The sequence below is a fragment of the Hakea prostrata genome, chromosome 10 (genome assembly GCF_041222555.1).
Source record: "Hakea prostrata isolate BN-2017 chromosome 10, UWA_Hpros_2, whole genome shotgun sequence".
Classification (NCBI taxonomy): Eukaryota; Viridiplantae; Streptophyta; class Magnoliopsida; order Proteales; family Proteaceae; genus Hakea; species Hakea prostrata.
This window is the reverse complement of record NC_142609.1, coordinates 16,830,042-16,974,220: the sequence shown is the minus strand read 5'-3', so window position 1 is coordinate 16,974,220 and position 144,179 is coordinate 16,830,042. Positions and strand designations below refer to the sequence as shown.

The 144,179-nt window shown below is 40.7% G+C and overlaps 1 protein-coding gene across 1 annotated transcript; it reads right to left on the bottom strand.

The window, feature by feature from the left end:
• Positions 1-78,956: 78,956 nt before the first annotated feature.
• Positions 78,957-137,367, bottom strand: CHR5 (chromatin remodeling 5). Its single transcript, XM_089136424.1, is given in 32 exon segments — positions 78,957-80,349; positions 80,660-80,750; positions 80,855-80,893; positions 80,895-81,197; positions 85,427-85,608; positions 85,721-85,898; positions 86,625-86,780; positions 87,878-88,114; positions 93,408-93,488; positions 93,627-93,809; positions 93,952-94,041; positions 94,217-94,327; positions 94,485-94,727; positions 95,052-95,264; positions 95,550-95,613; positions 95,702-95,826; positions 95,946-96,039; positions 99,349-99,416; positions 99,536-99,727; positions 102,424-102,558; positions 102,656-102,743; positions 102,846-102,935; positions 109,098-109,162; positions 115,096-115,147; positions 115,641-115,744; positions 115,848-115,907; positions 122,083-122,166; positions 123,445-123,669; positions 130,012-130,452; positions 135,030-135,097; positions 135,307-136,098; positions 137,007-137,367. Coding segments are annotated over 31 exon segments (5,259 nt in total). The 5' UTR covers positions 136,019-136,098; positions 137,007-137,367; the 3' UTR covers positions 78,957-79,864.
• Between the last annotated feature and the right edge of the window lie 6,812 nt (positions 137,368-144,179).

Genomic DNA, 144,179 nt, shown 5'->3' with positions numbered 1-144,179 from the left:
ATGAAGGAGAAGTTTCCTTACCTCTTTGGAAGCACAGTACGCTTTCAATTTCGGGGACGAAATTTCTTTAAGGGGGGGAGAATGTAAACCCAGCCCTAACCTTGACCCGGAAACCTTGTTATTTGTAGGTCCGATGACCCGAAGTAAAGTAAGAAGTCAGCTTTGGGCCATCCCAGTGGAGGACTTGGTGTCTGGCTTTGAATCCATGAAAGTTGATGATGAAGTTCTATTTATGGAAACTGAATCTTGATGAAGATCTGATTAGTTGATGGACTTGGAGTGCTCTCTATCTTGGTTTGAAGGCATTTCTACCTATTAGGTAAGTCACTTGACTTGTGTGCAAAACCCCTTTAGGATTGGATTTGATCTGGGCCTTCAATTCCCTGTTTTGGTCTTGCTGTCAGCATTGGTCGACTGATTGGTCGACTGGGCCAGTCGACCAATCCACTCGACCAATGAGTGCTGTCTTTGGCAATTAGGTTGTTCTTGCTCTATTTAAGTCCAATCTCGAGTCCACTTCGTATTTGCTGCCTCCAAACTCTCTGGAACGAACCAAAGACCTCTGCAAGTCATCTCCCTTGCATCCTTGGTGTTTTCTTGACGGATCTTCGTCGAAACTCTTCTTTTTGCATCAAAAGGTATGTCTACTCTCTCTTCTTCTCCTCCATCTTTGTTTTTCTTTCCTTTTTGAGTTGAGACAGTAGAAGAGATGCTGCATTCTCTGTTGCAAACATCTCTGAACATGTTCTCATGATCATCCTAAGGATTTGAGGCTAGAACAATGATCTTAACCATGATCATTGCAAGCTTTTGAAGGAATCATGATCAAACCATGATCTAATCTTGTTAAACTTCTGATTTGAATTCTGATCTCTTTGGATCTTCTATATTGATCATGTTAGTAGTTAATTACTGTGTTTTCTTTCCATGATCCATAATCTATCAATCTCTAGTTGTTCTCTTCTACCATACTATGTGTTCTTCATGAAGCATGGTAGTTACATATATGGTAGGTTTTATTTCCTTATTTAGATTTATGCTTCTAAGCCTTGTTCCTTGAAGATCTAAGTATGTTTTCATGATACCATTACCTGAAGCAATGATCCATCCTCCTATTGTTCTTGTCTTTGTTTTCTATTTCGAATTCATCAAGATCCATGGTTGATCTAATTATGGTAACTTTTTGTTTCCTAATTTGGATCTTGATATCTTGATTTGATTGGTGTTTTGAGGTCCCCTATATGTTAGAATACTACTGATGTAGTTTACCCCTTGATTAGTACCCTTTTGAACCACCAAATTCGGATTTCATATCTTAAAACTCTGTTTTTTTTAGGCTACTGTCTGCATTGGTCGACTGATTGGTCGACTGGACCAGTCGACCAATCCACTCGACCAATGAGTACAGCAACTCCAGAATTGGTCTGTGTTGGATGTTTTGGTATCTTTTCTGTTAGGGATCTTTCCTAATATGTTGTATATACTTGTTTAGGACCTTCTTCTCAAGTTTGCCAAGATCTTACTTGATTTCTTAGGATTCCTTTGCGAGTTATAAAAGGTAAGGATGGTTATTTCCTTAATTACATAGATAGCATGAATCTAGTTTCTATATTTGAATATCATTGATATGATTCCTAAATTAGATTCTTACAATGATATACTACTGTTGCATAACTTTGATTACAGTAGCATTACTTATTCATATTGAATTGATTCATGTATGATTTACTTACCAATTATATACAAGTGATTGTAATTATTGATTTCTTTCCATATATGAAGTTACCATATATGTGATGATATGAATTGATGCATGTGTATGCTTAAGTATGGTTTGGAAAGGAGAGGTGTCCTTTTGACACTTCTGTCCTTGGACTACTACGGGAATATTATGGGATGTTTCCGGAGATGCCCTCTGGACACCTTCCTAAACTGTTGGATGACATATCTAGGATTGTCTAGTAGTGTTTGGCTAGGATGTCCTGTTATGTCAGACCCTAATCGGAGGGGTATTGAGACCGAACGACCCGTGGTAGCAATGGGGATTCATGGGCGCTCAAGACCGGTAACCAACCCGTGAGAGGACAGGAATCACATTGTGGGGGCCATTTATTGGTAGGGTTGCATATGGTTAGACTTGGGCTCACGGGCGCTTAAGACCGGTAACCAACCCGTGAGAGGACGTGAGAGCTTCCCGTTTACCATATGTGGATGATCAATAGGGTTGATGAGTCCGTAGTCAGGGACTATGAGGACTCTAGTGTGAAGGATACCGGAAAGGATCGTCAGGGACGAGGAATGGAAGTATCTGGATCTGACTTGATGTAACTAAGTAGAAGACTTGCATTTGGCTAGGTTTTACCCTGACATGCGCCAGTACTTATACCAAATGGTTGTGAGAGAGTGTGTTGACTTAACCCCCTGCCATGGTTTGTCCTGAGGGATGAAGGACCCATTACCAATCGGCTGCTCAAGACCGGTGAAATGATCCGTGAGAGAATCCAAGATATCTTAAATGGTTGAGGATGTGAGTGGACTTTCCTAAAGAAGTACGGTGCTATGACTTAAAGCATGTCTGCCAATAGAGACCAGCATACATAGAGTTAGATTCATTCATTCATTGCTTGTCTCATATCATATTGCATTTATGTTTGTTCTGGAATCCTGCCATTTATGTTATTATGGATTTTAACTGCCTTACTGAGTTTCTTTGAAACTCATTCCTTTATTGTACAATGTTTGTTAGACTATCCTGCAGGTACTGAGTACTATGACGGTCCCTATGAAGAAGCGCAAGGCGAAGAGGCATATCTCCAGGAAGGTGATTGCGGTTACCACAATTACTCTGAAGATCCCGCGAGTGGTTATGCTCCGTACGATGCTTAGTCCGACCATTGAGTGGAAGCGTCCTTGTGCCATTTATGAGATTTACACTTATAAGGATGTTGTCTATAAAGTGGAGAACAATTTAGTTACCCAATGTACTTGCTACTGGGATTAGATTTTGTCTAGTTTATTCTTTTAGAGCTACTTTTCCGCTGGTTGTAGAGTGGGATTTTTGCCTCACTTTACTTATCTGTTTGACACTCTGATTATATCTATTATTCTGATTCATTTATGATTCATTCTTTCTTTATTGGATCTATGGTTTATCTTCCGCACTTTTATTATGATTGTTCATGATTATGTTATTGTTTATGTGGGAGGTTGATCACTCGATACCTGATCTTCGGGCTGTGGATCACACTCTCGGGTATGCCAGATAGGGTACCGGCTGGGAGGGCGTGACAGATTGGTATCAGAGCCCAAGGTTCGAGGAGATCCTAACCACAAAAGACAATAACTGAACATTCCTGAGTCATTGATCTGAAATGACTCTTCTACTCTTAGAAGTGAATAATAGAACACTGAATTAGAAACTTGACCTTTGAGGCATAACAGAACATTTCCGAATAACATACCATAATTATACTTGAACAAATGTCACTAATGCAAGGAAAAGAAAGGTGCATAATATACAATAATTAAAGGGAAACAAAATGAACTTCATTAATTTCAAAAGTTTTTACAACGATTACATCTGAAATGCATAAATGGAAATCCTAAGGTACAGTCTATCTAGGTGATCTTCTCTGATCTCTGTATGCTCTGAACTCCTCCGCTAGCTGAGTCACCTGATGCTCTATCCTATCCTGTCGTGACTCCATCCTCTCGTACATCTGCTCCTGTCTGACCTCCATCCTCTCTAGCATGGAAGTCATCGATCTCATCTGTGCTCCAAGATCTGAAGTCTCCGGAACTGCATGTGAAGGGCCACCTGCCTCGAAGTGTGATGAAGGAAACTCGTGATGCACAGGCTCAGCCTCGTGCATATCTGCATCATCTCCGGCCTGATCATCACTATCAGGACCGATATCCTCTCCTCCATCCTCTGACCCCTGATCCTCATCCTCTGATTCATCATCATCCTCACCCTCCGGACCAGGAGATCTCTCTGACTGCTGTAGTCTCATCTGACGAATGGTCCGAGTCCCAATAGAGTATCCCTGTGAACCAGTGTCCACTGGTGTATCCTCGAAACTCACCCCGAAATGCCTGAAGATCAAAGTCAGTAGCCTCCCATAGCAAAGGTTCCGCATGCTAGGCCGCAGAACTAAGTCCAGCATGACCTGCTGAATGATGTAGGAGAGATCGATCTCGAAGCCCATGTAGATGCGGTAGATGACTAAGGCCTCCATCACTGTGACCCGATGGTGATGTCCGGCTTTCGGCATAATGTTTCGGCCGACTATGCGACCGATAATCCGTGCAGAATCCGTCATCCGTCCGCTGGTCCACGGAGTGAAGCATCGACGGCTATCCCATAGCGTAGAGCATATCTCGCGTAGCTCGTACGGCATCAGATGGCTGTCCAGATCTGCTCCTGCAGGTATCCACACACACTGCTGTGGATAGTAAGGAACCTGCAAGATCTCAGCCAGTGTCCGGGTAGAGAAGCGAATCTGAGTCCGGAAGACCCTGCTCCTGAGGACAAGTCTAAGTGGATGTCCTTGGCCTCGAGCCTCCTCTGTGTAGGTAAGGTTGCTGAAGAACAACCTCACTAGTTCCGGGTATACCGGCAGATCCTCGGTGAAGAGATGAGTCCACTGCAATGTGTCGAATCTCTGCCGAATCCTAAAGGCTCTGAGCTGGCGTAAGTGAAGTAGACGTCCCATCTCGATATTGCAGTAACTGAAGTAGGCCTCGTACAGGAACTCGGCCTGAGGTGTGTCAAACATGTCTGGTCTCCTAACCTCCTGTCTAGGCTCTGAAGGAACCTGACCTCTGCCCCTAAGAGCACCTACAATGCGACCACGACCTCTACCTCGTCCTCGCCCTCCCCTCTGCATAGTGGGTATCTGTGAAAGAGACAAGAGACAATTCCAGTTAGTGCTATTTTAAGATTTGAGCCAAAAGGGTATTTTCGTAATTTTTCGGAAAATTTCAAATTTGGGGGAAATTTGATTTGAACATACTAGCATGTGCGCAATACTTGGAATTTCATGTCTATGAAGTTTGTTTGATGAAAATCGATCGAAAACTTGGATTAAAGCGAAAAATTCAGCAAGAAGGAAATTTGGGGATTTTGCAATTTAGGTCAAAATTGGATTTTTGAAAAGTTGAAATTGGTTAAATCAAATTGTATGGACCTATCTACAATGTCATCTTGAGCATGTAGCATTTGATCTCGTGCGAAAATTTCAAGCGGTTTGAGAGAAAACGGAATTTTTCTAAAGATATCGATTTCGGTATGAAAACTTTGCGAGATGAACACCATTATGTTAAAACTTGTTGTCTATGCATGGCATTGTGTTTAAAACCTAGGGAATATGTTTCTAAGCATTCCTAAGCATGATTTCTAGCATTGGATACAAGTAAAGCATGGTTTTATTGAAATGCAAGCATGAGAAGATGAAAATGGAAGAAAGAATGAGAGATTTACCTTGTTTGTGAAGATTGTGTGTTGTGGTGTTGTTGTTGAAGCACCAAATCACCTCAAGAACACTTGTGAGAACTCTTGGAGACTTTCCCTAGAGCTCTCTCACCTTTGGAAGAAGTTAGAATGAGGTTGGAATGTGAAAATGAGGCTTATAATGCGAATTTTCGCATTCTGTCTGCATTGGTCGACTCATTGGTCGACTGGGTCAGTCGACCAATCACTCGACCAATGGTCACAGAGACCTCAATTGCTGTTGAATTTTTGGAAAATGTGATTTTTGCCTTATGGATTATTGTTTGATGACTATATGGATATATTTGAGCATGATTTAAGTTTTCAAATCATTTGGACTTGTGGTTTATGTTGAAACTTCGAAATTCGGTATTTTGATGTTCTCGGTTTTGCAGAATGGTTACTCTGAGAAGTGGGCGTGGTGAATCCAGTGGTCATGGTGGTGGTGAAATACCTCAGGGAGGTGGTGAAATACCTCATGGAGGTGGTGAGATACCAAATGTTGATCAGGGTACTCATGAGATACCTGGTGCCCCGAATGTTGGAAGTTTTCGAGATATTGCCAATATTATGGGCAATATGATGCAGCAGCAAGCAGCTCAGTTCAACCAGATGTTGGTGGGTTTCATGACTCTGCATAATGAGACCCGGGCTGGTGCTAATGTGAATCCTCATGCCGCAGTCCTGAATGCGGGAGGTTTAGCTGGAACTCCTCATACTCGCCTGATGGAGAGTTTTCTGAAGATGCAAGTACCCACTTTCACTGGAGTTACCAAGGACCCCTTGTTTCCTAACAAGTGGCTTCGTGAGTTGGAGAAGGCTTTCCGACATCTGCAATGCTCGGAAGCTCAGAAGATTTTGTTTGCTGAACAGAAGTTGCAACAAGAAGCTGATGCATGGTGGATCTCCACTCGGCCTGTTTTGGAAGGTTTGCATGCAGGAGTTGTAACTTGGGAGTTGTTCAAAGAGGCTTTTTGTATGAATTACTTTCCCGAGGCGGTAAAAGATGCGAAGGAAGCTGAGTTCATGATTCTTACTCAAGGATCTCTGTCTGTGTTGGAGTACCAACAGAAGTTCGAGGAGCTTCATTTCTTTGCTCCAGATTCTCTGAAGGATGACCTCGCGAAAGCAAAGAAGTTCTTCAAAGGACTGCGCCCTGCCATTAAAGCTTACCTCACAGTCCAGCCTATAGTGAGCTATGCTCAAGTGGTGCAGAACTCGAAGAAGTTGGAAGAAACAGAGAAGGAAAGTGCTCGTGTGCAAAAGCCCTGGCAGTCAAGGAATTCTGGTTTGGTGGATCGTAATGACCGTCGTTTTGTGAGACCTACACCCTACCCCACTCCTACCTTTCAGGCTAAGAGTGTAGGTCAGAACACGGGTTTTCAGCAGCCCGGCCAGTTTAGACAGTATGGCGGAAACCGACCACCAGCAAGTGCAAGTGCAAGTGCAAGGCCTTTTGTTCAGAAGCCCTCTGTTGCAGCCACCCCTGTTGGATCCAGCAATCCTGTTTGCTTCTACTGCAAGCAAGCTGGTCATTTTGCTCGTGCCTGTCCGAAGCGGCCTGCCCAGCAGCCTGCCCCAGTGGTGAAGAGTGCTCCTGCTCCTCCCTCTGGTAGAGTTTTCAGTATTTCCAGTGCTGAGCAGGATCCAAGCCATGAAGTGATTACAGGTACATTGTTAGTTGCTTCTATTTCTGCATTTGTCTTATTTGATACGGGTGCATCTCATTCGTTCATGTCATCTGCATTCATCAAGAAGACTAACCTAATCCCTGAGAAGTTGTCTAGTTGTTTATTGATTAGTACACCTACTGGTCCTGTTGTGAAACTAGATAAGGGGTTATCTAAATGTCCTGTGTTGATTGGTGAGAAGAACTTGGAAGCCAATTTTGTGATTCTTGACATGAAGGACTTCGATGTTATTTTGGGAATTGATTGGTTGACAGCCCACAAAGCTGTGTTCCTTTGTTCCTCAAAGAAGATTCAGTTCCATATTTGTGGAAGTCCGGTCTTTGAATTTCAGGGTGAAAAGAGAAGGGTTTGTAAGAAGGTGCTGTCTGCACTGATGCAAGTCTATGCCCTAGTGGATGATGCTTCATCTGAAGGCAAGGGTATAGTGGAGAAAAGAGTCGATGAAGTCAGAGTTGTCTGCGACTTTGTTGATGTCTTCCCTGATGATCTATCAGGAGTGCCTCCGGACAGGGATGTCGAATTTTCTATTGATCTCGTCCCTGGTGCCGCTCCGGTATCTAAAGCTCCGTATAGGATGGCTCCTACTGAGTTGAAAGAGTTGCAAAATCAGTTGAATGAGCTCATTGATAGAGGTTTCGTACAGCCTAGTGTGTCACCTTGGGGAGCTCCGGTCTTGTTCGTCAAGAAGAAAGATGGTAGTATGCGCTTGTGCATCGACTACCGTGAGTTGAATAAGTTGACTATCAAGAATAGATATCCGCTGCCCAGAATTGATGATCTCTTCGATCAGTTGAAGGGTGCAGTTGTGTTCTCAAAGATTGACTTAAGGTCCGGATATCACCAATTGAAAGTGAAGTCTAGTGATATCTTCAAGACAGCTTTCCGAACGCGGTATGGTCACTACGAGTTTAGAGTCATGCCCTTCGGATTGACCAATGCTCCTGCGGTGTTCATGGACCTCATGAACCGAGTATTTCATGATGTGCTTGATAAGTTTGTGATTGTTTTCATTGATGACATCTTGATCTATTCGAAGAGCGAAGAAGAGCATGCGAGTCATCTAAGTTTCACTTTGCAAAGGTTGCGAGAAAAGAAGTTGTTCGCTAAGTTTAGCAAGTGTGATTTCTGGCTTAAGAGAGTGGTATTCCTTGGTCATGTAGTTTCAGCCGAAGGTATTCGTGTCGATCCTGAAAAGGTCCAAGCTGTGGCTGATTGGGAAAGACCGAAGTCAGTAACGGAAATAAGAAGTTTTCTTGGATTGGCGGGTTACTACCGAAGGTTTATTGAGAACTTTTCTCGGTTGGCTGCTCCTATGACTAAGTTGACCAGGAAAGAAGAAAAGTTTGTTTGGTCTGACGCTTGTGAGAAGAATTTCCAAGAGTTGAAAGATAGATTGACAAGTGCCCCGGTTTTGACTATACCTGATAGTTCCGGTGGTATGACAGTTTATACCGATGCGTCAAAGATTGGTTTGGGTTGTGTACTGATGCAACATGGCAAGGTCGTAGCCTATGCTTCTCGGCAATTGAAGGATTATGAGCGGAATTACCCCACTCACGATCTAGAACTTGCCGCCGTTGTCTTTGCTTTGAAGATTTGGAGACATTACCTTTACGGTGAGAAGATTGCCATTTTCACGGATCATAAGAGTTTGAAATACTTCTTTACCCAAAAGGAGTTGAACATGAGACAAAGGAGATGGTTGGAACTAGTCTCCGATTATGATTGTGATATTCAGTATCACCCTGGGAAAGCAAACGTTGTTGCTGATGCTCTTAGTAGGAAGAACCAGAAGAAGACTTTGGATTTGAATGCTTTGAGTTTACCATTGTGGTCTTCTATTGAGAGTTTTGATTTGGAAATCGTCCCTGAGAATTCTGATTTTATTCTTTCTGCCATGACGGCAAGATCTGGTCTTAGAGATAAGATTGTTGCTCTGCAGAGTTCTGATCAAGAGTTTTTGATCAAAGTTGAGAAGATTTCTTCGAATCCTGAGTCGGACCCCGACTTTGGTATATCCATGGATGGTGCTTTGTTGTTTAGAGGAAGACTGTGCGTGCCTGCAAATGAAGAAGTTAAGAAAGAAATATTGAAGGAAGCACACCAGTCAGTCTTTACTATACACCCGGGAAGCACCAAGATGTACAAGGACTTGAAGGAACATTTTTGGTGGATTGGTCTAAAGGCGGATGTTGATGATTTTGTTGCCAAGTGTGAGACTTGCCAACGTGTGAAAGCCGTTCGACAACCTCCATCTGGATTACTTCAGCCTCTTCCTATTCCTAGTTGGAAGTGGGAGGATATCTCCATGGACTTTGTGACTAGCTTGCCTCGGACAAGTAAAGGCAATGACACTGTGTGGGTGATTGTTGATAGGTTGACCAAATCAGCCCATTTCATTCCTATGAAGATCACTCATACTCTGGATAAGCTAGCAAGGCTTTATGTGGATAATGTGGTTCGTCTGCATGGTGTGCCATTGAGTATTGTTTCGGATCGTGATCCTAGGTTCACCTCAAGGTTTTGGAATAGTTTGCAGAAGGCCTTGGGAACCCAATTGAACTTGAGTACAGCTCATCATCCACAGTCTGATGGACAATCTGAGCGGACAATTCAGACATTGGAAGACATGCTCAGATCTTGTGTGGTGGATATGGGTGGTAATTGGGATGAACACCTAGCTTTGGTTGAGTTTGCCTACAACAACAGTTATCAAGCAACAATAGGCATGGCTCCATTCAAGGCTTTGTATGGCAGTACTTGTAGGACACCTTTGTACTGGACTGAGACAGGTGAAAGAAAAGTCTTAGGTCCTGAAATGATTGAAGCTACGAGTGCTATGGTAGATATGATAAGAGAAAGGATTAAGTCTGCCCAGTCAAGACAGAAATCTTATGCTGATAAGAGAAGGACCGATTTGGAATTTCAAGTTGGAGAGAAAGTTTTTCTGAAAGTTTCACCAATGAAGGGTGTGATGAGATTCAATGTTAAGGGAAAGCTTAGCCCTCGTTACATTGGACCTTTCGAGATTTTGGAAAAGGTTGGACCTGTTGCGTATCGATTAGCATTACCTCCGCCTCTTGCTGGTGTTCACAATGTGTTTCATATTTCGATGCTCCGAAAATACATAGAGAATCCGGAACACATTTTGCAGCAAGCACCTGAAGGACTTAGTGCTGATTTGACCTACGATGAAGAACCGGCCGAAATCTTGGATAGGAAGGACAAGCAGCTGCGGAATCGCACCATCCCTTTGGTGAAGATTCGGTGGAAGAACCATACCCCTGAAGAAGCTTCTTGGGAGAAGGAAGAAGACATGAAGGAGAAGTTTCCCTACCTCTTTGGAAGCACAGGTACGCTTTCAATTTCGAGGACGAAATTTCTTTAAGGGGGGGAGAATGTAAAACCCAGCCCTAACCTTGACCCGGAAACCTTGTTATTTGTAGGTCCGATGACCCGGAGTAAAGTAAGAAGTCAGCTTTGGGCCATCCCAGTGGAGGACTTGGTGTCTGGCTTTGAATCCATGAGAGTTGATGATGAAGTTCTATTTATGGAAACTGAATCTTGATGAAGATCGGATTAGTTGATGGACTTGGAGTGCTCTCTATCTTGGTTTGAAGGCATTTCTACCTATTAGGTAAGTCACTTGACTTGTGTGCAAAACCCCTTTAGGATTGGATTTGATCTGGGCCTTCAATTCCCTGTTTTGGACTTCTTTGTCAGCATTGGTCGACTGATTGGTCGACTGGGCCAGTCGACCAATCCACTCGACCAATGAGTGCTGTCTTTGGCAATTAGGTTTTTCTTGCTCTATTTAAGTCCAATCTCGAGTCTACTTCGTATTTGCTGCCTCCAAACTCTCTGGAACGAACCAAAGACCTCTGCAAGTCATCTCCCTTGCATCCTTGGTGTTTTCTTGACGGATCTTCGTCGAAACTCTTCCTTTTGCATCAAAAGGTATGTCTACTCTCTCTTCTTCTCCTCCATCTTTGTTTTTCTTTCCTTTTTGAGTTGAGACAGTAGAAGAGATGCTGCATTCTCTATTGCAAACATCTCTGAACATGTTCTCATGATCATCCTAAGGATTTGAGGCTAGAACAATGATCTTAACCATGATCATTGCAAGCTTTTGAAGGAATCATGATCAAACCATGATCTAATCTTGTTAAACTTCTGATTTGAATTCTGATCTCTTTGGATCTTCTATATTGATCATGTTAGTAGTTAATTACTGTGTTTTCTTTCCATGATCCATGATCTATCAATCTCTAATTGTTCTCTTCTACCATACTATGTGTTCTTCATGAAGCATGGTAGTTACATATATGGTAGGTTTTATTTCCTTATTTAGATTTATGCTTCTAAGCCTTTTCCTTGAAGATCTAAGTATGTTTTCATGATACCTTTACCTGAAGCAATGATCCATCTTCCTATTGTTCTTGTCTTTGATTTCTATTTCAAATTCATCAAGATCCATGGTTGATCTAATTATGGTAACTTTTTGTTTCCTAATTTGGATCTTGATGTCTTGATTTGATTGGTGTTTTGAGGTCCCCTCTATGTTAGAATACTACTGATGTAGTTTACCCCTTGATTAGTACCCTTTTGAACCACCAAATTCGGATTTCATATCTTAAAACTCTGTTTTTTTTAGGCTACTGTCTGCATTGGTCGACTGGACCAATCGACCAATCCACTCGACCAATGAGTACAGCAACTCCAGAATTGGTCTGTGTTGGATGTTTTGGTATCTTTTCTGTTAGGGATCTTTCCTAATATGTTGTATATACTTGTTTAGGACCTTCTTCTCAAGTTTGCCAAGATCTTACTTGATTTCTTAGGATTCCTTTGCGAGTTATAAAAGGTAAGGATGGTTATTTCCTTAATTACATAGATAGCATGAATCTAGTTTCTATATTTGAATATCATTGACATGTTTCCTAAATTAGATTCTTACAATGATATACTACTGTTACATAACCTTGATTACAGTAGCATTGCTTAAATTGATTCATGTATGATTTACTTACCAATTATATACAAGTTGATTGTAGTTATTGATTTCTTTCCATATATGAAGTTACCATATATGTGATGATATGAATTGATGCATGTGTATGCTTAAGTATGGTTTGGAAAGGAGAGGTGTCCTTTTGACACTTCTGTCCTTGGACTACTACGGGAATATTATGGGATGTTTCCGGAGATGCCCTCTGGACACCTTCCTAAACCGTTGGATGACATATCTAGGATTGTCTAGTAGTGTTTGGCTAGGATGTCCTGTTATGTCAGACCCTAATCGGAGGGGTATTGAGACCGAATGACCCGTGGTAGCAATGGGGATTCATGGGCGCTCAAGACCGGTAACCAACCCGTGAGAGGACAGGAATCACATTGTGGGGGCCATTTATTGGTAGGGTTGCATATGGTTAGACTTGGGCTCACGGGCGCTTAAGACCGGTAACCAACCCGTGAGAGGACGTGAGAGCTTCCCGTTTACCATATGTGGATAACCAATAGGGTTGATGAGTCCGTAGTCGGGGACTATGAGGACTCTAGTGTGAAGGATACCGGAAAGGATCGTCAGGGACGAGGAATGGACGTATCTGGATCTGACTTGATGTAACTAAGTAGAAGACTTGCATTTGGCTAGGTTTTACCCTGACATGCGCCAGTACTTATACCAAATGGTTGTGAGAGAGTGTGTTGACTTAACCCCCTGCCATGGTTTGTCCTGAGGGATGAAGGACCCATTACCAATCGGCTGCTCAAGACCGGTGAAATGATCCGTGAGAGAATCCAAGATATCTTAAATGGTTGAGGATGTGAGCGGACCTTCCTAATGAAGTACGGTGCTATGACTTAAAGCATGTCTGCCAATAGAGACCAGCATACATAGAGTTAGATTCATTCATTCATTGCTTGTCTCATATCATATTGCATTTATGTTTGTTCCGGAATCCTGCCATTTATGTTATTATGGATTTTAATCGCCTTCTTGAGTTTCCTTGAAACTCATTCCTTTATTGTACAATGTTTGTTAGACTATCCTGCAGGTACTGAGTACTATGACGGTCCCTATGAAGAAGCGCAAGGCGAAGAGGCATATCTCCAGGAAGGTGATTGCGGTTACCACAATTACACTGAAGATCCCGCGAGTGGTTATGCTCCGTACGATGCTTAGTCCGACCATTGAGTGGAAGCGTCCTTGTGCCATTTATGAGATTTACACTTATAAGGATGTTGTCTATAAAGTGGAGAACAATTTAGTTACCCAATGTACTTGTTACTGGGATTAGATTTTGTCTAGTTTATTCTTTTAGAGCTACTTTTCCGCTGGTTGTAGAGTGGGATTTTTGCCTCACTTTACTTATCTGTTTGACACTCTGATTATATTTATCATTCTGATTCATTATGATTCATTCTTTCTTTATTGGATCTATGGTTTATCTTCCGCACTTTTATTATGATTGTTCATGATTATGTTATTGTTTATGTGGGAGGTTGATCACTCGATACCTGATCTTCGGGCTGTGGATCACACTCTCGGGTATGCCGGATAGGGTACCGGCTGGGAGGACGTGACAACCAGCTTGCTTGCGGTTGAAGCAAACAGGATTGCTTGGGTCCAACGGGGGTGGCTGCAACAGAGGGCTTCCGAACAAAAGGCCTAGCACTTGCACTCGCTGGTGGTCGGTTTCTGCCATCTTGTCTAAACCGGCCGGGCTGCTGAAAACCCGAGTTCGACCTACACTCTTAGGCTGAAAGGTAGGAGTGGGGTAGGGTGTAGGTCTCACAAAACGCCGATCATTACGATCCACCAAACCAGGGGTTCCTTGGCTGCCGGGGCTTTTGCACACGTGCACTTTCCTTCTCCTGTTTCTTCCAACTTCTTCGAGTTCGCACCACTTGAGCATAGCTCACTATAGGCTGGATCGTGAGGTAAGCTTTAATGGCGAGGCGCAGTCCTTTGAAGAACTTCTTCGCTTTGGCGAGATCGACCTTCGGAGAATCTGGAGCAAAGAAATGAAGCTCCTCAAACTTCTGTTGGTACTCCAACACAGACAGAGATCCTAGTGTGAGAACCATAAACTCGGCTTCCTTCGCATCCTTCACCGCCTCGGGGAAATAATTCATACAAAAAGCCTCTTTGAACAACTCCCCAAGTTACAACTCCTGCATGCAAACCTTCCAAAACAGGCCGAGTGGAGATCCACCATGCATCAGCTTCTTGTTGCAACTTCGTGCAGCAAACAGAATCTTCCGAGCTTCCGAGCATTGCGGATGTCGGAAAGCCTTCTCCAACTCACGAAGCCACTTGTTAGGAAACAAGGGGTCCTTGGTAACTCCAGTGAAAGTGGGTACTTGCATCTTCAGAAAACTCTCCATCAGGCGAGTATGAGGAGTTCCAGCTAAACCTCCCGCATTCAGGACTGCGGCATGAGGATTCACATTAGCACCAGTTCGAGTCTCATTATGCGAGTCATGAAACCCACCAACATCTCGGGTTGAATTGAGCTGCTTGCTTTGCTGCATCATATTGCCCATAATATTGGCAATATCACGGAAGCTTCCAACATTCGGGGCACCGGGTATCTCATGGGTACCCTAATCAACGTTAGGTATCTCACCACCTCCATGAGGTATTTCACCCACCTCCTTGACCACTTGGATTCACCACGCCCACTTCTCGGAGTAACCATTCTGCAAAACCGAGAACATCAAAATACCGAATTTCGAAGTTTCAACATAAACCACAAGTCCAAATGATTTGAAAACTTAAATCATGCTCAAATATGTCCATATAGTCATCAAACAATAATCCATAAGGCAAAAATCACATTTTCCAAAAATTCAACAGCAAAAGAGGTCTCTGTGACCATTGGTCAAGTGATTGGTCGATCGACCAGTCGACCAATGCGGCATGAAATGCGAAAATTCGCATTATAAGCCTCATTTACACATTCCAACTTCATTCTATCCTCTTCCAAAGGTGAGAGAGCTCTAGGGAAAGTCTCCAAAGGTTCTCACAAGTGTTCTTAAGGTGTTTTGGTGCTTCAACAAAAACACAACAACACACAACCATCACAAACAAGGTAAATCTCTCATTCTTTCTTCCATTTTCATCTTCTCATGCTTGCATTTCAAACAAAACCATGCTTTGCTTGTATTCAATGCTAGAAATCATGCTTAGGAATACTTAGAAACATATTCCCTAGGTTTTAAACAAAATGCCATGCATAGACAACAAGTTCTAACATATTGGTGTTCATCTCGCAACGTTTTCATACCGAAATCGTTATCTTTAGAAAATTTTCGTTTTCTCTCAAACCGCTTGAAATTTTCGCACGAAATCAAATGCTACATGCTCAAGATGATATTGTAGATAGGTCCAAAAAATTTGATTTAACCAATTTCAACTTTTCAAAAATCCAATTTTGACCTAAATTGCAAAATCCCCAAATTTTCCTTCTTGCTGAATTTTTCGCTTTAATTCAAGTTTTCGATCGATTTTCTTCAAACAAACTTCATAAACATGAAATTCCAAGTATTGCGCACATGCTAGTATGTTCAAATCAAATTTCCCCCAAATTTGAAATTTTTCAAAAAATTACGAAAATACCCTTTTGGCTCAAATCTTAAAGTAGCACTAACTGGAAATGTCTCTTGTCTCTTTCACGGATACACTATGCGAGAGGGGAGGGCGAGGACGAGGTAGAGGTCGTGGTCGCATTGTAGAGGCACTTAGGGGCGGAGAGGTCGGGTTCCTTCGAGAGCCTAGACGGGAGGTTCGGAGACCGGACATGTTCGACACACCTCGGGCCGAATTCTTGTACGAGGCCTACTTCGATTCTTGTAACATCGAGTTGGGACGTCTACTTCACCTACGCCAGCTCGGAGTCTTTAGGATTCGGCGAGAGATTCGACACGTTGCGGTGGACTCATCTCTTCACCGAGGATCCGCCGGTATACCCGGAGCTAGTGAGGTTGTTCTTCAGCAACCTTACCTACATAGAGGAGGCTCGAGGTCAAGGACATCCACTTAGACTTGTCCTAAGGAGCAGGGTCTTCCGGACTCGGATTCGCTTTTCCACCCGAGCACCGGCTGAGATCTTGCGGGTTCCTTACTATCCACAGCGGTGTGTGTGGATACCTGCAGGAGCAGATTTGGATAGCCATCCGATGCGATACGAGCTTCGCGAGATATGCTCTACGCTATGGGATAGTCGTCGATGCTTCACTCCGTGGACCAGCGGACGGATGACGGATTCTGCACGGATTATCGGTCGCATAGTCGGCCGAAACATTATGCCGAAGGCCGGATATCATCATCAGGTCACGGTGATGGAGGCCTTAGTCATCTACCGCATCTACATGGGCTTCGAGATCGATCTCTCCTACATCATTCAGCGGTCATGCTTGGACTTGGTTCTGCGGCCTAGCATGCGGAACCTTTGCTATGGGAGGCCCTTGACCTTGATCTTCGGGCATTTCGGGGTGAGTTTCGAGGATACACCGGTGGACACTGGTTCACGGGATACTCTATCGGGACTCGGACCATTCGTCGGATGAGACTGCAGCGATCGAGAGATCTCTGGTCCGGATGGTGAGGATGAAGAGGAGTCGGAGGATGAGGATCAGGAGTCGAGAGGATGGAGGAGGGGATATCGGTCCCGATAGTGATGATCAGGCCGGAGATGATACTGAGATATGCACGAGGCTGAGCCGGTGCATCACGAGTTTCCTTCATCACACTTCGAGGCGGGTGGCCCTTCACATGCGGTTCCGGAGACTTCAGATCTTGGGGCACGAGATGAGATCGATGACTTCCATGCTAGAGAGGATGGAGGTCGACGAGGAGTAGATGTATGAGAGGATGGAGTCACGACGGGATAGGATAGAGCATCGGGTGACTCAGCTAGCGGAGGAGTTCGGAGCATACAAAGATCGAGAAGATCACCTAGATAGACTGTACCCTAGGATTTTCATTTATGCATTTCGGATGTAATCGTTGTAAAAGCTTTTGAAATTAATGAAGTTCATTTTGTTTCACTTAATTATTGTATATTATGCACCTTTCTTTTCTTTGCATTAGTGACATTTGTTTAAGTATAATTATAGTATGTTATTCGGAAATGTTCTGTTATGCTTCATAGGTTAAGTTTCTAATCCAAGTGTTCTATTATTCACTTCTAAGAGTAGAAGAGTCATTTTAGATCAATGACTCAGGAATGTTCAGTTATTGTCTTCTGTGGTTAGGATTTCCTCGAACCTTGGGCTCGATACCAATCAGTCACATCCTCCCAGCCCGGTACCCTATCTAGCATACCCGAGAGTGTGATCCACAACCCGAAGATCGGTATCGAGTAATCAACCTCCCACATAAACAATAACATAATCATGAACAATAATAATAAAAGTGCGGAAGATAAACCATAGATCCAAATAAGGAAAGAATGAATCATATATATATAAATCGAGTACTAGATATAGTCGAGTGTCTAAAACGAGATAAGTAAAGTGAGGCAAAATCCCACTCTACAACCAGCGGAAAAGTAGTTCTAAAAGAGAATAAGCAAGACAGAATCTAATTCCGGTAGGAGGTACAATGGGTAACTAAATTGTTCTCAACTTTATACACAACATCCCTATAAGTATAAATCTCATAAACGGCACAAGGGCGCTTCCACTCAATGGTCGGACTAAGCATCGTACGGAGCATAACCACTCGCGGGATCTTCGGTGTAATTGTTGTAACCGCAATCACCTTCCCGGAGATATGCCTCTTCTCCTTGCGCTTCTTCATAGGGGCCGTCATAATATTCAGTACACTGTAGAATAGTCTAACAAACATTGTACAATAAAGGAATGAGTTTCAAAGAAACTCAGTAAGGCAGTTAAATCCATAATAACATAAATGGCAGGATTTCAGAACAAACATAAATGCAATATGGTATGAGACAAACAATGAATGAATGAATCTAACTCTACATATGCTGGTCTCTATTGGCAGACATGCTTTAAGTCATAGCACCGTACTTCTTTAGGAAGGTCTCAATCACTCATCATCAGTTGGTAATGGGTCCGGCATCCCTCGGGACATTCCATGGCTGGGGGTATAGGTCACCACTCTCTCACATCACCATTGGTCTAAGTACCGGCGCATGTTAGGGTAAAGCCTAGCCAAATGCAAATCTTCTACTTAGTTACATCAAGTCAGATCCGAGATACGTCCATTCCTCGTCCCCGACGATCCTTTCCGGTATCCTTCACACTAGAGTCCTCATAGTCCCCGACTACGGACTCATCAACCCTACCGGTAATCCACATATGGTAAACGGGAAGCTCTCACGTCCTCTCACGGGTTGGTTACCGGTCTTGAGCGCCCGTGAGCCCAAGTCTAACCATATGCAACCCTACCAATAAATGGCCCCCACAATGTGATTCCTGTCCTCTCATGGGTTGGTTACCGGTCTTGAGCGCCCATGAATCCCCATTGCTACCACGGGTCGTTCGGTCTCGATACCCCTCCGATTAGGGTCTAACATAACGGGACATCCTAGCCCAACACTACTAGACAGTCCTAGATATGTCATCCAACAGTTTAGGAAGGTGTCCGAGAGGGCATCTCCGGAAACATCCCATAATATTCCCGTAGTAGTCCAAGGACAGAAGTGTCAAAAGGACACCTCTCCTTTCCAAACCATACTTAAGCATACACATGCATCAATTCATATCATCACATATATGGTAACTTCATATATGGAAAGAAATCAATAACTACAATTAATTTGTATATAACTGGTAAGTAAATCATACATGAGTCAATTCAATATGAATAAGTAATGCTAATGATATCAAAACAGTACCACAGTAGTATGACATTATAAGAATCTAATTAAAGAAATAACTTAACAAGATTCAAATATAGAAACTAAGATATGCAATTTATGTTGTTAAAGAAGTAACCATCCTTACCTTTTATAACTCGCAAAGGAATCCTAAGAAATCGAGTAAGATCTTGACAAACTTGAGAAGAAGGTCCTAAACAAGTGTATACAACATATTAGGAAAGATCCCTAACAGAAAAGATATCAAAACATCCAAAACAGACCAAATCGAGTTGCTTTGTACTCATTGGTCGAGTGGATTGGTCGACTGGACCAGTCGACCAATGCAGACAGATTGCCTATAAAATCAGAGTTTTGAGATATAAAATCCGAATTTGGTGGTTCAAAAGGGTACTAATCAAGGGGTAAACTACATCAGTAGTATCCTAACATATAGGGGATCTCAAAACACTAATCAAATCAAGTCATCAAGATCCAAATTAGGAAACAAAAAGTTACCATAATTAGATCAATCATGGATCTTGAAGAATTCAAGATAGAAATCAAAGACAAGAACAATAGGAGAATGAATCATTGATTCAGGTAAAGGTATCATGAAAAGCATACTTAGATCTTCAAGAAAATAGGCCTAAGAGCATAAATCTAAATAAGGAAACAAAACCTACCATATATGTAACTATCATGATTCATGAAGAAAACATGGTATGGTAGAAGAGAAACAACTAGAGATTGATAGATCATGGATCATGAAAAGAAAGCACAGCAATTGACTACTAACATGATCAATATAGAAGGTCCAAGGAGATCAGAATTCAAATCAAAAGTTAAAAAAAGACTAGATCATGGTTTGATCATGATTCCTTCAAAAGCTTGCAATGATCATGGTTAAGATCATTGTTTTAGCCATTAATCCTTAGGAAGATCATGAGAGACAAGTCCAGAGATGTTTGCAATAGAGAATGCAGCATCTCCTCTACTGTCTCAACTTAAAAAGGAAAGAAAAACAGAGATGGAGGAGAAGAAGAGAGTGTAGACATACCTTTGATGCAAAAGGAAGAGTTTTGACGAAGATCCGTCAAGAAAATCACCAAGGATGCAAGGGAGATGACTTGCGAGAGGTCTTTGGTTCGTTCCAAAGAGTTTGGAGGCAGCAAATACGAAGTAGACTTGAGATTGGACTTAAATAGAGCAAGCAAGACCTAATTGCCAAAGACAGACACCCATTGGTCGAGTGGATTGGTCGACTGGTCCAGTCGACCAATCAGTCAACCAATGCGACAAAGAATTCCAAAACAGGGAATTGAAGACCCAGATCAAATCCAATCCTAAAGGGGTTTTGCACACATATCAAGTGACTTACCTAATAGGTAGAAATGCCTTCAAACCATGATAGAGAGCACTCCAAGTCCATCAACTAATCCGATCTTCATCAAGATTCAGTTTCCATAAATAGAACTTCATCATCAACTCTCATGGATTCAAAGCTAGACAACAAGTCCTCCACTGGGATGGCCCAAAGCTGACTTCTTATTTTACTTCGGGTCACTTGGACCTACAAATAACAAGGTTTCCGGGTCAAGGTTAGGGCTGGGTTTTACAAGAAGAAGAAGAAGAAGAGAGAACGTAACTAGAAGAGAGAACGTAACTAGGGTTATGTGCAAATGAACATCCTCACCTTTCTATCGATTTGCAACCTTGGTAAAATAGATCAAAGAATGAGTTCAAGCTTGTCAAAGAGTCCTAACAACATGATGGTTCAAAGTTAGAAGCAACCCTAGAGATTTAGAGTTGAAAAGAGAAGAAACAACCCACTTGGCAATGGGTGGGTTGCATGGGGCAACCATGGCAATCAACCCAGCCACCAATCTGCCAAAACCAAGCTTGGTCGCCTGAGTGGGTCACCTAGGGTGAATAGGGCAGGTGACCAGAGCTTCTATGTATGGACAAAATGTACTCAAATTGACAGAAAACATCTCCTTTGGGATCCAAACTACTCCAAAATTAATTAGAAATTTCTGAAATCATGGTAGGACATTATCTATCATAGTGTAGAGATCAATCAAAGCAAAAAAGAATGAAAACCTAATGAATCCTATATTAAGTTTTCTCCGAAATCATACCCTAAGATTCACGGAAGAGCTAGAGTGATGGGGATTCACTCTAGAGTAAAGTGGATAAAGGATAAAGGTCTGAAATCATTATAGATCATGGTCTAACATGGTTTGGAGATCAAACAAAACAAAAGGGATGAAAACCTAATGGATCTTATACTAGATCTTCTCCGAAATATTACCGTGAAGCTCACCGAAGAGCTAGAGTGAATGGAGACTCACTCTAGAACAAAGAGGATGGAAGAGATAAGTTATGATAGCAAGTATAGACCTTCTTTTAGGTCCATACACTATGTAGAAACAAGCGAAAGAGAAGAACTAAAACGAAGAAGATGAATACTAACCTTTTAGAAGAGAAACGATAATTGGAAACCTTAACGAATACTTCCACACCTTCCTTCACCTTGAAGAGGGTTCTCTTGAGAGGCTCTAAAATTCTCTAATGGTTTTAGAACATAATGAGACTTTTTAGAACAAAAAAACATTAAATAGGGCTTCAAAATCATCAATTACCCAAAATGCCCTTTTAGCTCGAAACTAGTTGGTCGCCCGGGGCTACTAGAGCGAGCAACTAGGCCTTGGTACTTTTCTTCCGGGAGTGGTATTGATGCTCCAAAAGCCCTAGTTCCTTCTAGGGTCCTTTTATTAGTTATAAAAGGGTCTACCAAATTTTCCGGGATCTTCTACTTGTGTCATTATTGTACTCTTGATCCATCTACCAAGTCCATCAACGTTCAAGTTAATTCTTCTTCCATAAGCTAACAAGACTCCCAACAAGAATTATTCCAGTGTTGTAAGAATTGGGTCACATTGGCCAATTTGACATTGAGATGGGTGCACGAATTTTTAAACCATGCAGATTGGAGATCTACAGAAAACTTAAGATGAGAAACTAAGAATTTTGAAAATTTTTGAAAAACATGTCACCGAGGGGTTGAAGAATTAGAGGGTTGTGGTCGAGCCAATTGCGGGAAGTTTTTCCACCCGCTGGTTTGGGAAAACACTATCCTTCTAGGTGAAGAGAAGACCCTATCCAATTTTTCCTTAACCAAATTAGGAGGTCTTTGTCTATTACTCCAGGTAAAAGAGCAGCCAAGCGCAAAAATTTCATACAAACTCATCATAAATGATAGCTTTTAACGCCACTAGGCCCTAGAGGGCTTAAACAATCCCCCAATTTTATCATTCGCTTCAAGCAGTTCATTGAAATCCCCCATGATTACATAAGGCTCAAATAAGTTTTGAACTAATGATGCCACCTCAAACCAAAAGGTCTTTCGATCCGAGAAATTAGGGGGAGCATAAATAAAGGAAACAATATACAAGAAATCATTCATCCAAAGACGTATCGGGAGAGCTGAAGGGTGTGAGTGAATTAGTTCAGATTTGAAATCCATGGACCTTAGTGCCACAATTCCTCCTTTCAATCCTTTTGATCCGCTACTGGCCATATGTCCTACTACGCCGTGCACCGTGAAAAATATTCCGCTTTTTTGACAAGAATTCACAATGATACCGGCATTTTGTTTCACATAGGAAAACAAGGTCCGGTTTGTGTTTTCTCAACATCTTTTAAGGCAGTGTTGAGTGAACTTTCCATTGATTCCATGCACATTCCACGATAGAAATTTCATAATGATTGAGAACAGAATGATACACCCGGTTAGTTTGAACCAAAAACCACCTAATTTCCACCACCTTTCTACCCACCACAGAATACACTTGTGGGTCCAGATATATTGATAATAAACTAAGATAAGAAACAAGAAAGGGGAGGTAAAGAAGAGATAACACAAAGTTTTTCCCCTACATTCCATGCACATTCCACGACAGAAATTTCATAATGATTGAGAACAGAATGATACACCCGGTTAGTTTGAACCAAAAACCACCTAATTTCCACCATCTTTCTACCCACCATAGAATACACTTGCGGGTCCAGATATATTGATAATAAACTAAGATAAGAAACAAGAAAGGGGAGGTAAAGAAGAGATAACACAAAGTTTTTCCCCTACACAAAGATGGATATAAGTAGTTTATGTAATCAACATGTTAAGCGAGAAAACCTATTTCTAGATTTAGGATTGAGTTTCTTCAACCGCTTAACTGTTCATGATAGCAAGGATTGAGATAAAAGTACATTGCGAAGTCAAAGAACTCGGAGTACTTGTGCTAAGGAAAAACCTGGGGATGCCGGTCTTAGTATCCATCACCATGTTCGGAACGCATCTACATGGGACCTGTGGTGGCTATATCATCTGCTGTATGGGTATCATCGGATTAGGATTGAGCAAGTAACGCGTTTCCATGAATTTCCACGCCTCCCAAAACAAGGTATTTGATTATGAAGACTCCCTTAACAGAGACTCCAAAAGGAGGTTAAAGCGGTTGATGGGAGGGAGTTGCATATAATCTAGAGAGGTCCTACGACGTTTGCAAATGACTAAGACATCAAGTGTAGGTTGTTCCACTTCCACCCTTGTCGGAAAAATCTCTTCCTCGGTCAGTGTGCAAGCATCGGCGGTTAGTGGAGCTTATTTATCCCTACTCCCAGACACCAATTTCCTCCACTTTTGAGTAATCATTGTGTGAAGTGAAGGTAACCAAATTGGTATGTAGGGATAGAATTGTCACTCTCACCAATAGATCCAGCCGCTCTATCGCCAACAAGACTTTTTCCAAAGTTCCCACCTCTGCTTCACTTAGTTCATCGGATCCCAACTCGCTTCCCATCAACCACAACCATTTTCTGTTGCAAATATAACCTTATTTCCCCCTTGGTCATCTTCGCAAATTTCATTTTTTTCCATTTTTTCCATCATAAACTCCAGATTTGGTATCCTCGCCGATACCCCCAAGCTCCAGATCAGTATTAGTATCCTCCACCCCTTTCTATATCTGTATGATATTTTCAAACATCCCCTTTGAGGACACGTCTCCTTTCTCGCTGTTAATTGCTTGTTCTTCCATTTTTCCAAGCACACCCCGAGGCCTAGATCACCACCGAATCATCGAAGGTCCCTTCGGTTCATCCATCTTGATTTTGTTCTTGTTTTTGTTGTTGCTTTTATTGATTTTTCTTGCCTCCTTCTCACCCCGTATTCTCATGCTTCTTGACGCCTCCCCGAATGCGATTTCTTCCTTCGATCGATTCCTCCATCACCAAAGAAGAGAGCTTAAACAGGTTTTTCGAGAGAAATGGTTGACAATTTTCGGTTATTCCCGAACTTGATTGGCACTTGTGGTTAATTGTTGATAAATCTTCAAACCATCTTGAGACAAGGATGAATTGTCCACTTCTACCAATAGACATCGCACAATGGGGGTGAGTGATCTTTCCACACACTTCACAAATGAACTTTAATTTGTATTGTAGCTTCACATGGACCCATTCTTCACCATTGATAACTATTTGAGCGTAAAGCTTCACTTGGGGTGGTTGATGCTGAGCATAACCTTTGCCCTTGCAGATCCTTCAGATAATCCCATTTCAATTACTTCAAGCTGGAGTTCCACAACTTTCCCAATTTCATTAGTTGCCTTCAAAATCATTCCAGTATTCGAAACAATCAAACCAAATACCTTGTAGTTGGATCCAAATCAGAATCGGAGGCACGACATGTTTGCTTTTGTACTCGGGAATAGGATCCATAGCACGGTGTAATAGTTTGTTTCCGCCCACCAAGGTGCTATGGAGAGCACTTCATTCTTGTTGATTTCCAGAGCAAAGAGCAGATGGAATCCTTCCTTGCCAATGAACGAGATGTCAATGGCATCCAGCGGTACCCAAAGTTCTACCAGTCTTCTCTGGATATCAAAAATTTGTTCCCCCCGCTCTCTCGATAACCATACTAAATAGAGTTTTAGACCCCATGCATTGAGTAGAAATATTTGCAAATCCAACTTCCTTCCATCCCATTGAGCTTGAGCTTCAAAAATGCCTATGATTTTCCCTTGTCCATGTCCTTTCCCTTGCCGAAGTGATCAACCTCGCTGGAGTTGGCCGTAGCTAGAGAAATTCTGGACTCGGAGTTGACGAGAACCACCTGAACTCACGTATCTCCTCGGTGCACCGTTGTAAGGACAATCCCACCGAAAAGCAACTCCAACAGGGAAAAAAAACAAGAAAGTTGTTGCCTAAAACCTACAGTTTGTCTTCACCTGCAAACAACCAAGACAAAAAGCACAAAAGGCACACAACAAAAAAGGAACAAGAAGCACAACAGAGACAATTCGAGAGTTCAAAGATAAGGATGGAAAGGGAAGTGAATAGATTAGTAAATGGGAGTCGGATCCGTGGGGTCTTAGAGGACGGTAGGAAATTAGTTGTTCATTCTTCTTCGGGGGCATACGTAATAAGTCGGTAGGTGACCATAAAGGAGGTAGAGATCCATCATTGTAGTTGAGGTGCAACTAATGCATCATCCTCCATTAGAACACGTTGATCGCTTAATCTTTCACCCTCAACCCCTCCCAGCTGTTCCATTAACAAGGTGACTTCATGCGGACCAACACCCCTCGGAGGGAGTCTAGCTCGAAGAGAGGAGATCACATAGAGGAAAGGGAAGCTCGGGTAGAAGAACAATCATCTAATGGGTATACAGATGGTGGAAACCATTCTCACAACTCACAGCTCACTGTTGAACTCACGAGAGGAAAGGGAAGATCTCAAGGAGTTGTGTGAAGGAATAGTCTATCTAGCATTAACAATAGTGGTTTCAATTTGGATGGCCCACAATTGTCTTCTTCTCGCACTCTAGGTTTTTGGACCTTTAATATGGATTTCCGATTAGGGTTTTTGAGGGATTTCACAAATCTAGTTGGTACCATAGGATATGATGACTCTAGTAGGGAAGGATACCGAATCAATATGAGATGCATGAGGGGAAGTATCTGAACCTAGGTTGATGTGACTAAGTAGATGACTTGAATTGGGCTAGGCATAACCCCGACATGCACTAGTACCGATACCAATAGTGGCGAGAGAGCGATGTCCTAAAGCCTAGCTATAACCCGAAAATCTATATTGTAGGTTCGAAAACCCGGAGTGTGAGAAGAAGGCAACTGTGGGCCATCCACATGGAACACATTGGTTTTGACTTAGAACTAATGGAAGTAGATGGAGATGATGCTAAGATAGAAACCTTGTCGGATTTCGAAGGAAGATCTAACTTGAGTGTTGATGGACTTGGTAGATGGTTAAATAGTACAAGAATGACACAAGTGAAAGGTCCCGAAAAACCAAGTAAGACCCTTCTATAAGTTGGAGAAGGACCCAAGAGGAAGTTAGTGCTTTTATAGCACCAAAATGCAATTTTGACCAAAAAGGGGACAGCTGGCAACCTCGCCTTGGTCACCTCAAGCAACCAACCAGTCTCAAGGCAGAATTGTCATTTTTGGGAAATTAGGTTTCCAAAGCCCTGTTGAATTTTTTTATTTATTTATTTTTAATTTTTAATTTTTTTTATTAATTGTGTTATTGTGTCATAACAAACCACCCCACCACCACCCACCCCCCCCCCCCCCCCCCCCCCCCAACAAAAAAAAACAAACCCAACCACCCACCCCCCCCCCCCCCCCCCCCCCCACCTCCTAGAGGCCCCCCCCCCCCCCCCCCCCCCCCCCCCCCCCCCCCCCCCCCCCCCCCCCCACACCCCCCCCCCCCCCCCCCCCCCCCCCCCCCCCCGCCCCCCCCCCCCCCCCCCCCCCCCCCGGGAAAAACAAAACACAAAAACCCCCCCCAAACCCCCCGAGCAAATGAAAGAAGAAACGGGAAAGGTGATCTAGATAGCAGGACGCCGATAGTTTGGATCTATCAGTATGTATCCGAACTCGAGTCTCGTATAGTATTCTTTTTGATCGATTGATCCCTCCCTCACCTTATATGGTAGTGAGGTTTATATAGAGTGTACCTTCGAATCTCCTTCGTTGGATGCACTCGAGCCTTCTTCGGTAGTCGTTGGATCTTATCAATAAGATCCGTTGAGCGATAGACTTCTACTAGTTTGGGCTAGTAGAGGACTCCTGAGATAACCGCTAGGTTATGCGATAGTTATCCCTTTGATGATGATTATCCGCAGCCGTCGCTTGAGTCTCGTCATCATCGGGTGATTACCCTAATCCATAAGTAAGATTAGGGCACGCTTGCAACAGAATTATCTTTCTTCTTCAGCAAGCCATCTTCCGGCTCCGGTTCGCTCGGGAGTGATTCGGTCTTCTCCGTCTCGACCGGGGTCGAGGGTTGGACCAGGTATGAACCCGGTCCGATCATAAACTCTCCATATCACGAGCCCCCTGCACCAAGCGTTCGGTCGATCCCGAGGGCTTGGTTTTTAACCGGGTTCGTCGTCAGTGATGATCTCTCGTGCTTCATTAAATGTCATATCACATTTAATGCGGTGGTCACTTTTCCTCGAGCGTTGTGAGTGTAAGGCCACGTATCTTCGTTGCAGTTGATCTGTCGTGGCTCACGTCATCCAAGCGACGGTTTCCAAACGCCTATTTCGGATTCGTGAGTTCAAACTTTCAAAACGTCTTTGAATCTTGATCGTTGATTTTGAATCAATCTCGATCGTTCAGATTCCCGAACACTCGTGCGGGAGTTTTAAAAGCGGTTCATTGTCTTCGTAGGTTTCATTCTTCCCGTCTGGAATTTGAACCTTTGTTGTTCGCTTTCGCGCCTTCCCGCTCTCAAGCTTCCGTCTCACCGAATTAGTAAGTTTACCGGTCTTTTCTTTTTGTAGTTTATCAGAACGAGTAATGGCGGACAATAGGGCTTCTTTAGTACCCCATGTTGGTGATAGCAAGGACGCTTTTGCTTCTCCCCGCTCCCGAACAATTGGACAGTGATAACAAAACCCTAACCGTCCTCCGGGCAGGAGTTCGCCGAAGTTTATCAAAAAGGTTTTGAAAGAAAAACCAAAACTTCTCCTATCCTTCTCGAGTCCGGATCTTCCAAGATTGTCGAGTCTTCTAGGCAGCCTCAAACCTCCGGGTCCAATGGTGGGCCCGGCTCTGTTCCTTCCATTTATAATGGAGAAACCCTTCTTTCAACTGTCCAAGATTTTGACCTTCCTTCCTCATATTAGGTTAGGGCTCCCCACCCCGATGAGAGGGTTGATTCATCCCTTTCGGGTGAATTTTCTCTGTACATAGATGCACCGGAGAGCGGGGTTCGCTTTCCCTTTTTTAATCCTTTATTCTCCGCAGCTTTGAATCACTGGAACATTTGTCCCGGAATGCTCCTCCCCAATAGCCGGCGCCTCATCGTCGGCTTCTTGGGTTTGTGTTTTGAGCTTGGCATTACGCCATCTCTTTCTCTTTTTGTACATTTTCATGTTCTTTCTATCTCCCATCCTCCCGGATGGGTCTTTCTTTCCAAACGCAATAAGGCTGAACTTGATTGGAGGGGCAGCATCCTTGTCAAAGGAACTTGCCCTTCTAATCACAAAAGATGGCGCGAACGATACTTTTTCTCGTCGAGCGCCTCCATCAGATCTTAACTTCCCGACCACCTGGAGGAGGTTTACTTCTTCGTCCGAAAGTAACCGGGCCTTCCCTTATCAAAAGAAGACGAGGCGGCCATCGTGAAGATCAAATCCATTCCATGGTATCAAGAGATACATGGATATGAAATGGAGTATAACTCCATCCTTCAAGATCGGGGCTTGGCTCATTGTGAGCTTCTAACCATCATCCTTTGATTTGACTCAAGTGATATGTCTTGAATTCTGATTCTTGTCCTTCTTCTTTGCAAGGCCTCCCGTAACGAACCCCGAAAGCCTCACGGGTGAAGGCCGCTAGGGCCGTTGTGACAGCCGAGCAACGATCGCCCGTGGTCTTGACTCGCAGATCAAGAGGCTTCTCTTCCCTCTCCCGACCCCTCTTACAGGGGTATCAGGGAATATCAAGCCCGTAGCCGATGCTTCGGGTAAAGGAAAGAAACCAATGGTGGAGAGGGCTAACGTCTCCTCCTCCATCCGAACCAAGAGGAGGCATGACACAATTGATGCTCCCTCCAACAAAAAATCCAAAGCTTCGACGGATGGTGAGGAAGTCTTCATCCCCCATTGGACCCCCGAAGATGACCGACAGGGTCACTCGGGATCCCAAGAAAGCTGCAGAGTGGAGCTCCCTCGCCTTGCTCCTTCCGATCGCCAGGAGTTTGAAGCCCCGGATGACACCTCCCTTGTTAGTCAATCTACAAGGTACCGGTCTTCTTGCTTACTTATGTTTTCATAATTTCTTATGACTTCTTCTCGATATCTTCCGTCTTCCCAGAATGCCGTGTTGAGCTTTTATCAACACATGGAAGCATTGAGCCGGGTTGGTCGCACCAGCTCCTTGCTGCAAAATTGTGAAGAGAAATTGGCCAAGGCCAATTCCGAAATAGACCAGCCGACCGCAGCCACCGTGGAGCTGCAGAAAAAGCATGAGGAAGAAGTGATCTCCCTCAAGGAAGCTCTTGAAGCTTCGAAAATTCGTGTCTCTCGCTGCCGAGCGCAAGGCCAGAAGAAGCAAAAGGCAGCCGCCACGTTGTTTGGTGACAGCCTTGAAATCAAAAGTAGGGAGCTCGAAGAACATCCGAAGTTGGCAATCCCTAGCAAGCCCGAGCATATAAAGCCAGACCTTCGGAAGGAGTGCATTCGGAAATACCCGAACAGCGTACCTTTCTCCGAATTGCTAGGTTTCTACAACATTCAGGCTTATCGCATGGGGCGTAACGACGTTTGGGAGCAGATCCTTGGAACGATCCCCGACTTCGACACTCGCTCCCTTTCGTGAGGTATGCCACCCGCAGGTCTTCGGGAAAGTTGGTATGGATCTTCCAGACCGGGCTCAGTGGAGAAGATGATCCTTTTCCAGCTGACCCTCAATATGAGGCATATCCGAATGACGAGCCGGCACTTCCAGAGGAGAAATCACAAGCCGAGTCTCAAGTTGTTGTCTGTAGAGGATTCAGCCGATGCCACTCTTGAGGAAGGCTCTTCTCATGGTCCCGAGAAAAGTCCTCCCGACCAGTGGTCCCTCGGGCAACAATGAAGAAAAGGCTTAGGGAGTTGTTCTTTTGTAAAGATGTACCCTCAATTTAATGAATAGACATTTCTTTATTCATGTTGGCCTCAAAATTTCCCCGTCTCCCGCCGAAGTATTGCCTTGAATATCAAAGTATTAATGATAAAACTTATCACTTAACTTTTCATTCCTCGCCGAATAATGATCTTATAGAAATATTGTGAAGATGCGTTTCGGGAAGATGCGTTAATCTTCCCCACTACTTCATTTATTGCAAAGTCCGCACGTTTCCCTTCTCGCGAAGTTCAAACGTTTTCCCGCTTTTTGTGTACCATTCACTGTTTCCAATGAATCGGAAATACATCCATTATTTTAATGGCAAGTGCGACGATTGGAGGTTTCTCTCGCATCAGGTGCTCGCTTCCACTTGTTTCTATGTGGCATCCCTTCGACCGTTGATCTTGCTTTTTGAGGATTTCGAAGCGTCGTTTCGATCCGGGTCGTCGGTTGTCCTTAGCCTTCAACCGTCGTCTTATACCTTAGGCTATTTAAAGCCTTCGTGGGTACTCTCCATCTATCCCGACTTCCGCAAGATAGATTTGCTAAAGTGCCAAAGCAACCTTTCGTCCTTCGGCCTCGCTTCCGTATTCCTCGTACTCCAACGACAACTCTATCCATTTCTCGAACAAGTGAGTTTTTTGATTTCTCATCTCTTTCCCCTCTTCCCCCCCGAAGTAAACCGCACAAGTAGTTATACTTGGGGTTTAGTTTGTTGGTCTGTCGTAAGCTTTAGAAAACTAGGGTTTCCCCATTGTTGTCAGTCGTTTATTTCTCAGATCGATACGGCTGGTTTTTTTGTTGTTTTGCATAGTGGCTCCCAAGATCAACCCGAACTTTATCGAGCAAAATCTTGCAAGAAAAGGGTTGCGTCGATGGTGGTTGGGGCCAGTGTGGTGGTTTCAGCTAGTGAATCCTCCAAGCGTAAGGCGATCGCCGGCGGTGAATCTTCAAGTCGATTCCCGCAGCTTCGTTGATGCCGTCCCTACTCCTCCTTTGCCCGAAGTGATCGCTCGTCTTTCCCAGGAAGATCTTGATCACTCCGCTGCCGATGGTGCTGCCGGCACTCCCGCCGGTGAGCCTCGTTGGCTGCACCCCCCGAAGAAGACTCTTCGGGCATCCGAGGCAACTATGTTGGCGTCTCGATGAAGGTGTGGTCCCAGCAGGTGCTGCTCCTATTTCTAACTCCAGTGCTTGTTTGGCATCCTCCTCCTCTCCCTCCGAGTTGGAGGATTTTGCCACCAGGAAGCGCCGTCGGGTGACAAGTGATGAAGCTCAGCCTTTTCTTGGTGTAGTTCATCCTTCTCATCCTTCGCTCGAATTAGTGTCAAATGAGTTTGACAAAGCGTTGGAATGGTGTACCGCTGCTCGAATGACTTCCGAGAGCGCAGCTTCTTTCCAAACTTCCAGATGAAGTCTTTACGAAGTCATTGGTGATGTAAGCCTTTCTTCATTATCCTCTCGATTTTGAAAAATTACTTTTCTCGCTCCTCGCTAACTCGAAAGTTGTTTGCAGGAGTCTTGTCGGTAACTTCCACAACCAAGTGGAAGCAAGTTACTAGACTCAGAGGTTGAGCAATGAAGTTTCTAGGCTTCGGGAAATCTCTCGAAGCTAAAGATGTTGAGATTGCTTGCCTTCGGAATCTAGCTTGGGAGGTGGCAGGAGAAAAGAATTCGATGATTGGTCGTCTTCGGTCGGACTTGGATGATGCCAGGGTGAAGATCCGGCGATCGGAGCGGACAGTTGGAAAGTCAGAGCTAAAGGATCCGAAACATTACCCGAAAGGCAAGTTGTCGTTCCTTTGCCCGAATCCCTTCCAACCGATGTTCGCAGAGCCTCGTCTTCAAGTATTTACACAAGAAGCCTTTTGTTGATATGCTGAATGCTTATAACTTGCAAAGGCGCATCGGGATGGTGAGAACGAAGTATGGGAATCAATATTAAGGAAAGATCCTCATTTTGATACGACTCCCTACAAGGTCTTGCTTTGCCATCCCGAAGTATTTACCGACCCGGGTATTCCTCCTCCCGACTGGACCAAGGATAAGATTGATCCTCCACCTTCCGATCCGGATATTATGCAATATCTCGGAAGATTCTCCTGTTTATTCTCCGCTGAAAGAAGTCAATTATGACGAGCTTGTACCGAATGCGAGTTTGGTCGAGGACCATTCTTCTCCTTGACAAGCTGGACAAAGAGTATGAAATTGCGGAGGATTTTCCGAATATCGAAATATTTTTGTAATCCTCATTTCTTCTCTTCTTTTCCTTGACTCCCCACCAATGGTTGACTCATATGTTTGTTCTAGCAAAGTCGCGTCGATCTTGTATAACTTGTTAACAACACTGTAATGACTTTCTTCTTTGATCAAAGATTGTATCCAGCTCTTGTAATTATTTTGATACTCGGCCTCTTTGGATCTTCTCAAGAAATAAGAAATTACTTTATCTTTGAACTTTGCTAGCCACTTGAATCGCCGTTGCATTAGGTCTTCGTTGTCTGAAACAATGCCTTTACTTAAGGATTTCCGGAGAAATACAATAAGTCCGAGAAGGAACTCACTCGGGTTTTAAACCGATGCCTTATACCTAAGGATTTCCGGAGAAATACAATAAGTCCGAGAAGGAACTCAATCGGGTTTTAAACCGATGCCTTATACTTAAGGATTTCCGGAGAAATACAATAAGTCCGAGAAGGAACTCACTCGGGTTTTAAACCGATGCCTTATACTTAAGGATTTCCGGAGAAATACAATAAGTCCGAGAAGGAACTCACTCGGGTTTTAAACCGATGCCTTATACTTAAGGATAATTCAAAAATTCAATAAGTCTCGAAGGAACTCACTCGGGTATCAAACCGACGCCTTGCAAAAGGAACTCACTCGGATTTTCATCCGATGCCCCGACTTAAGAAAGTTCGAAAAATTTTCCATAAGCGTTGAAGTGTTGAAGGACCCACACAAATTTTCATCCGATGCCTTATAGTTGGATCTTGTTCTTGAATGTGGTGTATGATGCCCCCCAATCAAAAGATAGTTTGTTGAAAACCAAAAATTGCATTGATTGAGTTGAAAATGATTACATCACGAACAAAATCGAAATCATCCTCAAGGATAAAACTTTTTGAGATGCCTAGCATTCCACGAACAATCCAACTCTTTCTCGGGAATCTATGTTCTTCAGCCTGTAAGCTCCCGAACCGACCGGTTTCACAATCATATAGGGTCCTTCCCGAGAAGGTCCAACTTTCTTTGGTGACGCGGGTCGGAAGCTAGGGTGTTTCTCAACACCAAATCTCCGGCTAAATACCGACGATTCTTCACTCGAGTATTATAATGAGACCCTATCCTTCTTTGATAATGTTGAGTTCGTGCTATTGCCTTTGCCCGAACTTCGTCCAACAAATCAAGACTATCAAGCAGTCCTTGTTCATTTGCTTTTTCCTCGAACTCACGATCCCGTAACGTCCCCGCCATTATCTCCACAGGTGCCAATGCTTCGGATCCATATGCCAACCTGAATGGAGTTTCTCCTGTAGGTGTTCGAACCGTAGTTCTATAAGCCCACAATACATTATGTAGTTCTTCGACCCAAGAAGCTTTGTCGGCTTCGAGTCTTCTCTTTATTCCTTCCAAGAGCGTTCGGTTAGTAACCTCTATCTGGCCATTGCTTTGGGGGTATGCCACTGAGGACATACGATGCTCGATCATATATGTTCCACGAGAATTGCTCAAATTGTGGACAGTTGAACCGAGTACCATGGTCAGTGACAATTATCTTTGGAATCCCAAAGCGATATATGATTGATTCAAGCACAAATTTCTCCACTTTTTCTCAAGCAATTGTCGCCGGTGCAATCGGCTTCTACCCATTTTGTGAAGTAATCAATTGCTACTATCGATATTCCCGTCCGCCGATGCCTTGGTGAATTTGCCCATGATATCAATTCCCCACATTGCAAAGGGAATGGGATTTAGAATTGAAGTCATAATTTCCGCCGGGCGCTTCGATCTTGTAGCATGGATTTGACAGTTTACTACATCGACGAACGTAGTCCATAGCAGCCTCTTGGATCTTAGGCCAATATAACCCAAGTCTTAGAATTTTGTGGGCGAGGGCTCGCCACCCATGTGAGCGCCACAAATTCCTTCATGAACCTCAGCCAAAGCTGATTTTACTCCTTCGGGGCCTATACATCTCATAAGGGGTCCAGCATAAGATCTTTTGTATAGTCTCCCATTCGAATGACAAATCTAGCTGATCGAATCTTGATCAACCTTGCCTCTACCGGATCCTCGGGTAACTTGTCATCTCTTAGATATTCGATTATTGGATCCATCCAAAGAACGTTCGCTTCAATGTAAGAAATTTCTTTCTCATGATAACTTGGAAAAGTTACCTCTTCAATGTAGACCGAAGGGTCTAGATTCTTTTCCTTGGCATTGGCTAGTCGGGATAGCTCATCCGCCATCCGAATTTTCATTCCTCGAAATCCGAGATATCTTCAAATTCCGAAATTGGTTCTGAAATGCCTACACTATCTCCGGGATATTTTTGCAAGTGTGGTTCTTTAATGCCATACTCCCCCTGGACTTGGTTGATTATAAGCTGAGAGTCACTATAAATAGTAACATCTGCAATAGCTAATGCCTTTGACAACCGAAGTCCCGCTATCGTGGCCTCATATTCCGCTTCGTTATTCCTTGCATCAAATGCGAATCTCAAAGCATATCGAATAATAAATCCCGCTGGACTTTTTAATAGAATTCCAGCTTTGCTCCATCTTTATTACTCGAACCATCCACATATACCTCCCAAGTGGTTGGTATAATGGGATCCTCAATGGTGGGTTCCACTGGTGCAGTAGTTTCTACTACAAAGTCGGCTAATGCCCGAGCCTTGATTGCGTTACGGGCTTAAAACTCACTTGGAACTCACTTAGCTCAACCGACCAGGGATACCATCCTTCCGGACAAATCGGGTTTGTTAAGAACTTTACTAAGAGGAAAAGTTGTAAATACCTCAATTGGATGAGCCCGAAAATATGGCCTTAGCTTCTCGGCGGCCATCATGAGAGCCGAGCTCGCTTCTCAATCTGCGAATATCTCATCTCCGCATCTAGCAACACGTGGCTTACATAGTAAATCGGCCATCTGTTTCTTATCTTTCTCCCGAACAAGTCTTGCACCGACCGCCGAAAGGGATGTCGCTAGATATAGCTGTAATGTTTCCCCCTTCTCTAGTCCGGACAGGGATCGGCGGTTGTCCGAGTGCTTCTTTTAATTCCTCGAAAGCTTTTCGGCACTCTTCAGTCCACTTTGCTTCCTTACCGCCCTTCGGTCTTTAAGTGCCTTGAAGAAAGGCAAACATTTTTCTCCAGGACTTGGAGATAAATCGATTTAAGGCAGCAACTCTCCCCGTCAAACATTGTACATCCCGAACGGTTTTGGGAGCCTCCATATCAATCGAGCTTGTATTTTGGCAGGATTTGCCTCAATTCCCCTCTATGATACCATGAAACCCAAGAATTTGCCCGAGGAGACTCCAAAGGCACATTTTTCGGGGTTCAACTTCATTTGATGTTTCCTCGATCTGAGAAAACCTCGATCAAATCTGCAATGTGATTTTCTTTTGTAAAGCTTTTCACCAAGCATGTCGTCAACATATGCTTCAACATTCTTTCCTATCAGCTCTTTGAAAATCTTGTTGACGGCCCTCCGATATGTTGCTCCTCGCATTCTTCAGGCCAAAAGGCATGACCTTGTAATAATAGCTTTCACGATCAGTCATGAAAGCCGTATACTTCTCATCCTCCTTATTCATAAGGATCCGATTATACCCCGAGTAGGCATCCATGAAACTTAAAGTTTCATATCCTGCAGATAGCATCTATCAAGAGGTCAATCCGAGGCAACGGGTAGCAATCTTTTGGGCAAGCTTTGTTTAGATCCGTGTAGTCTGTACACATCCTCCACTTCCCATTCGCCTTTTTCACCATCACCACGTTGGCCAACCAAGTTGGGCACTCGATTGGTTCTATGAAACAAGAATTCTTAAGTTTTTCAACTTCGTTCCGAACGGCTTCATACTTTTCAATAGAGAAATTTCTTCTTTTACGTATCACTTGGTTTCGCCTTAGGGTCTATCCGAGAGTTTGTGCTCTGCAATGGCCCGATCGATCCCCGGCATGTCCTCGGCAGACCATGCGAATACATCCTTATTCCGTTGAAGAAATAACTTCAACTCATCTTTAAACTCTTCCAGCTGTTCGGACCCGACATAAGTAATCTATTTCTCATCCTCGGTACACAGCTGGATTTGCTCCGGTTTCTCCTTTGGTTCGGGCCTTTGCATCTCTGTCTCTTCCCGATCATCTAGAACTTCTATGGGGAGGGCAGTAACCTTCCTCCCCGGACCCCCCCCTTCTTTTAAAAAAAAAAAAAAAAACAACACCCCCCCCCCCCCGCCCCCCCCCCGCATCCCCCCCCCCCCCCCGAGAGTGTGATCCACAGCCCGAAGATCGGGTATCGAGTAATCAACCTCCCACATAAACAATAACATAATCATGAACAATAACAATAAAAGTGCGGAAGATAAACCATAGATCCAATAAGGAAAGAATGAATCATAAATAAATCGAGTACTAGATATAATCGAGTGTCAAAACAGATAAGTAAAGTGAGGCAAAATCCCACTCTACAACCAGTGGAAAAGTAGCTCTAAAAGAGAATAAACTAGACAAAATCTAATCCCAGTAGCAAGTACAATGGGTAACTAAATTGTTCTCCACTTTATAGACAACATCCTTATAAGTATAAATCTCATAAATGGCACAAGGACGCTTCCACTCAATGGTCGGACTAAGCATCGTACGGAGCATAACCACCCGCGGAATCTTCGATGTAATTGTTGTAACCGCAATCACCTTCCCGGAGATATGCCTCTTCGCCTTGCGCTTCTTCATAGGGACCGTCATAATATTCAGCACTGCAGGAATAGTCAAACAAACATTGTACAATAAAGGAATGAGTTTTATAGAAACTCGATAAGGCGATTAAATCCATAATAACATAAATGGCAGGTTTTCGGAACAAACATAAATGCAATATGATGAGACAAGCAATGAATGAATGAATCTAACTCTATATATGCTGGTCTCTATTGGCAAACATGCTTTAAGTCATAGCACCGTACTTCTTTAGGAAGATCTCAATCACTCATCATCAGTTGGTAATGGGTCCGGCATCCCTCGGGACATTCCATGGCTGGGGGTTAAGTCACCACTCTCTCACATCACCATTGGTCTAAGTACCGGCGCATGTCGGGGTAAAGCCTAGCCAAATGCAAGTCTTCTACTTAGTTACATCAAGTCAGATCCAGATATCGTCCATTCCTCATCCCCGACGATCCTTTCCGGTATCCTTCACACTAGAGTCAGCGTATCCTATGGCACCGACCAACTCGGACTACGGACTCATCAACCCTATTGATCATCCACATATGGTAAACGGGAAGCTCTCACGTCCTCTCACGGGTTGGTTACCGGTCTTAAGCGCCCGTGAGCCCAAGTCTAACCATATGCAACCCTACCAATAAATGGCCCCCACAATTTGATTCCCGTCCTCTCACGGGTTGGTTACTGGTCTTGAGCGCCCATGAATCCCCATTGCTACCACGGGTTGTTCGGTCTCAATACCCCTCCGATTAGGGTCCGACATAACAGGACATCCTAGCCAAACACTACTAGACAATCCTAGATATGTCATCCAACAGTTTAGGAAGGTGTCCGAGAGGGCATCTCCGGAAACATCCCATAATATTACCGTAGTAGTCCAAGGACAGAAGTGTCAAAAGGACACCTCTCCTTTCCAAACCATACTTAAGCATACACATGCATCAATTCATATCATCACATATATGGTAACTTCATATATGGAAAGAAATCAATAATTGCAATCACTTTGTATATAATTGGTAAGTAAATCATACATGAGTCAATTCAATATGAATAAGTAATGCTACTGTAATCAAAGTTATGCAACAGTAGTATATCATTGTAAGAATCTAATTAAGGAAACATATCAATGATATTCAAATATAGAAACTAGATTCATGCTATCTATGCAATTAAGGAAATAACCATCCTTACCTTTTATAACTCGCAAAGGAATCCTAAGAAATCAAGTAAGATCTTGGCAAACTTGAGAAGAAGGTCCTAAACAAGTGCAGACAACATATTAGGAAAGATCCCTAACAGGAAAGATACCAAAACATCCAAAACAGACCAATTCTGAGTTGCTGTACTCATTGGTCGAGTGGATTGGTCGACCGGTCCAATCGACCAATGCAGACAAATAGAGAGCCAAAAAACAGAGTTTTAAGATATGAAATCCGAATTTGGTGGTTCGAAAGGATACTAATCAAGGGGTAAACTACATCAGTAGTATCCTAACATATAGGGGACCTCAAAACACTAATCCAATCAAGCCATCAAGATCCAAATTAGGAAACAAAAAGTTACCATAATTAGATCAACCATGGATCTTGAAGAATTCAAGGTAGAAATCAAAGACAAGAATAATAGGAGGATGGATCATTGCTTCGGATAAAGATATCATGAAAAACATACTTAGATCTTCAAGGAAATAGGCTTAAAAGCATAAATCTAAATAAGGAAACAAAACCTACCATATATGTAACTATCATGATTCATGAAGAACACATAGTATGGTAGAAGAGAACAACTAGAGATTGATAGATCATGGATCATGAAAAGAAAACACAGTATTTGACTACTAACATGATCTATATAGAAGATCCAAGGAGATCAGAATTCAAATAAGAAGTTAAACAAAGATTAGATCATGGTTTGATCATGATTCCTTCAAAAGCTTGCAATGATCATGGCTAAGATCATTGTTCTAGCCATTAATCCTTAGGATGATCATGAGAGACAAGTCCAGAGATGTTTGCAACAGAGAATGCAGCATCTCCTCTACTGTCTCAACTCAAAAAGGAAAGAAAAACAGAGATGGAGGAGAAGAAGAGAGTGTAGACATACCTTTTGATGCAAAAGGAAGAGTTTCGACGAAGATCCGTCAAGAAAATCACCAAGGATGCAAGGGAGATGACTTGCAGAGGTCTTTGGTTCGTTCCAAAGAGTTTGGAGGCAGCAAATACGAAGTGGACTCGAGATTGGACTTAAATAGAGCAAGAAAAACCTAATTGCCAAAGACAGCACTCATTGGTCGAGTGGATTGGTCGACTGGTCCAATCGACCAATGCGACAAAGAATTCCAAAACAAGGAATTGAAGACCCGGATCAAATCCAATCCTAAAGGAGTTTTGCACACATGTCAAGTGACTTACCTAATGGGTAGAAATGCCTTCAAACCAAGATAGAGAGCACTCCAAGTCCATCAACTAATCCGATCTTCATCATCAACTCTCATGGATTCAAAGCCGACACCAAGTCCTCCACTGGGATGGCCCAAAGCTGACTTTCTTACTTTACTTCGGGGGGGCGGGGGGGGGCGGGGGGGGGGCCCGTGGGGGGGGCCCCCCCCCCCCCAATTTTGGGCCCCCCCAGGGCGCCCCCCCCCCCCCCCCCCCCCCCCCCCCCCCCCCCCCCCCCCCCCCCCCCCCCCCCCCCCCCCCCCCCCCTTTCCCCCCCCCGGGGGGGCCCCCCCCCCCGAAGATCGGGTATCGAGTGATCAACCTCCCACATAAACAATAACATAATCATGAACAATCATAATAAAAGTGCGGAAGATAAATCATAGATCCAATAAAGAAAGAATGAATCATAAATGAATCGGAATAGTAGATATAATCGTAGTATCAAACGGATAAGTAAAGTGAGGCAAAAATCCCACTTTACAACCAGCGGAAAAGTAGCTCTAAAGAGAATAAACTAAATAAAATCTAATCCCAATAGCTAGTACATTGGGTAACTAAATTGTTCTCCACTTTATAGACAACATCCTTGTAAGTGTAAATCTCATAAATGGCACAAGGACGCTTCCACTCAATGGTCGGACTAAGCATCGTACGGAGCATAACCACTCGCGGGATCTTCGTGAGTAATTGTGGTAACCGCAATCACCTTCCCCGGAGATATGCCTCTTCGCCTTGCACTTCTTCATAGGGACCGTCATAGTACTCAAGACTGCAGGATAGTCTAACAACATTGTACAATAAAGGAATGAGTTTCAAAGAAACTCAAGAAGGCGCTTAAAAATCCATAAAAAAAAAAATAAATGGCGGGCCCCAAAAAAAAAAAATACAATATATTATGAGACAAGCAATGAATGAATGAATCTAACTCTATGTATGTTGGTCTCTATTGGCGTACATGCTTTAAGTCATAGCACCGTACTTCTTTAGGAAAGTCCACTCACATCCTCAACCATTTAAGATATCTTGGATTCTCTCACGGATCATTTCACCGGTCTTGAGCAGCCGATTGGTAATGGGTCCTTCATCCCTCGGGACAAACCATGGCAGGGGGTTAAGTCAACACACTCTCTCACAACCATTTGGTATAAGTATCGGCGCATGTCGGGGTAAAACCTAGCCAAATGCAAGTCTTCTACTTAGTTACATCAAGTCAGATCCAGATACTTCCATTCCTCGTCCCCGACGATACTTTCCGGTATCCTTCACACTAGAGTCCTCATAGTCCCCGACTACGGACTCATCAACCCTATTGATCATCCACATATGGTAAACGGGAAGCTCTCACGTCCTCTCACGGGTTGGTTACCGGTCTTAAGCGCCCGTGAGCCCAAGTCTAACCATATGCAACCCTACCAATAAATGGCCCCCACAATGTGATTCCCTGTCCTCTCACGGGTTGGTTACCGGTCTTGAGCGCCCATGAATCCCCATTGCTACCACGGGTCGTTCGGTCTCAATACCCCTCCGATTAGGGTCCGACATAACAGACATCCTAGCCAAACACTACTAGACAATCCTAGATATGTCATCCAACAGCTTTAGGAAGGTGTCCAGAGGGCATCTCCGGAAACATCCCATAATATTCCCGTAGTAGTCCAAGAACAGAAGTGTCAAAAGGACACCTCTCCTTTCCAAACCATACTTAAGCATACACATGCATCAATTCATATCATCACATATATGGTAACCTCATATATGGAAAGAAATCAATAATTACAATCACTTTTATAACATTGGTAAGTAAATCATACATGAATCAATTTAATATGAATAAGTAATGCTACCGTAATCAAAGTTATGCAACAGTAGTATATCATTGTAAGAATCTAATTTAGGAATCATATCTATGATATTCAAATATAGAAACTAGATTCATGCTATCTATGTAATTAAGGAAATAACCATCCTTACCTTTTATAACTCGCAAAGGAATCCTAAGAAATCAAGTAAGATCTTGGCAAACTTGAGAAGAAGGTCCTAAACAAGTATATACAACATATTAGGAAAGATCCCTAACAGAAAAGATACCAAAACATCCAACACAGACCACTTCGAGTTGCTGTACTCATTGGTCGAGTGGATTGGTCGATCGCCCAATCGACCAATCAATCGACCAATGCGAGACGAGAGCCTATAAAATCAGAGTTTTAAGATATGAAATCCGAATTTGGTGGTTCAAAAGGGTACTAATCAAGGGGTAGACTACCTCAGTAGTATTCTAACATATAGGGGACCTCAAAACACCAATCAAATCAAGATATCAAGATCCAAATTAGGAAACAAAAAGTTACCATAATTAAATCAACCATGGATCTTGATGAATTTGAAATAGAAAACAAAGACAATAACAATAGGAGGATGGATCATTGCTTCAGGTAAAGGTATCATGAAAACATACTTAGATCCTCAAAGAACAAGGCTTAGAAGCATAAATCTAAATAAGGAAATAAAACCTACCATATATGTAACTACCATGCATCATGAAGAACACATAGTAAGGTAGAAGAGAACACTAGAGATCTATAGATTATGGATTATGGAAGGAAAACACAGTAATTAACTACTAACATGATCAACATAGAAGATCCAAAGAGATCAGAATTCAGATTAGAAGTTTAACAAAGATTAGATCATGGTTTGATCATGATTCCTTCAAAAGCTTGCAATGATCATGGCTAAGATCATTGTTCTAGCCTCAAATCCTTAGGATGATCATGAGAACATGTTCAGAGATGTTTGCAACAGAGAATGCAGCATCTCTTCTACTGTCTCAACTCAAAAAGGAAAGAAAAACAAAGATGGAGGAGAAGAAGAGAGAGTAGACATACCTTTTGATGCAAAAAGAAGAGTTTCGACGAAGATCCGTCAAGAAAACACCAAGGATGCAAGAGAGATGACTTGCGAGAGGTCTTTGGTTCGCTCCAGAGAGTTTGGAGGCAGCAAATACGAAGTGGACTCGAGATTGGACTTAAATAGAGCAAGAACAACCTAATTGCCAAAGACAAGACTCATTGGTCGAGTGGATTGGTCGACTGGCCCGATCGACCAATCAACGACCAATGCCGACAAAGAAGACCAAAACAGGGAATTGAAGGTCCAGATCAAATCCAATCCTAAAGGGGTTTTGCACACAAGTCAAGTGACTTACGTAATAGGTAGAAATGCCTTCAAACCAAGATAGAGAGCACTCCAAGTCCATCAACTAATTAGATCTTCATCAGGATTCAGTTTCCAAAAATAGAACCTCATCATCAACTTTCATGGATTCAAAGCCGGACACCAAGTCCTCCACCGGGATGGCCCAAAGCTGACTTCTTACTTTACTTCGGGTCATCGGACCTACAAATAACAAGGTTTCCGGGTCAAGGTTAGGGCTGGGTTTTACATTCTCCCCCTTAAAGAAATTTCGTCCCCGAAATTGAAAGCGTACTGTGCTTCCAAAGAGGTAAGGAAACTTCTCCTTCATATCTTCTTCCTTCTCCCAAGAAGCTTCTTCAGGGGTATGGTTCTTCCACCGAATCTTCACCAAAGGAATGGTGCGATTCCGCAGCTGCTTGTCCTTCCTATCCAAGATTTCGGCCGGTTCTTCATCATAGGTCAAATCAGCACTAAGTCCTTCAGGTGCTTGCTGCAAAATGTGTTCCGGATTCTCTATGTATTTTCGGAGCATCGAAATATGAAACACATTGTGAACACCAGCAAGAGGCGGAGGTAATGCTAATCGATACGCAATGTGTCCAACCTTTTCCAAAATCTCGAAAGGTCCAATGTAACGAGGGCTAAGCTTTCCCTTAACATTGAATCTCATCACACCCTTCATTGGTGAGACCTTCGGAAAGACTTTCTCTCCAACTTGAAATTCCAAATCGGTCCTTCTCTTATCAGCATAAGATTTCGTCTCGTCTGAGCGGGCGACTTAATCCTTTCTCTTATCATATCTACCATAGCACTTGTAGCTTCAATCATCTCAGGACCTAAGACTTTTCTTTCACCTGTCTCGACCCAAAGACAAAGGTGTCCTACAAGTACTGCCATACAAAGCCTTGAATGGAGCCATGCCTATTGTTGCTTGATAACTGTTGTTATAGGCAAACTCAACCAAAGCTAGGTGTTCATCCCAATTACCACCCATATCCACCACACAAGACTTGAGCATGTCTTCCAATGTCCGAATTGTCCGCTCAGATTGTCCATCGATCGTGGATGATGAGCCGTACTCAAGTTCAATTGGGTTCCCAAGGTCTTCCGCAAACTATTCCAAAACCTTGAGGTGAACCTAGGATCACGATCCGAAACAATACTCAATGGCACACCATGCGGACGAACCACATTATCCACATAAAGCCTTGCTAGCTTATCCAGGTATGAGTGATCTTCATAGGAATGAAATGGGCTGATTTGGTCAACCTATCAACAATCACCCACACAGGTGTCATTGCCTTTACTTGTCCGAGGCAAGCTAGTCACAAAGTCCATGGAGATATCCTCCCACTTCCAACTAGGAACAGGAAGGGGCTGAAGTAATCCAGATGGAGGTTGTCGAACGGCTTTCACACGTTGGCAAGTCTCACACTTGGCAACAAAATCATCAACATCCGCCTTTAGACCAATCCACCAAAAATGTTCCTTCAAGTCTTGGAAATTCTTCTCACAAAGGCGTCGGACCAAACAAACTTTTCTTCTTTCCCGGTCAACTTAGTCATAGGAGCAGCCAACCGAGAAAAGTTCTCAATAAACCTTCGGTAGTAACCCGCCAATCCAAGAAAACTTCTTATTTCCGTTATCGACTTCGGTCTTTCCCAATCAGCCACAGCTTGGACCTTTTCAGGATCGACACGAATACCTTCGGCTGAAACTACATGACCAAGGAATACCACTCTCTTAAGCCGTAAATCACACTTGCTAAACTTAGCGAACAACTTCTTTTCTCGCAACCTTTGCAAAGTGAAACTTAGATGACTCGCATGCTCTTCATCGCTCTTCGAATAGATCAAGATGTCATCAATGAAAACAATCACGAACTTATCAAGCACATCATGAAATACTCGGTTCATGAGGTCCATGAACACCGCAGAGCATTGGTCAATCCGAAGGGCATGACTCTAAACTCGTAGTGACCATACCGCGTTCGGAAAGCTGTCTTGAAGATATCACTAGACTTCACTTTCAATTGGTGATATCCGGACCTTAAGTCAATCTTTGAGAACACAACTGCACCCTTCAACCGATCGAAGAGATCATCGATTCTCGGGCAGCGGATATCTATTCTTGATAGTCAACTTATTCAACTCACGGTAGTCGATGCACAAGCGCATACTACCGTCTTTCTTCTTGACGAACAAGACCGGAGCTCCCCAAGGTGACACACTAGGCTGCACGAAACCTCTATCAATGAGCTCATTCAACTGATTTTGCAACTCTTTCAACTCGGTAGGGAGCCATCCCGTACGGAGCTTTAGATACCGGAGCAGCACCAGGGACGAGATCAATAGAGAATTCGACATCTCTGTCCGGAGGCACTCCCGATAGATCATCGGGGAAGACATCAACAAAGTCGCAGACAACTCGACTTCATCGACTCTTTTCTCCACTATACCCTTGCCTTCAGATGAAGCATCATCCACGAGGGCATAGACTTGCATCAAAGTCAGACAAGACCTTCTTACAAACCCTTCTCTTTTCACCCCGAAATTCAAAGACCGGACTTCCACAAATATGGAACTGGATCTTCTTTGAGGAACAAAGGAACACAGCCTTGTGGGCTGTCAACCAATCAATTCCCGAAATAACATCGAAGTCCTTCATGTCAAGAATCACAAAATTGGCTTCCAAGTTCTTCTCACCAATCAACACAGGACATTTAGATAACCCCTTATCTAGTTTCACAACAGACCAGAGGGTGTACTAATCAATAAACAACTAGACAACTTCTCGGGGCTTAGGTTAGTCTTCTTGATGAATGCAGATGACATGAACGAATGAGATGCACCCGTATCAAATAAGACAAATGCAGAAATAGAAGCGACTAACAATGTACCCGTAATCACATCATGGCTTGGATCCCGCTCAAGACTGAAATACTGAAAACTCTACCGAGGGAGGAGCAGGAGCACTCTTCACCACCAGGGCAGGCTGCTGGGCAAGCCGCTTCGGACAGCACGAGCAAAATGACCAGCTTGCTTGCAGAGAAGCAAACAGGATTGCTGGATCCAACAGGGGTGGCTGCAACAGAGGGCTTTTGAACAAAAGGCCTTGCACTTGCACTTGCACTTGCACTTGCTGGTGGTCGGTTTCCGCCATACTTGTCTAAACTCGCCGGGCTGCTGAAAACCCGTGTTCGACCTACACTCTTAGCCCGAAAGGTAGGAGTGGGGTAGGGTGTAGGTCTCACAAAACGACGGTCATTACGATCCACCAAACCAGAATTCCTTGATCGCCAAGGCTTTTGCACACGAGCACTTTCCTTCTCTCGTTTCTTCCAACTTCTTCGAGTTCTGCACCACCCGAGCATAGCTCACTATAGGCTGGACTCGTGAGGTAAGCTTTAATGGCAGGGCGCAATCCTTTGAAGAACTTCTTTGCTTTCGCGAGGTCATCCTTCGGAGAATCTGGAGCAAAGAAATGAAGCTCCTCGAACTTCGTTGGTACTCCAACACGTACAGAGTTCCTTGAGTCGGAATCATAAACTCAGCTTCCTTCGCATCTTTTACCGCCTCGGGAAAGTAATTCATACAAAAAGCCTCTTTGAATAACTCCCAAGTTACAACTCCCGCATGCAAACCTTCCAAAAACAGACGAGTGGAGATCCACCATGCATCGGCTTCTTGTTGCAACTTCTGCTCAAGAAACAAAATCTTCCGAGCTTCCGAGCATTGCGGATGTCGGAAAGCCTTCTCCAACTCACGAAGCCACTTGTTAGGAAACAAGGGGTCCTTGGTAACTCCAAAGAAAGTGGGTACTTGCATCTTCGTAAAACTCTCCATCAAAGTAGTATGAGGAGTTCTAGCTAAACCTCCCGCATTCAGGATCGCGGCATGAGGATTCACATTAGCACCAGCCCGGGTCTCATTATGCAGAGTCATGAAACCCACCAACATCCGGTTGAACCGAGCCGCTTGTCGCTGCATCATATTGCCCATAATATTGGCAATATCTCTCAAACTTCCAACATTCGGGGCACCAGGGATCTCATGAGTACCCCGATCAACATTTGGTATCCCACCACCTCCATGAGGTACTTCACCACCTCCCCGAGGTATTTCACCACCTCCATGACCACCGGATTCACCACGCCCACTTCTCGCAGTAACCATTCTGCAAAACCGAGAACATCAAAATACCGAATTTCGAAGATTCAACATAAACCACAAGTCCAAATGATTTGAAAACTTAAATCATGCTCAAATATATCCATATAGTCATCAAACAATATTCCATAAGGCAAAAATCACATTTTCCAAAAATTCAACAGCAAATGAGGTTTCTCCGTGACCATTGGTCGAGTGATTGGTCGATCGACCCAATCGACCAATGAGTCGACCACAATGCGTATGTAATGCGAAAATTCGCATTATAAGCCTCATTTTCACATTCCAACCTCATTCTAACTTCTTCCAAAGGTGAGAGAGCTCTAGGAAAATCTCCAAGAGTTCCCACAAGTGTTCTTGAGGTGATTTAGTGCTTCAACAACAACACCACAACACACCATCTTCACAAACAAGGTAAACCTCTTAATCTTCCTTCCATTTTCATCTTCTCATGCTTGCATTTCAATAAAACCATGCTTTACTTGTATCCAATGCTAGAAATCATGCTTAGGAATGCTTAGAAACATATTCCTTAGGTTTTAAACACAATGCCATGCATAGACAACAAGTTTTAACATATTGGTGCTCATCTCGCAAAGTTTTATACCGAAATCGATATCTTTAGAAAAATTTCGTTTTCTCCCAAACCGCTTGAAATTTTCGCACGAGATCAAATGCTACATGCTCAAGATGACATTGTAGATAGGTCCATACAATTTGATTTAACCAATTTCAACTTTTCAAAAATCCAATTTTGACCTAAATTGCAAAATCCCCAAATTTCCTTCTTGCTGAATTTTTCGCTTTAATCAAAGTTTTCGATTGATTTCCATCAAACAAACTTCATAGACATGAAATTCCAAGTATTGCGCACATGCTAGTATGTTCAAATCAAATTTCCCCCAAATTTGAAATTTTCCGAAAAATTACGAAAATACCCTTTTGGCTCAAATCTTAAAATAGCACTAATTGGAATTGTCTCTTGTCTCTTTCACAGATACACCATGCAAAGGGGAGGGCGAGGACGAGGTAGAGGTCGTGGTCGCATCGTAGGTGCTCTTAGGGGCAGAGGTCGGTGTCCTTCAGAGCCTAGACAGGAGGTTAGGAGACTAGACATGTTTGACACACCTCGGGCCGAGTTCCCCGTACGAGGCCTACTTCAGGCCATCGCAATATTGAGATGGGACGTCTACTTCACTTACGCCAGCTCGTAGCCTTTAGGATTCGGCAGAGGTTTGACACATTGCAGTGGACTCATCTCTTCACCGAGGATCTACCGGTATACCCGGAACTAGTGAGGTTGTTCTTCAAGCAACCTTACTTACACAGAGGAGGCTCGAGGCCAAGGACATCCACTTAGACTTGTCCTCGGGAGCAGGGTCTTCCGGACTCGCATTCGCTTCTCTACCCGGACACCGGCTGAGATCTTGCAGGTTCCTTACTATCCACAAAGAAGCAGTGTGTGGATACCCGCAGGAGCAGATCCGGACAGCCATCCGATGCCGTACGAGCTTCGCGAGATATGCTCTACGCTATGGGATAGCCGTCGATGCTTCACACCGTGGACCAGCGGACGGATGACGGATTCTCGCACGGATTATCGGTCGCATAGTCGGCCGAAACATTATGCCGAAAGCCGGACATCACCATCGGGTCACGGTGATGGAGGCCTTAGTCATCTACCGCATCTACATGGGCTTCGAGATCGATCTCTCCTACATCATTCAGCAGGTCATGCCGGACTTAGTTCTCGCGGCCTAGCATGCGGAACCTTTGCTATGGGAGGCTACCGACTTTGATCTTCGGGCATTTCGGGGTGAGTTTCGAGGATACACCAAAGTGGACACCGGATCACAGGGATACTCTATTGGGACTCGGACCATTCGTCGATGAGACTACAGCAGCCAGAGAGATCTCCCGGTCCGGAGGGTGAGGATGATGATGAATCGTAGGATGAGGATCAAGGATCAGAGGATGGAGGAGAGGATATCGGTCCCGATAGTGATGATCAGGCCGGAGATGATGCAGATATGCGCGAGGCCGAGCCCGTGCATCACGAGTTTCCTTCATCACACTTCGAGGCAGTGGCCCTTCACATGCAGCTCCGGAGACTTCAGATCTTGGAGCACAGATGAGATCGATGACTTCCATGCTAGAGAGAATGGAGGTCGGACAGAGCAGATGTACGAGAGGATGGAGTCACGACAGATAGGATAGAGCATCGGTGACTCAGCTAGCAGAGGAGTTCGAGCATACAGAGATCGAGAAGATCACCTAGATAGACCGTACCTTAGGATTTCCATTTATGCATTTCAGATGTAATCATTGTAAAAACTTTTGAAATTAATGAAGTTCATTTTGTTCCTCTTTAATTATTGTATGTTATGCAACTTTCTTTTCCTTGCATTAGTGACATTTGTTCAAGTATAATTATGGTATGTTATTCGAAATGTTCTCATATGCCTCAAAGGTCAAGTTTCTAATTCAAGTGTTCTATTATTCACTTCTAAGAGTAGAAGAGTCATTTCAGATCAATGACTCAGAATGTTCAGTTGTTATCTTTTGTGGTTAGGATCTCCTCGAACCAAAGGCTCGATACCAATCATCACGCCCTCCCAGCCGGTACCCTCTCCGGCATACCCGAGAGTGTGATCCACAGCCCAAGATCGGTATCGAGTGATCAACCTCCCACATAAACAATAACATAATCATGAACAATCATAATAAAAGTGCGGAAGATAAATCATAGATCCAATAAAGAAAGAATGAATCATAAATGAATCGAATAGTAGATATAATCGTAGTATCAAACATGATAAGTAAAGTGAGGCAAAAATCCCACTTTACAACCAGCGGAAAAGTAGCTCTAAAGAGAATAAACTAAATAAAATCTAATCCCAAAGAGCTAGTACATTGGGTAACTAAATTGTTCTCCACTTTATAGACAACATCCTTGTAAGTGTAAATCTCATAAATGGCACAAGGACGCTTCCACTCAATGGTCGGACTAAGCATCGTACGGAGCATAACCACTCGCGGGATCTTCGTAGTAATTGTGGTAACCGCAATCACCTTCCCCGGAGATATGCCTCTTCGCCTTGCGCTTCTTCATAGGGACCGTCATAGTACTCAAGACTGCAGGATAGTCTAACAACATTGTACAATAAAGGAATGAGTTTCAAAGAAACTCAAGAAGGCGCTTAAAAATCCATAATAACATAAATGGCAGGATTCCGAACAAACATAAATGCAATATGATATGAGACAAGCAATGAATGAATGAATCTAACTCTATGTATGCTGGTCTCTATTGGCAGACATGCTTTAAGTCATAGCACCGTACTTCTTTAGGAAAGTCCACTCACATCCTCAACCATTTAAGATATCTTGGATTCTCTCACGGATCATTTCACCGGTCTTGAGCAGCTGATTGGTAATGGGTCCTTCATCCCTCAGACAAACCATGGCAGGGGGTTAAGTCAACACACTCTCTCACAACCATTTGGTATAAGTACTGGCGCATGTCGTGGTAAAACCTAGCCAAATGCAAGTCTTCTACTTAGTTACATCAAGTCAGATCCAGATACTTCCATTCCTCGTCCCCGACGATCCTTTCCGGTATCCTTCACACTAGAGTCCTCATAGTCCCCGACTACGGACTCATCAACCCTATTGATCATCCACATATGGTAAACGGGAAGCTCTCACGTCCTCTCACGGGTTGGTTACCGGTCTTAAGCGCCCGTGAGCCCAAGTCTAACCATATGCAACCCTACCAATAAATGGCCCCCACAATGTGATTCCCTGTCCTCTCACGGGTTGGTTACCGGTCTTGAGCGCCCATGAATCCCCATTGCTACCACGGGTCGTTCGGTCTCAATACCCCTCCGATTAGGGTCCGACATAACAGGACATCCTAGCCAAACACTACTAGACAATCCTAGATATGTCATCCAACAGCTTTAGGAAGGTGTCCAGAGGGCATCTCCGGAAACATCCCATAATATTCCCGTAGTAGTCCAAGAACAGTAGTGTCAAAAGGACACCTCTCCTTTCCAAACCATACTTAAGCATACACATGCATCAATTCATATCATCACATATATGGTAACCTCATATATGGAAAGAAATCAATAATTACAATCACTTTTATAACATTGGTAAGTAAATCATACATGAATCAATTTAATATGAATAAGTAATGCTACCGTAATCAAAGTTATGCAACAAGTAGTATATCATTGTAAGAATCTAATTTAGGAATCATATCTATGATATTCAAATATAGAAACTAGATTCATGCTATCTATGTAATTAAGGAAATAACCATCCTTACCTTTTATAACTCGCAAAGGAATCCTAAGAAATCAAGTAAGATCTTGGCAAACTTGAGAAGAAGGTCCTAAACAAGTATATACAACATATTAGGAAAGATCCCTAACAGAAAAGATACCAAAACATCCAACACAGACCAATTCTGGAGTTGCTGTACTCATTGGTCGAGTGGATTGGTCGATCGGTCCAACGACCAATCAATCGACCAATGCAGATAAAGAGCCTATAAAATCAGAGTTTTAAGATATGAAATCCGAATTTGGTGGTTCAAAAGGGTACTAATCAAGGGGTAGACTACCTCAGTAGTATTCTAACATATAGGGGACCTCAAAACACCAATCAAATCAAGATATCAAGATCCAAATTAGGAAACAAAAAGTTACCATAATTAAATCAACCATGGATCTTGATGAATTTGAAATAGAAAACAAAGACAATAACAATAGGAGGATGGATCATTGCTTCGGGTAAAGGTATCATGAAAACATACTTAGATCCTCAAAGAACAAGGCTTAGAAGCATAAATCTAAATAAGGAAATAAAACCTACCATATATGTAACTACCATGCATCATGAAGAACACATAGTAAGGTAGAAGAGAACACTAGAGATCTATAGATTATGGATTATGGAAGGAAAACACAGTAATTAACTACTAACATGATCAACATAGAAGATCCAAAGAGATCAGAATTCAGATTAGAAGTTTAACAAAGATTAGATCATGGTTTGATCATGATTCCTTCAAAAGCTTGCAATGATCATGGTTAAGATCATTGTTCTAGCCTCAAATCCTTAGGATGATCATGAGAACATGTTCAGAGATGTTTGCAACAGAGAATGCAGCATCTCTTCTACTGTCTCAACTCAAAAAGGAAAGAAAAACAAAGATGGAGGAGAAGAAGAGAGAGTAGACATACCTTTTGATGCAAAAAGAAGAGTTTCGACGAAGATCCGTCAAGAAAACACCAAGGATGCAAGAGAGATGACTTGCAGAGGTCTTTGGTCCGCTCCAGAGAGTTTGGAGGCAGCAAATACGAAGTGGACTCGAGATTGGACTTAAATAGAGCAAGAACAACCTAATTGCCAATGACAAGACTCATTGGTCGAGTTGATTGGTCGATCGGCCCATCCGACCAATCAACGACCAATGCCGACAAAGAAGACCAAAACAGGAATTGAAGGTCCAGATCAAATCCAATCCTAAAGGGGTTTTGCACACAAGTCAAGTGACTTACCTAATAGGTAGAAATGCCTTCAAACCAAGATAGAGAGCACTCCAAGTCCATCAACTAATTAGATCTTCATCAGATTCAGTTTCCAAAAATAGAACCTCATCATCAACTTTCATGGATTCAAAGCCGACACCAAGTCCTCCACTGGGATGGCCCAAAGCCGACTTCTTACTTTACTTCGGGTCATCGGACCTACAAATAACAAGGTTTCCGGGTCAAGGTTAGGGCTGGGTTTTACGATATAGGTGTGTAGATGAAGGTTTCATCAAGTCCCGATCCACCTCCAATTTTTGATACACTTCGTAAGAAATTAGGTCAGCTGCAGACCACCGTATCAATCAATACTCTATGCACTTCCCGCCGTGCAATCTCTACCTTGATGACTATAGCATCATCATGAGGTAAACAAACATCTCTTTCGTCTTCTTCGCTAAAGGTGATAGAATCTTCTCCATTCAGCTTCTTCCGCTTCGCGCCTCTCCGGCTCCAACAAATTTGGATTTGGTTTTTAGACTCGGAATGATTCGGGCTCTGGACCCCCGAAGATGGTAAGAATTGGTGACCGAGTAGCAGCTTCAATCACCTCCTTGCCTTTTTGAGACTTCTGGGGCCTCCTCGATCGTTCCGAACTAACCGAACGGTTCCTTTTAGGGGCAGCCGCACGTGGCCCACGTGGCTCCTCCCTTCTCCTCGCTAACAAAACGGGACAGATGTCCCCGAGATATCAATCTCTCAATATCTCGCCTTCGTATGACGACAGTCATTAGTGTAATGACCATAGTCCTTGTGGAATCGGCAATACTTTTCCCGATCCTGTCGCTCTCCGGGTTTCAAAAGAATTTTAGGCGGCCACTTCAAAATATTTTTTCTTTTGAGGATATTCAAAATATCGGCCCGAGGAGCATTCAATGGAGTGTACTCACTTCTACCGGGGGATCTTTGGCGCCAAGGTTGGGATCTTCCAACCCGATCGTGAACATTCTTCTTTGGCTTCCGCTTCGCTCAGAGCCTTTTGTTCCTTATTGGAGACTTTATTATCTCCTTGGCGCGCATCTAGAATCTCCATGACTTCAGCCGCTTCCGGCATCTCTCGTACCAACTCAAGCATAAGTCATGGGTATATCCCGTAGTAATAACTCCAGGAGTTTCCGATTTGTGAGTCCTGTGAATAGAGCGGTTCCGGCTACTGTTCATCCAAGTTTTCTATCTCCATCGTCACTTTGTTGAATCTTTTCGAAACTCTCTCGATCGATTCGTTCTTTCCTTGTTTGATAGTAAACAAGGTTTCTTCCGTTTTCTTGACCTGTATCCCACTCCGGAATCGCCCTATGAATTGGCGCGCCAATTCGTCAAAGTTTACGATCCTTCCCGAGGGAGGTTAGAAAACCACTTTTGTGCCGCTCCAGTTAGAGATGAACCGAAAACCTGCGTGATAAAATTTCATCGAATTACCCGAAACTGTCATGGTCTCGTTGGTAATAGCCGATGTGAGCTGTTGGATCTCCGGAGCCGTCGAATGTTGAGAAGGTAGGCAAACGGAAGTTATGGGGAAACCGATATCCCGCGATTGGCTCAGCAAAAGGAGTCTTCCGAATGATTGAGTAAATATCCTCAGCTTATTCTTCCCTTAGCCAATTGCCCTAACTTCTCATTGATGTTGGCCAATTCTTGACCAATCTGGGTCGGGTGATCTTCACCAATACGATCATGACCTTGATTAACACGATCATCACGTGCTACTCGATCATCACGAACAGCCCGTCCTTCACGAACGTTTCTCTCGTCACGAATCGCTCGATCATCACGAACGGTTCTTCTCGACAGAGGGTGAGTGAGTTCTTACCCTCGTATCCAACCTTGTATTTGAATCGGTTGTACTCTCTTGCGGTCCTGTCGAACCGATCGCCTCGCCTTGGTTGATCATCAATCCTCCGAAGTCCTCGGTCTCCTTCACGGAAATTCTGATCAACATTCCGGTCTTCACCATTCTTTGGTCACGTGGTATTTGATCACGTGGCAATGCACGCCTCCATGAATCGTGTTGATCGGGTTCTTGTGGTAAAACCACTCGCCTGGTGAGCACGCGGAGTGCTTGGCTCACCTCCAAGAGTTGAATCTTTACCTGATCCAATTGATCTTGGATTGTATCGAGAGGAAGATTACGTCCTCCCTGGCCATTATCCACCTCGATAGGATTTTGGCTTTCCGGGGAATATCTGGATTATTCACCCCAGTATCCGAACACCGGAATTGCGTTGTGCAGCGGCTGCTGCGGCTGCCGATCTAATCACCATGGCTTTTTCAAGTCGTTCCCACAGACGGCGCCAAATGATGCGTCCAAAATCTGCTCAGCCCTTGGATCTCCACGTGATGTCCTCGCAAAACGAAAGCGTCAGGATGTGGCCCGACCGGCCTGGGTCGGGAGTCCACTTCCGAAGGCTAAGTCGCTTGATGAACTTAATCACAAACGGCTCGCTAGAAGCACGAGCTAATGAATGAAGAAACGGGAAAGGTGATCTAGATAGCAGGACGCCGATAGTTTGGATCTATCAGCATGTATCCGAACTCGAGTCTCGGGATAGTATTCTTTTTGATCGATTGATCCCTCCTCACCTTGTATGGTAGTGAGGTTTGTATAGAGTGTACCTTCGAATCTCCTTCGTTGGATGCACTCGAGCCTTCTTCGGGTAGTCGTTGGATCTTATCAATAAGATCCGTTGAGCGATAGACTTCTACTAGTTTGGGCTAGTAGAGGACTCCCGAGATAACCGCTAGGTTTTGCGATAGTTATCCCTTTGATGATGATTATCCGCAGCCGTCGCTTTGAGTCTGGCATTGTCATCAGGGTGATTACCCTAATCCATAAGTAAGATTAGGGCACGCTTGCAGAGAATTATCTTTCTTCTTCAACAAGCCATCTTCCGGCTCCGGTTCGCTCGGGAGTGATTCGGTCTTCTCCGTCTCGACCGGGGTCGAGGGTCGGACCAGGTATGAACCCGGTCGATCATAAACTCTCCATATCGCTTAGCATCACCCTCTTCTCTCTAGTTCTACTTTCTCTATTGTTTCTACCTATTTCGAAACTTTGAAGAAGGTCTCAATCTCTCGTAATGATCTATTCTTCCATTCTCTTAGTTCTAGAGTGAATCTCCATTCACTCTACCTCTTTCATGAACTTCACAATGTGATTTAGGTAAAGACATAGTATAAATCTACGTGATATCTATTATTGTTGATTAGTATGATCTCCAATCCATGTTAGATCGTATTCTATGATGTTTTCAGACTTTATTCTACTATTCTCTTTATCTTATAGTGAATCTCCATTCACTCTAGTCTATCCGTGAATCTGCCGTCCGATTTCGGATGAGACCTAATATAAAACTCGTTAGGTTTTCATTCATTTGGCCTTAATTAATGCCTAAATCATACTAGATGGTGTCCTACCATTGTTTTAGAGTTTTCCAATTAATTTTTGAGTGATTTGGAACCCAAATTATGAGTTTTTGATTGATTTTAGGTTTTGTTGTCCGTACACAACAGCCTTGGTTGATTGGCTTGGTAGCCTCAAGCAACCAAGCTAAGCGACCAAAGATATTGCTAACAAATGTAATACCTTGATTTTCCCTCTTTCCATCTTCAAACATTTAGGGTTTGTTCCTAACATTAAATTATCGTAATATTAGGACTTTTTGGACAAGTTTGAATCCATCTTTTGGTCTACGCTTCAACGGTTTCAAATCAACAAAAGGTGAGACGTTCACTTACATATAACCTAAATTACTTTCCTGCTTGTAATAAGACTTGAAGGCATGCTCTATGTTACTGTTTTAGGACTTAATCATGATAGATATGCCTTTGTAATTTCAGAATGTTATTAGTAATGATGATATGCATATTTGATGAATATGTGAATGTTGGAATGTGAATGAATTATGATATGATGATATGTTTGGAAATCATGTTGTGATTATTTAGGTTGTGATTGTGGAATGGGGAATGCCAATTGGGTGTTTCCGTCATGGGACATTAGTGGAGGTGGTGTGGGACGCATTTCTATAATGCCCCTTGGCGCATTTTTCTATCGGCATGGGTATTGAGGTCGAGTGACCTCGTGGCAGCAATGGGGAATGTAATATCCAGCCCTATTCTAACCTTGACCCCGACCCGGATCCACTGTTGTATTCAGGTCCGAAGACCCAAAGCGGTGGAAGAAGAGATTTATGGACCATTCCGATTGATGATCATGATTCGGAGATCGAGCCCATGGACATTGACAATGATACCCCTTGCTTAAATGCATTGTCGTTGTTTAAGGAAAGTCTGCGCATCAGAGAAAATTAATATAGTTGATGTACCAAATGACCTCCTGTGCACAATTCGAAGGTACTCCCCGAAACTAGACTTCTTGATTGAATTGTAGAAGAAAACCTCACTCAAATTGACCTTGTGTAGCCTTTCAAAACCCTACTTGAAGTTGCTGTTCTAAACCTTAGTTTTCTCGCTAAAAATATTTTGGTTGATTCTTTTGGTCGATACCATCGACCAAAATATCCCGATCTGCCAAGTTAATGATTCCATGGAATATTCGTTTTCTATTTATTATAACCTCGAGCCTTGAGCCCTATTGCAATCATTTTCTCACCTGAAACGTGGGGAGAGCTTCCCAAAGCAGCTCCTTGGCTAATGTGAAGGGCACCTCATCAAAAACTCTTTGTTTATCATTGATTATTGTCTTCATCTTCCACACTAAGGTATGAATTATCATTCCACTCTCTACCCTACCATTTTCTACTCTTTTCTATTGCCATCTTGTTGATGAGACATTTGGAATGGTGCTGCAACCTTGCAACCACCACTCCAAGTGTCTACTCATGTTCAATCCATGATTTCCTTACCTATTCTTTGATACTATGCTTCTATCTCATGCCTAGCATATGTATTCTATGATTTATCTATTAACATCATGCCATTTGGTACCAAACTGAGTTATAGGATGTATTATGTTCATGTTTAACATTGCCATATGATTCCAATCGAATTTCTATTAGTTCCTCTAACTATTACATGCCATTCCTCATCAATGCAATCAATTCCAACTCATGCCATGATGTTTATCACTTGAACTTGATAGCTCAAATTGGGGCTTTTTGTTTAAACCATTGGATTGGGTTAATTTCTTGATTTATAGTGTCCTACTACTATTGTTAAGTATGCCTCCAAGTTTCAGATTGATCCGAACACCGGAAAACTCATTTCGGATGAAAACCCCCAAAATCCACATTTACATCTCGAAGGAAATTTTGGTCGATCCTTTTGGTCGATACCATCGACCAAAGACCATCGACCAAAATGTTGGCAGACAACAACAACCTTGGCCAATTTTGATCCAATTAACATCCGACCTTCCCGACTTCTTTTATAACTTATCATTGATGCTTGTTTAGGGCCTTAACAATTCTATTGGACTATTCTTGGTATTCTCAATTCATCATCAATTCATCCAAGGTAAGGATGGTTATCTCCATAAACATATAAGTCATCAAATATTGAACTGTGTTTTATTTAAAGAATGAAATCTTTTGATTTTCTTTCAATCATTATAAGATTGTTACATATGTGTTAGAACAGTAGCATTTAAATCTTTATACTCTTGTTGTGTTACTTTATCATTTTGACTTGCTTATGTTTATAATGATTCGTTTCAATATCATGATTTGATTACTATTATGGATATGCATTGGATGCATGAGAAATGATGAGATTGAATATGTGATTGCTTACGTATGACTTGGGATTACTGGACACTTCAGTCCTTGGGCATCGGAGGGAATAGTATGGGATGTTCTCCGATGGTGCTTATCGACACTCTCCCCGGTTATTGGATGGCATACATAGGACTGTCTAGTTGGGTGGCTAGGTTTATCCTTGTCGTGTCGACCCGAATCGGAAGGGCATTGAGACCAAACAACCCGTGGTAGTATATGGTTGGATGGCCGCTCTAGGCCGGTAACCAATCCGGTAGGGAACATAAACCATGCTACGGATACCCGAAAGGGGCCATTTATTGGTAGAGTTGCATATGGACAGACTTGGGCTCATGGGCGCTCAAGACCGGTAACCAACCCGTGAGACGACGTGAGAGCTTCCCGTTTACTATATGTGGATGACCAATAGGGTTGATGAGTCCGAAATCCGGGATTTTGCTGACTCTAGTGTGAAGGATACCGGAAAGGATCGCCGAGGGCGAGGAATGGACATATCTGAATCCGACTTGACCGATCGAGTAGATGACTTGCATTGGGCTAGGCTTTACTTGTGATATGCGCCAATACTTGACCAAATGGTGATGTGAGAGAGCGGTGACCGATCCCCTTACCACGGTTTTTGATGACTTTACCGATCTTCCCCGGCATTCCCAAGATACGAAAATGGGAGAGTGACTGACGACCCGGAGAAGTACGGTGCTATGACTTAAAGCATGTCTACCCTAGAGACTAGCATTCATAGAGTTAGACTCATATTTGCATCATATGTTCCATATCGCATTGCATTATAATATGTTCTGAATGTGTATGATTTCTAATTATGGAATAACTTCCTTGCTGAGTTCTTCGAACTCATTCCGTTTGTGCAAATGTTTTTAGATTATATTCCAGGTACCGAGGACTACGATGGCACCTCCCTTGAGGCGGACTATGATTCCACATACTACCCTCCGGTTAGTGGCGTCGGTGAGGATCCGTATATTGGAGCCGAGGAGGATTACCATCCGCACCAGGGTTAGCCCCACAGTTGTGCGGGAGCGGTAGCGTTGGGTTTACTTCATCCGTACTGTTGAGGAGACTACTATTAGTATAGAAGAAACCCTAGCGTAGTGCCCCATTTCCCCGGTGTGTTTATGGAGTATACGGGCCTGAAATTAACATGTATTTGGATTCTTCTGGTGATACCTGGACATGTACTTAACTACTTTTACTTTCCGCTGCTTTGAGAGGGTGGCTACCACACCGCTCTCACCGATATGATTTTACCACTTTCCGATATTATCTATCTTCCGCACTCGATATATTTAATCCTATCTTTACATATTGTTTAGTATTAATTGTTTTTACCATTGATTATTATTGTTCATGATTATGTTGTTGTGTATGTGGGAGGCATGGACCTCAATTCATTGATCCTTGGACTGTGGATCACATCCCGGGTATTCCAAATGGGGTACCGGCTGAGTGGATGTGACAGGGATTGTGGGAGCTCAAGACCTGTAGCCAACCCGTGAGAGGACACATCACATTGTGGGAGCCATTCATGGTAGGGTTGCATTATAGTGAGCATGGGCTCATGGGCGCTCATGACTGGTAGACAACCCGTGAGAGGACATGAGAACTTCCCATTTATTATATGTGGATGACCAATAGGGTTAAGAGTCCGTAGTCCGAGTTGGTTGGAACCATAAGATACGATGACTCTAGGGGGAAAGATACAGGAATGGATTACGAGAGGCAAGGGAAGTATCCAACCCTAAATTGATGTGATTCAGTAGATGACTTGCACCGGGGCTAGGTATAACCCCGACACGTGCCAATCATACCAATGGTGGAGTGAGAGAGTGGTGACCTAAACCCCAGCCTTGGTGATAGTTCGAGAATGATGCCTTGACCCAACAGCCACGGAGAACCTAATAGACGTCTCTTGTTGAGGGAGAGTGACTAAGACCCCCAAAGGAGTATGGTGTTCTATTTTAATGTGTGTCTTCCGTTAGAGTCTAGCATCTGTTAAAGTTAGTTGCATACTTGCATATTATCTCATATCATATTGCATCATGTTTTGTTCTTGAATTGGATTGTAATTTTTGTCTCGTATTTGAACTACTCGCAAAATTCTTTTGAGCTCACCCTTCGGGGACAATGTTTCTTTTTAGATGAGTTTGCAAGTGAAGAAGAGATCCCAAGGCCCCTGTTAGGAGGTCCCTTCCTTCTATTTCGCAACTTAGGAAACAATGGGAGTTGATAATGGCTCGTAGTGCAACTCGAGTACCAATATGTAGTACTATCACGGCTCCAATTAATAATGATAGGGATTAGTAGCTTGATATTGACCCCAAGTTACAAGAGTACAAACCCAAGGAGAACAAGGTGTAAATAGAAGAAGAAGAAGAAGAGTCATTAGAAGACATAGATTAGTTTGATAGTGTTATTTATTTCATTCAGTTGTAATACATTAGTTTGACTATTCTTCCACACTTTGACTATTAGAGTTTACTTCCGCATACTCTTTTACTATAATTATTTTGGTAACATTTTTTGCACTCCGATATTGGTTTGAGATCCTTCTGAGATCCATTCTTTGATTGTTCTTTTAATTACATTAATACAATGATTATTTATTGCTCATGATTATACTATTGTGCGATGTGGGAGGATGATTGTTGAGACTTGATCTTCGAGGCGGTGGATCACACTTCCAAAGATTGCGCTTAGGGTACCAGCTAGGGGGAATGTGACACCAACCATGGTGATAGTCCGAGAGGGATGCCTTGACCCCTTACCCAGGGTCTCAAGACCGGTAACCAACCCGTGAGAGATCAAAGTGACTAGACCTACCCGGAGGAGGCTGGTGTTCTATCTTAATGTGTGTCTCGCCATTAGAGACTAGCATCTCGTTAGAGTAGAATTGCATACTTGCATTTTGTCTCATATCATATTGCATTATGTAATGTATTGATTTGGATTGTGATATTGGTTATTTGTTCGTGAACTACTAGCTGAGTTCTTTTGAGCTCATCCTTTGAGGACAATGTTGTTTTAGATGATTATGTAGGTGAAGAAGAGATCCCCGAACTTCGGTTCGGAGATACTTCCCTTGTATTATATAGCCGAGGAAACAATGGGAGCTAACCGTAGCTCGTGGTACGATCACTATACTGGTATGGAGCACTATAATGGCCCCAATCAATAATGATAGGAGATGCCTCATTTTCGATCGGGACTACTAGCTGGAGACTAACCCTAAGTTGCAAGTGTACAAGCAATCGGAGAAGAAGGCGAACACTAGAACACTTAGGATAATTCTTGACTTTACGTTATTCCTTTTCAATTGTATACTGTAGATTTGACATAAGTTCTGCACTCGATTATTTGACATTACTTCTGCACTCGATTATGTTTTGAGATCCTTCTAAGATCCTTAGCATTTGATTTTATTCTTTATTAATATTAATACATTGATTTGTTCTTGCTCATGATTGGACTATTGTGTGGAATGGTTGGTGATTGTCTAAAACCTTCTATGGGGATGTGGATCACACCTTCGGGTATTTGGGTAATTGGGTACCGGCTGAGAGGATGTGACAAAGGCTTTGAACCTATACCAAGTAGAGGCAAATCTACCAAGCAACAAAGAGCAAGCATGGTAGAAATAGAGATCCTTGCAAAGTCAAATGTTATAACTGCCAAAAGATGGGACACTTCGCTCATGATTGCACCGAGCCGAAGAAGGTATCATTTTAATCTCTTTTTGTGTATACTATTATGCATATACATGTTTTGGTAGTTCATACCCAGTCTAAATGGATTGTGTATACGGGAGAAACAAGACACATTGTTAGAGATTGAGGGAGACTTATAGCTTATAAAACTTTTTTGGATGGCTCCCAAACTATCTACCCGGGAATCAGCATGAAGGAAGTAGTACAGGGGGGGTGGTACCCCAACTTGATTTGCATGCTAAGTGCACATTACTTCTCCATGACTTGCTAAAAGCATCATAAATTCGATATAATCTAGTTTCAGTTTTAGCACACTTTTGTCTTTGCTAAATTCCTTAATATTTGATAGCTATTTTGGAAATACGTTCCAATGGCAATTTATTTGGACATTGTGACTTTAGAATGGTTTCATCAAGTCATATTTTCTTTAATCTAACTGGTTCTACTTCATCTTTTGTGATCCATGATAATGTATATTCTTCAAGCATGCTAGATTAGGACACATGAATCATGACAAGATTGCCAATCTAGCTAGAGAAGATCTTCTTGACCCACTTGTTAAGGCCAATCAATTGATATGTGGGCCTTGTTTAGCTAGTAAGTGTCAAATACCCCCGGTACCCTAACCGCAATACCCGGAGGTGTGCTCCACAACCCCAAAGATCAGTTCATAACAATCATCCTCCTATATAGCATAATAGTATAATCAAGAGCAAGAACAAATCATTGTATAAATCTTATTAAAGACAACAGTCAATGAATGGATCTCAAAAGAATATTAGAGTGTGGAATAAATGATACCATAACAAAATCGAGTATAGAGTATAGCCAAAAATAAACTCTAAATCAAAGCGGAAAGGTAAATCAAAACTTCAATGTATTACAACCGACAAAATAAAGGAAGTCTATATCTAATCTATATCTTCCATTGGTTCTTCTTCTTCTTCTTCTTCTTCTTCTTCTTCTTCTTCTATCTTTGCCTTTTTCACCTTGGGCTTATACACTTGCATCTTAGGATTTGCATCCAACTCACGTTCCCAACGACGAACAAGACGATATCTGCTACAATCAATAGGTGCCATCATAGTAGTCAAGACCAAGTGTTCAGGTCATACCACCGGTCACCAACTTCTCCCACTACATCCATAGCTACATCTATATGGAAGGGTCCTCCGCATATGTAACACCCCCCCATATTTCTAACCCGAGATCTGTATTCCAGGTCCGAGAACCCGAAGGTCTAGTCGGGTGAACTTGTGGAGTATCCAGATTGAAGCCCATGATCCATACCTAGGACCCATGGATCTGGATCCTATATCTGAAGAGCTCCGCCTTGGCTGGAATTTGGAATTCTGGAAGTCGGGTGTTGTTCGGAGATGTCCGGATTAAAGGTAAGATCTCCCCCATCTCCTATTTTAGGCTAGGTTGGCCTTGGGTATCAACCCCCTAGTAAAAGCACCATTGTATGGCAAATTACATGGGGGCGGTTACTAGTGGCGGTCGCTCAACCTAAGCGACCGGCCCAAGCGACCGCCCGGTCTGTTTTTGGGGATTTTGCCCTATTTTGCCCCCTAACTTCTATAAAAGGCAACCTCCGTCTAATTAACGAATACTTTATTCGTGGTTGCTTATTTGGGAGGTTAGACGGCTGCGGGGAAGATCCGAAAGAGTCTCTGGAGTATCGACAGTGACTTGGAAGATCGTTTCTTTCCTTCTCGACTCTCTCGCGTGAGGTATTGATTTAACCCTTCATTCTTTACTCTCTTTGTCCATTAAATTAGTATTACCCTTTTTCCCTCGTCTTTGTGATTACCCCCTTGGATATTTTAACTCTCTTTTTAATCTACTTGAGATGAAATAACCGTAAACGAAACCCTGTTTCCGTGAGATGGTTAATCTAGTCAAGGGGAGGGTTATGGGTAATCTATTGATGGTAATGGTTAGTTTTCCCTCACCCTTTTGGCTTAGGGAGTGTTTGATTCGAGACTTAGGTCAAGATTACTCGAAATCCAGATTGAAATTGAGTAATCGAAGCCCCGAGTTTCGGATTGAAACTCAATGTTTTTGTGGCGGTCGCTCAACCTAAGCGACCGGCTGGTAAACAAATGGCCAAATGGATTTTTGTTCTAATTCAAATTGATTCATGTGACTTATATATTCTAATAAACCTGTGTTTAGGTGTTTACTTGTTTGAAAGAAAAGTCTACTAATAGTTACTGGATTCCATTTTACGGACATTCCAATTATATGCAAGTAAGGACAATCTATCTTATCTATCTACATATACTTGAACATGTTAATCCGATAGTTGTTAGTCTTAATTTCTATTGTTATATGCTGTTGTAGTTGTATTTAATTCTAATATACTACTGTTGTTTGCCTTGATTTCATAATTATCTCGGTGAATTGAGAATGTTATATGATTATGGTAATTGGTATATGGTTATGATAGTTGGGGTGTTCCTTTTGGGATATCTTGGCTGGTGATATCGAAGGTCAGAATGGAATGGGACACATGCCTGCTGATGCCTTCAAGCACTATCATGATTAATTGATGACATTATTAGGATGAGTCTAGATTGCATGGCTAGGTACCCCACATGCTACTACCCTTTCGGTAGGGGGGATTGAAACCGAGTGGCCCGTGATGACAAGTGATGTGACTTGGTGGTCCACTGTTAGTCATATAAATGGTAGGGTTGCATATGTTAGGGTTGGGCTCATGGATGTCCAAGGACTGGACCGGGTGTCGTGAGGAATCATGAGAGCATACGCCCCAATAATATGTGGATGACCATAGGGTTAAGGAGTGGAGTCCAACAGAGGTAGCCAGTCCGTGAGGATTCTTACTCCTAGGTTGCGAAGGATACTTGAACCGAGTTGGTTGGTGCCATAGGGGATGTATCTGGACTTCATGTAGACATGTAACCATTATGACCTTGCATTGGATTAGAAACCCCGACATGCGCCAATACTCTTTACCAATGGTCGTGGTGAGAGAGTGTTGACTTAACCCCTAACCATGGTTTGTGAGCCAGGTGTGGACTTTCCCTTTTCCCTGGATCCCTACAGAGGTAACCAGTCCTTGCCGGATCGGAGTGATGAGACTTACCTAGAGGAGGGCTGGTGTTTATCTTAAAGCATGTCCACTGTTAGAGACTTGCATGGTTAGAAATCATAGCATCATTCATACTTTGCATTCATTCATATTACTTTTGTATCATGGCATTATTGGATGATGGATGAGATTTATGATTGTTTCTTACTTAGTTCTTTAGAACTCATTCCTTTATTCTTTGTATGTTTATAGCCTTGCACAGAAGGATTTATATCCGAAGATGGGCTGGTTTCCTATGAAGGAACCATCCCGTATGAAGAAGATGTGGCACCGCCATGGGAGATGGAAATAGCATGCGCGGGGAGTTCTCTGCGGGTGCATGGAGTGCGCTTATCGCACCGGTTGATGGTCGGAGGCGAAAGGTGGTCGGGCGGTTCGCACAAAGACTGGAGAAGAATTGGAGGACCCCTCACCTTATTAAACTTGAGTCTAAGTTCATTGACTTAGAAAAGCAAAATGGAAAGAAACCGATATAAAAACTTTTGAATTATTCCGCTGCCCTCATTTTTGTTTTATTCCTTTATTCTTTATTTCTTTCCTTTGATATTGGAGTATTTTGGACTCCTGTAATTCATTTAATTCAGTTATTGAATATTCTTTGCTCTTGATTATCTTTATTTGTCTTAAATATTGTTGATAGACTAAAACCTTAGATCTTGTGACGGATCACACCCACGGGTTGTCGGGCGGGTAACCGAGACCGACAGTGTGGGGTTTGACAAAGATAGGTGCTCGGGATCTCTTCCAAACCTACATAGTCATCTAACAAACATCTTTTTCACCTTGGGCTTATACACTTGCATCTTAGGATCTGCATCCAACTCACGTTCCCAACGACAAACAAGACGATATTTGCTACAATCAATAGGTGCCATCATAGTAGTCTAGACCAGGTGTTCGGGTCATACCACCGATCACCAACTTCTCCCACTAAATCCATAGCTACATCCTATATGGAAGGGTCCTCCGCATAGGTGCTCGGGATCTCTTCCAAACCTACATAGTCATCTAACAAACATTTTCCCCAAAGGGTGAGCTCAAAAGAATTCAGCAAGTAGTTCAATCACAAATAACAACTACAAATAGTTCGGAACAAGCAAAATGCAATATGATATGAGACAAGAATGCAAGTATGCTTCTAGCTCTATATATGCTAGTCTCTAGTGGCAGGCACACGAATTAAAATAAACACCATACTCCTATGGGTAGCATCAGTCACTCTCCCTCAACAATCTCTCGTATCTTGGGTTATCCACGGTAGTTGGGTCAAGGCATCCATCCTAGACATTCCATGGTTGGGTTTAGGTCACTACTCTCTCACTCCACCATTGGTATGAGTATTGGCACATGTCGGGATTATACCTAACCCAATGCAAGTCATCTACTAAGTTATATCAATCTTGGAGTCGGATACTTCCCTTCCGTGCCCTAGACAGTCCGTTTCGGTATCTTTACCTTCCTTCGGTGCCTAGGCAATCTGTTCCAATATCTCCCTCCCTAGAGTCATCGTATTCTATGGCACCAATCAACTCAAACTACGGACTCTTAACCCTATTGGTCATCCACATATAATAAACGAGAAGCTCTCATGTCCTCTCACGGGTTGTCTACCGGTCTTGAGCGCCCATGAGCTCATGATTATTAGGTGCAACTCTACCAATGAATGGCCCCCACAATGTGATTATGTCCTCTCACTAGTTGGATATCGGTCTTGAGAGCCCACAATCCCCATTACTGCCACGGGTCACTCGGCCTCAATACCCTTGCCGATAGGGTGAGACATGACAGGGTTTCCTAGCCAAACTCATCTAGACAATGTCCTAAGTATGACATCCAGTAATTTTTGAAAGCGCCAAGGGGCAACATCGAAAAGTGTCCCATACCACCTCCATCGATGTCCCATGGCCAGAAAGGTATTCCCCATTCCACAACTACAACCTAGGCAATCACATCTCAACATTATTCCACAATATATCATATCAATGTCCAATCAAAATAGAATCAATCGCATTCATACAAGTATGCAAGTTAACATAATGAAGCATATTATGAACTTATAGCAATATAACAAATATAGAAAAGTTCTAAAACAGTAGCTAACATTTGCATACAATTTCTAACAATATAAAGGATATAATAATGTCAATTGTGAGTGAACGTACTCACCTTAAACTTGACTCGTAAACTTCAAGAAAAGAGGTCAAAGGGTAAGGTTCAAAGTCACCAAAGAAATCCCAAACGAAAAAATATTGAACATAAGGAACAAACCCTAAAGGATCGGAGATGAGATGGGGTCAAACAGAGAAAGTTGCTATCACAGGACATCTTTGGTTGCTTGGCTTGGTCACTTGGGGTGACCAAAGGTAGTCAACCAAGCACATTGTGTACGGATAGAAAACCTAGGTTTTGATCGGAAACTAATAGTTTGAGTTCCAAACACTCCAAAATTAATAGGAAAATTCTAGAATAGTATAGAGAGACTATCCATAACGATCTAAGCATCAAACATGGACAACAGAGCGAAGATCTAATAAGTCATATAATTGGCTTAATCTACAGATTTCACGGATAGACTAGAGTGATTAAGAATTCACGCTGGAGATAAGAAAATAGTAGATCGTGGTCACAAAATAACCTAAGAATAGATTTAGCATGGATTAGAATTCAAATAACTCAAGTAATTAAGAATAAGATCATTAAGATCATGCTGTGCTTAATACCAAAATCACACCGTGTTGTCCACGGAAAGGATAGAGTGAATGGAGATTCACTCTAAGACTGTGAGAATAGAATAATGGGTCATTACAAAGTAGCATAAGACCCTCCCACAATCACAAGAATGGGTAGAAACAAAAGAGAGAGTAGATCTAGAGAGAATGAGAGCTAATACTAATCTTAAAGAAGAAGATTCGACAGAGGAATCTCTCACGGATGCTTGGGGATCTTCCTTGGCCTTGGAAAGAGAGTTCCAGGGTTCTTCTCATGTTCTCCAAAAGCTTAGAGGCAAAGTGACTCGAATTAGATCAAAGTTTGAATATATATAGGGCTTCGGAAACCTATTTTTCAAAAATATCAAATCTATCTCGGGAAAGCTTTGTCGCTTGGGGTGACCAAGGCAATCCGACCAACCAATGCCTTTTGGTCAAAATCAGATTTTTGGTCTCCAAAATCCACAAGCTCCACTTGGGTCCTTTTCCAACTTATGAAAGAGTCTTACCTGGTTCTATTGAACCTTCCAATTGTGTCAAGACCGAACTCTTTGTCCATCTTCCAAGTTCATCATCATTCAAACTACATCTTCTTCCAAAATCACTCAGGGTTTCCAAAATGGGATCTTCATCATCTACATCCATTGGTTTTAGCTAGGTCGACCCAATGGTTTCAAATGAGATGGCCCACATCTATCTTCTCCCTTAACTTCGGGTCTTCGGACCTACAACATAGATTTCCAAGTTAGGGTTTGTGAGGGATTTCATAGTAAGGCTCATTGGAACCTTTTAAAAATGTATCTCAAACCCTTGAGCTTTATCCCTATGGACATTGCAAACTATTAATGAGAAGGAAATTTTGAATTTTTTTTTTTAAGTGAAATTTGGAATTTCTTTCTTCCCTATAACAAATAATAATAATGTAGCAAGGAATAGAGAAAGTTTTCACTTATAGATTTTAGGATGGTAATGGCCCAAGTCAACCTCTCAAGTATCTTCCCAAGGGGACAATTTTGTAACTACAGCTGACATCCATGACAATGTGCCATCATAGTCAAAGTATTGCAATGTTCATTTTCTTGAGACCAATTTCTTAGCATAAAGATGCCAGCATAAATCTTGAACTTATGAGAAAGAGATTGATGAAAGTATCTCATCCACTCTAGGTGAGAGTGGGGAATTAAAATCCATCCAACCCATCTTGTAATCACTAGAGAATATGAGATTAATCATCAATCCAATGAGAGTGCACTACCAAGTGGGAGCATACAACCAAATACTCAAGATCCTTTTGCATGTAGAAGCACATGAAAACACATTCATATTTCATCCCTTTGAGGTTGAAAAGAATGCTATTAGTCATGCTTCATGAGATGAGAAAGAGCTTGCTTCACTATGTGAAGCGCTCCCTTTAAACTAAGGAAATGAGATAAACATCTATAGAAGATGAAGTCGATCTTCAAGTGCATGCCTAGTGCCATAAGGATATGCCAAAAGAGAGGGGACAGATCTGGTGTAGGCTACAAAGATGAGAGACATTTTCCCTTGTGGAGAGAATAATCTCATTTTGTCTTATGCTTGTCACAAAATTGGAAGTGTTAATCCACCAGTTTGACATTCATAATTTTTTCCTCAATGGAAAACTAGATGATGAGTCCTTCATGGGTCAACTAATGAACTTTTTTGTCACATCCCCCAGCTGGTACCCTAACCGCAATACTCGGAGGTGTGATCCACAGCCTCGAAGATCAAATCTCAACAATCATCCTCCAACATAGCACAATAGTATAATTATGAGCAAGAAATAATCGTTGTATTAATGCAATTAAAAGAATATTCAATGAATAGATCTCGAGATGGATCTCAAATCAATATCGAGTGCGGAAAAATGATACCAACATAATCAAAGTAACAAAGAAATGTAGAAATAAACTCTAATATCAAACATAGAAGAATAGTCAACTAAAGTATTACAACTGAAGAATTAAGGAAGACTACAAAACTAATCTATATCCTCTAATGGTTCTTCTTCTTCTTTTATTCTAGCATTCTTCTCGGTGGGCTTATGCTCTTGCAACTTTAGATCCACATCAAGCTCATAATCCCATCCGCAAGCAAGATGATGTCTATCATTATTGATCGATGTTGTGATAGTACTCCATTTTTGTACTCCGGACGTACGACGGGTCACTATCATCTCCCATTGCTTCCTCACTGCATAATATAGGGAAGGGTCCTCCAAACAGAGCTTGGGATCTCTTCCTTACCCGCATAGTCATCTAAACAAACATTGTCCCCGAAGGGTGAGCTCAAAAGAACTCAACAAGTAGTTCAAGTACAAATAACAATTACAATCAATATTAAAGAACAAAGCACGATGCAATATGACATGAGACAATAGCAAGTATGCTACTAACTCTAACAGATGCTAGTCTCTAATGGCGGACACGCATTAAAATAGAACATTATACTCCTCCGGGCGTTGTCAATCACTTTCCCTCATGGCTCTTAAACATGTCTTTTGGGTTCTCCATGGTTGTTGGGTCAAAGCATCCCTCTTAGACTATCACCATGGCTAGGGTTTAGGTCACCACTCTCTCACTCCACCATTGTTATGAGTATTGGCGTGTGTCGGGATTATACCTAGCCCAATGCAAGACATCTACTAAGTCACATCAATCTTGGGGCCGGATACTTTCCTTCCTTGGCAATCAATTCCGATGCATTTCCCCTCAAAGTCATTGTATCCTATGGCTGCAACCAACTCGGACTATGGATTTTAAACCCTATTGGTTATTCACATATAATAAACGGGAAACTCTCATGTCCTCTCATGGGTTGTCTACCGGTCTTGAGCTCCCATGAGCCCAGGCTTACTATAATGTGACCCTTCACAGCCTAGGCGGGAGGTTTGACGGCCGGAGCAGTTGATACTCCACAGGCCGAGTTTCTATACGAGGCCTATTTTAGTTATTCCGATATCGAGTTGGGACGTCTACTTCACCTACGACAGCTTAGAGTGTTCAAGATTCGTCGAGATTTGACACTATGGAGTGGACTCATCTCTTCACCGAGGATTTGCCCGTATATCCGAGCTAGTGAGGTTGTTCTTTAGCAACCTTACATGCACAAAGGAGTCTAGAGGACCAGGACATCCTCTTCGATTAGTCCTCGGGAGCGAGTCTTTCGGACACGGATTCACTTCTCCACGAGGGCATTGGCTGAGATCCTACGAGTACCTTACTATCCACGGCGAGCTTGTGGATACTGCGGGGCGGGGATAGACAGCTACTTGATGTCGTACGAGCTACACGAGATATGCACCATCCTATGGGATAATCGACGATGCTACACTCCGTGGAACAGCGGGCGGATGATAGATTTGGCACGAATCATCGGTCGTATTGTCGGCCGAAACGTTATGCCGAAGGCCGGACATCACCATCGGATCACGGTGATGGAGGCCTTGGTCATCTACCGTATTTACATAGGCTTCTAGATAGACTTGTCTTACATCATTTAGCAGGTCCCGTTGGATCTGATATTGCATCCTAGTATACGGAACCTTTGCTATGGGAGGCTTCGACTTTAATCTTTCGGCACTTCGGAGTGAGTTTTAAGGACACACCAGTGGACACCGGTGCATTGGGGTATACGATCGGGACTAGGATCCGACGGATGAAGCTGAAACAGACAGGGAGATCTCCTGGTCCAGAGGGTGAGGATGATGAGACAGAGGAGGAGAGGGATGAGTCCGATGATGGAGGAGAGGATGTCGGTCCCGATAGTGATGACCAGGCCGGAGATGACACAAAGATGCACGAGGCTGAGCCGGTGCATCACGAGATTCCTCCTTCATCATACTTTGAGGTAGGTGGCCCGTCTCATGCGGTTCCGGAGACTTCGGATCTAGGTGCACGAGATGAGATCGATGACTTCCATGCCGGAGAGGATGGGAGTCGACAAGAGGAGATGTTTAGCACCATAGAGATGAGGCGGAGAGGGATAGAGGATCGGGAGACTCAGCTAGCGAGAGGAGTTCGGGGCTTTCGGAGACCGGAGCGGATCACCTAAATAGACTCTCTCGTAGGATTTCCATTTATGCATTATCAAATGTAATCGTTGTAGAAACTTTTGAAATTAATGACGTTCACTTTGTTTCACTTTATTATTGTGTATTATGCACTTTTCTTTTATTGTATTAAGTGACATTTGTTTAAGTATAATTATGGTATGTTATTCCAAAAGTCCAGTTATGCTTTATTAATTAAGATTCTAATCCAAGTGTCCTATTATTCACTTCTAAGAGTAGATGAGTCATTTCGGATCTATGACTCAGAGAATGTTCCGTTATTGTTTTCTCGTGGTTAGGATTTCCCTTGAACTTTGGGCTCGATACCACTCATCACATCCACCCAGCCGGTACCCTACCCGGCATACCCGAGTATGTGATCCACAGCCCCGAAGATCAAGTATCAAGGTAATCAACCTCCCACATAAACAATAACATAATCATGAACATAAATAATCAATGTGCAAAGTATAAATGAGAGATCCAAATAAGGAAGGAATAAAGTCATATATCACCGAGTATGAAAGGTAACAATAATGTCAAAATCAAAAAGTAAAGTGAGGTGGAAATCTCACTCTACCAACATGGAAAAGTAGTTCCAAAAAAGAAAAGAAAAGAGATCAAAACTAATCCCAATAACAAGTACAATGAGTAACTAAATCGTTCTCAATCTTATAGAGAACATCTCTATAAGTATAAATCTCATAAATAGCACAAGGGCACTTCCACTCTATCGACGGACTAAGCATTATGTGCATCATGACCACCCGCGGAATCTTCAATGTAATCGTCAGTAACCGCAATCACCTTCTTGGAGATATGTCTCCTCTCCTCTGCGCTTCTTCATACGAGCAGTCATAATACTCTGAGCCTCCGTAGTGAAATCTAACAATATATAGCACAAAATGAGTGAGTTTCAAAAGAAACCCAAGAAGGCGCTTAATCCATAATAACATAAATGGCAGGAATTCAAGCAAAGTAAGATGCAATGTGACATGAAACATATGATGCATTATGATTCTAACTCTATGTATGCTGGTCTCTATTGGTAGACATGCTTTAAGTCATAGCACCGCACTTCTCTCGGGTAGGTCTCATCACTCAACGCCGTTTGGTAGTGGGTCCAAGCATCCCTCGGGACATTCCATGGCTGGGGTTTAAGTCACCGCTCTCTCACATCACCATTGGTCTAAGTACTTGGCGCATGTCGGGGTTAAAGCCTAGCCAAATTCGAGTCTTCTACTTAGTTACATCAACTCAAATCCAAATACGTCCATTCCTCGCCTCGGCGATCCTTTCCGGTATCCTTAACACTAGAGTCCTCATAGTCCTTGACTACGGACTATCAACCCTATTGGTTATCCACATATGGTAAACGAGAAGCTCTCATGTCCCCTCACGGGTTGGTTACCGGTCTTGAGCGCCCATGAGCCCAGGTCTATCCATATGCAACCCTACCAATGAATGGCCCCTTTAAAGTATCCACAATGTGATCCATGTCCTCTCACGGATTGGTTACCGGTCTTGAGCGCCCACGAGTCCCCATTGCTACCACGGGTCGTTCAGTCTCAATACCCCTTCGACTAGGGTCCGACATAACGGGACATCCTAACCAAACACTTCTAGACAAGTCCTAAGTATGACAACCAACAGTTTAGGAAGGTGTCAAAGGGCATCTTCGGAAACATCCCATAATATTCCCGTTAATGTCCAAGGACAGAAGTGTCAAAAGGACACCTCCCCTTTCCAAACCATACCTAATCATTCACAACCATGAATCAATCATATCACAAATATAGTAACTCCCCATATGCAAAGTAATCAAGAACATGATCCAACTTGTATATAATTGGCAAGTAAATCATACATGAACTAATTAACATAAACAAGTAATGCTACTGTAATTAGAGTAGTTGCATCAGTAGTACATCAATATAAGAATCTATTTATGGAAATAAATCAGAGATTCTAATATGGAAACTAAATCATGCAATCTATGTAATTAAAGAAATAACTATCCTTACCTTAAATAACTCGCACAAAATCCCGAGAATCAATGAAGTTCTTTTCTAAACTTAGAAGGGGACCCTAGACAGTGTACATACCTTATTAGGGAAGATCTCCAGAAGATAGGAATCAAATCAACCAAAAATAAACCAAAACTGAAGCTACTTGTTTTCATTGGTTGATTGATTGGTCTCATCGACTCGATCGACCAACAAAGTCATGATGAGACAAAATCAGAGATTTTTTATTTGAAATCCAAAATTTGTGATTCAAATTGACACCAAACAAGAGGGAATATGCTTGGGATAGTGTATTGGTCTATAGAGGACTTCAAAACCCCAATAACATCAAGTCTTCAAGTCACAAAATAGGAAACGAAAAACTTACCATAAATAAGTTAATCAAGGTTCTTGGAGAAATCATGGCAAATTCATGGAAGAGAAACTATAGAATGGTGGATTACTAATCTGATAAAGAATTCATGAAAAGCATATATATAGATCTTCTAGAAAAATAGATCTAAGATTGAAGAACTTGAATAAAAAAAAAGGAAAGAATATGAAGACATAGTTCCCTTCAAAAGCAAGTGATGATCTTGATGAAGATCATCCATCAAGCTTTAAATCCTTAGGGAAAGAGAGAAGATGAGTAGAGTGATGGTTGCAATAGAGATGCAACATCAACTATACTGTTCTCAAACAGAAAAGGAAAGAAAAACTATAGGAAACCAAAGAAGGAGAAGAGAGGAGGATGATCACATACCTTATGATGCAAAAGCAAGAGATTTGACGAAGATCCAACAAGAAAACCACCAAGGATGCAAAGGAGATGACTTGAGGAGAGCTCTGGTTTGTTCCGAGGAAGTTTGGAGGCACAAAAGACGAATTAGACTCAAAGTTGGGCTTAAATAGAGAAGCCTAGACCTAATTCAACAAAACAGATCCCATTGGTCGATTGATTGGTCGACTGACCCATCAACCAAGCAATCGACCAATCAAGACCGCAAGTCCAAAATAGGGAATTGAAGGCTCGGATCAATTCCAAACTTGAAGGTGTTTGACACACACACCAAGTGGCTTACCTAGTATGTAGAAATGCCTTCGAACCAAGTCGAGAGAGTACTCCAAGTCCATCAACTAATTCCATCTTCATCGTGGTGCAATTTCCTTTTCAGTCTCTGGACAAGTTTCCATAAATGGAACATTGTCATCAACTCTCATAGATTCTAAGCCAAACACCAAGTCTTCCACCGAGATGGCCCATAGTTGACTTCTTGTTTTACTTGGGTTGTTGGACCTGCAAACAACAAGGTTTTCGGGTCAAGATTAGGACCTGGTTTCACAAACTTCCTCTTGGGTCCTTTTCTAAGTTATAGAGGGGTCTTACCTAGTTTTCCAGGACCTTCCACTTGTATCATTACTTGCACTCTTGGTCCAACTACCAAGTCTGTCATCATTCAAGCTAGATCTTCTTCCAAAATTTGACAAGGTTTCTATCTTAGCTTTATCACCATCTACTTCCATTGGTTCCAAGTCAGATTCAACGGATTCAATTTGAATGGCCCACCGCTTGTCTTCTTCTTGCCCTTCGAGTTTTTGGACCGACAATATATTTTTTTGGGTTAGGGTAGTGAGGGATTCACATTTTTGGTCAAGGAATAAGAGCTCAAAGCATGATATCTCATTCATTCTTTCTTTGACCTTTAGCAATCATCTAGATGATGTCATGAAGTTTAATCATTGATATACGAAGTTTAATCATTCTATCACCTCAATTAAGAAATTGAAGATTTTTTTATCCAATTATGTTGACAATATCCTATATGTTGGAGAATTTTTTGTTGCCAATAAGAAGTGGTTGTCCTATATTTTCTTAAGATAAAGGACATGGGTGGGGACAACTTTGTGTTTTGTCCGAATTTTGTAAGGAAATGCATTAGGAAATTCCTTGGTATGGTAGGTCTTACTAGGCTTAATAAGAAAAATCCTTTAAGCGGTTCCGTATGAGCAACTTGAAATCCATAGGCACTCCAATGGACAAGGCAATGTGTTTGGAGCCTAGATCAATGTTCCGAGAATAATGAAGAGAGACCGAAACCATATGTCAAAGGTACCTAATGCAATATGCAATCTGCTACACTTGATGATATACACACATGCAAGTGTATGCTATGCAATTGGGATGGTTGTTCATTACAGAGCATTCAAGAACCAGGTCATTGATGTGCATAAAGAGAATCCTCTAACATCTTAAGAGGGCTATAGACCTCATGCTCACCTACAGTGGTTCACATTTGAGACTTAGAGATTAAAACATTTTGGCTTGTAAAACCATATTGGGATTTATTTTTGTCTTGAGGGATAGGGTTGTTGCTTGTATGTGGTAAGAAACAAACCCACATTGCCCTATCTTTGGTAGAGTCGAGTAAGTTGCCAATTAGCAACAATTTATGATACCGTTTTACTTATAGTTGGTTGCTTGAGCGACACTATGCTCATGCACTAAAGAAGCATAGCAACGCTTATATGAGATCCCAAAACTCTATGAGAATGCTGGACACTTTTTGATATCCTTACATTCAGGATATGGTTGCGCTAGTAAGAAGTGGTCCTAAATTATATCTCCATTAGCAATGTGTTGGTTAGACTTCTTGATGAAGCCCATTGCTAAAAATGTTTTTCTTTGTTCATATAAGGAACTTGGGATTGAAACCAAAGTGATAGATGAGCATTTATTTGTTTCACTTATTTGAACATACTCAAAGTGATATTATTTGCACACATTTATTTATGTAAAAGATGTCACTAGGAATTGTCCCACTCACACTAGTAATTTGCCTTGGCACTTGAGAATAGCGAGCAAGATGAGCCTATGGTTTTATACAACTTTAGGGGGCTTTCAAACCGATGAGGGTGGTCAAACATGGAGACACCACATTTCCATGTTACCCGAGTTGAAATCGAATGTGAATCTTTTACAATTGATTGTTGGACAACTAATTGTAAAAGAATCGGTAAGGCGCTTTAAGTAGCGACTAAGCCAAGATTCATATGACATTTTTTTCTTCTTTTATGACATGCCCATTTCAATGGGAGTTACACCATACCATGCATGTTGGTTGCTTGTGCTATAGTCGACTGATGATGAGAGTGACAAAATGGATCCCCGCTTTGTCACCTTTGTGTGAGCCATCAAGATCACATTTAATTGATCCTACTTGTACCCTTCACCTTAAGACTATGCCATGAAGAGGACACCCAATGATGCTACTTTAGCTTTTTCCCTTAGGATCGGGGATGATACGGTCTCACAAGGCAAGACTGGGAAAGTAGTTGGAGACAATCCAAATGGCATGAGTGCTTTGGGAAAACTTTTCGTTCTATACCCTACGGTGATGTGACTCATTGCCCGCATGATTTGTCATCTGACAAAATCATGAGTACATCATGTGAGATTGGTTCACACTATTCATTTTGAGGGATCGAGGTTGTGGAACTGGGTAAAATTGAATTATTTAGGGTATAATGAGATAATTCTAAGTGATGTGCTATGTTGGTTAGATGGAGACTTGATATCGCACTCCTACCCTAGATATATCTCTTTAGGTTGCACGTTCCATTTCCGTATTGAAAGGATTGAGCGAGAACATTTAATTGTATAGTTCTACCACCTTGTGGTGAGTGGGAGATGTTAATTGTAGTGGGTGGGACCCACTACATTTTGTGCCCAAGGTGGCGGCAAAGCGGCTGTGTATTCCTAGGTAACTGCTACTCTAAGTGGTTGAGTCTAAGAAGGACTCTAATATTGTTTTCCCTCACTTAGTTGAGTCCAAGTGAAACTCTAATTAAAGAATTAGAGTTGAGGGAAAATATCATAAATAGAGTTGAGGGAAAATATTATAAATAGAGGGATGGAATACGAAACTAATTACTAAGAAAATTCGTATACTCTCCTTTGCTCTCTATGTGACCTCTTTTTGAAAGAAGTTAATCCTGAATCTCCATAGTTGTGGTTCGCCGATTTAGAAGCGTGGAAATAACTCGAAAGGAGTACGATCAAGTGAATAGGAACGCAAAAGAGGCACTCAAAGAGGCACTCCCTGTTTTTAGATCCATTGCATTTAAGATCTCTAAGGTATATGATCTTCAACCCATCTTCGCACTAGTTTGTATTAACAGTAAAGAACCGTCATATGATTCTAGGATCCATACAATTCAGAATAGGTAGCTATGTGTCACTTTGAAACACCACTGCAATGCCTGTAGCCGAAGGATGGATTGAGCTTTCCGAGTTGTTCATTGTTAGTAGCCGTAAATGGAACTGAAATTCACTTTCAAATTCGCATTCTTATTTGCTTAGGGGTAATCTTAAAACATCTATACATTGTTCTAGATTTTCTAATAAAATAAATACAAAAGAAAAATCAAAGACTAAGAAGAGGGTAGAAACAAAAGTTTCTAAATTCTTGAAATTTCAAACCTAATCTTTACCAATAAAATGATTACTAAATTTTCAAATTACAAACCTAATCCCCCCACCCATATAATTTTTTTAATCCACATATCCAATCCCAAAAAAAAACCTCAAGTTTTATTAAATTTAAATAGAACCTAAAACCATTAAATCTGCTCTATATGAGGATATTCGTGGAGGATATAAAGATGAGGAAACCAGAGGAATATAAGATTGGAGGTCTACATGATGCACAAGAATGGGCAGAAATACCGGATTGTGCTCCTATGAACTTTTATTTTTGCCCTATCACTTGCCGTCTTTCCTGCTCTGGGAGTGGGAAACCCTCCCCTTCACTCATTCAACACATCCTGATCAAAATAATAGCTGCTTTGCTTGCTCAATTATCAAAACCAGTAACCCTGTTTCATTTCCAAATGGTAAAGGGCCTCCAGCTCTTTCAACTTCACAAAAAGTTCATACAAATTGAAAATACATAAAAAAATATATATACTAAAGAAAACTCAAAGTCCATCGAGGACCAAATGTAGCAGAAGACATGACGCACTGTAAAATACTCCGTACCAATTGGATCACACCTGGCAATGCTACCACTCTCTTCCAGCCAGTGGAGTGTTCCAATTTAAACACGAGGAATGCCTGAAAACTTCCCAGAACGTTCCCAAGACGTACTCAAATTCTCGACAGTTCAAGCTATGTGCAAAGAATAATAAATTAAATCCAACTGATGTGGTGACAGCACTGAACCATCCAGCAACATTAGCAGATTTCATTCTTAAAACTGCTCGGTTGCATCAGACTTGAATGCAATCGAATTACTGTTCAAGAAATTTGATTACAAAATTTTAGAAGTCAAAATGGGGGAAAGAAAGAGAGACCTAATTTCAGAATTACATACATCTACAAGATCAAAATTACATCTCAGCTTGTTGTGTGACAGAACTGTCAGGTTTACATGGAGGAACATGAACAGTTTTCAGAACTCTCATTATGTAGAACCAAATCTTATAAGCTGGAACAGAAATCTCATCACAAGTTCGATGTTTGGCTGCATTTTTTGAGGTGTATTAAGTAAATCCGTTGCCTTTCCATTGCTATCCGAAAGAAACCAGCGTGGCTCTTCAACATTATACATATGGAAAGACTTCATGCCTTCTACTCCTTAATAATCTCTTGTGCATAGTACACGATTTGAGTTCCCCTCGTTGGCCACCTTTTGTGACCAATGCAGGTCCCATCCATGGTAAAATTCCCAGGGAATCGAAAAGCAATCCTGAGATCAGCCACGAATGCTGGTAGACTGTAAACTTTTATTCCCAAGGTGAAAAAAAATTTCCTCAAGTGTAATTTATGGCCGACTTGGGAGAGAGCCAATTGGCTTCACCTCTCATTTGGTTCTCATTCAATAAAATGCAGAAAGACTATTTGGTATCTAACATTTAACCTTGTCCAGGAGGAAAACGGTTCTGACGCATTCTATTTGGTCTGTCAGCAAAGTACCTATTATCTGTAGGGGCCCGTCCAAGGATCCCTGAAGAATTTGGATCATGTGAACGGTTACCATTGCCAACAGTTTGCTGGTATGATAAAGGAACTTGGGACTGACCATCCATTTCAACTCTTCTTCTCCGCTTCCATGCCTCTGTCTTTCCCGTTCCTTGATCTTTGTGAGATCCCAAAGATGGTTGGTGGGATGTAAACTTCTCATGACCTCTTGATTTCGCATTACTATGGGTGAACGGAGGGTACTGACTAGAATCACCATCCCTATCCATGGGACCTGGACTTGAGCCATTGAGATGGGAGGGTCCTGTTCCAGCCACAGCCTGCTGTTCCTGTTTCAGTTTAGAGTAAATCTGGTGTAGTTTCTCCCCTGGCAAATTCGAATAGGTGGAGACATAGTTCCACAAGCGCGTGATCATCCCTGTAAAACATTTCATCCCTTCATAAATTCATTATCTTCACATATAGGAATTATCAACTTTTCCAGGGGAAGACCAACACATGCTTCAAACAAAAAGAACTCTTTTTGAAAATAAAAAAGGAAAGGGAAAAGCCAACTAAAGAAGAGGGGTTTCATAGAATAGTTTTCACAGAATACTGCTTTTTTCCAACCAAACCAAAAATAAATAAATAAATAAATAAAAATAAAAGTTAAAAATAAATAATAAAAAATAAAAATGAAAGAAAGAAAGAAGAGGATAATACGAAGATAAACAGAAGTCAGTACTCACTGGATTTCTTATATGATTGCTGGTGTAACCGTACGATTTTGTCAATCTTAGTTCCAAGAAGTTGTAGATATTTCCTAATCTTGGAAAGGACCTGCAAGAGAAAGGACAAGATAAAATGAAGAGTACGGTGTTGATGTATACATGTGGATATACAGTACAGTTGTCCGGAACAGAGACCAAGAATCTTGGATTAACCTTTTCTTTTGGAAGATCTGAACTGGTATATTGCAATTTCCTCAAGCCTCTTCAGTGTCTTTTCTTCATCTTCCATGACATCTCTACACCACTCCTCCCATTTTGTTTCCTTAAACTGCTGATATAATTCTGTATCAGACATCTCACCCTCCTCTTTGACTGCAGGTTCAACTCGCTGTTGTTTCTTAAGTGCGTCTTTGCCAATCCGGAGATTTGATTTAGGAGAAGTTGATCTCCCCTTTGCATCTTTTAACCGAGCTTTTTGGATTTTCTGAGTAGTCTCAGCTTCAACTTTATGAGTAGCTTTAGCTTTAGGGTTCTTTCCATCAACAGCTGCAAATTCCTGGTGATACATAAATGGTCTCAGTAGCCAGTCCAAATTGAAGCCAACATGAAAGATCACCTATTTTAGAAAGATACAAAGCAATAAAGTGGAAAATACAATTCCACAAAACAGACTGTTGACTGTCAAGAAGTCTCATATGAACCATCATATCCTTTAGATATTACTTTTTCCTAGACCACAACCACCAGAAAGAATTTCAATGCTCAAAAACATTTAAAACTGCTCAACTGTAGGACACAGGTTTGAATAATGTGAAATAGCAATATAGGGAAAAAATTGAACACTTCAGCATGATCCCAACTTACCCTAGACTTCATTGAGCAACGCAGAACCCTAAGCTTGCAAATTCATGATTTTTCAGATTCTCTACAAGTTGTTGGACCCAAAGAAGTAATGATAACATGACAACCCCATCACACAGCAATCCCAAAGCAAGGTTCAAAATCTCAGTCGAAACCAGCCTCAAAACCAAGGTGGCGTAGCAATTTCGACCATCCTGGTCGAAGAAATTTTGATGGGTGGTTTCGGCCATATTTCTATGGGTTTTTGACCTAGGTTTTCATGCATAAACCCTAATTATAGCATAAATAACACAATGGAGGTATTTTTCATTAAAACAAAAAAACTAGTCAAAAAATACTCATTCATGTACTACCATTTGAAAGACGTGTATGTCCGTTCCGGGAAATACAAAGACTTGTAAAATGAAAGAGAAGTACTTTGAACGTTTCATACAATCAAATGAAATGTCAAAAACATGATAGCCATAAACTAAATACTCAAAAATAAACTTGTAACGACATCAAATCCAATATGAGTTCCTCAGTGGATCCATCCCGTGAGGCATGCACCACTGCATCTATGTCAGCCTCTCCTCTAAATGGTGGCCAAAAACATCCCATGTCATGGTGTGCTACCAACTATTCTGGTAGTCTATTACTGTGAATCAATAGATCTCATCGTCCGCATGAACTAAATATCCCAACCTAGAAAATGGGTCATCGTAACTAGTGTAAGAGAACAAAATGGATGAACTGGGTGTCATGGTTATCCAAAGATGGACACAACCAACGATGATCCTCATCTTGATTCTGACCTGATCCATCCCTATACCCATCTTCAGACATAGTGAATTACTCCTGAACTTTAGAAATTTTTGGCTTTTTAGAACTATTTTATAACTATTATATTTTTACTAAATAAATCTAATTAAAAAAGCATAACCATCATAATAAACCACACCAGTAAGTACATACGTACTTGTACTAATGTTCCATTTTGACACAAGTCAGGATTTCCCCAACTCTTCCAACAAATACAAATCTGGGTTGTCAATATAACAGATGGGAGTAAAAACCACTGGAACACATGAACAGAAAAGGCGCAAGGAGAATGTACCCAAGCATCCTACATGTGTTAGGTATTCATTGGAACACCCTATTGAACTTACCCACCACATGATAACCACAACAGTGGATACCATGTGTTAATGTAGAAAAAAAGCTAATTCTGGCAAATCTATTTAAAATTGAGAATAAAAGCAGCACCTCGGAAACCACAACTTGTTTTGCTTTTGTCTTCTATTCCTCTTTTTTCATCAACCAGTGTCAAGTGCTGAAAGAATTACTTTTGTAACATGACAATAGACCATTTGGGGTAGAACTAATGTAGCCAGAATAGGACTGAGGGTCAATGTCAAGGTCTCTAAATCAGAAATACCTCAGGTGGAAAAAGGGTAGGATATGATTTAGGGAGTTGGAATATGACTCTGGATCTCTTTTTGAGTTGGTTGATAGGGGTTCAATACGTGAGGGTCCGGAGACTATGGAATGAAACACCATGATGCCTTATGTAGATGGATTGGTTGAATCAAACTCCTGGCTTCTTGATGAGTTGATTGCATGAGACTAGGATTTTGCAGGGTCAGATGGCTAGGGTATGCGAATCTCAAATGGGGTTCTGGACAATGAGACCAACCCCAGAATTATGGGACATACATAGAAATAAGATGACTGTGCATTGACTATAACTAACTGGCCAGTAAAACGTTGGCTCCTTAAACATTACAGGATTTGAAGGGGAAATTTTTATGCGGTGAATTACCAGCTTGATGAGAACAGGGTTCTTGTTGTCTGATTGACCTGAAACTTGGATCAAACTCACAGGATGATTTATAATAACGATACTCCAAGTAATAGTCAAACCTGATGGTTAGATGATATAGGTCGAACTTCATAATTAGGTTTCTTGGTCTCTGATTATAAATTGATGTATACTCTTGATTTGATGAAGGGGATGATGTGTATAGGTCGTGGGATGGATTTGGTAGGACCAGGATAGCGTATTGGCCTGTAGGTGAATGGGGGTCTCCAAAAATGAAATAGAAACAAAAGGGGAAAGAAAAGATGATACAGAGAGCTATCCTGGAAGAGTCACAGCTTAGGGTTTAGCAGTAGCATATGACTCACCTAGAAATCTCTTAGATTATTAGCCACCAATGCAACTGGATGTAACTCAGCAGCCAAGAATCCCACAATGGAGAAAAACACAATAGCAGGCTAGCAGCATTCTTTTGGAGGCAACAGAGACACAGGGGGAGACGATTGCTTAAATTGCAACGACAAAGGTGAGTGGTGACCACCATTGCAAGCCAGTGACCAAGTAAAGCAGGAAATCCATGTTCTCCTTCCACCAACAACCTTGCCACCCACACCCCGCCCAAGAAAAAAAAAAACACGGAAGGGGAATCCACAACAGAACGTTCCCATGAAATCTCATTTCCCTTTTATAGAGGTAGCAAGTAACAGATGCCAAATGGCTGAGAAGTGACCACTGTTGCATTCCAATGCACATGGTTCTTGCTACTGTAGGGTCTGGAAGCGGCAAGTTTACAGTCTTCACCCAGTTTAGATGGAAAACTGGCCCTGAGTAAGTGATACACATTCAAAAAGCTGTACAGATATTATTAGTTATAGTTCTATCCTCGGAAGAATCTCGTTCTGAAAACATGCATATCAAAATGCAACTCTAACTGGACCTATTATAGAACAAAGTATCCTTGCTGTAAGTGCAATGGGTTTTCGCTTCCAAATGGCCATGCATTTAACAACGGAAACTATATGTGCATGCCATGAATGAAATTTGGCATGTAGTGCCCTCACCAAATGTGCCCTGCTTAAACCACCCCACACACCAACCCCCCCCCAAAAAAAAAAAAAAAAACCCCACTAGCTCCCTCAATCCACATCCTAAGGCAGAACACCTCAAAATCATATTTTAGTCCTTGCTGCAAGATTATCCAAATACTTCAGAACTTTATGGTTAAAAAGATCAAAACCCTCATCATTCAGCATTCAGCTCCAAACCTTGGACCTTCCACATTAGAACATGTGAAATTTTAACACAACCGTGAGCTCTTAATGGTTGAAACCAAGTTCAAATAAATAAAAGGCCACAAGTCACATGAGCAAGAAGAATGGCACTGCTTAAGGACATTGTATACCATTTTCCAGAGGGTTCCCTTCCTGGGTATAGTGCTCCAGAGATAGGTTTAGCAGCTGTACTAAAGTCATTGCACATTGTTAATGCACCTCAACTTGTATCATGCAAACATTAGGTTAATGCTTTCATCCTTCAATTTATCTTTCACATTTTTTGAATATCAAATATCATCCATCGAAAGTATTAATAGATAAGAGAAGTGTTAAATGCAAACCAATAGAAAAACCATCGTCAATGCAAACCAATAGAATCATCATCAGTGCAACCAATAGAAACCACCATTTGCAGCAATTTGGTGACAATACTAACATCATAAAGTGGTACCACCATCACGTAATGACTGTCTATCATGAAAAATGTCACTTTTTAAGAAATGTCTTTCATTCAATTAATTGGTTTCTTTTTCCAACTAATTTCCAACTTTATCCTTCATTTATTTAGTATCCCCTTTCCCTCTTTGAGTGCACTATTTGTGCCCCCACTTCAATTCATTGAACAAGCTAAAGGTAACATGCACAACTACTATATTTTAAAGCTGTTAAGTGTGAGCTGGGAAAAATGAGGCCTGAGGGCAAAAAAAAATTATTTGAGGGATTGCTAGAGTCTTCACCATGGGGAGGATTCCAAGAATAAAGAGGACAAAGTTAAGCTGATGACAGCAAGAATAAATTATTATTCTTAACAGAGACTTGGCATGCCTCTCTAAGCATCAATAATAAAACTACCTTCTTCAGAAGTAAAGAAGCACGCTGGTCCAGATTAGGTGCACGTGGCAGAAAAGTTTCCAACTTCCCCAGTTCTACAGGAGCAATCTTCTTTGTAAGACCAAGCGTTGGATCTAACCGGATCTTTTCCCAGTTTCCAAAACCATAGTAGTGTACTCCAAGAAGCAGCCTTGCATCATCAACTAATGAATTTTCCACCAAAGTGATGTTAGGCACATGAACAAGCATCAAATACGATCAGAAAACAAGGGTGATTGGAAGAATGTGCAAAGAAAATTGGAAAGAGTGGCCTACCCTGATTCCAGCCACAGCCTTTAGACCATTGAGGACCTCTAAAGTGCATCAGAAGTCGGAACTGTCCAACTGGATCTTGGTATCGTCTAATGCGCTTTGCTAATAGTTGAAGCTCTTGAACACGATCCAGCAACTCATTTGCTTTTACAGGTACACCGAAAAAGTCCAATAGAGACCCCTAAAAGCACATATTACATGAGAACGAGTATACAGGGCAATATAGACCAAAAGAATAGGCGCCCACAAAGCAATTATTCTAGATAAGCCCAGCCCATCAAATTGTACAATCAATCAGACCAGATGACCCATGAACATGGCCAAGCAACTAGACATATATTCTAGATGCTAGCTTCAGGTGTGAAGTATCCATTTAAATCAGGCAGGCAAGTGGTTCATATCAACGATTAAAGACCGAGGATAATAAGGTGCAATTCAATGATTAACGACCGAGGATAATAGGTGCATATCGTGCATTGATGTTGATAGTCCTTTTAATATAATTAAGGGTTGAGATCGAAAAAGGGGCCTTGTTTCAGTTCTCAACTCAGTGAAAAACCAACGACAGCAACCAAGCACACAAGAGTTTTACTTATTCCTTCTCTTACATGTTCCTTTTTTAACACCAATAGCAGCAGCTAAAGTCATAAGTGCCATGAAAATACCTGATCAATTTCTTTACCATGGCTTTTCTTCCTTTTTTTTTTTTTTTCCTCCCCTGCTTTTCTGGGATCCTAGGAGAAATTTAGTGTTCTAAATAGCTAGATGCATAATGACGTGCTTTTCTTAGGCTACTACGCTGTAAGGCAACCAGGCTAGTTTGGCACCTATGACTGATACTAGAAATGCAAGCTTCAGATAAGTACACATGCAAATGAAGTGAATGCTTAAAAAGAACACAATCCACCTTCAGATCTTGGCTTCCTTCTTTAACAGCATCTTTACAACCATCAATCAATGCATGAAAAAGTTCAACCTGTGCTTCAGTACGGGCTGCTTCAATGACACCACCAACCTCTGCCACTATTAAGCCAATTTGGCCAGGATTTCCAAATTTCTTAACCTGACATCCAATGAAAAAAAAAAGGAATGTTAATGATAATGAGGCACAAACAAGAAAACTGAAGCTAAGATCACAGAGAAGTCAATCCAAATCCACCCCACCTAACCCCAACAGATAAATAAATAAAAAGTTCTACAATAAAAAAAGGCAGGAAAAAACATCAGCTGTAAATTTCATTTGGTCTCTAAAATTCAGTCAAAAACTAACTGGTACAAAATTGTTTTTAGCTTTTAAATAGCACATGTTAAGCAACCATTATTATTATATATTTATTTTTGGGAGGTTGGGGGGGGGGGGGGGCTAGGTGTAAGCAACCAAGGTCATTGAGAATAATTTTCATCATTTTTAAACCTAACATCCAGTATCATATTGCACTAATACATTCAACTCTGAACCATGTCATGCATATTATGTGACAAGACACTGCTTGATTGGAACTTTGGCATTGATTGGAAGGACAAAACGGTTAATTTCCCATGCGGTGAGGGGTGAAGGTGCCGTAGCTGAAAAAGGTATCTAGCTGATTTATGGTGGTTGAAGAAAGGGGGGGGGTGGTGTGAAAAATCTGAAGTGAAAAAAGCAAAGCGACAAGGTGTCGCCCAGGCAGCTAGGCAGCAGCAAAGCCCCTGAATGCCAAGGTGCCGCTTAAGTAGTGCCTTGACAATGATGGAGGGTATAATAACAAATGTCCACCACCCCAAAATCACTTTACAATGAGAAATAGGAGGTCCCTACATTTCCCGTGGGGCCTAATCACCCTAATCCAGTTCCACCATTATGGGCAAGTTTATCATATGTATAACATGGTGCAGCGTTAGGTTTGAGCATTATTAGTAGGATAAAAACTATAAAAGACTGACAACTTTGCAGTTTATATGAAATCACAAAGTTCCCACTAAGAATAACTTCCCAACAAGTTGTCATCCAAATTAATACATTTGCTCCATCACACTATATACCATTGTATCAAGGATAAAATTGGAAGTGTGAGATTAACAAGGATGCCAAACAACAATATATCATTGTATCAAGGATAAAGTTGCAAGTATGACATTAGGGAAAATGACAAAAATGAGTAATATAAAGTTGAATATTACCGCTCGGGCAAAAAGAGCGGCATCTTTCTTTGAAATATTCCCATGAGACCAACCCCTTACTTGGGCAGTCGCTCCTTCAATCATGGGAGGGGAATTGACCAAATAATCTGCTCTTTGGCGCTTCTGGACTCTCTCATGTGTTTTGATTCCCCGCATTTTCCTCTTGTTACTTTTTTCAGGTTGCTTAGCCTCCACATAGCTTTTTGCATTCCTTGCAGTCCGAGGAGCTAAAGCTTCCTACAAAATAAGAACAGAATAATCAATTCAAATATACCAAAAGGAATAGCAAATCCACTTAAACACTATTAAGTTCCTCCTGGTCATGCAGTAGCATGGCTATTTTGCAGAGTCAAATTTTATTCTTGTTTCAACCTCTGAATACACAAATAAAAATTCAACCCGAGGATTGAATAGCTCAGTTGGCGATGAACAAATGGTTCTCATAATCATGCTTTATGGAATGGTCACATACAAATTAGGTTGCATAAATGATGAGAACATCATTCCCATGGAACAACAGTTTCGAGTTTAGCAGCAGCACTGGCGTAGAGATCAGCCCCCTGCAGCCTCTTAAAGGAGGGTGAGTTGAGAGGCTATCAGATTGCCAGAGTCTGTTGTCTTGACAAGGAGCACCGGCTGTAGAGTAGCTTCAGCTTTTATTGGTCTAGTTTGTTTCCTTTTTGGGTTTATTTGGTTTAATAAATGCAAATGGGCTTTTGGGTTGATCGGGTTATTTCAATTAAGTACACTTTTACAGGTTTGCAATTTAGACCACAGTAAGGGTTTTTTAAATTCTGAATTCTAGAGAGAGAATTCTGACCTGAGTTATTTAGCCCCCCCCCCCCCGGAAAAAAAAAAACAAAAAACAAAAAAAGAGCCTGCAGCCCCTATATGGAGGGCAAGTTTAGAGGCTATCAGAATGCCAGAGACTGTTGGTTTGACGAGGAGCACCGCCTGTAGCGTGGCTTAGTTGTTTTTATTGGTCTAGTTTGTCTCTACTTTGGGTTTATTGTAGGTTATTGGGTTTATTTGGTTCATTGAGTTCTTATTTGGGTTATTAAATGTAAATTTTGGGTTGATCCTGGGTTATTTAAATTAAGTATAACTTTGCAGGTTTGCAGTTCAGACCATTGTAAGGGTTTTAAAATGTTGAATTCTGGAGAGAGAATTTTGACCTAAGTTATTTGGCTCTCCATCTGTCTCGCTCAGTGGTAGTATTTTCTGTCCCCCCTTTTTCTCTTCTTTCTGCGTAAACAAGCCCCTGCCCCCTTCCTGTCTTTATGTCTAGCAGCTAATTACTCTCGCTATCTTCTTTCCTTCTTTTCTCCTTTGTTTGATTTAATGTATGGAAGTCCCTTGCTGCCATTTCTTTTTTTTCTCTTTCTATTCTTCTCCCTGTCGACAGCCCCTGCTGACCCGTATTCTTTTTCTTCCGTTCCCTTCCCCTATTCTTTACCCAGCAGAAGCCCTTCCCTTGTACTCTTTATGGACTATGGTAACCTCTGCTGCCTCTTTCCTGCATTATTTTTTCTTTTTTCCTATCTTTGTTTCTGTTTGATAATACCCTGCAGCAATTTATTTCTCTTTCTTTCATCTTTCTAATTTGCTAGTTCCCTTATTCTCACTGCCAAAAGCCCACCCTGGTTATTGTAGTTCTTAAACCCTACTCATTGTCATTTTTTGGGTATTATTCTAACTGCTGTTTTGCAGCCATATCTAAGACCAGCAGGTACTTTCTTTCTCTGTTTAATTGACTAATCCTGCCCCCTGTTTGATTAGGTAACTTGCACATGCTGCTGTTTAGAATATCCAATTTTCTTTTCTACCTTAAGGTAGCTTGTTTATTTCTTCCTGCAGTAGGTTTAGCTGCATTAAATTCTATGATTCTTTTACATTATTATTTGCTGACTTTTTATAGTTAGTTGTAGACTCCTTGAAGGACAGCAAATATTCTATAGGGACTCTTGATAAGCTTGCACTCGACCAGATGTTACATTTCCATGACCCCCACCCCCCATGTTTCCCTACCGAGTCTCATCTAATCTTGCAAGCTAGTTTTAGGCTGATACTAATCATTGCTTTGTTAGGTTGTCAAATTTGCATGCTTAACATTATTTGCTGCCACATTTCCCCATGTCTGGTAGTTTCCCATTGAGACTTGCACCCATCTAGAGTACACATAACCAGGTCTTGTAGCATCCCTAGTCCCTACTTTTTCCCCTACATCAATAAAGCTACAGGTTAATTTAACTTATAAACTAGTAGTACAATTTTTTAGTCAGTTAACTTTGCACCAGACTAGACTGGCAATCTCTTGTATTCCAACCTAGGAACCAATTGGGATCTTCTAATTTTGGGAGTTACTAATTTGTGAACAAGGTTCGCTATCTCTGTCAAGGCAGTGCCGGAGACTTCGCCCAGAATTTTATTAATAACCACTGCCATTGTTTAATGCCCGTCTCAAGTTGTATTAGATTCATTAGAAGCTATAAATAAAAGGGCTCTATGATTCTAGACTCTTTAAGCAATCACAAGCCTCTTCTACTAGTTCTTCATCTCTCTTTTCTTCTTCTTCTTCTCTCTTTTCTTTGTTCAAGTTCAGCTGCTGTTTTGATTATTTAATGCTTGTTTTCTAACAAGAACTGAATGGCTGAACTTACTTTCCGGTGGATCAAATTGATAATAGGAACCATGGAGAAAATTTCGGTCGAAACTAATTTTCAGGTTTTGGCCGTAATTTTGGTGGAAACTTGATACCTTTTTTTTTTGGAATTCCAACCTTAGGTTTCGGGCCTTTGTGACTTCTATTTCATCTAATTTCTTGCTTTATACCTATTTAAAGTATTATAAACACAATGAAACTAGTATTTTGCCCCCCCAAAAAAATATCACTCAAAAGTTACCAGTCAAGTTTACTAACAAATAACTGGTTCCGACAAGTACAACTGTATTGCGTACATGGATATAATTAGCAGCATATATCAATTGTTTGGTAGAATGGTTACATATACAACAAGTCAACATAATACAATGACCAACTAGACAAGTGATGGTGTTTTATATGTATTAAGTACAAGCCACATATTGTGTATACATATGTAATTTGAAATTTAGAAAATGGTTTTTAAAATCAGAAAATAAAAAAATAGTCGCAATAATCAAAATATAAGTTTAACAAGACAATCATAGATCACTAGTCCTAGACTAAATATATATTAATTTCAAAGCAATGCAAGATCATTTGACACTTGAACAAAACAAAAATGAAAAAAAGGGAAGTTTGGAACTGTTGGGTATGGATCATGCTTCACATTCTGCTGCTGACGAGTTCCCTTTGTAGTTTGGCCTTAGGCCCATGAATAGCGGTTGTGGCTTAAAAGGTGTTCGAAGGCTAAAGATGAGCAAAAGAAGTGTTTGAAGGCGAAGAAGTCGTAGAAATTAGGTGAAAATGGGATAGAAATCAACAAAAACCAAGGAAAAACAAGTTTTGTGTCGAAACCTGTAAAATTTCGGTCAAAACTTGCAAAACGGTCGAGAACTTGCAAAATTTTGATCAAAACTTTGAACTTTAGGGAAATTCATGGAGTTTCGTTTCGTTTTCATTTTTTACGGATATTTTGCTGAAATTTATACCATGATAGGAACTTCAAGTAATTTGGATCGGTGCTAGTGTGAGAGGCATAAAAAAGATCATCAACCTGGTCTTCGGACCTCGGGGTGTTGTCCGGATGAAATGCCCGTCTGTTAGCTATTGTCCGGAACCAGTTATTTGTAGTAAACTTGACTAGTAACTTTTGAGTGATATTTTTTTGGGGGGCAAAATACTAGTTTCATTGTGTTTATAATGCTTTAAATAGGTATAAAGCAAGAAATCAGATGAAATAGAAGTCACAAAGGCCTGAAACCTAAGGTTGAAATTCCAAAAAAAAAAGGTATCAAGTTTCCACCAAAATTACGGCCAAAACCTGAAAATTAGTTTCGACCGAAATTTTCTCCATGGTTCCTATTATCAATTTGATCCACCGGAAAGTAAGTTCAGCCATTCAGTTCTTGTTAGAAAACAAACATTAAATAATCAAAACAGCAGCTGAACTTGAACAAAGAAAAGAGAGAAGAAGAAGAAGAAAAGAGAGATGAAGAACTAGTAGAAGAGGCTTGTGATTGCTTAAAGAGTCTAGAATCATAGAGCCCTTTTATTTATAGCTTCTAATGAATCTAATACAACTTGAGAGACAAGTAATTGTCCTCTAGAAAAAAGGAAACAAAAAATTACAGCTTTAGTAACTTCTTAGCTCTTAAAATAAAAAGTTATGAAAATAGAAACTACCACCCAAATAAAAACTATGCTTTTTAGAAACTATCAAAACTTATGTAGAAAGACTCCTACATTAAAAATAGAAACTATGCAGTTTTTACTGTTCACGTGAATAGTAACACAGTTTTTACTGTTCATGTGAACAGTAACATGAACAGTAAAATAGTCCAGACTTGCATATACTTCAACAGTTCTGTTGCTTTATAATTCTGTACCCTAAAGCATTAAATAAATTTTACTCCCAAGTCTATCACCACCTGCCCAATCCTACCATCATCCCTTATCCATCTTTTCTTCCCCTTCCCAAGAAGGCCGCTCAACCCTGGTCCATTGGAACAGTGAATTTGCTGAAACAACTATTCCTTGACTTCTATCCTAATCCCAACCAGAGTTTTCTGCCCCTGTTTGGGTTTCGTAGGAGTGATTTGGGTCAATACTTTTAAAATGACTTGTGGCTCAAAATTCTTTCATGTTTCTGACCTGTTCCTCTTGCAGATATCACTTGCAAATTCTGTTTCAAATTTATCATAACCAATTGCCTTTGTGTTTGTCGTTCTGTTATCATAGTAGGATAAAGGTATCAATCAGCATGCATTTACCATTTAATCCTACAAATCATCCCTGTTTTGACTCCCTCCCTCAACCTGAAACATACAAGCCATTATTCATTTATTCCTTCGATCTGGATTCTTCTTCCTGTTAATTGAAAATTGATTGCTTCAGTCGTACATTAGATTTGGGTGGAACAGGGGCAAGGTTGTGGAGTCTCTTGAAATGCACTACAAAATGGAATGCAGGGTGAAGTGTCTCAGTAGGATAAAGTCAACAAAAAATAATTCCTAAGGCACAATTGGTGGACAATATGGGTAGCCTCATTATGAAGAGGGGGCTAAGGAGTGCAGGTTATGCTCCATAATGCAGGAAAACGTGACAAGGGAGAGTTCTCACTCCACAGTTGGATGTGAGAGTTAAGTTAGTAGTGATGGTTACTTCTATTCTTTTCAGCTTCACTAGTTTCAATTACATAAGAATGTGAGAACTGGTGAGAAAGAGCAGGAAAGAGTCATGAAGAATGATTTCCCTCCACTACTTGCAGATGTATCAGGGGAGAAAAGTGGATCTTCAAAGACAAGGAAGATTTGATATACTGGGAGGTTACATAAGCAGAAATGAATTATTTTTGGATGGCCATCATTCAATGTACTATATTTGTACCTCTGCTTTAGAAACAGCTTCAGGGTGAATCCAACGGCTCCAGAATGTTGCATCATCCTCAGCACTGCAGAAATTTGCCACCTAGAAGAAATGACATAAAAGCACAATATGTAAGCAAGAACAGAATACCAATAATTCAGGAATAAGCACGAAACAAAAATCCAACCAGAATAAGACCCCAAAAAAATAAAAATAAGGGAATAATGTTAAAGGTCTTGCCTTAAAAGCACTCAAGAGTTCGTTTCCTTCCTCTTCTTCAGATCCCTTTTCTTCAACCTTCTCTGCTCGCTCAAGTATCTCATCAATATCCATACTTAAAAGTCTCTTCTTACTTTCTTCCTCATTTTTGTCTTCCTTAAAGAGTTCTTCCGCCCCAAACCTCAGGATTGCAGATAGCTCATTCTGCAACCATGCAACACAAATGTCCACGGGAAAAATAAAATATCCAGCCAACTCAAAAACAGCATCAGATCGCACAATACTCAAATAGGGACCCAAGGCAAACACAAGCAAAGCAGAATGCTTAATGACCAATCCTCTTTACCTTATCAAACATTGATGCCCCCTTCTTTGTTTCTTTCTTCTCCAATCTACCCTCTGCATTTAGTTTTTGAATTACCAAATGATCAAGGACCTACAGAACACACAAGGAGCACACAAGGCACAAATGAAACTAGTTACACTCAGGTATCAATGTATTAGCATACAGGAAATATACATCACTACAGCTTGCTTTATGTGCACAAAGTGCATTATGGAAGGATGCATATATGACTATTTACTGAATAAATAATAAACTCAAAACTTACCATTTTTTTCTTGGCACGCTCCAGGATATCTTCCTCCACACTTTTATTTGTGACAAATCTGTAAGTGTTGACAACTTCTTGTTGCCCAATTCGATGAGCCCTACTCATTGCCTGACATACAAAATGTTGGGAACAATTATGTCAATAATTTCAATGTAAAGAAGCATCAAGCTGAAAACAAACAGCAAAGGTCTAATTACAGCAATAAAGATACACATAAAAAGAATTATGATTCCTCCCTAAAACAAGGATATTATGCTGTTTTGACCTGTAAATCATTTTGGGGATTCCAATCTGAATCAAATATTATAACTGTGTCTGCTGTGGCGAGATTGATGCCCAGCCCACCAGCACGAGTAGACAGAAGAAAACAAAAATCATCACTTCCAGGAGCATTAAAATGCTCCATAGCTTGGTGTCTCAGATCTGCCCTTGTACTGCCATCAAGCCTTTGAAACTGGAACCCTCTAAGAGATAAATATTCTGCCAAGATATCCAACATCCTAACCATCTGTAAAACATGATATGGCCAAGAACATCATGATAAGCATTCAGCTAGGGAGAAGAGGCAAGATAAATTTCAGAGCAACAAAAGTTACCAGTCAATACTCAGACAACATAATAAAAAGAAAATAAACAACCCACTAGTTCAATTTTCACAACCATAGTCTCATTCATCTTCATCATAGTTGACAACCAGCACAGCAACGAGCATCATACATGATGCTTATATGTCCATGTTGGACAGAAGACTTAGGTACAAATAAAGCATTATTATATCTACAGCAAGCAACAGCATCCAGTACGGGGGAAAAAGAAACAAATGAAAGCAAACCTGGGAAAATATTAGAACACGATGATTTGTTTCACGTAGACGCACTAGTAGTTTGTCAAGTATTACTAGCTTTCCACTGCTTAGGATGATTCGCTCAAGTTTACTGCTATCGCTTGTGTTGGTATTCCCTCCATATCCATGGTCAGCACTCTCAAATAGGAAAGGATGATTGCAGCATTTCTTCAACTCCACAACAATATTTAAAAGTGACACCTGCAAGTTCAAGACGAAGATCGTCATAATGTTCATCCTATAAGTTGGTTAATATCCCAATGTATATACTTCGATAAAATTTGTTAACCATGCTACATTACGTGATCCTTGAGATTATAGCAAACTATGACAGAGAAGCATCTAGCTCATCCCATCTTCATCACCCTTGCTGGTGATTGTGTAGGATGCAAGAATTTAGTGTAATTTAACAGGTGAAGAGAAATCATTCTGCATATTATGAAATGAAAACTAAACCAAAAACCTTTATCTGAATTAGACACCTACCTGATTCCCACGTACTCCTTTATTCAAGTTGTGGAAGTTGCGTTCCAAGATCCACTTATAATACCTGGATGTAACCAACAAAAGAAATGGCAGACATCAGCTCAAAGTAGCGAGCATTGTCACAGCAGATTGACAGAAAGACAAGTTCCTACTGCTTTTGAAGGGGTGACATTTCAACCCTCAAAATACGTTCGATTTTTGGAGGCAATGACTTTTCTACATCCTTGATCACTCTTCTCAAGATGTGAGGCCTTAATTCCTTATGGAGATTAGCAAGCTACACAAAACCAAGTTCAGATTTCAGCTAAGAATAAATTAACTTAAGCTAGACAGGATCCTCTAAGCAGAATAAGCATGAAAAGGAAATTTAACTAACGCCAGAAAGAAACAAAGTACCTCATTTTCATTGAAAGAACTTAGGTTCTTGTATTTCTGAACAAAATCTTCCTTATTCTTGAACTTCTCAGAATCAAGAAAATGTAGCAGGGCCCTAACATCAGCAATAAAAAGAACAGAATCAACATATAAAGTTAAAATGGGGCTTCTTTTATTGAATAAGAAAAGGCTTTATATCCCCCTACCATCATGAATTAAATAATTTTAAATCACCAGCAAAATAAGCAACAAAAACAAAATAATATATATATATATATATATATATATATATATATATATATATATATATATATTATATATATATATATATATATATATATATATATATATATATATATATATATAATTGTAACAACATCATAAACCCAAAATGACAGCAGGACCCAACATATTTACCACATGATAGGAAAAGGACCAGTACATAATGCAGCTTAGACACCTCATCGTTAGCTAATTCATTAGGTACTCCCAGCATAACCAAGGGCTCTAGCTTTCTAATGAGGTGTGTTTTCTCCGCACAGCGACATCATTATAGAAAAAAGGGGGGGGGGGGGGAGGGGGAAGTAGGCATGAAACCCCTATTTAGGCTTATTAGTTGTGTTAATACAATAGTACAACAAAATAAGTGAAGACTGATATGTGGCTTCATTTCCATATTGGCATGTCAAAGAATAAGCAAGGAAGTGGACTGCATACGTAAACAAACATTAACTGTTATACACAGCTCAAATCATAGCTATTGAAGACATGTATCAGCTTTTAATAGATTCTAATTAAACCCTGATGTCAGTACCTGATTACTATTGCACTTCAGCTTCCTATAAACAGCCTTCAATGTAGGTGTCTACCTACACCAGCACAACCAGTTGTAGGATGGTGTAGTGATTCTCCCAACATGAAAATTGGGGGCCTAGATTTAGGTTGCTTCAAATTTTAATTAGCCGACTAGTGTTTTATCATAGTTAATATTTGGAAGGTATGATTGATTACAATAAAATTGTACAGTTAACCCTGAACAGTATACCTAGATCTAACTGAATCCTATCTTCTGTTTTACTCCTAGTTTTAGTCTATGCTATATACCAGCCAAGGTGGGTACAATACAGATGTAATTGATCTGTCGAGCCCATAATTTGATGAATAAGAATTTATAGTTACAACGAATCAGCGGAGAGGATGTGGAAAATAATGCAAATTCAAGGATCTTCAAGCATTCAAGTTGCTGCACATATAACACCAGTAAGTTGAATCAACCTGCAAGCTCCAATACGTCATTTAACCCTTTGAACCCACACCCTATCCAGACCTGCTCAAACTTGCCTGGTGCCCACTACAGTGCAGATCCACCACCTATTTGGGTTTATTTTCTTTAGAATAAGCCTAGGGTTGGGTTATATAGGCTATGGGTCTTTAATGCAGCACAAAAATAGGGTACATAAGCGATACAAGAACTTAGGTAGAGTCGAACCGGTTCAATGTTGGTTCAAATTATTTCTTATTAAATGAATTTAAGTAAGGGCATAGGAGTATATTAAGATTGCAATTAAGCCCCTTCACATTCTGACAGAAATAGCTGGAATTGCGTTATTTCTTAATAGAAATTGGCAAGCTCCAGCCCCCATCAAGGGAGAATGAGGTAAGACTTCAAAAAACAATTTTTGCATTGAGCAAGCTTTGCTGCTTCCTCCCTTCTCCCTGAGAGTGTATTCTCGTGTTTAAAGTCCAGGTAACTGATTGTGCTTGGTGCTTAAAGTATATACACTATTTTCCTTGGTGTTTAAAGTCCAAGAGGAGAGAGATTTTAGGTGGTTAAAGTCTTAACTCAAGGATTGACTGACTATTCAGTCTCCATTCATACCTAGAAGCTGCTAACATTTAGGAGAAGCTTCTAGAATAACACATGTAATGCATTTTTTGCAAATTTAACCTGACCATAGGATCACCTCCATCTTTTGCCCATACCATCACCACCATTAACTTAGTGAGCGACCAATTCCCATCGACATCAGACTATTAAAATCCCAGATTCAGCCCCTTCCTTGAATTTCAAACTCCCAGAAAAACCCTGATTTCTAACCTAGATCTGGTTCAATCCAACCATTAAAACCCTCCAAGACTGATACACATAACCCCTTACTTTCTGAAAGTAGCAGTACCATCTAACCACTATAACCTTGGTTCTTGTGAACTCCAATAAACTAAACCATACCTCAAACACCCTAATTCCCTATGATTAACTTTTCTGACTTAACTATTCCCACACCAATTCGAGTTGGTTCTTGTACAGATCTTGGCAATTGGCCATTGAGGCTACATCAGAGTAAATGCTGGATATTAGCCACTCACTGGTTCCTACCAATCTAGGATTCCAACAATTATAGGTCCGCCTTCATCCTAGTTATGCACCACCTTCTCAACCATTTCCCTTCTAAACAATAATAAATGCCTATTGTAAACAGATACAGAAGAGATTTTTTTTTTTTTTTTTTTTTGGGGGGGGGGGGGGAGGGTCAGAAACCTATCTGTTTCAATTTTGATTGATAGACTCACAAGTAAATATTCTGTTTATTTTCTAAATGATTTTGTAATTATTATGTATATTTTCTAAATGTGGTCTGTCCTCCCGATAATGAGCATGGATCTAAAAGTTGCACGTCCTTATTTGTTGATTATTTAGAAAAATAACAAAATAGTCTCAGAATCTGGAATCCAACAGAACATACATGCTCAATACCATTTGGAAACTTTTACTATTGACACATGTTTAAAGCAACCGGACACTTCACGCAGTAGTATTTTAGAATAGTCAGCACAATGGCATCATTAGTGGGAAAGTAACAAATGGAATTTAACATCAATGTACGGAATTGCAGAATATAATCAAACTAGACTTTTATGGCAGCACTAATATCTTACCCATCAATTGCCAGGTCACTCACAGAATTCAATGCCAGGTCACTAACAGAATTGGGAAGTAAAAACGATTCAACTGAAATTATTAAGAGTTATTCAGCCCGTAGACATTGCAGATTATAAGTGAGCAAAGTTCTGAACACAACCCAAGTAAAAGGAGAACTTTTTTCAGTCCTGTAAAGGGTCCAAAACTGATTCTTACATGGCAAGAGTTTAGTTGAAGAGCACTGGCACATGCCCAATGAGACATATTAACAGATTTAAGAATGTTATGCATGTTAAGAAGTTTGGCCAACAACACTTTCAATTATCTTAGAAAACCCTTTTTTTCTATGTTTCCTTTGATTAGGATGATAAACCAAATAGGCACAAATCAATCATCTTCATATGTGTCAAAAAAATTCGCATTGTTATATAACTAAATAAAAAAGGAGCATCAATGACTGATGGAAAATTTTAATCTGTAATTTGGGAAGATGAAGAAAATCACCATAGCTCTTCAACACTGTTTTGTAATGGAGTACCAGTTATTAGCAACTTGTTTTTGGTGCTAAATTCCTGAAAGGAACGAAATGAAGAATTTAACAGATACCAAACAAACTTAAATGTAAGAAAACTAATAACAAAGGAAGCAAAAAGTGTTAAGTAAAATGCATTATTTGCAGGGGGGCACAAACCATAAGTGTAGTGTACAGCGATGCTTCACTGTTCTTAAGCCTATGAGCCTCATCAACCATAAGATAGTTCCATTTGATTTTAGAAAATATAGCCTTATCTTTCAACACAACTTCATATGTTGTCAACAGAGCATCAAGTTTGATACTCCGGCCACTTTTCTTGTTAGTGTAAAATTCATATTGCTCACACACCTGTAGGCAGAAAGAAATAATTATATCAGGGAGATGTCAAAGAACTAAATCAAATTCTGAATCAGCGATCAAATATGATGACATAAATAATAGTTTTCAAAGTACGAGACAGACATAGAATGGTAACTTTGTAAGCAAACATTGATCCTTCCATTTAATCCCAGGAGCAATTAAAACTGATGTAAACCAAAATTCCAGGTTTACCATATAATGATGTTGCACCAGATTTAGGTTCAGTCCAGGATCCTCTATCAGGGAACCAGCAGTCTTATAGGAGACTTCTTGGAGGAATTAACACATAAAGTAACAAAACAGTACCCAAGAAGGGTTCAGCCAGGCTTACAGACCAGGGAAATTAGGTTTTGAAGCTTGTAACCTTGCTGTAATGTAAATTTCAGGTCTGGTGATAAGTTTTGGTTTAGGTTTAAGGAATTTAAGGCTGAATAGGAGGGTTTTAAAGTTTCGGCTGCTGTTGTGCCTTAATTCCTGAACTGAAATTAAAAGCTAGAGTTGGGAAATTGATGCCTAAGGATTTCAGTTGGCCACGGATAAGGGGTGATGTTGGTACCTTGTAATCTCAGGTTATTTCAAATACATTTAGGTCAGTCCTAGTTGGTTTAAGATAGGTTAGAAGAGTCCTAAAGAATCTGGGAGTTTGAGAAATTCTGCAATTTAAGTTTTCTGGTTTTCCTAAAACTGCCACATGCTAGAGAAGAAAAGAGGGAGAAAGGGGAAGAGCTATATCTAGAGTTTAGGGTTAGAGGAGGGTAGGGGATGAGCTAGGGTTGGAAGGGAAGGAGTTCTAAAGGTGCCAAAGGGGTTTAGAGTGGGCTGGGGATGGTCTGTGATGGAGGGAAGGTTGTGGAAGACATGTGGGCTAGGAGAGGGAGAAGGGGCTGGAATGGTGAGGGAAGAGGCTGTACTTATTTGGAGAGTGAAGACAAGCTACAGTAGAATTGTTGCTGGAATTGAAGAAGACGACCTCCTAATGCCACCGTGGTACTACCAAGAAGACGACTTGGATTTCCTCCAAAGTCAGAACTTTAATTCAACTTGTTAATTACAGAATATGGATGTTTTATATACAACAACAACAAGCCTTGTCCCAACTAAATGGGGTCGGCCACATGGATTCTTTCCATCCAATCAGCTCTGTTTGAGGTCATGCTAGATACAAGACCTAAGTATGCATATCCTTTCTCATCACTTCTCTTTAGGTTATCTTACGTGTGCACCTAGCTCTTCTAATTCCTTCAATCTGGAGGCTTTATGTACATAGCCTCAAAATAAGAAACAAAATAGGAGTCTAATTAAATAACTTCAAATTGACTTACTAGACCTAGTTAGGACTCTCACTTGGCTAACAACCTCCAACATAAACGAGGACTCTATCATAACTTACTCCAGAGAGATCAAATTAGGATTCTAACAGTAGATACGGAGCCCTAATAAAAACTGATTTAAGGGATCCCAACACAATTGGGAATCACACTTAGACAAGGCCTCTGCAATAACTCACAAAATATTGATACTAATGAAAAAACAAAAATAGATCTAAAGTCCAGAAAATAATCTGAACTCAATGGGACCCCGACCAAGACAACACGAAATTTGGTAAAATTTCCAAAATACCCCTGGTTCAAGTTAGGGGTCCTAAGTTTGAGGAAGCAACCCTAGGCCCTCAGAAATCCCTGGAAACACTTCACATCAAAAACACTGCAAGAACCTGCACTTTTCTTCTTGCAAATGAAAGACACTATTGGAAAGGGGGGGGATGGGGTGAGGGGCAAAAGATGGCATCACAGCCATGAGTTGAAGTTACTGAAATATTACTGCTTCACAAGAAATCAAAATGAGATGACTATGAAATTGAAGCCATAGCTATCAACACAGTGAGGCGACTATAGAATTTAAGGGTCTTCCTAAGTACTTTGGTGATAGGGCAGCCATAAGGCAACACCATGATGAACAAAGCATTCCAGCGTAAAGAAGGATGAGAAAAATGGAAATTTTGTTTTCTATAAATTCCAGAAATTTCCAATGGCTATTGCTGCTGAGGCATCATTCTGTAGGATACTGAACCTTTACCAATAAAACTTTAAAACTGTTTGTAATGAGCATTCTCATTCATTATGCCATGGAATTCAGACCTGTGCCACCTATCATGTTTGTGGCTGTCACGAAGGCTGAATCTCCCTAAAATTAGCACCATACTGCAGCACTGTGGGTGTATTGTGCCTACATAGAAATGCTATTTCTGTGTATGTGGGCGGTGGGGAGGATGATTTAGACAGTGATGCAGTACCATCAAATAGTCTTGCATCAAAATAAGAAAGAAAAAGTTGAAGAAAGGCATATTCAAGGTAGAGACTGAACCCAGACCGCTGGTTCCATACCCTTCCGGCTAGTACACCATCACAAATCAATTATTCAGCAACTCGTGCAGTCTGTTTAGTTCTTGTAATTATATCACGAACAAAATAAATCAATCTTAAGTTTCCTTTTTCTGGGGGATAAATATGTCTGCTATTAAATCAGCCAAGTATTACAGGCATAAAAATAAAAATAAAAAGAAGGAAAAATTTAATCATCACATTCAAAATAAAACCACATCCAACATGCATTTGGACCATGTAAGGCATGTACCACTTAACAGGACTCAACTCTCCACTAGTAAATTAAAAAAGATCACTGACCTCTCGACTTGCTCGGTTTCCAATATATACAACAACATTCATAGTTGGAAGCCACTTTCTAAATTCTTTTGCCCAGTTTGACAAAGTAGATAACGGTACAACTACGAGAAATGGCCCATGAATTTGCTGTGCATTCTGCAGTGAACCCAGAAAAAAGGATGATTGTTTGGAAATGGGGAAAAAATGTCTGGTTGATGAGCTCTAAATTAACAAAACACAACAAACAGCATACCTGCAAAAAACCAAGCATTGAAACAGATTGTACTGTTTTACCAAGCCCCATCTCATCAGCAAGAATGACATTTGTATCATTCCTCCAACTTTTAAGAAAGAAAATGGAGTATATTAGCATGGTCCTAGCAGCTGTATTGCCTATATACATACTTGATATGGTTGAATGAAAAAAACCATGGAAAGCAGACCTGTTAACAAGAAAATTCAAGCCCTCAAGCTGATAATCACGTAGCTTTCCCCCTCTCAACCATTCAGGTTGTTCATCAAGCTTTCGCAAGCTATCTAAATGACATAAATTAGCCAAAATAAAAAAATCAAAAAAATTAATGGCACAATAAGGTAACAGCAACAAATATCCAACTCAAGTAGGGGGGGGGGGGAAGTGTTGAGGCATGGTGATAATTCGAATAAACTGAATTTAGCAGGAGTGTCACCAAAGCCTTAAAATATCAAACTAAATGTGGGGGCAAGGATAAAACTATTTTCTTCTACTATTGAACAACTCCTCAATTTTTCTTCTTTCATTTCTTATCAGAAGCAATAAGCTACAAAATGGATTTTACCCAAACAACAAATTTTAATGTCAGAATAATGTTAATATCGAGAAACTGAGTAAAAGGCGATACCAAAAACAAATGAGACAACCATTAATAACGGCCCACCCATAAGCTATAACAGAACAATTTATTGAGCATGACAGACTTAAGCATCAAATATAGAAGGTTTGGAGAGCTTGAGTCATATAGCTGCATCATTAAGCCACCACCCTTGGACAGACTTGAAAATAAATCATGAAAAGGTAAGGAATCAAATGGAAGGACATTATACCAATAACTGTTTGAGAACATTTTTGTATTTCTATTAACGGTTTCATGAGTCCATTGCTTAGTTTTCATCTCGTATCAACCTTTTCTAGGGCATCCCCTCTGAGGGATATGCAGCAGCATCACCCAAATGCGGTGACATGTTGGCAAGAATTCAAGTACAGTAGCCAGGTACAAGCTAGGGACCTATCTCAAAACCATAGTATTAGATTAGAATATTCAAAAACATGGATCCTCAACAGGTAAGAATCTAGATCTAATAGCTGTTATGAAGAGAATTAGGGTTAATATTGCATGTATCAACAGACAAGATGGACGAGTGAAAAACGAAGACATCAGATGACGCTGAACTTCAGTATATGGAAGACTAGAGTAACAGAGGTGCAGTGAGTACAGTGGTGGAAAAAGATCTAAATAATGATGCTGTGGTCCTGTGGATGCTAAATCAGTTGGAGATAGGATTAGATCCATCAAGCTTGTCTTAGAGAAAAAAGTCGTCAATAGAACTAATAGTTACACTTACAAAGTCAAAGTGCCACCTAAGCGCCACTTGGGCAACAAAGCGGTTTTATGGGGGCAAAGTGATTGTAACATTTTGTCTAAGTCAACAAGCATCCACTTTGGTCAGTAAAGAATCCGCTTTGGAATCATAAGCGTAACCTTGGCATGACACAAACCAGGGCAGTACACTTTTTTTCTTTCTTTTTTTCTTTCTTTCTTTCTTCGTACTTTATTTTGGGAGGGGAGCGGGAAATTGATTTCATAATTTATACAATCAGTTTTTCCATTTATTTCTTTTTTATTTCTATGTATTCTATTTACTAACATTTCATTGGTAAATTTATGTGAACTTTGTATTCTGTGAAACATTGGATCAACTCTTTACTTGTTGAACACTTTATACCCAATGTACCAATTGAGTCTCTTTGAGTCAAACAAATTGACTCAATTAAACAACCAAGAATTTGATACAGACTTGAATTGAATCAATTGAACAACCAAGATTTGATACAAATTTTGATTCAAGTCTTTAGCAACCTTCTTCTCCTTCGCACTTAAAATTCAGATTTATATGTTATCATGTTGTGAATCATAAACCCGTGATTTAAGTCTTCAACAACCTTCTTCCCCTTTATATATATGTGTGTATATATATATGACTTACATGCCATCATGTTGTGAATTGTAAACCTGTGATTTAAGTCTTCAACAGCCTATTTTCCTATTGAAGTCATAAACATGTTTTTTTGTATTTTTTTTTTTTTTTTTTTTTTGGGTGGGGTTGATGAATAAATAAGTTCATTACCAAACAAGAGAACAGTGGAAAGGAGACAATAAAATGAGCAATAAGAGCAAATGCCAAAAAAAACTCAACCAAACAAGCAACAAAAGAAAAGCACCAATGCTATCAACAAAAGACAAGCAATGAAGGAGAAGCAGTCCAAGTAGCCAAGCACACCAGAAAAACAAACCTAATTTTTCATTGTTCCCCCCTTTTTCTTCTTTCTCGGCAACTTGAAGTCAACAATAAACTATTCGCCCATTTGGTGATGCCCTTGTTGGTGCGGTTTCTCCTCCTTCAACCCTTAGGATAGGAGGCACATATAGGAGTTAGAAGTCAGACATGTTAGCATCCTCAAGGGTGAATCTGTCGGACATCGAAGGGATGGCAATAATACACTAAACTGGCTGTTCAGAAGAGAAGGGGACAGCCAAACAAGAAAGTGAATGAGGAAGGGTCTACAAGGGTCAGCCAGCTGTTTCCCCACCATTGATCTTCACAGGATGGCCAGGAGGAGGAGGGAATTGGCAAGGGGTGGAGGTCCTCAAAAAGAGGGAGTACCCGAAAGGGAGCCAGGGTTGGTTGGAGGAGAAGGCCAGCGTAAAGGAGACAGGAGGGGTTGGGAATATACTAACTTAAAGGGGCAGGGAAAAGAAACTTGAAGAGCATCTAGAAAAAAGTTGGGCCATAAGGGAGGAAGAGATGGCCCAAGAGGAAAGCGAGAAGAAGGGATGGGTCGAACGGATAAAGCCACTGGAGAGGGGAAAGAAGGACAGGATGGAATGGGAAGAATGGGTCGTGGCTAGGAGCTATTCCTAGTCAAGAAGGATTGAAGGGGGGGGCGGACGGGTCGCAAGAGAACGAGACGGCTGGGCTAAGCCTAGTAGGAAAGATCTATGGGCCCAAGGAGCGAAGGATGGAAGGAGATGTCAAGGGAAGAACCAGAGAGAAACAAAGGGAGGAGAGAGGGAGAAGGGGGAAAGGCAGAAATAGGGAAGAAACACGAGAATGGGACAGGCAGATCCCCATCATAGAAGACTAGCGAGGGGGTGGGGGAGGTTGGTCAAAGGTAGGTCAGAAAACACAAAGGTGAGCTCGGTGCAGCAAGAGAAGCAGTAGGTACGGAATCCACAAAACAAGACAGGCAGGCTATAAATTCAACTGGCGGAATAGAGAACCAAGTGGCAACAAAGGAGAGGTGGGACAAAGGAGTACCCGAGACGGATTGAACCCACCGCCGATGATGGCAAAGGCAAGATCGGCTACAACATCGATCGGCAGAGGTAGTAATTAAAGATGCATCAACTGTAGAGGTGGTTGCACCAGTGAGCTATTAAGAATCATTGTCTGAGCAAAAGGCAAAGGAGTGACCGATCACTTTGCAATGAGTACAGCAGGGGGGAGCCAACCATAGTTCACAAGCTGGACAAGCACAGTGCCCTGATTTCAATGGAGAAAGAAAGGTGAAGCAATGGCGAAGAAGTTCACAAGTATTCATGTGAGGGAAACCCTCTCCAATCTCAAAGTAAGGGCATCAACTCAGAGCAAGGTCCCAAGAGCTAATCCGATTCTACTGAAACATTCCTTGTTCCAGAACTCCAAGGGAAGATCGGGAAGGGTAACCCACAAAGGGAGCGAGTTGAAATCAATCTTGTGGTGCTTGGCGGCCAGCTCCCATTGATAAAGGAAAATAAGCATGTTGCCAACGAGCCAAGGGGCTCCACCAACTGTAGTGTCTTTCGTAGTTAAAGAGGAAACTCAGCTGTAGGGGATTCTTCCCTACAGCAGCACCATTAGGGCATTAGGTATAGGTCAGGACTACAGGATCCTCTACACCAGCAACTATACTTCTATGTTTAGGTTAAGTCATTTTGATTTTTAATTCTCCTACAAATTGTTTAATTCAAGTCTTATATAAAATTGTAATTCCAATAGAATAGTTAAGGTACTGCTCACATGAATAGTAACTCTAGTCTCTATCACTCCTAGATTCTATTGTGTTCCTAGTTATAGTCTAAGTCTAATGTGTATTTCTAGTTATAGTCTAAGTCTAATGTGCTAACTAATGAAAGTTTTATTTTGAGCATAGTTGCTCTGTGAGTTAGTATTACCACTTCCCTATCTCTCTCCCACATTAAAGAGGACTGGAAAGTTCAAGGATCAATTTAAGCATTTCAGTGGCTGTTCTTCCGTAACTGTGAATTGAGCTTCTTCTAATCTTCTAAATCGTAATCCCCAATCACCCCCTTTTTCTCCTATTTTCGTCTTCCTTAAATCCTAGCCATTAAAACCCATTCCCAGCCCAAATTAACCATTAAAAATCCTTGGAAATCCATCTCATAGCCTATATCTTTCATTCAAGAAAGAGTATACATCAGAATACCATCCAAGAACCTAGAGTTTACACTTTCTTCTGAAACTTCATATCACCAAAAACACAAATTTCAAACTAAGTCCTATAACAATCTAACCACTAAAACTGCCCCATACATAGGGATCCTCATATATCATTATTTAAGTACTCTCCAAGTTTCATCCCTCTCAAAACACCATGACTTATGTTGAGATCCTAGAAGATTGACCCCTAGTAGATCCTATTCAATCCAGGGGTACATCATGGCTAAAGCTGCGACAGCATTTGGGCCAGGCTTTTTAAAACCCTGGCCCTAACTTTGCAGGGTGAAGCCTGGCTGCACCACAACATTCAATCTTGACCCTGACCCTAGCGATGTCCCTAAACTTCACACCCTAATCAAAAAACAATAAAATAATCCATAATTCTATATTGTTGCCCTACATTTATAAGATGTATCCTACAATCTGGTGGCATAGGACTGGCTACGCCAAGTCACACCAACCCTAACATGCCCTGACCCTAATCATAAGCCAACCTAATCCACTTACAAGGCCACAATATTGGGCCTAGAACTGTTTGGGCTCAGCATGGGTTCAGGCAATCAAGACCAAAACCTGCAGTCTTCATCATGCTAGCTAGTAGAAAGATATAGAAAGGGCAAAAGCACTGTAAAATGGTCTTTATTGACCCATCTTCTACACCGGGTCTGAATACTCAATGGTCGTTTAAGCTTGGACAGAAAAACATCAAGTTGTTTTAAGCACGGGAAGAATCAATCAAATTCTCCACACTCAGGAAAGAAAATGGGAACCCAATCAACCCATATTTCCAGCCACAAAAACCCATCACCATTTGGTCCTATACCTATTCACAGCACATATAATTAACATTCAACCATAGTAACAAATTAACAATGAAGGAGAAAATAGGGGAAAGGATGGGATCAAATTGTGTAATCCAACAAGAAATGGGTTTTGTCTTTTGGAAGAAAGAGAACAGGAGAGAAGAAAATGAAGGAAAAGGGTGATGATGATAGTGGAACGAAGAAATGGGATAGGGTGGATGGAGAATTACACATTTCTGCACATGGTCAGGGAAAGCATCGCAATTTCTGCCTTATACCATCAGGCTTGAAAGGAAAAATAAAGACTTCTTGTTTATCTCTTGCTTTGTTGTTTTAAATCATCTTTATGCCAAACTATGTCGGTTTCACTTGTGCAGACAGGAGGAACCACTGTCAATGACAAAGCTTCTAAACTCATAGCAAGGATTATAAAAGAAAAAAGGGACACGAAGAAGTAGGTTTTATAAAAGAAAAACCGTTTTACCCTCACAATAGTGTACCCCCACTGATGTTCAGAACAGAAATAGCCACATAAATTCCATGGTTTGTCTATTCTTTCAAACAAAAATAAGTTTTAAATAGACACCAGATGCACAAAAAAAATGAGAAATAGTCAGAAAACAAGAATGAAAACTGACACCAAAACGACCCTCAAGTCCCCAATATACTAGCAAAGAAGAAAATGCACATAAATATGTGACATAATTAAATACAACTGCAACGGTATGGTGACACCGTGACAAACTATAAGAACTGTTGGAGGCCAAGCAGTGGATTTGTAATTATAACTGGGTTACATCAAGGATCTCTGTGTGTGTGTGTGTTGTTCTTTTTTTTTTTTTTTTTTTTTTTTTTTTTTTTGTGGGGGGGGGGGGGTCAACAAGGATCAGCTTTAAGCTTTCCTTGCTTGTGCTTATGATCAACAATTAAACATTCAAGATGAGGTTCCTTGTCATATGTTTTTCCTTGATGTGATTGTTTCGGTAGATGAGACAAAAACCAGGGACTAACAAGTTAAGAGTAACAGGGATCAATGACATGAAAGATTTTAACACAAATACAACAAAGAAATCTCCACATCAAGATATTGTAGGAAAATCAGGAAGACAAAGATTAAACAGAAAAAATACAGACCTTTACTTTTTCGGGCGCTGGAAATCTACCATCTTTCCTTGGACAGTCACTGCAGCCTCACGAGCCTGTCAATAATGGTAAGTAGGACCAATCAAAAAACTGAATTACCAGAGATGATGCATAAGGTTTATACTCCAGATTCTGGACCAGCATACTTAATATATAACTGAAAGCAAGGGGGAAACAGGGGGAAAAAACCAAGTAGCAGCATAAGAAAAGAAAAAAGTTGTCTAGGCCACTTAATACTCCAGATTCCGAACCAGCATACTTAATATATAACTGAAAGCAAGGGGGAAACAGGGGGAAACAAAGAAAACCAAGTAGCAGCATAAGAAAAGAAAAAAGTTGTCTAGGCCACTGTGTGATGTGAACACAGATTTGACCCCCCCCTGCAGTCGAACCTAAAGTGGGCCCCAAGGCCCACCCAAGCAAGCTGCCCAACCCAATTATAGGGGTATTTTGGGTATTTTGAACCCTATTTCACAGCTGGAATCTAAATCTCAGAATTCTAGCTTCATTAGAAGAGTCCCAGTCCATTTTAAATTCCTTATTTGAGTTATGATTGAGTTGGTTTCCTAAGTTAAGTCGTAGATAAGATAAGACTCTTTTACAACAAGAGTTCCTATCTTTTAGGAGTATGTGTTTTTATTGGAATGTCTCTTTATTAGTGGCCGTGGTTTACTTAGATAAGAAATCTTTTTCTAAAGAGAACTCTTCAAGATAGTCTGTCTTTTATTTCAAGAATCTTTTTTTTTATTTAGGTGGTTGATAACTAATTGTAAAAGGGTATCCTAACTTCTAAAGGTAGTTAAGCTGGTCTCTTAAGTCTAGTTGAGTCAAGATAAAGACTCCCAGTTAGAGTTTAGTTCTTTCTTTTTGATGTAAGGCTATAAATAAGCCAACCTATGATTGTAAACTTTGCTATGCATTGAATAAAGATTGAATATTGCTTGTGGGAACAAGTCGGGGTTCTCCTTGGGAGGGCCTTGGCGGATTTTTCTCTCTTTAGATTCGACTACAGCAGTAATTCTTCAAGTTCCAGCAATCAGTCATCTTCAACAGCAGCCATCTTCACCCAACAACAGCTACCTCCATCACGCCCCTTCCCCTCGCCTTCCCCCATCACAAGCCCTAGGGATCCCCTTCCCCTCCATCACACTCCCCCTACATTTACAGCGGCACCTCATCAATTAGAGATGATTTAATTAAATAATACAACTTTTAAATGCTATTGAGCAATTCATATGGCCTGCTATCCCTTCTAATTTCTTTTCTACCTTCTTCTCTACTTTTCCCCCAAGAATAACTTCTCATTCAAGTCACAGTTCAATTGATCTTAGATAGCAGTAAGTTATAGTTCAACCCCAATTCTTCTTCTTTTCGTCCTCTAAATCCCAATCCCCAATTAATCCCCATCTGTATTTGTTTTCCCTTAACCATAATCATTAAAAGCCATCCATGGCCTAACTGCAGCATTATATTCATTCTAAATCAACCCGCAGCTCCCATTCAACCATCCCTAAACGTTACCTACCTTGCTGTCCCATCCAATCATCATAAACCCTGGTTTTCCTATCAAAGTGACATAAACCCAATTTTAGGGTTAAGGTTACTAGGATGGTCTCCCTAAAATTAAGGGTTCGCCCAGGATAATCTTCTTTGAACCAGCAAATAATCATCAAGTCTAGATGGGATGGGTAGTATTCTTAAATAAAGATGGGGATCTTAATGGATAGGGCTTGGGTAAGATATGACTCAACAAAATTAAGATTGATGATTTATTTGATAAAGGATATCCCACTATCAAGATGGAGTGTAACAAAGAGATAATGGGATGTATCAAGGATTCCCAAGGAAAGTTGAGTACGGTAAGGGTTTTGGGATGCATTGGGGAGATTTTAGGGCTTTAACAAATGTTAAGATTGGTTGGGGTTTGAGATAACTTAGGGTTATAAGCAAATCCCTAATGGGTGGAAACTTTGGAGGAAAACAATTCAGCTCATGGGATAGGGAGGGATAAAGGTTTGAAGATCTTAGGCAATCTTTTTGTCTTTCTTCATCTTTTCTTCTTTCTTTTTCCCCCCTTTTTTCTGTTTTCTGTTTCTTTCTTTTCTTTTCTGACTTTTTTTTTTGTTTCAGATCTGCCGCAAGTCAAATAAAACAGAGGGGAGGGGCCGAAAGGGAAAGAAAGGGGGAGGGAGGTGCCGCAAGGGAGGGAGGGACTGGGGGGAGGGTTTCCTTGCTACCGTAAGGAAGGGGTTTCTTGGTTGCTGCTGGGTGGGGAAAGGTTAGGGCTGCTTGCGCAAGGAGGAAGGGGAAGGGTTCTTGGTTGGATTGCAGGGTAGGGAAGGGGCTGTACCTACTTGAAGATGGAGGCTGCTGCTGGAAATCATTCAATGCTGTAGGAAGATGCAAGAAACTTGAAAAAGGTGCTGATGTTTGAAAAAGAAATTCAAATCCGCCATAGCCCCCCTCAACAGGAATCAAAATCCTCAACTCAATTAATTTTGTTCACATAATCAAGCAGCTTACAAAGAAAGAATGCACCTATTTATAGCCTACTAAACTCTAATCCTAATTGGGTTATTTCTATAGATTAGGATCCCCTAACAAATAATCCCGACCTTCCAAGTAAATATTTAAAGATCTGATGGAATCTCCTTAAAAATAGGATCCCCCTAAGACTCAAATAATAAAGGAACTGTTCTTTGAAAATAACACCAAATTTTTCAAAAGGAATTTTAAAATAGTTCCAATTGGGACTTTAAATTTGACTATGTACTTTGACCCCCAAAAACTCAATATCTAATGCTAAAGGACCCCAATCCAAAAATTGAACATAGATCCATGACCCCCGGATTGAGGGGGGTTCCAACCAAACCCTTCTTGAGCCCCCCAAAGAGCTAGAAAATGACCAAAATACCCCTGAGGCATTCAGCCAGCATTGGACTGGGCCCTTTGGGTCTAGGTTTTGGGCCCAATTATAGGGGGTTCAGTCTGGTTCACATCAGTTCTTCCCTTCTTGAAAGCATTAATCTCCTGATGAATGTACTGATCCAATGCTTTTGGTCTGATTCTCTGGAAATTTCTGGTGTGGACTCGTCCTCACATCTTACAGTGGGGAAGGTAGTAGTAGATGCTTTGCCAATATTGCTCCAAGACAAAACTCTTGTATGGTAGGACTATCGGGGATGATGAAGTCTTCATAGGGGCCTACATGTAAAAAGCCCAAGGAGGAAAGATGAAGTCAATGCTCTTGGAGTCCTTCCTTGTCACCACCACTGCCAGTACTGTAGCTAAAGCCTTGAGAATCCTCGTAGTATCTCTTCCAAAAATAAACTTGAGATCAAGGGAGGGCCAGTTTCACAGGGAATAGGGGCTGGTGTCTGTGGGCAGCATTACTCTTCCCTTCATGTCAAGGGCAGAGGGCAACTCTGGTGGAGTGGGTACCTCGTTATTTACCTCTTTGCCCGGTGTGGCTGTTTTTGCCATGTCTCTTTACTTTGTGGGGGCATCTTCGTCAACTGTACCTCGTTACTTACCTCTTTGCCTGGTGTGGCTGTTTTGGTCATGTCTCTTTACTTGTGGGGGCATCTTGGTCAACTGTATGTCCTCATCATCACGGACTCGAGTCTCCTCCTTAACATCCACTGTTTCAGCCTTAGGGTTACCATCAAACTCTAGTATGGCTGTAGTTGTCCTGGACAGCAGTTTTGTCTCTTTTATCATCTCACTAGGACCTTGGCAATGGTCCAAGTGTGCTACCTTACCAATGGAATCTTCTAGGCCTGCATCTGGAGGTGGCCATGAGGCCACTTTGTCAAGAGTCGGTTGGTGATTGTGGTGGACAGCCACTTCCTCTGTATGGTGCCGTTCTCCAGTTAAGTGATCTTCAGAATAATCTCTGGAGCTGCTGGTTTTACCTAATTCCTGTGACACTACCTCTGGATGAAGCTTCTGGTTTGGTGAGGAAGGCATACTATCTGGAAGAGAGAATTCGGCCTTGCATTTATGGTGCTCTTCTCTTGTAAAGCCTTCTGGATTGAATATTCTGGCTTTAACTGTTCATGGAATAGAAGGGGCTTGACTTTAGGCTGAACTACTAGGGTCCTCTGATTTCCTGGGATGTAGAGGTAGGACTAAGCTCTTTGGATCTAGACTCTATAACCCTCTATTTCTACCTTCCTCTTGCAGATTCAAGGGAAGGAACACAATGTTTTCCCCCATGCCCAAAATTTACAAGTACTTTCCAGCCGATGGATTGTTACGTCATTATCATAAAGCCACGGTCTATCCAAAATTACATCAGTAACTCTCATGGCAACTATATCACACTAGACCTCTTCAGCATAGGAATGTAGCTTAATAGGAACTAAGCATCTAAACTTTACCTCTACAATTTCATGATTGAGGAGCCCAACTGCATAATGGTTCGGATGGCCTTGTAACTTGGCTTTCTGTGCTGTTGCTTCAGAGAAACATTAGTGCTGCAACCATTGTCAATGATGCCAGATGGCTCTAACCAAAGGTCTACCAGCCCTGTAAACACGTATGGAAAAGGCTTCCCTTTCTCCAATCTTCATCTTCAACTTCAGACACAAGAATCATGGAAAGAAAGTTCATTGACAGACCATACACAAAGTAACCTTCAATATTGGGAATGTCTGCTAAATTCTTCCATCACCCCGGCAACTGCTGGTCCATCTATGATGGTTCTAGGGTTTGTTGGAACTGCAGCTCTAATCCTAATTGGATTCCCTTGCAAATAATCTCAACCATCCAAATAAATATTTAAAGATCTAATGAAATCTCCTTCAAAATAGATTCCCCCCTAAGACTCAAATACTAAAGGAACTCTTCTTGTGGAGGAAAAAAACACCTAATTATCCAGAAGGAATCTTAATTTTAAATTAGATTCCAATCGGGACTCTCTAAATTTGATCAAGTATTTTGACCCCCCAAAAACTCAATATCTAACCCTAGAAGACTCCGATCCAAAAAACTAAAGATAAATCCATGACCCTTGGATCAAGGGGGTTCAAACCATACCCTTCTTGAGCCCCGGAAAGCTGGAAAATGACCAAAATACCCCTAGGGCATTCCGCCAGCTTTGGATTGGGTCCTTTGGATCTGGGTTTTGGGCCCAATTAGGGGGGTTCAATCTGGTTCACATCTAAAATAAAGATGTATGTTTCTAGCCACAGAATTCAACCCATCCAAATCTGACCATTAAAACCTGCTTAGAATGTTTATCAAATCTTCTTCTATCCCTAAGTGGATTTGATTTAAATTTCAGATCCATCCACCACACCAATTTTCAGAAATTACCCTTTTACCGTTCAGTCCTAATTCTAGGACAAATCCAACCTAATTCCCAAATTCGAGCTTGGTTAAAACTGCCCCTTGTAGCACTCTTTGAATCTATGGCTATATCACATCTTCTTTATAACAAATCATCATATCCGTAGTCCAAAAGATCAAAACACACTAGTATAAGAACTTCAACAAATAGGTCTCACTTTCAGCTAATAAGTCTGGAAATGCACCCAAGAGTCCTAAATATTAAGGGTCAATGTCGGCATCAGTATCAGATGCATATTTAGAGCTCAAGATTAATATATAAGGTAATGCTCCCTCCATCCAACAAAAGCCTTCCCCTTTGAAAGCCAACACTCAAGGGTCAGTAGATGTTCACCAAATTGGGTCAAATGCAATAGGCAATACCGTAACTTCATAATCATAGATCAAAATGGGAAAAAAAAATTGAACAAAAAATTGGAAGCAAGCATAATATCTTGGATAGCATAATCACTCTCAAAAAAAAAAACCTACTAGGCCATCTGATTTAACGCATAAGTAAATGTTTTATGGATGTATAGACCCTTTTTAAATCCTGCTAATGCGGAAGCCTTGTGCACTGGGTACAACCTTTATAGTGTGCAAACTGCAATGCAAACCCAGCAGGCACAGAACCAAATACAAGAAATAACTTTCTTACCTTATACTCATCAATTGCATCTTGGGCAAACGCAATATCTACATCTTTTTCCCTGCAGCGATACACCAATTAACATCAAATGAGCCAGAATATTCATAATGCACAAATTCCACACAACTATTAAGTACTGAAAAAAGAAAATGATTTGGATAAGCAAACAAATAGGATCTAAGACACTATAAAAATCTAAAAAAAAGGCATAATACTGTTCAGAGACGGAGAGGAATGAAAAATATATAAATAAAAAGTTAAACTAAAAAGACCATCTAGGATAAACCTCACCCAAGTCTAGAAACCAATTTGAAAATCTTTTTGGGAAGATAGAACCCAACAAAAAAAGAGAAGGGTAGAAGAAGAAGAAGTTGATCACTATAGGGAAGAGACGAGGTACAATCATCAGGTGATAGGTTGCACTTACGTAAGACATAACAAATATATAGGTATACAATCTACATGGACAAATAGAACAAATAAAATAGACAAAGAAAGTTGAGTCTATAGAAGAGAAATAGCACCAGCTAGCAAGCAATTTCTGTATTACTTACCAAGTTGCTTCAGCATAAGAAAGTCCTTGCCACTTAACAAGGTATTCCGGTGTAACATCATCTGACCCACCTTTACTAATTCTATCAGAAAATATTCTTTCTACCTGGCAACTTGCAGTTTATAAGAAACCAAAAACTTAAATAAGAGAGGAGAAAGAAAATAGATAAAAACTAGTAAAACAAAACAAAACTGTAGGAGAGCTGAACCTGACTGTGCTGCTTAATAAGATCCAACTCCATCTCCTTGTTCACATCATGAACCTCAACCTGATAAAAAGAACTCTAGACTAAGTCCACCAAATATATGAAGATCAATCCATGTATGGGCATTAAAAAACCTGAAGACTTGTAGGTTATGAACAGTTGCTTTGACCATGCATTTCTATACAATAATCACCAATGGAATCAGAAAAAATTTTAGAGAACAACGAGGGGATGTGGTAGGGAAAACAAAGATATTAAAAAGATGCCATGCAGCTCTGCTACACAACATTCTAAGTTGCAAGACAAATGAAACATTGGACGAAGCAAACAAGGAGATAGATGGTAGATGACTTCTTTGCTTGATCCAGGACAGGGACTAAGTTGCAAGACACATTTAACAGTGAGATGCAACAAACGAGGAGATAGATGATAGACTACTTCGTTTGATCCGGGTCGTGGCCTAAGAATCCATCAACTATAGTTTGAGAACTTGCAAAAATCTCATAAGATATCTCTCTATTGTGAAAGGGCAACATGAGATGAAGGGCAAGACTCACAAGCATAGGCGAGACGAGATGGAGATCAAGAGCAAAGAGTTAGGTATATCTCACCATATCTCACCCTAGATCTTGCTAGAACTCTCAATTTTTGCATTTTTTTGTGGATTTAGGCTGGATTTTCACTTGCAACTACTCTTAGCATGTCTACGACATCGAAGGAAGATCAATCATTCTCTATTTGTCTTATGAACTTATGATTTAATGACTTATATAGAACTTCTAATGGTTGTATAATTTTATTATTCTATTCTTGAAAATTGAGAGTGTGATACTCATATGGGTGGAATTTTGATAACATTTAGGTTACTTGATGCATTTGATACACTTGGTTTTCATTTATATGCCTTAAAGGTTCCATATTACAACATTCCAATTTCACACTATGGGTAGACTTAGAAATCATATATAGGGTTGTTTTTTGACAAATTCAGGGGTCACCAATGTGTTCAAAAGCAAGGTTTAAAGTATCGATATCATATCGGTTAGGTGATTTTAAGAGACATATCATCTTGTATCGAGTATTGTATCGTTCGACTTATTTTAGTACAATTCAATAGAGAGACATAGCAAAATGTATCGTATCGGTTGTGTCAAATATAGATACGTATCGGTTAGTATTGTACGGTATCATGGGTACTTTAAACCTTGTTCAAAAAGCCTTAAATAGGCTAAATACCAAGTTTCAACCCAATTGGGACCCTAAAACCCACCGAGATGGTCCACCGAGTTGACGCCAAAAAATTGTATATCTCGACCGAGATCTCGGTTTTTCAAGGTGGCGAGATCTCTCGAGAGAGTGAGATCTTCTACCATGCTCACAAGTAGTAAATCTCAATCCAAGATTTCAGTCAAGTCAAGATCTCGACCCGAGATTTTGGTTCCACCAAGGTTTTGACCAACCAACCACTAAATTATTGATACATCTCGCTCACATCGACGAAAAATCACAAAACTCAAGCGAGATGTGATCTTCGCCTATATGTACTTCTCGTTCTTCAAATCTTCTACTTCGGTTCAAAATTTTGCCAAAATCTTGGTTGGAACACCTCCTCCACATGATCAACACCATTCCTACTCCATCTACTGCAAGGATTGAAGACTTTTTCAAGCAAAATTTCAATAAGTAATTTATGAAACTAGTTTGAAGTTTGAACATTGATATATTCATTATATAGTGTATGGTGCATACACAAGGCCGACTCTAGGAGCACCTTCCGTGTAGCAATTTCAAACTAAGCCCCTCATTACTCGGGTGTACAAACATAAGGATAGGCAAAGGAAGACAGCAGCATTTGCAGCAGGTGCAGGGGAGAACACAACATCACTCGCTACAGGGGCAGGGGAGAGGACAGATGGAAACTCCTTATTGGACAGCAACCACCATTTTGCTGTGGGCAGAGAAGTAGAAATGACAGTCCAGGTGACAGAAGAAGAGTGGATAGGAGAGTAAGAGTTTGTTACGAAGGTTGGGGGTATGTAAGGACAGAGAGGGGAAGAATGAAGGGGAGGAGGAATAGAGAGGAGCAAGCAGAGCTTGCGGGAAGAGGGAAACTTCTCAGGCAGGGTAATGGGTCTGTGATGTTATCTTTTACAGGTTTAGTTTGTTTAATTTCTTATTCCAAGAACTGAATATCAGTGGATAGAATCAGAGTTGTATCTATTCATGTTGATTATCAGAGTTATGCAATGAAATGAATGTTATCTTGTTGTTGTTGTTCTACTGTTCTGCATTTGTGGATATGAGTCGTTGTTGTTCCTATTTCTGTTTGGGGAAGCTAAGACCAACTCCGAGAGGGTCTTATCAATGTGCAACACACATGAACACTTAAATAGACTTTATAATGAGACCAAAGGTTCAAAATCTCGGTTTCAAGGCCAGATGCCAGTTTTGGCAAGCCTCAGAATCAAGATATGGCCAAAATATCGACAAGAGGAGCAGAAACCAGGGGACTTTCCCTGGAAATTTAGACCCCTCGTTTCGGCCCTATTTTGATTGTTTATTGACCTGGGGTTTTGCATACACCTTATTTAAATCCTTATAAGCACAATGAATAAAATATCAATGAAAAGTACTACAAATTATGAGAAATATAATTTGTTCCAACAAATACAAAGAGTGGTAAATTGTAATCTATGTACTTTTAAGTGTTTAATACAATCAACATTCCATGATAAACAACTTGGTAACCCCAAACTAAATAAGCAAAAAGAAACTCTTTCCAAGGATCTCCACTTAATTCCATGATGAGTTCCTTGGTAGATCTTCAATAAAAAATAAATTAAGTTCCTTGGTAGATCCACGCTACATGCCTATACCACTGCATCTGTCTGAGCCCATCCTCTGAATGCAACATGCACATCCTATGACATGGTGTGGATCCAGCTGTTTTGGTAGTCCATAACTGCCCATCTATATTCTATAGGTCTCATCGTCAACATGAGAGAGATATCCCAACCTAGGGAACGTGTCAACAAAACTATAAGAGGATGATGGATGAATTGAGTGTGATGGGCATCCAAAGATGGAGTCCACAAAAGATGGTCATGATCCTGATCCATCCCCATATCCATGTGCAAACATATTAGCAGCAAATTAAACAACCCCCCCCCCCCCCCCCCCAAAAAAAAAAACTAGGACTACTTAAAACAGTTCAACAACATGGATTAAACAGATTAAGCCGCTAAACTAAACATATATTGATTTCAAAAAGAACTAACATGTATCGCTGGTTTAATTATAAAAATTCAAGATATGGGGAAAAACACGCATACCTTTCTTCAAATGAGCTTCAATCTACCTTAATCCAGAAAATGGGAGAAAGAATCACAAAGGAGTGGAGGGATTTGGGTCAAAGTAGAGGTTTGAATTCAAAAAACATTTTGGAAGCTCGAGAGGGTCAAAATTACCGTGGCAATCAAGATGAAATCATGAAACTCGTAGATCTTAGTAGAAACATGAGAACATAAGACAGTGAATGGACCAAAATGGCCGAAAGACTCAAAACAAGTTGGTTTTTGTCGAGAATAACTGAAACACAAGACTTTTCAATTTCCCATCAAGTTCCATCTCGATTTTTTTCAATAACCAAAATAGAATCTTGTCAAACTACTTGAGCCGTGAATGGGGCAAGCAAATTCAAATACAACTGTTACAGGGGGTGGGATTTCTAACATTTAGTAAATACTCTATTGTATAATGAGGATGAGGCAGGTTCTCTTGGCAATTTTAACCAAAAAGTAAAATTCATCAAATACTCCTTTTTTCCCCAAGAACCTCTCCTTCAATCTGATATCAGCTACCTAAGCAATTGAAAGAAAAGTTTGTTGGCTGAATCTGACATAAGTTGTATGCTTCAATGTAAACCCCAAGTAGACAAAGTTCAGGTAAATGAGACTCTTGGGTGATCATTTCAGCCTTCTGGCTTTGGAATGTGAACATAAGCTTCTTCTAATGACATCCCATCACAGCCTGCCATGGCAGCCGATATGTTAGTGACACACACCAATAATTTAATTTCTTTTTTCCAAACCTTAACTTATCAATGTAGCAAGGCAACACAGTATTCCAAGGGCCTAGCTGCTTTGCCTGAGTGATCTATCCGTTTTTCGATCTTATTCCCGTTATATGATTGATAAAATAAAAGCGCATTTTTTTCTTTTCATACCAAAAAAATATTGACCTTCTAAACATTATTGAGAACAAAACCTCATGTTCTCTGTCTAATATGACAAAGGATTACATGAGTGTAGGATATTTATCTAAAAAAAATAATAATAATAATAATATATATATATATATAAAGGAACTGCATTTATCATATTCCGCAGCGATTGAGTAGATAAATCTGTTCATCTCTTACAAATTTGACTACTCAAATAATTTTATTTTTCCATGAGACCCTTCTGCATTACATAAAGTACGACACCAACTTAAAAATAACCTAAATTGAAGGAATTTCTGCTCCTGGCAAACCTTCTTTGGTGTGGGGAAACAATACCATCCTGACTGAAAATATATTTTAAAGTATCAAAAACAAAAGAATATTTTATCGTACACCTGGCTTTTTATAATGTTTTACCGTATTAAGATTCGCAGAAACTTTAGACTTGAGAAAACCACACACTACTAGAAAGTTGAAATTTCCACCTACCAACCAAAATTCATCTTTTGTTATTCTTGGTGGTTGGCTTCTTTTCCCTCTTGGAAATGATTCTTTTAAGTTTTAACTAATTGTACTGGATTCAAACAACAGGGTAATTGCTTATCTACGAATAATATCATAAGTGAAAACATTAGGGGCAGGCCTTGGCACAATGGTTGGTGGACCACAGTCGTAGCCTGGGGTCAAGGCATTGAAACAGCCTCCCAGCAAAATTGCGGGGATAAGGCTGCGTAGGAAAACTGTCCCCACCAGACTCCACTAGTCCAAAAGCCTCCAGAGCCGAGTTTGCCATTTTATCTTAAGTGAAAACATTACAAGATTCAAAACCAACACAAATAATGCAAGGTTCTCATTACGATAAGCAACCAACTGCCCAGCCATCAGAAAACACCAGGAAGCCAAGTCATCACCTAGATAACTATGATTAGTATACCAGAAGTATCACATTGTATTGCACTCTGTCTGTCGATATGATCGATACTTGCTGATACATGATATTTTCCCATAAAAGAAAAAGAATATGTTTCTCATTGAATCATATTGATAACTTGCAATAACAATAATTATCAGTGAATACAATACAGTGCAACACTTCAAACCATGGAAAGAACTGCCTAGTCAGACAAAATAAAGCTAGAACCTAGGATAAATCGAGAAACTCAAACACCACATATTCAGTCATCAACTTACTTGTTTGGGTGATCACTTCAGATGGAATAGTTTATCAGAGTAATCGAAACTAAAGATTACAAGAATTTCCTTTTTAAGTTAACTTCACTACTCTTCATTACCCTTTAGTTGCAACCAGATGGATCTTTCACATGAAACAAATGAACCATATCTACAGTATGGTTTCACTGCAAACCTCTACATGATAACATGACTGATCATCCACAGAAGGCAGCCAACCTTTTCCATTTTTCCCTGTTTGCTTTATTCACTCAACTCTCATGTTCTACATTAAGTCAATATGCAGGCTGGTTACTGGCTTTTGCTGTCTTATTTCTCTGGTTTTGGCCCCATCAACAGCAGGCTTCATATGCTGCCAACATCAGCTATTCATTCATTTTACCCCTATTTCCAATTAATTCAGCATTAATGGAAATAAGGGAAGAGAAAAAATAAAAACTTTAGAAGCCTAAGCAGCTTATAGTTTAAAAGCAAAACCAAAATAAGATAAGCAGCTCCCTTAAACAAAAACATTTCATCAGAAAACAGAACCAAAGGAAACCAGCAGTTCCAGCATCGTGTGTCCCATAAAGAGTACATGATACTGTTGAGTGTTGACAGATAACTCTCATGTAAAAAACAGTTTCAAATATTTTAGTATAGTAAGAACAAACCATAAAAGTTGAAATAGTCAAGTCTGGTAGTAGAACAAGCATTAACAATTGATCCCGAAAACTAAAGACTCATGTGGACAGAGCATTTTGATGTGTTAAAACTGGAAGCTCATTCAGATCTCAGTTCGACAACCTAAAGAAAATAGCCAAGGAAAGCAAACGGAAATATTACCTCTTCACGGGACATACTGTTTCTGTACTTCCTTTCCTCCACCACTCTTTTAGTGTAATTTAGAACCTTCTTGAAACCACTCAGCTGGTAACCAAAAAACAAATGGACAACAACAATGAAAACTACAATTTTTAATACAAAAGAAGAAAATGGGTGTGCATGCAGAGAAACACGAACATGGAGTCAAGGAACAGAAGGGGGAGAGAAATAGTTATAATATTCAGGCATAATAAAGCATTATTAAACCAGGTAATACATGGAGGTGGTGAGGAAGGTCAATCAGCAGGTTCAAAGCTTAAGGATTTGAATTGGTGGTGGCAAATCAAACAGCACCACCCACTATCAAATTAATAATACCACATACGGGGCATAAAGAATAAGTCCAATCCCAGTGTTAATTACCTAATCCCTAAAAGTACATTGCCATAAAACACGTAGAATTAGCAGATAACTTTCTCCATCACGCTTACCTTAGGATGTCAAGTTATCCTCTGAGGTGGACTTTTCAGAACAGTACCAATCTAGACTAAAACAATTATCTAGTAACGCTAAATCATGATCATACAGGCATACTCCGACTAATAAAAAGTGGGAGCAATTTTCAGAAAATTACCAATATAAAAATAATTGTTTAGCAGTGCTAAATCACCCAAAATTAGCAATCTAAAATAATTGTTTAGCAGTGCTAGATCAATGATAACATGGGCATACTCTGGCTAATGAAAAAATGGGAAAGGACATGTTAGAACTACAGAAAAGTCAGAATTGCAAGACTGAGGCTTACTGTGGCAGTTATTGAACAGAACCCCATCCCCAAAAAAAATCATGAAGAGAGAAATTAATGAAACACTCATTCTTATCAACAGATTATCTTAAAGATCTTATCAACAGATTGTCCTAGAGATCTTATCAACAGATTATCCTAGAGATCTTATCAACAGATTATCTTAAAGATGATTATAAGAAGGGCTGGCTTCATGCATAGAGCATACCACAAATGAAATTGGGAAGACCAAATTTCTCTTTATATAATATATTAAATACAAATCTACCACGATCTTTTGATAGAAGAATAAATTAAAATTATTTGATTGAAACTCAGAATTATTTTCATTTTCTTTTTCCATTTCATCAAGTAGTGGATGACTGATGGCTCTAGCCCCTTGCAGTTTGTGCCATTCATTAGATTCTTTCATAGTTGTGATGCAAGTTGACTAAGAGTGTTGGCGAGGGCATAAAGGATCTAAAGTGACTACATCTTGTCAAATTAATTTTTTGTCATTAAAGCCAGGATTCAGTGAGACAGTAACTCAGTAAAAACTTGAGATACTATACATGCAAGCCACAAAATAGAAAACTCACATTCTGGAGATCAGCTAATGTTTTCCACTGGCAATGCAGATATGACTGGCCTTTCCATTTTATCAGGAATTCCATTTGATTCCAATCTGGCTCAGAGTCTAACACATGGTTTAACAAAGCAGGTTGTGTCGATATATTGTTCCTTGAAGCTTCTTCAGCTGTGCCCTCTGGCTGATGCCATAGTGCCTTCTCAATTGAATCTCCATCGTCTTCTTCAAAGTCCTCCTGGGAAACATAATATTGTGAAAAACAAGACAAAGTATTTCACTTATAATATCCAAAGGAATTATGTAAGACACAACAAGTCAGCCTTCAGTAAATGGATCCATGCTGTCCAATCTGCTCTATTCAAGGTTATACTTTGCACCAGGCCTAAGCTCTGCATACCTTTCCTCTACTTATTTTCATTTTATGCCTGCCCCTAGCTCTTTTAGTTCTTTTAATCTGAAAAGTAAACTACTTCACAAAGGACCATCTGAAGCCATTGTAAGATAAGAAAACGAGTTTCACCACATGGCTATTTTTTAATTTATCCTTCCCAGTTTTGCCACAAATAGTTACATCAGAGAAACAATCAAAAGAAACGAGTTCATCAGGAGACAGCAAAGGAGATGGCAGATAAAAAAATCTGATGAAAGTTTTGTTAAAGCTATACTTGTTAAAATCTATAAGATAAGACCACCAGAGAGGCAGAGATACAGCCTCTCCAATCCCAACATAGTTAGACCTGTTAACTGACAATCTCATGTAACACCATGGTGGGCTGTCAAAACCCCAAAGGAGTAGGTTCAGAAACTCATTTGAAAACCAGGATCGCAGTGAAGGGGAGAAGAACAGACGCAGAAGAAATTTAACAAGTAACAATTAACAACTTAATGGGTTGAAGTCTGGACGGTAGAATAACTGCTCAAAAATATATTTGAAATCAAACAGTTAGATCTGGAGTTATGGACTAATCCCATTAGCGACAAAACTCCAGGCAATCATAAAATAAAAATTGTGGGCGTACTTAGAACAGTATCCTATTAACAAATACAAAAGCAGATTCCAGCAACTAGAACGTGAAGAACTGAAAATCAAAACCAGCACTACCAACCTGAATAGAAGAAAGGGTAATTTTGGAAGGCTATGGGAACCTTCAAAGGGGTAGGAATTTGGTATAAAGGATCCACGGATATGTGGGAAGGGTTCAAAACTCCTATGGGATGAGAAGGAAATAGTTGAAGGGCTGGTTCAGGTTCTAGGAAAGGATAGGGAAACTCTCCAAGACTCTCTTTTCTTGTTCTTTTCCTTTTCTTTTTTTCCCTTTTGTTTCTTCTCATTTTCTTTCTTCTTCTCATTCTTCCTTTTCTATATTTCCTCTTTTTTGTTCTTTTCTCCCTGCTGTTCTCTTTTCTCTGTTGTTCTGGCAGAAGCAGGGGACCAACAGAGGGGGAAATGAGGGAATCAACTAGAGGGGAGTCTCGCAGGGGACAAAGAGGGGATTCCTAGCCTGAACAGAGAGGGAGAAGGGTTCTAGAGGGGCTGCGAAGGCCAGAGGTTGGAGTTCCTGGGCTGCACAGGAGCAGGGGAAGAAAAGGGAGCTCTGTGAAGGGGGGAAAAGGGGGTGGACTAACCTGGAGAGTTGATTTAAAATTCTGCAGATTGAAGTTGAGATCCCTGGCCGAAAACAATGCTCGAAGGCTGGAAATTAGAACTGAACTTTGTAAAACCAGAATGCAATCACTTAGATAACCGCAGGGTCCCCCTCAAAGGAACCCTGTCACCTTCTTGGCTGTAAATTCTCAGATTTCTTTATTCATTCATAACTGAAAAATTCTGTGTGAGGCTTGAGTTTATAGCCTTTACAATCTTTGAAACAAAAGCAAACTCTACTCCTAACGGACTTTAACTTAGGTTCCTTGTCCCCAATTAACTCTATCAAGACAAGAAACCAACTAAAATGCTTTAATTGCGACTCTTAAAGCAGATTAGAATCCCAATCTAAAACAAACTACCAAAATAAGAAGGTACAAAAAAAGCCCCAGGACAGATTTTAATCAAAAGCAAAATTCCCAAAAGATAGGAACCCTTTTTACAAAAGAGTCGTATCTTATCAACAACCTAACTAATGGAACCCAACTCAAACACAACCCAAGTAAAAAAAAAATAGACTAGAACTCTTCAAAAATTCTGGAATTTAGACTCCAGCAGTCAACTAGGGTCCAAAATACCCTTGGAATACGGTACGGCCAGCATGCTTGGGTGGGCCTTGGGCCCATTTTATGGATCGACCAAGGGGGCCTCTGTGTTCACATCACAAATATAAATGTAATTGCCCAGTTGAGACATGAGTTGATCAATAGAAATTTTCTTTAGAGTATTCCGCAGCCTCTTGAGAGCTGTTTAGCTTCCCATCCCCTCCATCAAAATTCTCCAGTCTCCCCTAAGCTGCCAAGTAAGATCTCCATTTAAGACTCTCCACACTTGCAGATATCTCTAGCAAATTCAAGGAACTTCAACTATGCAAGTTGCTGCACTTCTAACACCAACAAGTGAAATCAACCTCCAACCACCAATCCAATTTCTAACCTTCTAAATCCAAATTCCCAACCTTTCACCCTCTGATTTTTGTTTCCCTACACCATCAATCAGTCAAAGACAAAATTAACAATTAAAACATCCCCATATCATGTTCGAATAACCCTCTCCATCCCCCAACTCTGATCCAAATTTGATCCAATTCTGTCCAGCAAAATCCCTAAACTTCCAAAACCATCCCTAACATACTAAATCATAAAACCTAAATTACTTCTAACCCAGCCATCCAAGCTTCACCATATTTTGATCACATACTCCCATATTCTCTATTAAAATTATTCTAGTTTAGTTGCAATCTGACAAGCCAAAATTCTAGAATTTCATCTTTTCACTATTCAAAAACCAGGAGAAATTTGGCACCAAATTCAGCATTCATAACTTATCACAAAACCCCAAACCTCCACTGATGATCTCCCTAACACTTACTGGTCATAACCCTACAATCAAACCCCAACTTTTACCTAACCCTAGCTTTCAAATGGACCCACAGCTGTTTCGATCTAGCACCAGTTCAACCCAATCCTGGTAATTCGCTTCTGGCTGGCTTCCTACCAATCTGGAACTACAATCACTAAGGTATAAAACCAAACAAACACTTTGTGTTTTCTGAGCAATCCAAAAGTTCGATTGTGTTAATTGGGGTCTCCAGAAAGTCAAAACCAACTTCTTAAACCACTGACATTCGATGGTTTGATGAACCATTTTAGTTTGACCAAAGTAAAAACCTACTTCTACATCATGCAGTATCCATTCCCTCCCCATTCAAGAACAAGTGAAGACCAAGCACGGTATTTTATGTCAGTGTTATATCGCCGAAACTTGGCGATATATCGCCGTGTCGGAGTAGCAATCGAAACAAAATGTACAAGATGTCGCCGGAAAATCACTGGAAATTGGTTATTTTTCATTGAACCGGAGAAATGTCGACGAAATCAAAGCTTTTGTCGCCGGCGGCATGAGTACAACCACTGCTGGTGCGTTCTACCGCCGGAAGAGAGGAAGAAACTAACTGAATACAAGCCGCAGCTCTTCCATTTTTTGACGAACTGAATATTCCAGTCTTCTCTCCATTCGCCAAGAACAAAGTCTCTGGTTCTCTCCACACAATCCCAAAATTCAAAACCCTCTTTGCTCTCTCTCTCTCTCTCTCCAACTCTTCTCCACCACCACCGCAAGCCTGCAACTCTTTTCCCGCATGGCCTCACTCTGCGATCTCTCTCTCGGTCTCTCTCTCGGTTTGCGATCTCTTCTCTCCCTCGGTCCGAGATCTCTCTCTCTCTCGATCTACGACCGTAACCCCAAAATCGTTGTTGCTCATTGTTGGCCATAGCAGCTGAGTGTTGAGCCTCCTTTCTTGGCTGCTATCTCTGATCTCTTAGTCTACTCTCGCGGTTCACCCCACTAAATGTCGGCGAAAGGTCGCCGACTTTTCGGGTTTTGGTGGTGTCGCCGGCCACCGACACAAAGCAACACCAACCGATACTTCGGACCTTGAGACCAAGTAGAGGACCAAGGGACCCACCTAGGTTTGCTGTCCAGCCCCTAGGATTGCTGCCCAAGTGTTTTATTTCCAGTTTCAATTGCTTTCTTTGAGTCTACTCAAATAAGGGGCAGAATTGTAAATTTTTCCCATGTGAAGGGTATATTTGGATGTAACTTTTATTAGAAGTTTGTGTTTAGTTAGGAGTTTTAAATCAGTCCTTGTAAAGGTCAGACTATAAGACCTAGTAGTTGTTGAGTTCTAGTAGTATTGGGCAGGAAATCCAAATCCAAGTAGGAAACCCAGCCGTTGGAATGTATAAATAAACCACTCCACTCAATGGGGAGAGGCAGGTCCGATCATTAAGTAATAAAGCTTCCCACTCGAGCACTTAAGTTTGTGTTTTAGTATTGAATCATTGAATCAGTCAATTAGTTTTAAGGATTCAAGTGTAGCAGGTCTGATTCTGTAAATAAGTTTGAAGAATCAACCCTTGGAAGGTTCTCGGTGAAGTTTAGCTCAGATCCTTGACAAGTCAACAGCCTTCGGCCACCATCAAGCTGTGTTCCCCCTTCATCCAGGCTCCATTTAAGGTCGAAACCAGATATTACTGGAAGCCCTATCAACATCCTCTACCACATCTACTTCCATTTTCTTGAGTTTTCGCACTTTTTAGAGACCCAAAATTCAAGGTCAGATCTATGACAATTTAACCATTAAATGTCCCTTAGGAACCTCATCCTCCCAACCCTAGTGAACTTCTCCCAATTTCAGCCCCATTGGACCAGCCAAACCCTAGATCTACCCATCCTTGTTATTATCACTCTATTTTCCCTCCAAAATCAAGAAACCCAATATCTCCTAAACTACCCATCCAAAATTATTGAACTTGAATAGATTATTCTAATCTAAGGATCAAAACATAAATTCTTTTCAAGTTTAAACCCATTCCTCTAAGTTTTCATCCCATGTCAAATCTACCCCATATCAAGGAATTTATCAACCTCCCATGGGATGGGTTAAACCGTTAAAGCATCCTTCATACCCTAAATATTCTTCTACATTTATCCATCTATATCCCATCAAACCAACTGAACCCCAAGCAGGAACTAAAATGCAATTTGTAGGAACCAAATGAGAAACAACCTCCCATACACCCCAACCAAACTCCTAGTTTTGGGCCAGTCTAACCCTAGAGATCCTTGAAGCTGCAGCAATATTTGATCAATGCAGCATCACCACATCTGAAATAACAAAAAGCCAGAATAGATGAAGATCCACACAAAAACACATACAAAAGCCAAAATTTGGTGTCCATTTGATTAGAACGGTAATTTCTCTCTCTCAAAACCCAAAATAACAAGAAATATATACTCAAGCAGCCATGTTGTTCCTTGCCTCCAGAAAGGGGGTCCCTTGTCTAATGGCACCTCAGTGCTTCAACAAGAAATCACCATCTGTTGTAGGCTTTCATCAATTGACCTTCTCCTAGATTTGCATAAATAGTAATGATTCAAACACATTAGTAACTTCCTTCATGTCCTTGGCTCTATTGTCAGACTTTGAAAAAAAATTGCATAGCAATAAATATCATTGAATCATTTACATGTGAGCAACCATAATACATAAACTCCTACAGTTGCACAGAGGTTTCTCTGGATTCCGAGTCCCACCCCCCCCCCTTTTTTTAGTCCTCATTAGCAAAGTTCCAACCAAATCAGCCTACATATACAGATAAAGACACGAGCCTGACTAGCCAACCTGTACAACTCCAAATACTTTTTTGCTGAAAGGAATTAAAGCACATACAACCAACAGAAAAGTAGTTTTAATTTTAGAAAAGGCATTTTTCATTGATCTACTTTACTGTTTTCTCAAGCAAGAGCTAGCGATTTTGGTCTCAACATTTAATTACAGATACAATTAACCAACTTTTATGCGTACTACCACAAAACATTCCCAGCAGTCCAAGAAAAAACTCAGCTACTCATTATCGGTTTAACCTTCAACCCATGAACATAACATGTTCCAGTTCTTCCAAGTAACATAGTAAAAGACTAACAAACAAGTGTTAAGCAAAACATTCCCAGAAGGATATTTCAAATAACTATTAGCATCAACCAAGTAAAATGTCAAATTTTATATTGAACAGATGAGTAGAATCATAAAAAAATAAAATTCCACAAATCAATTCCTACTTGCAGTCTTTAGAGTTTGCATTTACCCTCTACCAATTGTAACAATTATTCTTCTCTCTGAATCAACAGTAAGATGAAAAATCTAATTCTGCAATACGAATTTGAGACTCTGAATTTGTTTCTTTTACACAGATATTTTATTTCTCAAGCCAAAAGAAATCATTTGAGGAATCTCCTTTAATCCCAGACTTGTTTGCATAATTCATCAAGCTTCCAGAACAAATTACTTCATACGAGAAAATTGTAGTAGTAAAAAAACTGCATCTAAGTTAACCAAAGACAGAAGATATTATGGTAAACAGTCCACACCTTCTGGTTCTTCTTAACCTTTCCTTCCTCAACTTCTTCACTTTCTTCACTCTCAACATATGACACCTTCCGCACCGTCCTGCTTGAAGTGCGAATTTCATTATTTTGAAAAGCAGTATTTGTAGATGTGGTAGATCGACCAACTTTGTTCTTACGGAGATGCACCCCTCTCTTTGTTCTACTTTTGAAGTCTGAGTCGCTGTCATTCTCAGAGTCCTTTGCTGATGATTCTTCCTCATCAGAATATCTCCTCCCTTTCCTCTGTCGATTATGTGCAGAGAACTTGTATTCTCTAGTAGATGTTAAACTAGATCTAACTTTACCACGTGTTCGGCGCTGGGGCTTCCCCATGTAATCATCATCTTCATCTGAGATATCGAGGTCATCTCCATCATCTTCTTCTTCATTAGAATCATAGCTGTCCCAATCTTGATCCTGCTTCTGTTTAAAAGGGAAAAAGAAGGGAAAGCCCAAATTAGTCTGCCTGCATTCAAGTTGCATCATGCGACTCCAAAACAGGGTTTATAGCCAAAGGCAGATTACTTCACTACCCATTCCCCAAAAAAAACAATGGCTTCATTAGATAATATCCAAAATAAATTTTCAACAACCACTTCCAGATTAGGTCTTTATACATGGGGTAGATCAACCCGCCAACTTAAGAAATCAAACATAATATAGATAGTGTAATAATATTGGAATGTTAATTAGATGGGAGGCCAGTAAAAATAAATAAATAAATCATTCAAGCTCTTGATGGCTAATGCAGGACAAATTTGCTATTTCCCTTGGAATCAACCTAATAAGTGCTGGGCCTTTGTTTCATAAGTTTATCCACAAATAGGCCTACCCCATGGACATAGGAATAAGTAGCAAGCCGGGGTACAAAAATAGGTTAATATTAAGCTTTATAGGTTGAAACACTGCATTTCAGGTTGAATTTAAGTCAATTATGTTTTGGTTCATTGTATGTGATGCAATCCATAGTTATCAAGCCAGTGAGGCAATCATCGTGTTTCAGGGTCTCCCTAAGCATCTTGGTCATAGGGCAACCATAAGGCATCACCATGGCAAAACAAAGCATTCTAGTGTTCTGATAAGATTAGCCATTTATTTGGCACAAATAGCATTTTTTTTTTTTTTTGGTATGAGCACAGATAGCATATTAAACACTATATAAATCAACCCACATTCTACATGAATATTAAAGAATCATACACATGCAAGATAGCCATTAAAAAACAAATAAACAAACTATGTTTATCATACTATTAGCAATATATAGCATACAAATATATTCATCTCTAACATATTTGACAGGTCAGACAATTTTCCTTTGCACGAGATTTCATTGTGTCATACAAAGTACAAAATCAAATATGCAACAAACACAAGATGAATTGAAACTTATTTATATTGAAAGGAGTTACATGCTGGTCAAACCTTGTTTGTGTAGGTGAATGCTGTCAATATTTCTCCAAATGAAAATAACTTTTTAGACATCAAAAAAATGAACAATTCACTGCACTTGTGGTTTGAAGCAATGGTTTACCATAGCTAGATTTAAGAAAATATTTAGCCCCAGCTCCTAATTAGAGCATCTTCAGACTTGATGCGAGGCCCTTAAAAGCCCAGCTGAAGCCCCTATGCTTGCTTCCTGACAGCACCTCAGGTCATTATTGCTTGTCAATACTTAGTTTTTTTTTCTTTTCCAGTGTTGGTAATTCTGGGACACTTTACTAGTTCAGTTTTTCAGTGCAAGTAATTTCAGGGGCAGTTTAGTGATTCTGCCCAGCCATAAGGACAGTCTAGTCCTCATTCTCGTTTCTAAGTCCTTAAACAGCCTTTCAATTCAATAAAATTGCACATGAATTGGGTCTGTCATCCTTGTGAACATGGTTATCAAAGCGTCCGCCTAGGCGCGCCTAAGCGGCCGCCTAGGCGGCAAAGCGGTTTTTGAACCGCTTAAATTGTGACCACTTAACTAACGGGCCGATTTCTTGCCTTTTTTTGCTTATCCATTACCGGTTTGCCGTCTTTTGCGCCTTATTGCCGCCTAGATGCTAAAGCAGCCGCTTTTTTTTACATTTTGTAATTTGTGCATTTTTTTTTTTAATCATAATTTATCCTACAATGCCGTATATAAATTTAAATATGTGAGCCATTTTGGAATTGAGGCCCAAATTGCCTATCGGCAACAGAATGTGAAGCATGAGCCATATTCAATGATTACTGATATAGTACATACTACTTTTCTTTCATTTTTAGTTTTCACATTGATTATTGATATAGTACATGCTACATAATTATTGTTATGAATCTTATGATGCTTGATGAGATAAAGCTATGTTTTTATTCTTTTTTTGGATAATTTTTCATAACTATGATTCTTGAATGTTTTTTTATTTTTATTTTTATGAATGTGATTGTTGAATGTTTGTTTAGTACTTTAGTTTATTTTAAAAAATATTTGTATTAAAAAGTAGTTATATTAAAAATATTGACTAAACCGCTTTGGTCGCTTTATTGCCGCCTAAGCGCCGCTTAGTCGCCTAATCGCCAAGACGGAGCCCCAATCGCTTTGGTCGCTTTGCCGCTTTAATAACCATGCTTGTGAAGGTCGATTATAACACCTAAGTAGTTTACGATAATAAATCCTGGTAATAACTTAACTGTAAGTCATAATTCCACTAAGCCTACATTAGTTTTAACATAATTAGGAACACCTGCCACCCGCAACCAAAAAAAGATGACTGAAGGAGGCTAAACTTCAGATCATACAATCTTCACTCTCGGCTATTGAGTGTTTAGTGTTCGTTGCTGCAACTATTGGTTTGGTCAATTTTGGTCACGAAGGTTCAAAATTGAGAAAATCCCATGGTTCTAGCCTTCTAGGTAAGTAAGGTAACAACAAACCAAGATCCTTGCTGTGGTTTCATTGACAGCCTATAAACTCCATTCAATTCAATCCCAAGCTTCACAAGACTCCCCCTGTTCAAGTATCTGGCAGCCAATACCTCATTCCCCTTTCCTATCACCTTTTATTTATGTTCTTGAATTTTAAGTCCGGAAGGAACCAAAATTCAATGTCAGGTTTACACCAAATTAACCGTCAGATTTGTCCCAAACTCTAATCATCATTCCTACACACCATTGCCTACCTTCAAACCAAGTTGCAGCCTATTCTCATCATGCTAGCCCTAAAAACCAGCCGCTTCTCGAACTTTTGTACTCCAAAAAGCATTGAAAACAAGAACACCTAAATTTTCTGGTAGCCATCTAAGTTTCAGCTGTTCTGACACTTACGGCCCCTAGATCCCAAGCTCCATAATTTCACCCCATATATGTACTCCAAATTGAATAGGAACAACTATGAGCCAGTTTTGCTCTTAAACATAACCAGCTAGCAGGGGGTCTGATTAAGGGTTTGTCGAAGGTAGTATGAGGTTGTAACTTGTATCAAGTGGGAAAGTATACTGTGTAAATGGTTTGCATTTGAGAAGGTTCTAACAGTCAAATTGGGGTAGATTTGTGAGCTAGAAATTAGGATTTATCGGGGGAAATGAAAATTCACAATATAAGTAAATAAGGTTTGAGATTAGAAGATTAGAAGATTAGAAGAGAACTGGGGTTGGGGATGACTCAACTAACTATTGTCGAAGATCTTGAACAGCCAGCTTGAATGATAGAAGATGTTCTTGGGGGACCCCGTATGCATTGCTCAACAGTACCAAACTCTTATGAAAAAGTCATGGTATTTAATCAAATCATCTCTAACTGATGAGTGATGAATTATATATATATATATATATATATATATATATATATATATATATATATATATATATATAGCCCATCTACAATTCCTAATTTGACTCATAAAAGGAATCTTAATAACTTTAAGAACTCAATAATGCCAAAAATTAATAATAGAATAAAACAGAGTCCTATATAGCCATTATCTAACTCAAACATTTTCTTTAACTACTAATTCCATGTATTAGCATTACCCCCACCTAATGGGCTTATAAAATAGGCCCCTTAATTAACCCAAGAATGAAAAGCCAAATGTCTATAGAAACAACCAATAGGCCAAAACAAAGTATTCTTCTAAGACCAAAGCATTCCAAAACCATATTGACCCATTCAGAAATTCTTGACTGCATCAATATCACCCCATCTCAAATCTTTAATTAAAAAGTCCTGCTGTTATAATATTTATTGTTCCATGTTTGAAACCTCACCCCCATCCCATTAACCTCAACCCATTTGAACCCCTACCAAACCATCCAAGATCCTATTTGAGATCTAACCATTTTTCATCCCATACATCCAAACAGAAATGTTCAACCAACCCTTTATTGAATCAATTTGAGTTGCTTCTAATCAACATCTTGGAAGAACTGGCTCCTAGTTGATAATCTATCAATCTAGGACTACAATAACTGATGCAACACATATGAAGAAAAGGTCAGGAATGTCATCCAATTCCAGCAGAAAGCATTCAGGTTTGACTCTATTTCATGTATAGCTATAACTAACCTTCTAGTGGACTTCAGAACATTTTTCAATTTTTAATTATTTTAATTAGTTTATCCCCAGTACTTCCAATATTAAATTCAAATAAATGGGCAATTGGTCAAATTACATGATAAAGTCACCAGTAGGTAATTGGCATCATCACCATGGATTCATCTTTCGGTCAATTATAATAAAGTGACATAAGAGAGGGGCAATAGAAAAAGTAATAGAACTAAAATCAATAATAACAAAAAGCTAGCATAGCTTATATGGAATAACAAAAAGACAGTTCCTCTGACAATAGGATATCATCCTTATGGAGTTACGGTACAGTTGCAAACTCAAGTAGCTAAATTTCAAGCCCTAGTATCAGAATATGCAACATAATTTTGAAATCTTACAACATTAAATGCATCAATGAAACTGAACAACTCAATGACAAACTCATTTATTGAATGCTACCAACTCAGTGCAGCAACATAAGCTCCCAACACAACCTTATTCCTTGAATGGCTGCTTGTGCCGCCAAAATCCGGCTCAAAATCTGCATCATCAGGATCATCCTCTGCAGACAATAAAATAAAAGGTTAATGCATGTTACCACCAAGAGGAGTTAAAAAGGAGGGGCAATTTTCTTTTTATTTGGTAATATTTGATAGCATCAACACAATTCAGGTAACAAACAAATGAAGCTTCTGCCAACCCTCTCCTGCAACCCCCCCCCAAATATATGTGTGTGTGTGTGTGTGTGTACATATTAAAAATAATAAATACCATCTTCCTCATCTTCATCTTCATCTTCATCTTCAAAATCAAAGTCATCCTCCTCATTTCCATCAACATTTTCAGCCTTTGAACCCCTGGACAAATTATTTCTGACAGGAGCAGGTCTAGATTGCACCTTTGAACTTGAAGCACTAGATCTATTCAGTTCTCTATGACGCAATGTATCACTTTGTTCTTCTCCATCCTGCTCATAATAATCATCAGATAACATCTCATCTGCAGGAACATCCATCTGACCCCTTTGACCTTCTTCCACTTCTTTCTGTGCATCAAAATCTCCTGACTCCAATCTATATTCCTTGTCATCTGAAGAATTCCCCTCATATCCCTCATCACTTTTATGATCAGAATCCATCGATCCTTTCCGAGGAGACATAGGCTGGCAGTCCATCCAAAAAGAAGAACCCCATTTTCCAATTGCACCTGCTCTCCTTCCAGAAGGCTGAGTATTCAATGACTGCCTCCCAGTGCTGTTTTCACCAGCTGTCTCACTTGGTAGAACACTGGTATCATCTCGTTCACCCTCACTATCAAACTGTTCATCCGTCTTCAGTTCAGCATCCTTGTCATCTGAACTTGGATCAACGTCTTCATTACCTACTGTTCTATTAACAACTCTCTCACCAGCACGATCTTGACATTTCTCATCCAAGACGCCATGTGCATCTGTTCCATTGGAATAGTTTCTAAAAAAGGCCATTTTTCCTTTACATAGAATTTCTGTGATTCTACTAATTTACTTCACTCTTGGTAAAAGGATACAGGTCTCTGCCGCAAAACCTATAAAAAGAAAGGAGGGAAAAGTTTCAAACCATCAGTACATGCAGTGAGAAACTTCAGGAGGTTAATATTTATTACATTTTGCCCTTGTGGACATCAGGCACCTGTAAAATGACTTCTAAACAATCTGGCTAACAGTAAAACATGGTATGAGAAATTAAGGTGGCAAAAAGGAAGGGCTTTTTTCTTTTCCCCTTTTTTTTCATTTTTCCACTGAACTCAATAATAGAAAGTATAGTTCAAATCTAAACTGAAGTAACGAAAATTAAAATTATAAATCATAATCTTCCAGTCCAAGTCATAAGATATGAAAACACACTGTGAAATTCTGTCAAACAATCACTACCAAAAACTAAGAGGAGGTCAGTAATGCAAATTCCAAAAGTGAATTCTGGACAAAGCTGGTGTAGGAACTAATACAAAGTACTGAAATTCATGTGAACTAATAATTCTGGTCGGTGAGGAGCTGATTATATCAAAAATTAATCCAATACAGTAACGCATAGCAGGAAAGAGCATGTAAGACAGTTCAAACTGATATATAAAAGCAAGTAGCATTCCAAAGCACAGAAGCAGACAAATTTCCACACTCTCTCCACCGATATCCAATTTGAAAACGAAATAGTTTCAAATCAAAGCAAATCCGATCCAAATTGGATAGCCACTCAATGCTGTTGAATAACCGAAACAAAATAATCGACTAGTACGAACTATTGCGGATCGGCTATCGAGCAAACGAAACCAATGAAAATTGACAGCCAAAACCCTACCAAACTTCGATTAACAAATCTCAGAGTGTAAAGAAACCCTAATTAGACAATCAGAACCTTCGAATCGCCAAAAAACTTGACTGAAATTGTCACAATAAGCAGAAACAGAGCAACCAATGAAGCATCGGATATAATTACCTCGAAGAGACACAATAACCAGATGAAAACAATCAAAGCGGCGTGTGCAGGTTAATAATCTCGCACACAACCAAAGACGCTACAAACGTCGGAAAACTGACTCGCCGACGGTGAAAAAAATGAATAAAATATCTTTTTTGCTTTGGTTTTCAGTTTCGGACTTTGGAATGATTTTGAGAGATTAGTACAATGATGTCTGCTCATCTACGGCGGAAGGTGAAGAAAAAAACCGACGAGAAACGGAATCGACGGTGAGGTTCGAATTGCCGGACGACGATTTTCATACGAATTTAACGAAGAGAACACCAGAAGGTCTCACACAGAAGAAGAAAGAGGGGGTTATCAATCAAATGAGAAAAAAATAAGATTGCAGAAGGTTAATTTCACTTCTATTTTTCCTTTTCCTTTTTTTTTTTTTTTTTTTTTTTTTTGCCCTTTTTGGAGATACGTGTTTATTGAGGCTCTCTATTTTCTCTCTCTAGATCCCATTCGCTATCGGCACGTGAGAGAGTTAACTAGGAGAAAAGACAAATGGGATTCTGCCACGTGCTCTTTACTATTCGAAGTTTTTTCTTTACCCAAACAAAAGAGTTTTCAATTTTATATTTTTTTTATGTAAGAAGCTTAATTCGAAGGGTTTTTTTTGGTAACCAAGAAGCTAATACTGTTTGATGCCTCGTTAATGTTGAAAAGGCTTTTAATGAAGGTTAGTTTCTTGGACTTCAAATTACTGAGATACCTCGACCGAAAAAGTGAATTACTGAAATACCTTTGTAATTTGTAATTGAGGTTCCAACACGTTGGCACTGTAGATTGATACAATATGACCGTGTATATCAGTGACACTAGTAAAAATCCTCTCAACCCAGCTGTCTCTTCACCCATTCATTTTACATTGCATGAATATGGGATCTACATTGTCTTGCCATAGATCTTGCCATAGATCATGTGGGTGTCCATCCCATACTCGTATGAATGTGGATGAATGAATGAAAGAGCAGGTTGGATAGAGGGGATCTGAATTCCAATGGGACCTGTCACCGTAGAATCTAATAGGGCAAAATCATATGTAATTGGAGGATCTTGATCACAGGTTGATTGATATGTGTATATATATATATTGAAAAAAAAAATTTCTTTTTGTTACAATTGATGTTTGCCTAACTGAACTATGAATGCATATATTTCCTTTGAGACTCTATGTAATTAACTAGATATTGTTAAGAGTTCAAATGTAAACATAACAAAACTTTGGACCGTATACATATGTTCATGAGTCAAACAATCAAACTGTCAAACAGTTCTTGAAAATGTTTAGTTTAGCATTTTTGTTTTAATGGTTATAAACAAGTTGACAATGAGAGGAACCGTCACGCGCCTAGTTGAATGTCCATAATGTGGGCCCCACCAAGCCTGTGAATATATATATGACCAGAATTGGGGGAGGTGTGTGTGGAGTCACATGGGAAAGTGAAACCACACCCTCATGGCCGCTTTTTATGTGATACAAGGAAAATTGCACCGAACCCATTAAACCGGGTTCACACCTTTAGTTTTGATTGGACAACGATCGGAGGTACCTTAACCTAATCTAAAACGATCGAGAGGGCGCCACACTTGTATTACTAGTCACGAACGACCTCCCGAATCCCGGAGGTAGGCAAAGCTAACTTGTAGGAAGCAACTATCGTCAAGGCAAAGAGGGAATCGTGCTAAGATCAATAACTACCAAAGCACCCCGAATATATAGGGTAAAACCCTATGATCGGACGACCACCTAAAGAGATTGAGAATTCACCCAATGGTCGAGAATTGGAGTTAAAATCTATATAAACCGGTGATCTACTCACTCTAGAGGTATCTCGAATCATTTTCCTACTATTTTCATTCAAGTTTATGCTCTGCAATTAGCCGAGCCTTTTGTGATTAGTTCAAAGAATCGACTTAAGCTTCGGAGGTGGCCTCCCGACCTCAATGGTCGGGACACGTCTAACTATTTTGCAGGCCATCGTTAGGAGATTCAAAGGCTTAACAATTTCTCGGACGCATCATTTGGCGCTGTCTATGAGAAACGCTTCAAGAAGTCATGGTAATTAGATCGGTAGTGGCTGCGGCGGCTCGGCGAATAGCAAACATTCGGACTCCTGGAGGGAATAATCCGTTGGATATTCCTAAAGGGGCCAACCCCGAGAAGTTCGTGGAGATGGAGGAGTAGATGGTAACGAACGGGAAAACCATTCCGAATCCTCTTCAACAGCAAATGGATCAAATGCGAGTTCAATTCCTAGAGATGCGGGAGATGCTCTACACATTGGTCGTGCAAGTTGTTGCTCCTTAGGCTCCTAATCAAGTGGAGGCTAAAAGACGTGCGGGAGAAGCGGATGAGTGAGTACCTCTCATTCGAGCGCTTTCCATCGAAAGGGATAGACAACTAGCCGTAGGCCAAAATTTTGGCGGGAATGCTTAGAGAGATGCTCGGAGGCGAGCCCAAGGATTGAGAACTAGAGAGCTACCCGGGAGGGATTGTAACATCCAGCCAAAACCTAGCCCGGACACCCTATTTATTTTGGGATAAAGAAAGATTGGTTCAATGTTAGACCTTACAAGTTGGACTTTAATTTCAATATTATTATCTTTGAAAACCTTAGGAAGCCATGCCGCACCTTTCCCTTAGGGTAGACCTGTCTTGTCTGGCCTTATCCTAACCTTGACCCGGCCCGGGACCTGTTATGTTTGTAGGTCCGAAAACCCAAAGTGGGGGGGGGGATGAGACTTGTGGACCCTTTTGGTTGTTGATTTGGTGTCGGAACCCAAGCCCTTGGACATTGACAATGATGCCCCTCACTTGAGAGCATTGTCGGTGTTAGTTTTGAATCTGCGCACCAAAGAGGGGTGAATTAGTTGAAATACCAAATGAACTCCTGTGCTCAATCCGAATATATTTCCTGAAACTAGACTTCTTGATGGACTTGTAGGAGAAAACCCCACTCAATTTGACCCCATATAGCCCTCCAAATCCCTGTCCGAAGTTGCTGAACTGTGTCTGAAAAATCCTGCTTGCGCATCAAAGAAGGTGAGCTTAGTTGGTGGACCTAATGACCTCCCATGCTTGATACAAAAGTATTTCTGGAAACTAGACTTCTTGATTGACTTGTAGGAGAAAACATCACTCAATTTGACCTTGTATAGCCCTCCGAATCCCTGTTTGAAGTTGTTGAACTATTTCTGGATTTTCTGCTGAAACCTCATTTACTGTTTTGGTCGATCCTTTTGGTCAATGCCATCAACCAAGGACCATCGACCAAAGTTGCCCTAATCGGGAAAAAGATGCTTTTTGGATATTCCTTCATCTATTTAAGTGAAACCTCGAACCTAGAACGATATTTCACTCATTTCAACACCTGAGAACGTGGGAAGGCTCCTCTTATGCTCCTCCTTAGCTTGGGTGATGACCTTCTACAAAAATCATTGTCTCTCTTCTCTAATCTCTTCTCCAAGGTATGTAATCTCTCACTCTCTCTCTAATCTACTTCTACCTCATCTTGTTCTTGCTACTGAGTTCGTGAAGAAGGTGCTGCAACCTTGCAACCACCTCTTCTACAAGCTCTTTTGCTTTGATTAAACCTCTCTTCACCCTTTCCATGCTATGATTCTCATACATGATGTTCTTGCTTTCTTATTTTGATTTTTCTCTTCTTTACAACATAAATTCATCTCTTAATCTGATTTTCTCTTTCAATTAGGTCTGATTATATGTTAGTATGTATCTCTAATCTACTGCCCATCATTCCCTTAATTGAATTCCTAAGTTCTTTTGCAATTGCAATCGATTTCATTAATGAACATGATTCTTGCAAGTTTGAACCTAAGGCTTCAAATTGGGGGTTTTCAATTTGACCATGGGATCATGTTGATTCTTGCTACATAGTCTCCTTGCTACTGTTCCTAACCTATTCCCCAACTAATTCTCTAGCTTCCCTTTCAATTTCATCAATTTCTCATGAATGCTAGGATTCTTGTCTTTAGAACATAGGACCTCAATTTTGGGGTTTTCATTTGGACCATTGGATTGTGATAATACTTGCTAGGTAGTGTTCTTACATTGTTATTAATCATCCCTCCAAGTTTCGGATCGATCCGAGCCCCGGAAGACACATTTCGGACCAAAATCCCCAAAATCAACTATTCTCGTCCCGAAGACAATTTTGGTCGATACCATCGACCAAAACCATCGACCAAACTTGTTGCTGACAACAACCTTGCTCCATTTTGATCCGTTCGACCTCCGATTTTCCCGATTTCTTTTCTAACCTTTCATTTATGTTTGTCTAGGGTCTTATTACCATCTTTGGATCATTCTTTTGAGATTGTTGGATTATCATCATCGTGACTTAAGGTAAGGACGGTTATTGCCATATAACATAGACTCGTATGACTTTTACACTGTTGTTGGTAACTTAGTAGACATAACTTATTAGTTAATTTCAAACATCATATGACTACCGTAGTTACCTTATGACAGTAGCACCATGCTTAATTACTTGGTTTATCATGTTTACTTATTCTTGTCATTTATTTATACATTGTATTATGAGATGTTATGACATGTTTTCAATATGATAATGTATTGTTGATATGTAATGGATGGAAATAAGCATGTGATTGCTTAGGTATGATTTGGGATTGGGGAGTGCCCTCTACTTGGTACTTCGTCCTTGGACATCGGAGGGAATAGTATGGGATGTTCTCCGAAGATGCCCATCGACGCTCTCCGGGATCATTGGATGACATACATAGGACTTGTCTAGATGTATGGCTAGGATATCCCTCGTCGTATCGAGACCCGAATCGGAAGGGCATTGAGACCGAACGACCCGTGGTAGTGTATGGTTTGATGGGCGCTCTAGGCCGGTAACCAATCCGGTAGGGGAGATAAACCATGCTACGGATACCCGAAAGGGGCCATTTATTGGTAGGGTTGCAAATGGCTAGACTTGAGCTCACGGGCGCTCAAGACCGGTAACCAATCCGTGAGAGGACGTGAGAGCTTCCCGTTTACTATTTGTGGATGACCAATAGGGTGGATGAGTCCGTAATCCGGGATTACGCTGACTCTAGTGTGAAGGATACCGGAAAGGATCGCCGAGGGCGAGGAATGGACGTATCTAGAACCGAGTTGATACGACCGAGTAAATGACTTGCATTGGGCTAGGCTTTTCCGTGACATGCGCCAGTACTTATACCAAACGGTGATGTGAGAGAGCGGTGACCGATTCCCCTACCATGGTTCTTTTTTTGAGATGACTTTACCGAACTTCCCAGAGCGACCCAAGATATCTTGTATGATTGAGGGGGAGTGACTGACAACCCAAAGAAGTATGGTGCTATGACTTAAAGCATGTCTACCCTAGAGACTAGCATACATAGAGTTAGAATCATAATTGCATCATGTGTTTCATATCATATTGCACCATGCTATGTTTTGTATCATGTATCTATGTTATTGTGGAATAATCGCACTTGCTTGAGTTCTTTTGAACTCACTTCTTTTGCAACATTTTTGTTAGACTCTACTCACAGTACTACTACCGTTGACTATGATGGTCAACACTTTGAAGACCAAGTTGATGACCCGTACCCTACTGGTCGGTCACGGTGTACAAGTTGGTGAAGACTAGCGATCCGAGATTGGGACTTATCTCGGAGGCGGTTCGGCCCTTGCACTTGTGTGCAAGTATTGGGATATCGTCCCATTTTCTTTTAACCTTTTATTTGATTTGTCGAGACCGTAGTTTAGTTTGTTCCCTTGTCATTTTGGGACCCGGTTGTAAACCTAAATTTTAAATCGATCTACCTTCCGCTAATATTATAGGATGGGTTTCCTCCCTCCTTTTCATACTTGACTATTTACCCTATTTGAATCATTTCCGCACTCGATGTTCTTTGTAATCCTTCCGTGATCATTTCTTAACCTTTATTATTAGATTACTTGAATACCATATATTGTTCTTGCTTTTGATTATATTATTGTGATAAGTGGATATGATCATTCCTAAACCGGATCTGTTGGGTTGTGGATCACTCCCGAGTAACCCAGATCGGGTACCCCCGAGTGGATTCGGGGTGGGATGTGACAGGGATGATCGGTGCGACAAGCCACAAGGTAGCCGAACTAGAACAACAAGATTGCCAAGGGGGGTTTGCATGCATTCCCCAACCTCCCGACGTTCGGATCGTGGAACCATTAGGGTAGACGACGGACGACCATTGCATATTGATCGAGAACTAGCTAATATCAATCAAAAGTTGGGACAACTTTCCCGAGGACGAAAGAACCGATGACATTATTCGGTCATTAGAAAAACTTCGTTCGTAGAGGCTATTGTCGGATTCGAGTTTCCACATAATTTTTTACTCCCAACTTTTACGTCGTTCAACAGATCGGAGATCCCATCACCCATATTAGTTATTACCAACAAACTATGGTGGTGGCGGGAAATTCTGATGAAATTCTTTGTCAAGTATTCGGTTCCTCCACCTCCCGACCGGGTAGCCCGAAGTGGTTTTCGAACCTCCCTTTTGGAAGAATCGTCGATTTTGAGGAATTGGCCAAAAAATTTATTGTCGATTCCAAAGTGGTATTCAAATAAAAAAGACGAAGGAAACCCCGGTCACGATCAAGCAAGGGAAGAATGAATCGATTCGGGAATATCTCAAGAGATTCAATAAAGTCACCATAGAAATTGAAAACTTGGATGAACAGTGGCCAAAACTCGCTCTTTCATCGGACTCACAACTAGAAAGTTAATGGAATTACTACTTCAAGACATGCCTACCACCTATTCGGAAATGGTGCAACGGTGCCAAAAACAAGTAGAAGTGACAAAATACTCAATGCACGTCAAGGAGAGCCAAAAACGCTCGACAAAGAGTAGAAGGTTTCCGAACGAAGCCAAAAACAGGAGCAACCCGTCATCGATCGGGCCGAAAGCCACAATCAACTTGGAGATGGCGCTCTCCCGATCAAGATGAATATACGCCCTTGAACGCTCCACGATCGGAAATCTTGATGCAAATCAAGAATCAAGATATTTTGAAATGGCCGTAAAAAATAATAACAAAGACGGGAGAAAAGAATATGGAGAAATATTGCCGATTTTAGAAGGATTATGG